The following is a 144,179-nucleotide window of genomic DNA, read 5'->3' on the forward strand; positions in this document are numbered from 1 at the left end:
CTCTATCCACTGTGCCACCTAGCTTCCCCTAATCTATGTATTTTTTTTTTAATTTTTGCAGGGCAATGAGGGTTAAGTGACTTGCCCAAGGTCACACAGCTAGTAAATGTCAAGTGTCTGAGGCTGGTTTGAACTCAAGTCCTCCTGAATGCAAGGTCAGTTCTTTAGACACTGCACCACCACCTGCCCTATCTATGTGTGTGTGTGTGTGTGGGGGGGGGCAATTGGGGATAAGTGACTTGCCCAGGGTCACACAGCTAGTAAGTGTTAAGTGTCTGAGGCCAGATTTGAACTCAGGTCCTCCTGAATCTAGGGCCGGTGCTCTTACCACTGTGCCACCTAGCTGCCCCCATCTATGTATTTTTAAAAGATATTTCATTGATGCTCTTTCCTTTCTTATGTTTTTGTTATCACTATGACCTACTCTCCCTTATAGTTTCACTCCCCTTAAAAAATAAAACCCTTTTTTAATAACAAATAAATATTATTAAGAAAAAGAAATCCACACATTGGTTGTGACTGGTATGTGTCCCATTCTGTATGTTTATTCTGCTTTTGGCAGAGAGAGAAAATATCAGATGATTTCTGGAAAATGTATGCCTCTCATCACTCATATCATGCCTCTGTGTCAGGTGGTTTATAGTGTATTCCAATGACAGAATAGCTTCTGATTTTCCTTTCAGTGATTTTCTTGCCACAATGCTTCCCCCTTTCATTCCTAGATTTCCTCGAATGAGTATACTTTCTGACTGTTCCATGCTACTCCAACCTCACCTGCTTTTAAGTAAAATATTCATATTGAGAGCCCTATTTCAGTTATGGTTTTGATCTTTTAAAATCTTCTGTGATTCTTTGTGCTACAAAATCATTGTGGCATGGCATCAGTCAACTTTTTTCCCCTCTTAAGTTCTGCAGCTCATATAACAGAGCCATATAACATTTCCCAGAAATGTTATATATTATACTTTCAAAGAGAATGGTCATTAAAAAGGAGATAGTACTTTTTTGAAAAGTTTGAAAGGTAGCAAGCACAGCATAAACACTACAAAGAGAGCTGGCCTCCAAGTCAGAATGACTTGAGTTTAAGGGCTGCCTCTGACACTCACTAATCACTTCTCATGGGCAAGTCACTTAACCTCTCAGAACTCTAGGCAACCCGTTAATACCACAAGTTTCAGAGAAAGTGCTTACTTGCATTGCCAGAAGGAATTTTCTCACCTTAGATTTCTTGTATCAATGAAATCACAGGTCCTGAGCTTTGAAGAATTTAAGGGGGAGAAAGTAGTGGGTTTTGTACCAAATAAGAAAAATATGTGTAGGCTCCTGAAGCTTATTAAAATATCTTTTAAAGAAAAATAACAAATGTAGAAAGGGAAAGTCACCCTTAGAGGATTTTTATACATTATACTTTAAAGTTCTAGTAGATATATTGTTTCTTTATTTCAATTCAATTCAACATATTTACTGAGTGTTAACTCTGTGTAAGTTACTGGAGATACAAAGAATAAACAAAAGAATACTTCAAAGAAATTAACTTTATACTGGAATGATACAGCGAGTTTAGAGGCAACAGGGAAGATCAGGAAAGAATAGCTATTAACTGTGCTAGTCTCAAAGGAAGATAAAGAAATAGATGAAGACTAAGTAAATTCCAGGCATGGGGGGCAGCTTGTCCAGTAGGTCAGTTTCCCTGAAATATAGATTTATGTGAAGATGAGTCATATGAAATAAATCTTTAAAGGTAGGTTAGGGTTAGATTGTGGAAAAGCTTAAATAGTTAGCTAGTGATTTTTTTTTTAATCCTAGAAGCAATAGAGACCAGTCCAAAAAAAAATTTTTTTTTTAAGTAGAGGAGTAATGGAGTTAGACCTATGCTTTAGGAAAATTATTTTTGCAGCTATATGAAGAATTCATTGGAGAAGATAAATAATTGAGACTAGGAGACCAATTAGGAGACCATGATGAAAATAATTGAGAGAATGAATGTCTGAACTAGGATGTTGACTGTATGAGTGGAGAGGAGATGAATGCAAAAGATGTTACAGTAGAGGGGAATAGGTCTTGGTAACTGATGGAATGGGGAAGAGGGAAAAGGAAGAGGCCCGGAAGTTTCCATATTATAAAACTGGGGTACTGGGAGAATGGTGATACCCTCATCAAAAATAGTGAAGTCTGGATAAGAGGAAACTTGGCAGGGGGAATAGGCAGTTCTATTTTGGACATGTTGAGTTTGATATGGCAAAATACATCCTGGTGGCATTCATTGTAACATACAATTAGAATTCTCAAAATAGGTAGGGTTAGACATACATTTGGAAGTCAATTGTATGGAAACAGTAAATAAGCCTGAGTATCTAGGATTGAGGAACTGCTTGGCTGAAAACACGGAGCCTAGGATATTCTCCCCTCCTTGTCCAGTACCCAGGTATGTTGTCCTGACAGTGTTCATTCAGTTTTGGTCTCTGGTGAGAGGGGGCTCCCTTTTCTCAAATTTGTTGACACATGAAGTTCCCCACCATAGGTGATTATAATTTAGATAAATAAATTATAATAAACAATATAATAGGCAGTTAGGTGGCATAGTGGATTGAGTGCTGGGCTTGAAATCAGAAAAAACCCGAGTTTTGCATTCTCAGACACTCATTGTCTAACTCTGGTTAGGTCACTTAACTTTTGTTTGCCTCAGTTTTCTCAACCATAAAATGCGGATAATAATAGCACTTACCTCCAAAGATTGTTGTGAGGATCAGATGAGATAATAATGGTAAAGTACTTAATTTAGTATCTGGTACTATATAGGAGTAGGTACTATATAATGCTATCTTTTATTATGATTATTTCCACTGCATCCCAATAAATTAGGTTATGGTTCAAAAACCTAAGGAATTCTGAAAAGGAGGGAGAAAAAAAAGTACTGAACAAACAATATGAATCAGGTCATAGAACAGGTAAGTTATTCCTACATGCAAAGGAATACTAAGTATAAAAGAATCACAGGGTACATTAACATAATGGATAGAACAGAATTCAAGTCCAATTTATAACTACAGTTACAATCTGCTCGCAGGCTAATCAGAACATAAGCCACTTTTCATAATGGCTAATTAGGCATATTATATCACACCTCAGCTGGTCACTATCCAAACAATTCCTGGTACACATTTGTTGTACATAAAATGGGCCAGATTGGGGTTAAATGTTTTGTCAGTGGCTGACTCTCCAATACAGAAGCTTCCCTTGCCAGAGAGCTCCAACCCAGTACTTTTAAACCTTTCAAACTTATTAGGTTGCCTCAGATCCTAGACACATCTCTCCTCAGGCACTCATTTGCCTGAGATAAGAAAAAATAAACACAAGAGGGTCAAAGGTAGCTGTAGGACTTAGTGCAAGCCCATGTATTTGAGTTTATGCTTGAAGTGGGGATGGACAGTGGAGGGCACAATGATATTGAGGTAGAGAAAGACTTGTTCTTTCCCAGCCCTAATTGAAGTCACATTATGCCACCTGGAGAGTTGCTGTCACATGGAGGGAGGGGATGACCAAAAGACCATTCAGGGTTTTCTGCACAATTTAAAATGCTAAATGTTTCCATCAAATGTCCACTATTTGGTCCTAGGCATTCAGGAAATGACATCTGAAAAGGAAGCCAAGCAATGAGTCACTTGGAGTTGTGGAAGTTTCCAGAGGAGCTCTGGGCACATGGTCCCTGGGATGACCTCTTCAGGTCATACAAGTTTGTTACAAATAGATGGTATCATCAAGTGAGGTAAGTATGTAGAAAGAGTAGAGAAGGCCAAGGACAGAGAACTGGGGCAAACTCATACTTGAGGGACAGGATATAAATCAACAAAATACTGGGAACAAGCAGTCAGGTAGAAGAAGCTATCCATCCAAATGGGGAAGGAGACAGTTGGCTGGGAAGAGATTATCAAAAATGACAAAGAGGTCCAGGGGCATGAAAAATTAGGAAAATTGCATTGAATTTGTCATTTTTGAGAACACTGTGAGATCAGTTTCAACAAAGTAGTCAAGTTGGAAATCATATTGCAAGGGGTTGAGAAGGTGGTACAATTATTGCTGGTTGAATCACAGCAATAAATAGCAATACATTTAGATTCCATGAATAATCAGGTTTGTCAGTGAATAAAATAAAGGAGCATGTGATGAAGAACCTGCAATAAAGGGGTTATGAAAAAATTGTACAATTAGAAATAAAAATGGTGGAAAAGTCCATATTTAAATGTAAGGGACGGATTGAAAAATAAAGACTTTCTTTTTAAAAATTAAAAAGAATAAGATGATAAGCTTATATGTGAAAATATGGAAGCAGTGAAAGTAAAATAGAAATATTCTCAATATAACAATTTATCTATATTTTATAGTCTGTTTATTAATGGACCTATTCTATGTAGCCAATATTTTTCAAAATAAGCTTTTATGGTTATCATAAAAACTTTTGGGTCTAAATATTTATTTAGTTGGTTTATTTATTGAACAGTATCATTTCCTAAAATACCTTATGACAAAATACAATGAAATCGTTGGTGTATGTAAAATATTTAGAATGGTTAGCAGTAGTAATATATAATTTATATTAATATTATTTTTAATATGAAAATATCATCAAATGGACACACATTCAACACTACCAGTCAGTAAAGGTTGGACATGTTACAAAAGTTTTATATAATAGCCTGAAAACTAAGAACCAAGGAAGGCAGAGATTTCTAAAGATGAGTCTGACAATAATTTTTTTTTAATCTGTCTTCAGTTCCATAAAGTTCACTGAGGCCTGAGATTATAATTGTTACTTTCTGTGGGAACCCAGTATCAGGGTGATTGCTTAGTAAATCTTATAATGGTAAATAGAAGTGGGGTGAAACTCAGCATTATCAGGAATATAGCCACTAAATCTCACATTGCATAAGCATTTAAAATTAATTATCATCAATAGATATCTATTTTAGAAGATTTAATGCCTGGTTAACATTCTTCTCTTTCCTCTCCAGATCAAATCTGTAGTGAACAAACTCCCAGTAAGGAAATCCTTTCTACTAGTGAAGACTGGCAACTCCTCTGCAACTTAACAGAGGGTTTTCTTGTTCACCAAGAGGTTAAGTGATTTGCCCAGTTTCATACACCACAGGTCAGAAATTAAATGTAGCAGAAAGTTGGGTAATACTATAGTGAATTCTGCCAATAGAGAGAACATCAATTTATATACTTTAGGCCACAGTTAGGTGCCTAAAAGTGATTTCATTGAGAATGTTTGCATTATTAATTTTGGTATGTCTAATTTTGTCACTAAGTTAATTGTTTAAGAAGAAAAGTAACTTGCTTACAACATTAATAATTCTATAATGCAATATTATTTTGTATTATTACTAGGAAGCATAAAAGTATCAAGGAAAAGTATTTGAAAATTCAGTAGGCAGGCACATCAGGGACCAAAACACTTCTAAAACTTTGTAGTTTATTTTGGAAGAAAAATATTTTAACCAGATGTGTGGCTAGACATTCCTCTAGGAACGATCCATAACGAACATTAGAAATGAACACTTGGACTTTGCACTTTTTTGTTCATATTCACACACTGTGCTTCAAATGTGGTGCCGGGAGCAAATTTTCTTTTTCTTTCTTTTCCCTCCCAATAGAACATAACTACTCTGCAGTTTGGAGGCTGGAACAGGACCCCAGGAATTTTGATTTGCCACTTCCGGCCCGTTCTAGCACCCTGCTGTAGGTCTTGTTCCCACCCAGGCCGAAGTTATTTATTATACTTTTGTTACTTATGTAATAGAGTCCTGTTGAATGAAACAGTATAATGGAAATGAAACTGAAACTAGCAGTTTGGCAGACAGGGTAAACTCCGGGGGCTCGTTGCTCGGCAGCGGGGCAGATCCACTCGCACTTGGGGCACGGGGAGTGCCGCTGCCAGGACTTCTTGCTTAATGAGACCAAAGAGATTTTGAAATCCGCTCCGACGCTGGGAACTGTACCGGGGGCTGGTAGAGGAGCCGAGGAAAGGGGCCAACGGACGGCAATTCAGACTCTTTTCAAGTTAGGCCGCCTCTCGGAGTAGGCTTTAGCAGGCACTTGCTTGAGCCCAGCGGGGAAGAAAGAAAATAAAACCGGCCGTTTGATGATCCGCTATAAATCACAGCTTCTCGGGGACTGGCAGCCCCTGGCCTGGCGTAGGAGGCGCATGGCCCCAGTTATGACAGAGGGAGGAAGGCAGCTCGAATGAAACTGCTGAGCTCTGAGGCTCACAATCAATGCGGGCCCTCATCCGCTCCCCTCCTCCCTCCTCAACGTAACAGCAAAAGTCTTGGCAGCTTTCACCAGCTTCTCTCTTTTCCCCCCCTCCGGGAATTAGGACCCAGAACATGAGGCGTGGGGCGTGTGTGTGGAGGGGAGGGGGGTAGGACCCCTCCCTCTCCAGCTGCGCAGAAAGTTCCATCCAGAGGTGGCGGCTAAGGGGTCCTGCTGCGCAAGCGCACTGGAGAGCCGGGCGGGGTTGTAAAGGGACCCCGTTAGCCGGCGTCTCGGCTTTTCTGAGAGGTTCCAAATGTTTCTGCTGGCAGACAGTGCGCACGTCTCCGGGAATTGGCCCCGGTCCCAACGTGTATCCGTGTGTGCCTAGAAGGTGTGTATGTGAATGTGTGTGTGCTGCTGGGACTGGAATCACAGACATACATACACATACATACACACACACCCCTCTCCTTCCCAGGCCAAGTCCATTTTAAAAGGAGCGCGGGTGAGCCGTCTCCGAACCCTCCAGACGCCACTCCGACACCCCCTCCCCAACTCGATAGCCCCTCCCGGTCGCGTACTCCAACATCTTCAATCCAGGCTCTCCTCCGCCAGTCCCGAGGAGAGCTCTAGTGCGCAGTCGTGGTAACCAAGGCGGCCGAGTCTAGTGAGGATTTAAAATCGACAGCACATGCGCAGTGCGAATTCTGTTGCCGGCGAGGACGGCCCTCCCTGCTCCCCCCTCCCCCTCCCTCTGCCCGCCCCCGGCCCCTCCTCCTTTTCCCCCCCTCCCCTCATTGGAGTCTCGGCGGCAGCCTCCTTCTCTGTCCGGATTCCTGCTCTGCGCTGCTGTCTTCTGGACTGTCTGTTCCCGAATAGCAGGGGTCGGAGAGTGACCGAGAAGCCCCGGGCTTCGGGTAGACGTAGCACGCCCGCCGCCCGGTCCCCTCCTCCGGGGCGTCCTGTGCCGGCTGCGCGGCGGCTGGGCCCGCCCCCTCGGCTACCCCCCCCTCCCCATTCCCCCTCCCGGCCCGCCCCATTACAGATGGCCGCTCCCCCCGGCCTGTGGATAACGCCGCCGCCGCCGCCGCGGCCCCCGCTCCGGGGCGTGTGACTCGGGAACCCCTGAGAGAGCGAGCGAGAGACTGAGAGAAAGGCCGGAGCCGCCCGCCAGGAACGTGCCGAGCGCCGGAGCCCGCCCGCATCCCTGGCCTCGACCCTGCCTGTCCCGGCCCCGGCCTCCCAGCCTCAGCCCAGCCCGGGCCCGACGCCTCCGCCACCGCCTGCGCTCCCTGCCCCTCCTCCCTTCCTCCCTCTCTCCCTCTCACAGTCTCCCTCCCTCCTGCCTTTGCTCCCTCTCTCCTCCCACCCCGGCGGCGGCGGCCGAGACACCGAGTGGGGAGAGCGAGCTAGCAGCCGGCCTGGAGCAGCGCCGGGGCCGGACCGCGCGACCGGCGGCGCTCAGTGTCTGTCTGTCTGTCTGTCTGTCTGTCTCTGGGGGGCGGGTTTGTGTGTGAGTGAGTGTGGGTGAGCTTGGGGTGGGGGGTGGAGGCGTTGGAGCCTGGAGGGCAGGGCTGCGGGGCTGCGCTCCGCCGCCGCCGCCCGGGAGAGCCAGGGGGCGGGGTTGCTGCTGCTGCTGCTGCTCTTGCCGGCTACCAAGCCTACTCTGTCTGGGGTGAGTGAGTGCCGGTCGGGTCTGTGAGTGAGTGTGTGTCGTGTGTGTGTGTGTGTGTGTGTGTGTGTGTGTGTGTGTGTGTGTGTGTGTGTGCGTGTGCGTGCAGGGGGTGGGGAGGGTTCGTGTGCTTGCAGTCGTCTCCGCTCGGGGAGGAGAGGCGGCCGGCGGAGAGAGGGTGAATGGATCCGCGTGTGGCCTGGATTCAGCCCGAGCAGAAAGGACCCGCTAATGCTCTCTGGATGCAGATCTGGGAGACCTCGCAGGGAGTGGGGCGGAGCAGCTCTAGCTACCCGCCGTATTTCTGCCTCAACTCCCCGGCCCTGGACACGACCGCCGCCGCTTCCTCTCCCTGCACCCCTGGCGGCGGGAGCCACAGCTGCACCCCACTTGTCAAAGCTGGCCCTGCCGCTGCTCTCCCGGCTCCGACTCCTGGCGGTGGCGGCGGCAGCGGCAGCGGCTCCCTCTCCTCCGCCTCCTCGCCTCCGCCGCCCGCGGCGCTGCCCGTGCTGCTGACCGGACTGGTCCCCGCCGCCACTGCGGCCGGGAGCGCGGACGGCGGGCGGAGGCTGCAGAAGTCTCCATCCGTGTCCTCGTCGTCTTCCATCTCTTCCAACAACGAGTCTGGCACCGAGAGCCCCGGCTTCTCCTCCTCGTCCTCGTCCTCAAGCAGCGCCTCCTCGGGGCGGACTCTGTCCGGGGGAGGCGGTGGGACCTTACCTGGCCGGGGAGGCGGCGGAGGCCCCGGCGCCTTTTTTAACTTCAATGAGAACAAACTGAACAATCTCAACAGCGTGAATGGCCATCATCACCATAACCCGCACAGTGGAGCCAACAGTAACCTTCTGGCGCCGCCACCTCCTCCGCCCCCGCCGCAGCCGCAGCAGCAGCAGCAGCAGCCGCAGCAGTCCCAGCCCCCGCCCTCGCCGTCTTCTGCCCCCGCTTCATCCAACTCCATCCAGCAGCACCAGTACCATCCGGGTCGCAGGAAACGTGAGAATAAAGCTAGCACTTATGGGATGAACTACCTGCTGTCCGGTAGCCGGGGGGCCGCGCTGAACAATAACCATCTCCCCCAGGAACAGCAGCAGAGACCCGGCACCCCCTGGAAGACCAGGACTTACAGCCCGGGCATCCAGGGGTGAGTAATGGCCTGCAGAGAGCGGACAGCGCTCGAAGGGTTAAAGTAACGGGAACCTGGGGATGCAGGGTGGGCTGTAATTGTTCTATTGCGGCCATAAATGTAGGAAATGGCGTGCTAACGTGTGTGTTGGGGGGGAGGGGGAGTGACCGGCATACCCTAACGTATAGAGAAAGGAGGGGCTTACGGGGCAGCCGTTAGTTGGTTTCTTTCTGAAGTGCAAGACTTTTATGGGGGGGTGGGGTAGAGCTACGGATGCTTGGTTATACAAAGTAGTGTGGAACAGACCATAAAAATAGCGAGAGTGCCTTAGGATTAAATCACAGCTCCTTATGGAAAACATTTATTCAAGTCTTTCTTTCCCCTGTTGCCTTGCTGAGGAAGGGCAATTGAAATGTACGGGAAAGTGATTGTTGTTAGGGTGTTTAGATAGCAAGGATATTCCCTCTTTAAAATTTCTCCACCTTATTTGGCACAAAACCTTGAAAAGAAATCTGAGTGCTAGAGATCAGGTCTAACCAGGGATTCAGCAGTAAGAGTTGGACAGACACGTGAATTGTAGGGTACCTGTCAGAAGTCACTTGTACTGAATCAGACAGTTTCTAGCAGCTGAAGACGTGGTTCCTGAATAATTTCATGAATTTAGAGGAAAATTAAATTGCCCTGGCCATTGAGGTAAGCATGTTATAATTGATAACTACTAACTTCAATATATCTTTAAAAGGAAACGTTTCTATTTTAATATAAGTGATAAACAGCTCAGATTATGAAACTAACCGATGAAGGAAAAGACTTCTGGAGTTTTACATGACTTTTCTACGGTGGTACTGTGCAAAATTTCTTTACTAATCACTTAAGAATGGTATGGAAATTTTAATTTTTCTCTACTTTTTTACACAGGGAATAAATTTAAGTACTCTAAGTAGTCTTAAAGGAAATTGGCATGATATTTTGATTGCGTAGGTTTTATTATTAAGATTGTCAAGATAACATTTTTTAAAACGGTAAATGCAAACAGTTTTAAAGACAAGAAAATTGGGTTACATATTGCATTAAATGACTAGATTTTTCTGTGATATTGCAATTGAATACCCTAATAACTAATTCAGGAGTTATATTTTTGATATTACAATTAAACTGTGGTTAAATGGTCATATATTACTTTTTTAAAAAGCTGAAACAATTGTATGTCTTTAGTTTCAGTTTTCATAGTAGTTATTCTCTTACTGGAAGCTGTGACTGAAAAGATTTATTCAGGTCACTTAAGAAGCATTGTTATGTCTGAATTTTGGTGAAAATATTGAACCCAGGAAGTTTCAAACACTGTTGTCCAATTTGCTATTATCCTAAGTAATTAATGCTTAAAAGTACTCTTCCCTTTCTGTCTCTTCCTCCATCCCTTATTTTGGTAATTGTATGATTGAGAATTAAGAAACAAAGGACAACAGTTTTCTTTTTCTAAAAAACTTAATTTGAGTACATTTCAATAAACATTTATTAATAAGTACTTTCTGTGTGTAAAACACTGCTGGCTACTGGGACACTTGTGTTATGGACAGTTAACATTTATTATTATGTTTTTCCAAGCAAACCAAGGTAATAAACCTTACTCAACATAGAAACTATAACTTAATCTTAAGCAAATACATCCATATTTTGCAGCATTGTAGAGTTATTAAGAACACCAATTATTGTTTTCCTACAAATCTGTGGGAAAAAATGATACTAAGGATTCTGTTTAAACTACGGGGTGTGTGTGTGTGTGTGTGTGTGTGTGTGTGTGTGTGTTTTAAATCAGTTTAAATGCTTCGGAATGCATGAAAGTTGATACTTGAAAGTATTGTACGATACATTATAGCCGCATGCCCATAACTTGTTTCACCTGGTTTGAATTTGAAGTCTGTCTATATATGTGGCTACTGAGAAGTCTTAGTGGGGATGATGAAGAGAGTTTTTGATTTTTTTTTTTTTAGAGCTTCCTAAGTAGATTGGATTTGGAAATTTGAATAGTATAATACTTATACATTTTGTAGAACCAGGGTGTTTAAAAGTTTAAGTATTTGAATAGAATTTGTCTGAAACAAAATGAGACATGTATGTCCTATACTGTTCAGTAACATCATATTTGCAGGTAGTTAAGTACTGTGCATCTTGGGAGGCATGTTCTAGTTTTTGAGTTGTTTATTCCCAGAATACACATTAATGCTTTGCCAAATTATTCTGCTGATTGTACCCTGCACTCTAGTTGTCCTTACTGTGTTGTTCACTTGTTTATCATTACTTACCTATCTGGCCACCAGGACATTTTTGTAGATCGCAGAACATGACTTATGGCTTAGTGGTATAAACACTGAACATCTGTTAATTCTAGTGGTACCCAAATTGCTTAGGGACTTTTATCTAAAGTGTGGCCTCCTCAAGAATTCACACTTTCCCCTATTTCCTTTGATGTCTTCTTATATTATCGTAAACTGAAGGCAAACTCACTTTTGCATTAGAGAAAAGAGAGATTGATGGCTTGTCACCTACTTCCTGAAGGGGTTGAGGCAGTGGCCCACTTCTTATGTTACTGTCATGTTACCTATACCTTTTCAAAGATGGACAAAAAACTGGAAGTAGAAAAGCAGAGTTGTGTCAGAGATTAAGGTAGAAAAGTATGGGTTAATCCTTATCCAGTTTGATATATATGGAAACTACTCCAGAAGCTTCTGCCTTGGGGGCTGAACCTGACTGTGACTTGTGTATATGCCTAATGTGATAGTTTTGCACTACAAAAGGGTCTAATCTCCTTGAGCCAGGAAAGGAACCAAACAAAAATAAGCATAGATAACACTTTGAATTTCCTATTGCCCAATTAGTCAGCTGTAGAAGACCTGTAGCTGAAATTGCTTATCTCCTTGATGGTTGCAGATTTGGTTGTGGGATTTGGGTATGGAATTGTAGCTCTAACCCTTAGGCCAGTTGGACATTTGCCGGACTTATGTAGCAACCTGTACTTTTCTGGAAAAATGTAGGGGGAGGGCCAACAGTAGCTTTCTACCTTTAGAACAAGTGGCTTGGCATTATGAGCATTTGCCCAATCTGCTTCGTGAAGTCAATTGAATCTTGATTGTGATAAGGCAAAAAAAAAAAAAAAAACTGGTCAAAGGGTAAAAGGAGGAGAGCAAATGTGAACTATCAGAAAGAGAAAGAGATAGGTGAAATGTTTGCCTGGGTTTTGCTAATCTATTTTGGTTCTATTAAACACTATTGTTCTTTCTTTACATTAAAACAAATAGTTTAAAAAGATAACTTTTGTCAATGATACCAAAAAAATCTAGTACCAGTTCTGCCTCTGAACTTCTCTGGGTTAATCCCTAGTATTACTTGGTCTTCTTTATTGGTTTTTGAAATACCTTGACTTCTTTTCTTCTCTACCTCCCTGCCACCCTAACAGTCTGAGGGTGGCTGTGTAAAATTTTGATTCATTAAGTCAGTAGAGAGGGAGAACCTAGGTATAAGGAGGTGAAGAGAGGCTAGTTACTGAACAATAACAACAAAAAAAAGCATGAATAAAGATAGGAAAGTGCTTAGGTATTTCAGAGATAGATAGGGGGCTCAATGGTCTCTTACGGTTTTATTCCATAGTGCTTAGGGATGCTTTGAAATTGAACCATTGATGACTCAGAAAAAAAAAAATACCCTTGAATACATACATGTTAAAGTCAAGCCTGCCTCTTATAGTTAGTGTATAATAACTATGCTATACCCTTGGGTCATGACCCTACTTTGCAGCTCTTGAACTTAATGAATATTATCATGTATCACATATTTAATTAGTGGTTATTGGTTGCAACAATTTTTGCATCAAGATCTTTCTTGTTGCCCCTTGAGGATACTTAATTTGGTTTGTCTTTAATCCAATTACTGGAAGAAAAAAGATAGCATTTGTCTATACACTATATAATGGAAGAAAAATCACTTGGACTTCAGAGAAGAGCAGTTTTGGATTTATTTGTAACTTATTTGTTGAATTCTTTCATCTTATTGAGGGAATTCAGAAAATCAAGGAACTTAAAAAACACTTTTACTTTACTTTTATTTATTTACTTATTTATTTTATTTATTTATTTTATTTTATTTTATTTTAATTTATTTAATTTATTTATTTTTTTGTTTTCTGTTTGTTTTTACGAGATGCTTATTTTCTTTGTATGACAGATAATACAACTACTTTGTGTTTATATTTTCTCTCTGCCTCTGAATGTTTATTGATACCTCATGGTAATTATACTTTAAAGAAGGTTTAACAGGGTACTTGAATATGTATTTTAAAAATTTAAACTTTTTTTCTATAATCAAATGTACATGCATAGGTTCTTTCTATATACATATTCTATAATCTGATTCAGTAATCAGATATATTATTTCCCAAGTGACATTTAACCTGTTAAATGGAATGAATTCTCTCAGTGGCTTTATGTTGTAGGGAAGATAATAATCATTTTGCAGATGAGGAAATTGCAATACAGAAAGGAGTAAAGTAACTTACTCATAGTCAAATTTAATAGAACCAACATTCTATTTTCCTAAATACATACAAAGAGAATTTTTTTTCCTAATGACCCACAGTACTGATATTTTAGGAGTAGCTAGGCCTCAGGAAAACCTGAGTTTAGATCCTGCCTCAGAAACTTACTGGCTGTGTGAAATGAAGTCATTTAACCCTGTTTGCCTCAGTTTCCTCATCTGTAAAATGAGTTGGAGAAGGAAATGGCAAACTGAGATCAGTTTTTTCGAAGAAAACCCCAAATTGGGGGTTTTCTGAAACACAAAAACAACAAACTGATATTTTATTTCAGGCAATTGACATTTTTGGATCAACAAAATGCCATTTATTTTATAAATACTCAACCCCTCCACCATGCCCTCATCCTCTTTTCTTTAGGTGGAGATAAACAGAGCCCAGGTGGTATAATATCTAGACTTAGAATAATGTTCTGGGTTCAAGTTCAAGCTGTGTTTAGTAGTTTTGTGTGACATCAAGCAAATCAGGATCTCTCTGAACTTTAGTTTTATTACCTGTAAAATTAAGAATCTGTACTCTTTGAGCTAAGATTTCTAACAGTCTTGTACTCTGTGATAAACCGATCCTTCTTCACCTGACCTCTTAGATGGATGTCTGCTGGTGCTACATGGTGCTACCGAGAATATGCCCATTTGCTTATATGGGCAAATGGGAGAACTTGAAGATAAGTACAATGTGGGGGAAAAAGTCCCCCCAGAACTTCAAACTTGAATATTTATATAATAAAAGGCTAACATTTCTTCATTCTTGAGGACAATTCTTGTTCATTTATTGCCCAGCAATTTTTTTCCAAGGTTTGGATTCTAACTCTTTAAATTCCTTATAATGTACAGTTTTTAAAGGCTACTACCAAAATTATACCTTTTTTTTTCTTGTGAAAATAGCACAGCTACCACCTGTGTGACCCTGGGCAAGTCACTTTACCCTAATTGCCTCCTCTCAAAACTCTCCCCCACCCCAAATAGCATGGGTAAGCTAATTTTATTCTTTGAAGTATAAAATACAGAAAGGAGGTATTCTAAATGTAAATAAACCATTTGAGTTGTAAAAAGTGTATTTAGGTATATCCTGTTGTACTGAGAGGTAATGGATCTAGTGGAAAGAAGGTTGAACTCAAAATTAGGGTGCCTTGATTTGAGTTCTGCCACAAATATGTCCATTACTAATTATATAGTCTTGGATAATTAACTTGACCTTTTAGAGCCTCAGGTTCTTCTTCTAAGATGGAGATAATAATATTTTAACTCACAGGATTGTGAAGAAAGTGTTTTGCAAACTAACTGCTAGTTAGATGTAGTGGTTGTGTTGTTGGATTGAGTCAGGAGGTACAGAAAATGGCTTCAAGACCTTCAAGTTATCCCCCCTTCTACTGTGGCTGAGTCACTTTCTGGATTTGTTACTTCATCTATAAAATGAATGGAATAAACCAGATGATTTATGAGAGAGTTGGACTACAAGGGGTTTTTAGCATTTTTTTTTAATGGAGTGTAATGGACCCCTTTAGCATTCTGGTGAAGCCTGTGGACTCCTCAGAATAATATTTTAAAGCAAATTCATAATTGAAGGAAATGCTAAGTTTTACTTAGAGGTTAGTGAACATAAAGATCTGATTTTTTTTTTACAGTCTATGCTCATGGACCCCCTGAAACCCAAGTTTATAACCCCCAGATTAAGAATCCCTAGAATAGGTAATCTCAAACCTCCTTTCCAGCTCAATTTATGATCTCATAGTCATCAGTCTCTCTCCCTTTGGTTTCTTCTCATCAGCTTTTGAATATGGTCAAATCTCCTCAATCCTAAAAATGTCTTTCCCTTATCCTCTCAGTGTTCCCCTCTCTGACTGCTGGCTTCCTGGAAAAAGTCTATATTACATTTCCATTTCCTCTCATGTCTTCTGTCCTTCAGCTTTTGCAGTCCTGTTTCTACTAGGTACTCTGCTTATTCTACTGAATCCATTCTCTTAATAACTCACTTTTCACCAAATTTATTGCCTTTTTTTCAATAGATCGAATTTTAAAGGGAATAATTGATTTCTGACAGCCCCCTTCCTAGGATACTCTTTCTTCCTAAACTACAACACTCTCCATTTCCATTTGTATCTCTTTAATAGCTTCTTCCAATTTGCTTAAGTGATTCACTTTCCTAATCTTTTAATAATGGTGTTTCCCAAGGCTGTGGCTTTGGTCCTTCTGTTTTCTCTATTCATTCCCTTGACAATTTAATTCACTACTACAGTTTTACCTATTGTGTCCCTACAGATGTCTTTCAAAACTAAATCTTCAGATGAACATTTAACCTAATTCAACAAGTTTGTGATACTCAAATAGATCTATGATCTTACAGATTTGGTAGTTTCTTCAGTGATATAGATCACAGCTGATCCATGCTAAGCTTTCCCATTAGTTTACTATAAAGTCTAGTCACTGTGTTTAAAGCTTTCCTCTAGTCCTTGTGACATCCCAAGGGTATTAACCTTCTACTTGTCATCCCTAGATGTTATCATATGACCAGCCCGTTTTTTCTTATACAGTTCCTTAATGGCATCTTTTATTCCTATATTTTCCTCAGAATTCCTCAATTTTGTTGCTGCTCACAACCATCACATTCTTATCCATTGTCTTTTGTGTGATAATAATTTGTAATTCTTTCAAGTCACATTACTATTATTAGGCTGAGCATCTGGCGATGATTTCCCCCCTATCTTGGCAGCCCATGAAGCAAAAGCACTAGAGATACAATGACAAAAATGAAACAATCCCTGACCTCAAGGAGATAACATTTAACTAGATAGAAACAAATTGTAAATACAAAATACATACATATGTATTCAAATACCAATACGAAATATATTTGAAGTAATTTTGGGTGAGGAAAGAACAGTAACAACTCAGGGATCAGAAAAGGCCTAGTGTAGGAGGTAGCATTTGATCAGAGACTTTAAGGGAGTTAGGGATTCTGAGAAACAGTAGTAAGAAGGAATAGAATTCCAGGAATGGGAGGGGGCCATGGAGACTGCAGAAGGAAGGTCACATGTGGGAAGCATCTAGGCCTGTTTTCCTGGAATGTAGACTATATGGTGATGGGGGAGGAGGGAGATGAATAATATGAAATTGCTCTGAAGAGATCCAAGGGGGCCAGTTTCAGATGCTAAGCAAATGTCTATTCTGCTAGAAGTAATAGAGAGCTAATGACCAAAACTTTTTGAGATGGTAGACTCATGTGGTCAGGATTATGCTTTACAAATATCAGTTTGGCAGCTATGTGGAGGATAGTTTGGAGAGGGAGAGATTTGTAGCAGGGAGACCAGTTAAAAGACTATTACAAAAGTCAAGATGAGAGGGCTTCAACTAGGTTGTGTGATAGAGGACAGATCAAAGAGTTGTTGAAGTGGTAGAATTGACATGATTTGATATCTGGCTGGGGGGAAGAGCAAGGTAGAGTATAGAATCAAAGACAACTTTGAGCTTGTGAACCTAGATTGTGAATCTGGTTGATTAGAAGAATAATGGAACTTTTATCTAAACTAGAGAATTAAAAAGGGAAGTTGATTCAGGGACAAAAACATATATTTTGTTTTGGATATGTTTGTGATATCCATGGTATATTCAGGTTGTGATTTCCAGCAGAAATTTGGTAAGGTGGGACTGGAATTCAGGGGAGAGATGAGGGCTTAATATGGAGCACAATGCATGCATGTCAGATTTCAGTCATTTAATAAATGCTTGTTGACTGATGGGGAGTCATCTCCATAGAGATAAATATTGAACCCAATGGGAGCTGATGAGATAAGCGTAGAGAGAATAGAAGTAGAAAATTGAAGAAAGATGAAGATGCAGCCCTTTGGTATAAGCTTATGCAGGTGATGGAATAGGTGATGAGCCAGCAGAAGAGAATGAGAGGTTAAAACACAGAAGAGCTATAGGGAAAGCGGTGTCACAAAAACCCAGGGAACTGAAAGTATTCAGGAAGAGGGAATGATCAACTCTAAGAAAGGTAAAGAAGGTTAAGAACTGAGAAAAGGACATTGGAATTAGCAAATGAGACCTTCAGTAACCTTGGTGAGAGCAGTTTCAGTTGAATAGTGTAGACACCAGATTTCAGGATAGGATGTGATCTTTTCTCCTTATATACACTTACACTTCAAATTCAGCATATTTAATACCAAGCTTGTTACCTCTGCCCCCACCTTTGCTCCTCTTTCTAACCATTTCATCAACATGACAAATTACCAAGTCTTACATGTTCAAAACCTTGGTTTTTGCCCTGACTCCTTCATCTCTCATCTATCTAGTGAGTTTCCAAGTCCTCTTAACTTTACTTTTGTACTCTTTTTGGCATCTTACCCTTCTTCAGAACCATAGTTTAGTAACTCTTATTATAAACCATTTGGATTATTATTTTATTGGTTTTCTGTTATTGCTCTCTCTACTTTTTTTCTCCCCTCTCTTATCCTTCCTTTGCCCCCTCTCCCCATCCTATCTTTTACAAGCCTGCCAGATTATTTTCATTTTTTTCAAAATCCTTTCTCCATTGCTTAAGGAATAAAGTTCAGTCTCCTTGGATTTTCAAGGTCTTCTACAGTCTTATTTCATGCTTTTTCTCTATGCTCCCATCACTATTCATAATATAATTCCTATGCCTCTTTGCCTTCATTTATACCATTTCTTATATCTGGAAAGCCTGAACCCAGCCTTCCTTTCTCCTTTACCCCATAATCCAGTTGATAGTGAGCTTTCTCACCTAAGATTTCATGTTGGACATGTACTGTATAATTTTTTGTCTTAAGATCAATAGATTTAGAACTGCAAGGGATTTGAGGAGGCTATCTATTTTAACTTTTTTACGAATGAATAAATTGAGGGCTCAGGGAGATTGTAACTTACCTAGGTAAAAAAAGGTATTAAGTAGCCAAGGTAGGATTTAAATATGGATCTTTTTGACTGCCCTTCTATCTACAGGGCAGGAGATTTGTCATTATTAAGCTTATTGCCGTGATTTGACAGGTTTTGTTTGTTGTCATATCCTTTTTGATAAATGTAAATGCCATAAGGACAGATTTGCCATCATTTTACAGGTAAGGAAACTGAAACCCTAAATAGTAAAGTATGTTGCCCAAAGTCAACTAAGGTGATGCTAACAGAGTCATCTGGACTGGAATCTAGGATTTCTAATTTCAGAATGTTAAAAAATTTTTTTTTCTAGATTGAAGCATTATTTGGGAATGGAAAAACAGGATAATATTTCTTTTCCAGGCTAGAGTGGTGAAGCTTGAGTTTTCATGCAATCCAATATTTTAGGTTTTTTAAAAAAAATCTCACTTTTAACATGTTTTTAAATTTATTTATTTTGTAATTTTGACACATGAATAGAAGATACATTGTAAAAGGAGAGTTGTACCTAATTTATTTATTTTTAATACTCTACAATGACAGGGCTTTGAATTCTCTGCATCTTTCAAGTAGGATGGCTGAAATGTATTCTAGTTATGGGATATTTTTGTAAAAGCCTGCTTTTTCCTTCACCAGAGATAGTTATAGAGATGTGTGCAGATTTTTTTCATTTCAGTTTTATATAGATGGGATGGTAGGCATCTAGCTTGGTAGTTATTGATCTCTCAGTTGCCTTTCTTTCTTTCTTTGGTAATAATTGTAAGGTTTGAGATTATTATTCTTTGCCTTTGGTATCTTCTTATTTAGTTGAGAGGAGGGGAGAATTAGTCTTTCAACATCTTTGAAATTCTTACTTCCAGCAGGTACCACCTTTATATATTCTCGTTCTATTTTACCATTTTCATGGTCATCAGTGCCATTCCTCTCTTCTTAGCAAATATGTCCTAGACAGTAATATTAGAGATCAAATATTGGAGAGTCTTTGATGGGAAAAAAGAGTTCCAAAAAAAAATCTTTGCAGATTTTTTTCTATCTTCTGTTGTATGATTCATCCTTGAATGACCTTGCACTTTCTTTAAATGGGTTTTCCTCATGCTAAGAATGTGTTCTAAATGTACATAGCTGATTCAGGAATGACTCCCTTCATCAATGACTAGCAACTTATAGCCTTTAAAAATGTAACCAGTTCAGGCAGCTAGATGGCGAAGTGGATAGAGCACTGGCCCTGGATTCAGGAGTACCTGAGTTCAAATCCGGCCTCAGACACTTAACACTTACTAGCTGTGTGACCCTGGGCAAGTCACTTAACCCCAATTGCCTTACTAAAAAAAAAAAAGTAACCAGTTTTATTTTTTATTTTAATTAATCAATCAATTAATTTTTTTGGTGAGGCAATTGGGGTTAAGTGACTTGCCCAGGGTCACAAAGCTAGTAAGTGTCAAGTGTCTGAGGCTGAATTTGAACTCAGGTCCTCCTGATTCCAGGGCCAGTGCTCTATCCACTTCGCCACCTAGCTGCCCCTAGTTTTACTTTTTATAATCAACAAACATTTATTAAGCCCATGCTATGTGTCAGGCCCCTATATGAGGCACTGTATATACAAAGACAAAAATGAAACGTTCCTTTTCCTCAAAGAATTTACTTTCTGTAGGGTAAGACAGCATGTATATACACATATATACACGTGTGTGTATATACATATATACACATATGTATATATGTGTATATATATGTGTGTGTGTATACACACATACACACACACACACACACACACACACACACACACACACACGATAATTTTTTTTTTCCTGGGGGAATCAGGAAAAGTCTCATGTAAAAAGTGGTATTTTAACTGAGCTTTGAAGGAAATTAGGCATTCTAAGAGGGGAAGGGAAGGAGGAAGAGTGCTCCAGGCACTGGGGATGACCCATGCCACAGCAAGAGTATAGGAGATAGAATGTCAAATATGAGGACTATCAAGAAAGAGTTTGGCTGGACTGAAGACTGTGTAATAGGTGCTTAATAAATAGTGTTAGTGGTTGTTAATGAATGGTGGTTGGATGAACTCACAAAATTTAATCATAATTAATCCAGGATTGAAGAGATATATATTTGTGTATAGAATAGAAGTTTTCTCCTCAGCTGCTAAGGGTGACTTGCACTTTGTTTAAAAGACATAGAGGCTTCCTTTAGTCTTCCTGTAGACTGAACCTAAAACTGACAAAAAGCCCAGTTCTGCCTATTTTAGGGAAGTCCTTTTAATTGGTTTATAAAAAATGCACATATGCCAACCTTTCCAGCACAGGCCAAAACTTCTTTCATATAGAAACTCCTAATGACTCTTATAATTAAAGTCTTTTAGACTTGGGCAATGTCAGTGGCTTGAGACTGAAACTATTCTTTGAAATTAGAAATCCCACCCCCCCTTTTTTGAGATAAACCACTGTTAAGAATTCCCTTCTCCTTAATTACTGAGAACAATCCTGCTGTACTTTCTTGTTTATATATTTGTTTCTGGCATTTGTTTATATATGTGCTTGTATTTGTCTTCTCCATTCTCCACTCAAGGAGGAATTATCATTATTGAGGGCAGGGAATAAAAGGGCAGAGAATAATTGCTTAATTTTCTATAACACCTATAAACCTGAGGGCCAGTGAAGATCAAAGAAGAAATATTTAAATTGTTAGCTTTAGAATCTTAGGATAATAGGTTTTAGAACTAGAAGAGACCTCAGAGGTCATTTAGCCTAAATGAGATAATTCGTGTAAAGTGCTTTTAAACCCTAAATCTTAGATATTATTATTATCATTATCATTATTTTGATAGATGAGGAAAGGCACTTGGGAAAGTAAAGCGATTTATGCAGTTACAGTTAGTAGCAGGGCTAGAATTCAGACTTATTTTTAACTTAGAGCTGGGTCTGTGAATCATGCAGCATATAGTAACAGCATTTGTTATCCAGCACTTTTCTAGTTAGAAAGTTCTAGAAACTTTGGAGGACTAATTGTAATCTGGGAACTAGACTAATTGACGATACTTTATTAGGAAGGAGGCATGAAAATCCAAGATTAGTTATTTTTATGACAAGAAAAAAGTCTGACTAGGAATATAAAAAGTGAGGTGACTCAGAAATACTAGGAATGATTAGGATTTATATTGTATAAGGTAGCCAAGTAGAAAGGCAATAGTAGAAATATACACCATAAATTATCCTTTAATCAGTTAACAAACTGAATAAATTCAAAAGCTGAATTGATTTTTTTTGTTTTACATATAGATTTCCATTTTTGTAGGTTCAGAGTACACTGAAAAGTATGAAGTTTTAGAACTTCACAATGATAGGAAAATGATTCAGAAGCCCAGTCAAAGCTAACTTGCCCTCATTTTGCTTCTTTTTCCCACAGTCCAACTTTACTCTCTTTCATCCTTTTGCCAGTGACCTGGACTGGGCTTTCTTAGCTGAGTGATCCAGAGGCGACTTTAGATTTGCATATCCACTGCTACCTTATTTGTCTCTCAGCTCTTTTTTTACCAGCCTGTGACATTGAGGAAGTCACTTAAATTCCTGAGCCTTAGTTTTTCTTATTTTAAAAATGGGGACAATAATGCTTATACCTCCTGCCTTAGTGTTCAAAGAATCAAACGAGAGACACACTATAAAGTATACTATGAAAGAGTTATGCGTGCAGCTATGCCCAGCATGGTTTTTTAAATTGGAAAGCAATTAAAAAAATGATCATGTCTTGTGCTCTGAATAATACTTTTACTAAACAGATTTGCAAAAACATAAATTAGGTGCTTATTGTATTCTTCATTTTACAAAAAGTTAATCTTTGAAAACTTAAATATTGAGCTCTCAGAATGCATTTAAAATTATCAAGCATATATCTATATATATAACATATCAATTGTATAAAGCTAATTATACCAATATGTTAATCTAGGTTTTTAAATAAATTTTGCAATTCTTCTTGGCATCTCTTTGCATTTGATTTCCTACTAAATTTTGATTTGGGAGAGACTTCTTACCAGGTCTCAACAGTTGTTATGTAGGAACTGCAGTAAGTACTACATCTACCAGCACAGGGTTCTAAAAGTTTCCTTTTGAGAGTTCTTTTAAGCAACAAGAAATCTTCATAGGTATATATTCCTGTGAAGTCTAAATACTTTAATGGCTACACCTTCTACTCTGTTTTTTTTTTTTCAAATTGTTTTTAATTAAGACTATATGCTAAAAGTTGTCATAGTCTGATTTACTATTTTTACTTCTTATCCACCCACTATGATCAGCTCAGTTCTATTAATTTAATAATGTGTGACATTTGGGACTATAGAACCAGAGATCACCATTCAGTATGTATATCTGTTGTATACACATATGCATATATTGAATATATACTGGCTTTGTTGGGCTGTGCTAGATGATGACAGAATACAGACTCTCACTAATGGCTAATACACAATAGTTTTGAAAAGACTGATCTAGACATCTCAAAAAAATGGAAGGTGGCAGAGTTTGTGGGGCCTAAGTCGGCCTTAGAATAGCGACTTTTTTCAGTCACTGACAGATTCATGATGTCATGAGCAACAAGTTGAACATGACTGCTACATTATTTTTCTTCCATGGTATTTTATTTTACAGCTCTGTCTTTTTCTTTAGTTCCTTCCTTGTCCTGAAACAAACTTTTCTCAAATTCCTTTATAATATAATAAAGAAGTTTATTGCGACAGGATGTCAGTGATTCTTCTCAGTGAAGCTCAGCCTTTGAACAGTTCACCTTTCTAGAATATAATGGGGACTTAAAATTAGTCTGTTGAATTACATTGTAGAATTCATGGAAGAATTCTGTAAATTATTGGGGAGGAAAGTACTTGCCTTTTGGGACTGGTGTAATGCTGGTGCAGGATTAGCCAATTCACATTAGGTTTTACTTGAGCACAGATGAGTAAAATGAGAATTCATTGTCTTTGGAGTTCAGAGTACCTTTGCCATTTATGTGAGATCTTGAACAACTTATTTAACCTTCCAAGTCCCAGTTTCCTTATATGTAAAATGAGACAGCTGAACTAGAAGGTTTCCGAGGTTCTTTCTTGCTCTTGATCTATGATTCTATATTGAATTTTAGAACTTGGTGAAAGGAGCCACTGGTCTGGTAGTTTAGACAGAGATGGAAATGTTAAGCAGTGAAGATAGCTGACTTCATGTCATGATTCTGCATCTGTATGTTGTAGAGTGACAACATAGGAATAAATGCATGGAAGGCAAGAGAGACACATTAACAAAGACTGAAAGGATCTTGGATGATGTAGGCCTGTGTACATCTCACCAATGATCCCTTTAGACTCTGAAGACCTTCGTCCTGAGGAAGCCTATACTTATCAGGAATGTTTTCTTTACATCAAGCTTAAATCTACCATTCTGTAAAGACTTCACGTTGTTTCTAGTCCTGTCTGATGGGGCTAAGCAGAACAAATCCCTTTTCCACGTGAGAATGCTCACATATTTGAAGAGTACTACTATATCACTTCTCAAGGCTATTCTTTAGGCTGAACATTCCCAATTTCAATAATCTTCCTGTGGCCCTTTCTCCAGTGCTCTCATAGAACTGGTTTCTCTTAAAGTACAATAGTATTTCATTACATTCATTTACCAGTTTGTTTAACCATTTCCCGATTGATGGACACCTATTTTGTTCCCAGTTAATGTTCCTCCCCTCCCAGCACAGAAGGTGCTGCTGTAAATTTTTTGGTATGTATAGGGCCTTTCTTTCTGACTTTGACCTTTTTGGACTTGTGCTCAGTAGTGAATTGATTGAGTTAGAAATTATGAACATTTAATAATTTTTCTTAAAACCAGGTATTTTCCCTGAGTAGTTGGACGAATTCATAGTTCCTCCAATAATGTATTAATGTGGCATCTCCCATGGTCCTTTCAGCATTAACTATTGTCACTCTTTTTTTGGGGGGGGGCAGGGCAGTGAGGGTTAAATGACTTGCTCAAGGTCACACAGCTAGTAGGTGTTAAGGGTCTGAAGCTGGATTTAAACTCAGGTCCTCCTGAATCCAGGGCTGGTGTTTTATCCACCCAGCCACCTAGGTGCCCCCTATTGTCATTCTTTATTATCTTTGTCAATTCTATTGGGGAGTGAGGTGAAATCTCAAGAGTTGTTTAATTTGCAATTCTGTTAATAGTAATTTGGTGCATTTTTTTCCACGTGGTTGTTGATATGTTTGAATTTATCTTTTGAAAACAAGTTGGTCATCTCTTTTGACCAAACTTATTTAGTGGGGAAATCTCTCTTAACCTCATACTGGGATTTATTTCCTATATATTTTAAATGTCAGCTTTTAAATTTTTGTAAGTTATTTAATGTAAAGATTTTTGCCCAATTGATAATTTCTCTTTATTCTAACTGTATTGATTTTCATAGTGTAAAAGCTTTTAAATTTGATGTAATTGAATTTATCTTTTTTGTTCACCTTTAGCATGATGTGCTCTTGATATAGCACTATTGGCTTTCAGTGATCTTTATTTCTTTTTTATTGAGTGACTATACACCATCTTAGTAATATATTTTGTCCAAAATAAACATTCTTACTGATCCATAATTTGCAGATTTTACTATCTTCTTCCCACTTTTAAAAATAGGATACTTGCCATTGTCCAGTCTTAGAGTAGTACTTTTTACATTCTGGAGGTAATTGAAAGTAGCTTAGCTAGTTCTTTTAGTACCAGAGGACATAATGCACTCATTCCTGGTGACATAATTTATATAAGGTAGTATGTTATACTGAATAAAATGTTAGACTTGAAGTCAGGAAGAAATGGGTCCAAATCCTTTCTCTGAAACTGTGTGACCATGGGCAACTAATTTAGCCTCTTGGTGGCCCTGGCAACTCTCTAAAACTGTAAGTTATTGATGAATTGTCTATATACTTCAGTGGAAGGAATTTCCATACATGGAATTCCCCACACCAATTACTTCCTAGTCTTTCTCCTATCCCAAACCCCCAACAACAAAAACTAAAACAAATAAGCAAATAGATTATTTAAAAAATTATATTACCTTTATCATGGAAGTTGAGGCTAAAATGAGAATGTATGCTTTGAAAACTTCTAAAAGTACTACATAGATGTCAGTTATTATTACCTGAATATTTTTCTCCTTTACTTTGCTTATTTCTACTAAACATTTTTATAATTCTTAGTTCAAAACTTATTTTTCTTCAGTGATAAAACAGAGGCAATATAAAAGCTGAGTAGTAGTTCAGCTTTCTCATTGTTGTCCATTTTTATTGTCTTATCCCTTCTTAAAATTGACTTTTTAGCTGTCAGAATAGCTTAAAAAACCAAGCAATTCTTTTGCTAGCTATAAGACTGTACTCTTCCTTTTTCTGTATCCTCAGTTATTTGCCTGTGCTTTCATGTTCTATACATGCCTTATAAAACACTTGAGCGCGCGCGTGCGCGCGCACGCACCCACCCACCCACCCACCCACCCACACACACACACACACACACACACATATCTTAGGAAAATGTGAGTTAGTTGAAGCACTGGTTCCCTGTGCTGCTACTACATTAGTCTCTGTAGGTAGCTCTGCCCTGTATTTCTCATTGAATTAACTTTTGTTGTTGTTGTTGTTGTTGTTGTTGTTTTTTTCAGAGCAGTGAGGGTTAAGTGACTTGCCCAGGGTCACACAGCTACTAAGTGTCAAGTGTCTACTGCCACATTTGAACTCAGGTCCTCCTGAATCCAGGGCTGGTGCTCTATCCACTGCACCACCTAGCTGCCCCTTTTTAAAACTTTTGAGTAAGAACTTCCTTATGCCTTGACTGGGGTTTAAGTTTTGGTTCTGTTCCATCAGCCTAATCACTTAACTCCTCTTTAGTTCAGTTTCTTCTTTTATGTAGTGAGGGCTTTGGACTAGGTGCTCTTCAAATTCCCTTCCTGCTTTGTAATTTTTTTATTAAATTTTTTTCAATAAAAAAAAATATATGCATATATACATAGTTGAGCAAAATCAATTCCCGCAATGGCTAGCTATGTCCAAAAAGTTATGTTCTAATCTATAACCTGAATCCATCCATCATCTTTCTTTCAGGAGGTGACTAACATTCTTCATCATTCATTGAGTTTTTAAATCTTTCAGAGTTCTTTTTTGTTTGTTTGTTTTTTTGGTGAGGCAATTGGGGTTAAGTGACTTGCCCAGGGTCACACAGCTAGTAAGTGTTAAGTGTCTGAGGCCGGATTTGAACTCAGGTACTCCTGACTCCAGGGCCGGTGCTCTATCCACTGTGCCACCTAGCTGCCCCTGTTTGTTTATTTTTATAATGCTATTGTTTTTGTTTAGGATGTTCTGGTCCTGATTGCTTCACTATGCTCAAGTTCGCTTAAGTCTCAGGTTTCTCTGAAACATTCTTTCCATAATTCTATAGCACAATAGTATTCCATTATATTCATATACCATAATTTGTTTAGTCGTTCCCCAGTTGATAGGGACCTCCTTAGTTTCTAGTTTTTTTGCCATCACAAAATGAACATCTGTAAATAAATACTTTTGTATGTAAGGGTCCTTTAAATCTAACATAGTTCTACCTTCTCTGTAAAATATAAAGCCATTGTATACCATCAATCCTTTATCTAAACATTCTGAAATGGCCTTTCTCCAGAACTAGTGCATAGGTCAAACTAGGCCTGTATTTTTCTTCTTATTATTTCTGTGATGGAATTATCACTTAAACTCCCACTTCATCATTAAGGCAGATCACATATTAACTAATTGCTTTGCTTTTGATAGAAAGTGAATTCCTATAGATAGCTAGAATTCCCCATTATTAGAATATCATGCTTCTGTGCTAGATTTGTGATCTGTTTTTCAAACTCCTCATCTAATTTTTCTTTTCCTCTCGTTGGTCTATAATATGTCCCCAAACAATATAGCTTCTCTTTCCCCTTTTATTCTTACCCAAATATTGTTCAATATATTTCCCTTCTCTTAGATTCCAGGATTTCCTGTTAGTAGGTACTTATTACATACCTACTATGTGCCAAGCATTATGCAAGGGGCTGAAGATACAAAGATAAAAGTGAAGGAATTTCCACACGAGTTCCCATACCAGCCACATTTTAGCCTTGCTCCTATCCCAAACCCCCAACAGCAAAACCCAAAACAAATAAGCAATTTTGAAAAACTTTTGTATTATCTATCTCTCTCATGAAGGTTGAAGTTAAACAAATGAGAATGTATACTTTGAAAAGTTTTAAAAGTACTACATAAATGTCAGATGTTACCTGAACATTTTCCTACTTTACTTTGGGTTTCTTTCTGCTAACCATTTTTATAATCCTTAGTTCAAAACTTATTATTATTGAGTGACAAAACAGAGACAAAATAGTCTCTGCCTACTGGGGGACTTAGATTCTTTCAGGAGCTTATGTTTTCTTCATAGAGAATTGTTTTTATTTTCTCTTAAAGAATAAGGAATATTTCCTCCCAGACCTATTTTCTAGTCACAAGATTCATCACTACCATGTCTGTGATAATCACAAGGTCAGATTTGCCTCCTTTCCTTGGGGATCTCTCATTTACCCTCTTTATTACTTGTATTTGTTTGTACAATAGACATCTAAAGCGATAGTTTTTATTGCTTTCTCTCTTCATTCATATTGTTCCCTATGAATCACTAAGTTCTCTTTTGTGTGTTATACCTGCTTCTGTAGTACCAGGCTTTTCATATTTATGTGGACAGTCTCCCTTCTTGACCCCCCACCCCCCATAGTTTGTTTATTTGTTTTTTTGTGCAGGGCAATGGGGGCTAAGTGACTTGCCCAGGGTCACACAGCTAGTTAAGTGTCAAGTGTCTGAGGCCGGATTTGAACTCAGGTACTCCTGAATCCAAGACCGGTGCTTTATCCACTACGCCACCTAGCTGCCCCGCCATTGTTTGTTTAAAGCCCTTTTGATTATATTTGTGAGCCTCCAGGAAAACATTTTTCTCATAGGCCATGTTAGACATAATTCAGACATGACCAAGGACATATCATTTTTATAGTCTTCTAGTCTCTTACCCAATCCTCTCTATTTATTCTGAACCTCTATAGTGTTGAAAAATTCACTTTAGGCCATGATATCTAAAGATCTTCAAGGATGAAGTAAGAGTGATAGGTCATAATCAGTAAGAACACTATTAGCAAGGCTGAATTTCAGAATGAACTGAAACTTTTGGGGAAAACCAAACTAAATCAAACCAAACCCAAAACATAGGACAGTAAAAAGGGCCCTTTGAGTTTGCTTGGAGAGAGGGTAAACAACAAAGGGATAAAACAACTTGGGGGCAGTGGGAGCAGATAGTATAATGGTGACTCAGTGTAGTGGGATGAAAACTGTTTTTAAAGCCTGTTTTCTTGACATTGCCACTTAACTCTATGATCATGGCTAAGTTCTTTTACCTCTCTGAGTTTCCTTATCCATAAAATGGATAATAGTATTATAGTACTTGCACTAACCATTTTATACAGTGGTAGTTAGGAAAGGAGTTTGTGAACTTTTGTAGTTCTGTATAAGTGTTAATTATTAATATTAATGACAGATGAGAGGGATGAACTACTCAACTCCTATTTTAACTTTTTTTTCTGTGAATAATGGTCTTCACAGGAAAATGGTTATTACAAATGCGAAGGAACTAATATCTCAGGAAATGTGAAATGATTGCTAGGTTCCCTTGGCATGAAAGAACTTGCAGATTTGATAATCAAATGATTGTAATCCCTGAGGAATTTCAGAAAGGATAAGCTGTGGTAGAATATTGGAAATGGGAAAATATCTTTTTTTTTTTTTAAGGGAAAAGGGCAGATTCTAGAAACCATAGCCTAGGGAGAATTTGAATAATTATTGTCAGAACTGAAGGGAAAAAAAAAGTGATAATCCCAAACTGCCTCCTACCCTCCTTGAACCCTTATCATCCAGGGGGCAGGACAAGAGAAATCCTTGGTTCTGTTTCAGTAGGGGTATTGGTCCTGAAGACCTCAAGTTAGAAATCTGAATATTGGTGTGGTTTTGTTTGTTTGTTTTTAGACCATAGAAACATTGTTATATAAAGTGTTTAGACTCTTTGGTACAGTTAGCATACTATTATACTTTGAGTTTATTAATCAAAAAAAGCTTTTGTGGGTTGACCTGAGAATTTATCAAAGTTTCTATTGGAAAATGGTTCAAAGTACCAAACACTGATTTATAAATTAACTTTCAGAATGTGGCTTGTTTATAAATTGGGTACTGCTTATTTAATTAATTTTTCTCCTCTTGCCAGCCCCTAGGTGATGGTGAAACAAGATTATACCCATATGCAGAGTAGAACTCCATAAATTTTTATAGGTGCTAGGGTGCTACTTGGTAAAACTTCTCCTGTACCTGAATAAGTTCCTTGTCTTCTACAGTTTATAGTACATGCAAATGTATAATAATTGCCTCAAAGCCTTCCTCTCTGGGTCTTAACATAGGCTGTCAATTGGACCAGCGAACATTATTAGGAACATGTATGGGATGAAATGTGCCCTATTTTGAAGCTGAAAGAGTTGATTTTTAAAGAAGGCTTGTAAAGTACAGTAAAACCTCTTGAGGGAGTGGGGAGAATTAAGACTTAGTGAAATTTTAAGTAGTATATTAATGAAGAAATCTAGTTCATTAAAAAACAAAGCAGTAACTTGAATTAAATGAATAAAGCATTTTTCACTAAAAGGTCTTAGGGATACCAAGTGGTGCAGTATATTGAATGTTGGATCCGGAGTCAGGAACACCTGAGTTTAGATGTGACCTCAGACACAGGCTGTATGATCTTGGGTAAGTCCTTTAACTTCTATCTGCCTCAGTTTTCTTATCTGTAACACAGGGATTCTAATAGCACCTTTCTAACAAGAGTTTTGAGGATAATGAGACGAGACCTAGATTTGAGTTATCACTGTGAATTTGGGCAACCCAAGTTGGCCTCTTCCTTACAGGTAAAAGGTGAGAATGAATAGATCTTCTAAGACCTTTAAACTTTTAGATGTGAACTCCTTGAGGGCAAGGGCCTTGTGGTTGTTTTTGTTGTTGTTGTTGTTTCCTGTGCTTAGCACTGTGCCTGGCATCTCAGAAGGTCCTTTTAACACATACTTGACTGAATCTGATTATAGCTCCACCATCCTTTTTTTTTTTTTTTTTTTTAAGTGAGGCAATTGGGGGTTAAGCGACTTGCCCAGGGTCACACAGCTAGTAAGTGTTAAGTGTCTGAGGCCGGATTTGAACTCAGGTACTCCTGACTCCAGGGCCAGCGCTTTAACCACTTCGCCACCTAACTGCCCCAGCTCTACCATCCTATGCCTGAACTATTAGAAATTATCTCTTATCAAGTGATACCTGTTTGGGGTAGTTAAGGTACTATTAGCTTTTGGGCAAGATCTACTCATCTTTGCTTTTTTACCAAAAATAGTCTTTTAAAAACTACTGAATAACTTCTCTTTTCTTAAAATAAGCATCACAATACTCAGTTGAAGCAAAGGTTAAAAGATTTAGTAACTTCTGGGTACAAATTACTCTCCTCAGTATTTAACTGTTAAAAACTCCACTTATCTAATTATGTACCTACTTAGAAGAAATGCATTTATTTTGCTTTCCACTACTGGCTGCCCCAGGGCCTATCTGTTTTATCCTATTCTCTGTTACAATTCTTTTGGAAGGGTGTTAATTATCTCTTTTTACTCAATGTTCATTTACATAATAGTTCTTGATTCATTTTGGCTATTCTGTCCCTAATCTGTTGTCTAGATTTCTCTTTGTCTTTTCAACGACAATTCTCCTGGGCCTTCTCTTCTATATCTATGTAGTGACTTCATCAAATAGACAGTTCTGTCTGTCTATCAGTCAATCTTCATTCATTTATCTGTTGCTTACTATGTCAGGCCCTGTGCTAAGGCATTGGGCATAACAAAAGCAAAAAAAAAAAAAGATAATCCTTTTTCTTAATAAATTTACATTCTAATAGGGGGAAAGACAACATAAAAAGGAGTAGGGAAAGTATGGTGGGGGAAAGAAATAGAGAAGTGGAGCCAGCAGATGGGTGAGAGGAAAGTGGAAAGTAAGCAGCAGAGTGGCTGGGTTTTCTCATGATATAGTATCTCCAGAGGCCCTATTCAACAATTATTGGCTAAGCCTCAGGGTGGAGTGTGGGAGATAGGGTAGGATAAGTAGCCTGGTGGGGTAATAGAGCTTCTATGTGATATTTAATTATTATTTTCATGACAGTGAATTTCAGATCTGTATATTCAACCCACATCTTTCTCCTGAGTTCTAGTCACCATTTTACAATTGTAATTCCATAGGTATTGCAAACTCATCAAGTTCAAAACAATTCATTATTTTCTCTTTTAATTTTCTCCCTAGCTTCATTCCAAACTTCCCTATTTCTGTTGAGTGTATCACTATTTCAAGGTTCTTAACCTTGCTTCAAGGTTCTTAACCTTGGAGTCATCCCCATTACCAGCTCTGTTAATTGTGCTTCCACAATATTTTCCATACTCTTACATATTCACCAACTTATTTCAGGGTTTATTACCTCTTACATGGACTATTTTAGTAGCCTTCTAATTGGATCTCTTTGCTACTAGTCTATCTCTTCCTAATCTCTAATTCATCTGCCACAATTTCTGAATTGTTATTTCTAAAGTCCAAATCTTACCATATCATGCCTCTGCCTCAAAAGCTCCAATGGCATTTTAGATCATAGGACCAAATATAAATACTTCTATTTAGAATTTAAAACTCTTCCCAATCTGGCTCCAGTTTATCTTTCTAGACTTATATTACTCCCCTTAATACACTTCCTGGTCTAGCTAGACTAACCTACTTGCTTTTCCTTATACATGAAACTTCATCTTCTGAAGTCTGAAAATATGTGCAATGTACAAAACTTATGGACCTCCCACCTCTGCCAAGGTATAGCATGGGGGCATTTTCTTGTATCTTTTCATTCAAGCCACACTTGTTTTTATAATTTTTCAACATGCACTTTTGATTTTTTAAATCATTCTTTCTATTTACATTGTTGTTATTGTGTATTTCATTTTCTTGGCTTTGATTACTTTACTCTGCATCAGTTCATATAGATCTTGCTGTGCTTCTCTGTATTTAATCACATTTGTCATTTTAAAAAGAACAGTAATATTCCATCACATTTATGTACTAGAATTTACTTAACCATTCCTCAGTAGATTGCTATATACTTTGTTTCCAATTTTTTTGCTTTCACAAAAAGTGCTCTTATAAATATTTTAGTGTACATGGGGACTGTCTTATTATCACTGACTTCCTTGGGATATAAGCTTAATAATAGAATCCCTGGGTCAAATGATATAGACATTTTAGTCACTTTGTATAATTCCAAATTGTTTACCAAAATGGTTATACTGATTAATAGCTCTACCAATAATGCACCAGTACACTTGTCTTCCCATAATCCCTTCAACTTCTGTCATCTTCTCCAGTTTGCAAAATATGAGGTGAAAATTCAGGGTTATTTTGATTTTCAATTCTTTTATTAATGATACAGAATATTCTTTCATGTGGTTGTGAATACTTTGCATTTCTTCTTTTGAGACTTATCTAATAGGGAATGACTTTTGGTTATATATACGCATGTATGTGTTTGTATATATTTATGTATGCATGCATATATATACCCATGCATGTATATATGTATTTATTTTTATGTACACACATCTTTATGTATGTGTGTATACACACAGATATTGTTTATATATCTTGAATACCAACCCCGTATCATAGAAATTTGATACAAAGATTTTTTTCCTGCCATTGCTTCCCTTATCTTGAGTTTATTAATTTTGTTTGTGCAGATTTTCAGTTTCATGTGATCAGTGAACTTATCTATTTGATCTTTTGTAAATTGCCTCTCTTGCTTGTTTGGTTAACTCCTACCCATAGTTGTGAGATGTGTATGATCCATTTTTCTTCTAATTTTTTGGTAGCATGATCTGTCTTTTTGTTTTTATTCCATTTGGTATTGAATTTTATTCTACCAAATTGATAGTCTGACAGCTCATCCAGAAAATATTCCCATGTCAAAAATGAATTGATTCCTGTCATGTCATTTTATTTTTTGTTAGGGTGTCTGTTCCTAGCCATATCTTTTTTTTTCTTTTTTTCTTTTTTTTTTTGCTTCTTTAAAAACACTATTTATAATTTATAGGTATGAGGCATCTGCCTTGTCCATGAGCCTCACCATCTACATTTATTTCCATCATTGTATTGAAGTAATTGAGTATTAAAGTATATATTGATTTAACTTGAAGGGTTTTTATCAAATTCTTCACAGAGGAGCTAGGTGGTCCAGTGGATAGAGCACCGGCCCTGGAGTCAGGAGGACCTGAGTTCAAATGCGGCCTCAGACACTTGACACTTACTAGCTGTGTGACCTTGGGCAAGTCTCTTGACCCCAATTGCCTCATCAAAACCAAAACAAAACAAAATATTCTTCACAGAATTTCTCTCCGTTTTCATACTCCTTAAAAGATGTTGATGCTTAAACTCTAATCAACTTCCTAGTGTTTTTTATAGTCATTATAATGAGCTCTTTAATGTGAGATATCCAGATATCCTATGAAATGATTCTTGTTTGCCTTTCTATGAATCATCCTTCCATTTGACTGCAATTTGCTTATAACTTCTGAATTCACTTACAACAATAGTGTTGATTGATATTTGTTGTTAGGCAAAGATCTCATTATAGATGGTTTTTAAAAAACTATGTATATTGTGATTGTTAGCACCCTCTGCCAAGTGCTCTGCTACTGCACAGGCAGAAGATAACCTCACATGACTGGATGACAATGATATTTTTCTGTTTCATGAGTTACCATTTTCAAAGACTCCATTACCAAGTAAGTATCCAACTTACTGATTATGAGCCTACTTAAAGAATTTCATTAGAGTGGTTCACTAGGTATCATATTTGATGTCTTTGAAGTTACATTTTGCTGCAACCTGGGGTCATCACTATAATATTTTGAGACAATGACACAGAACTTTTGTGAAGATACATTTAAATTAAAGTACTGAAGTAGATTCTCAAAACCAAATGTTAACTTTTATATTTTTCATTTTGAGGCTCCATTCAATTTATTGCTATTTCAGTTCACTTGGTTTTTGATGCAAACCTTCTTATTAACAGCCCAAAGCACTGTTCTACCTGAGATGTAAGGCTAAATACCATCATTTTTTTTTTTGCCCTAATGGAGATTATAATCTAGTTGAGGGGATAATGAGAGGCAATTATAATTCAAAATAGAACACAAGTAAATTAGAGCAGCAGGAATTGTTAGTGGAAAGAGCTTTAACTTCAAAGGCAGATCACCTGTATTGTAGTTATGCCTCTGTCACTACTTATGTAACCACGTTTGGGTAAGTTATTTAGCCTCTTTAAACCCAGTTTTCTTCTGTAATACTTGTACCCTAAAGAGTTCTTGGGGGAATAGTATTTATATACTGTAAAGTGCTATATTAATATGAGTTATTATTATAATAGGTACAAAGAAAGTGTTGAGAAGAAGCACTATTTCTTATTGGCATTTGGGTAAGGCTTTCAGTAGGTAGTGGGACCTGGGAGGACATTGAAGGTAGAAGGAGCTCTAGTTGGAGAGAATAGATAGCTAAAGTAGAAAACAAAGAATACTTGATTTTGTATATTTAAGCATCAACATAGGTAAAGTAAAATGTAGAAATTAAAATGGTATGTTTTAAAAGGTATAAGGAGTTTAGAAAATTTAGAAAAATAAAGATATGCAGCATAGTTTTTAGGTCCTTTTACAGATTTAAAGTTGCTTTGTTATCTTAGGAACTAATAAAAAGTGTTTATTTTATTAAGTGCCTACTATGTGCTAAGTGCTAGGGATAAAAGTGCAAAAAATGAAACAGTCCTTACTCCTACAGTCCTTCTATTCTAATAAGGAAACAATAGTAATAGCTTAAAGTTTTGCAAAATATATTAAATATATTATCTAATTTGATCATGTTACATTTATTTCATGTATCTTTTTAAAAATAAAATTCTAATATTTTATATAACTAGATAAAACCTTAAAAAAAAAGCTGAGACATCTTTATTTCACTTCCCCTTAATTTTCTTCCAGGAGATGGAAAGAAGAAATCAGAAAATATTATTTAGGACCTCCCCCCAAACACCCCCTACCTTTATGTGTCTAATGATAAATGTTAATATATTAATTGATTCACTAGCATACTGTGGCTAACTTGAAGGAAAACTCTCTAGGAATGTCAAAGAATTTACTAATTATTTACATAGGAAAAAAGCATTGTAACTAAATTAACAGTGAATCATTTATTAAGGATTTAATATGTACTGAACACTATGCCAAATGCTAGGGATAAAAGTTGTTTAAAAAAAATTCCTTGCCCTCAAAGAGCTCATATACTAATATTTGGAGATTACACATATAAGAAGATTTTCTCTGCAAGTTAGATAGAAAGGTCCAGTGGTCTTTATGATGCAGCAGCAAATTGATGGTAATCCATCTTTAATGTCATTTCTATTGATAAAACATTATCTATTTCTGATGTTAAACTGTTGGCCATATGGTGCTAAGGAATTTGATGAGAACTTTTTCTGGATGTCAGAATCCAGTGACTACTAAGGAGGAGGGGGCCGAAGCACCTATCATGCCATTTCCTAGTTCACATCTGTATAAAGAGGGATGGGTTGTAGGGGCAGGCTGATATCAAGGCTGGTGGTCCAGGTTGGAGAGCCTCTTCTTCCAGGAGCTCTTGGATTTACTTGCCCCATCAGTGGCAGTTAATATTGTTGGTGGCAGGGATGGTGGCCCCCTTCTTCACAGGGATTGCTCCCTAATATTGGCTAAGTAGACACTTGTGAGCAAGCCTTAGGATATCCCACTTTAGAGGTTTTAAAATTTCTATTTTGCCAGATCACCTTGTCGAAGTTTTGTGGCTTAACTGCATTACTTGATTCAACAATTATTTGTTAAGCTGCTGCCATATGAAAAGTGCATAGTTCTTTTTTTTTTTCAGTTTAGAATTTTCCAAAATACATGCAAAAACAAATTTTGACATCAATTTTTTAAAACTTTGTGTCCCAACTTCTCTTCCTCCCTCCCTTCCCACCCCCCACTCCCAAGAACTCAAGCAATTCAATATAAGTTATACATGAGTAGTCATGAAAAACATCCCCACATTAGCTAGGTTGTGAGAGAAAACAGTTAAAAAACAAAACTTCAGATTAAGGAATTGTCAAAGAAAAAAAAATGTGTTTCAATCTGTTTTCAGATACCATCAGTTCTTTCTCTGTAGGTGGATTGCAGTTTTCATAAGTCCTTCAGAGTTATATTGGATCACTGCCTTGCTGAAAATAACCATGTGCTTCCCAGCAGATCATCTTACACTCTTGCTGTTATTTTGTATACAGTACATTTCACTCTGCTTCAGTTCATGTAGGTCTTTCCAGGCTTTTCTGATAGCATCCTGTTCATCATAACTTTTATATAGTACCTTAAACTTGACAAAGAATTTTCTTCACAATAACCCAGCAAAGCAGGTACCATACATTTTGCCATTATAGTCAATCATCATAACTGTTTCCCTCCATCCTATTCCCTTCCCATGATATTTACTCTATTTTCTATCTTCTTTTACCCTCTTCCTCCTCAAAAGTGTTTTACTTCTGACTGTCCCCTCCCGTGCTCTGCCTTCCCTTCTTTCACCCTTCCCTCCTTATCCTCCCTCTTTCCCTCCTACTTTCCTGTAGGGTTAGATAGATTACTCCTCCCAATTGGGTGTGTATGTTATTCCCTCCTTGAGCCAACTATGATGAGATTAAGGTCTTTGAGCTAATTCTTTGTTCTAAATTTTCTTCCTCCCTCCCTCCTCAACCCTCCTTATGAAATCATATCTTCACCTTCCTTGAAAGTGTTTTGCTTTTTACTGCTCTCTCCCCCAATCTGCCCTTCCCCTCTTCTCCCCCCACCCTTATATCCCTCCCCTCCCACTTTTCCTCAGGGCAAAAATATATTACTATACCCACTTGAATATGTATGTTATTCCCTCTTTGAGCCAGTTCTGATGTTAGTAAGGTTCACTCACTCCCTCACTCCTTCCCCCTCTTCCCCTCCCCTCCATAAGCTTTTTTCTTGTTTTCTTCATGTGAACTACCTTTCCCCAGTCCACCTCTCCACTTCCCCCTCCCCCATTGCATTCCTCCTACCCCTTAACTTTATTTTAAAGATGTCATCATGGGTTAGCTAGGTGGCACCGTGGACAAAGCACCTGCCCTGGATGCAGGAGGCCCTAAGACCAAATCCGGCCCCAGACATGCATGCATGACACCCCACTCTGTTTGCCTCACAAAGAACAAGGATAAACAAAAAATAAATGCTTTACAGATATCATCCCTTCATATTCAGTTCAGACCTGTGTCCTCTGTGTATTCCTTACTGTAAAAGTTCTTATAAGTTCAAAGTATTATCTTCCCATGTAGGAATATAAACAGTTTAATCTTTTAATATCTCTCATGATTTCTTTTTCCTGTTTACCTTTTTATGCTTCTCCAGGATCTTGTATTTGAAAGTCAAATTTTCCGTTCAGTTCAGGTCTTTTCATCACAAATGCCTGAAAGTCCTCTTTTTCATCGAAGTTTCATTTTTTCCTCTGAAAGATCATACACAGTTTTGCTGGCTATGTGATTCTTGGTTGTAGTCCCAGTTCCTTTGCCCACTGGAATATTATATTCCATGCCCTCTGGTCCTGTAATGTAGATGCTGCTAGATTTTGTTTTATCCTTATTGTATTGTTTCTTTCTAGCAGCTTGCAATATTTTCTCCTTGACCTGGGAGCTGTGGAGTTTGACCATAATATTCCTGGAGGTTTTCCTTTTGGGATCTCTTTCAGGAGGTGATAGGTAGATTTTTTTAATTTCTGTTTTGCCTTCTGCTTTTAGAATATAAGGGCAATTTTCCCTTACAATCTCTTGAAAGATGCTGCCTAAACTCTTATTTTGGTCATGGTTTTCAGGTAGTCGAATGATTTTCAAATTATCTCTCCTGGATTTATTTTCCAGGTCAGCTGTTTTTCCTTTTTTTTTTGTTTTTTTGCGGGGCAGTGAGGGTTAAGTGACTTGCCCAGGGTCACACAGCTAGTATGTGTCAAGTGTCTGAGGCCAGATTTGAACTCAGGTACTCCTGAATTCAGGGCCGGTGCTTTATCCACTGTGCCACCTAGCTGCCCCAGTCAGCTGTTTTTCCAAGGAGATATTTCATATTGCCCTCTATTTTTTTATTAATTTGGATTTGCTTTACTGTGTCTTGGTTTCTCATAAAGTCACTAGCTTCCATTTGTCCAATCCTGGTTCTTAGGCAGTAATTTTCTTCAGAGAGTCTTTTTATCTCCTTTTCCATTTGGCTTTTCAAGCTGTTGACTTTTTTCTCATGATTTTCCTGCATTGCTCTCATTTCTCTTTCCATTCTTTCCTCCACCTCTATAAATCTTCCTTTTATCTCTCCTATTTTCTCTCCCAAGTCCCTTTTGAGCATTTGTATGGCCTGAGACCAGTTCATATTTTTCTTGGAAGTTTTGGATGTAGGGGCCCTGAGGTTGCTATCCTCTTCTGAGGGTGCACCTCGATCTTCCTTGTCACTAAAGAAACTTTCTATTGTTCTCAACTTTCTTTGCTTGCTCATCTTGCCATTTTTTACTTGACTTTTAACTCCCTTCTTACAGAGGGACCCTACTTCCAAGTTACACTATCCCAAGCTTCAGAAGGTCCCAGGTGTTTGGTTTGAGGGATGGCAGGATTTTCTCTTGCCTGGCCTGTTCTCTTGTCTGAAGATTAACTTCAAGCCAGCTTGCTAGTTAACCAGCCAGCAGAACTTTGTGTGCTGTGGTGGCTCTTACCTTCTATAAGCCTGAGCCCCTCCCCTACCCGTGCCTCCTGTGAAAGGTGCACAGTTAAAGGCTCAAGGAAAATATGAAGAGGAATAAATCAGTCACTGCCCTTTGGGGAGCTCAAAAGTCTGAGAGATTATAATTTATGGCTAAGGAGTTCAGGGAAGCTTAAATGGGAGGAGGTTGCATATAAGTTACATATTACAGGATAAGCAGAATTTCGGCAGGCAGAGACAGGAGTAAGATATTCTAGACAAGGGATTAGCATAAAGGTTTAGAAGTGGGAAAGTATGAGATGTGTTGGGGAATGAGAAATATAGAACAATAACATTTTGATTCTATATTACTCAGATTTAATCAACTTCTTTACTTTCTTGGAGTATAAATCCCATCTACAACTTCTGTGATATTAGTGGTCATTCAGTTTCCTTTTAAAAACATCCCATGAGGGGCGGCTAGGTAGCACAGTGGATAAAGCACTGGACCTGGATTCAGGAGTACCTGAGTTCAAATCCAGCCTCAGACACTTACTAGCTGCGTGACCCTGGGCCAGTCACTTAACCCCAATTGCCCCACAAAAAAAATTAAAAAAAAAAATAAAAAACATCCCATGAGGTGGAACCTGTCACCTACTCATGTAGCCCATTGCTGTTTTAGACAAACAAGATATTTTTCTTTAGATAAAATCTGCCTCTTTATACATTTACCATCTATTTCTGTCCTCTGAGGTCAATCAGGACAAGTCTTATAATCCCTATTCCTTAGAGCAGGTCTGAAGATATTTTCAGATTGCTATCATGTTTTTCCCTATAAGTGTCTTTTTTATGTTAAACAACTCCATATCCTTTAACCCATCTTCTCATAACATGGTTTCATGTTCACCAATCTAATCACTCTCCTGGATGTCAATTTCTATTTTAATATGCGGTTCCTAGAGCTGAAGAAAAATTATGCTCATAAGTGATCTGACACAGATGGAGCAGGACTCTTGCCTCCCATGCACTGAACATAAGATTACAGTAGCTTTTTTGGCTGCTGCACCACATTGCTGAATCATGAAGTTTATAATCCACTACAATGCCTAGGTCATTTTTGTAGTAAAATGCTTTTTATATATGTCTTCCTTATCATATAAAGAAGAGGGGAGTACAGCACCTGTAGAGGTGGTTGTCCAGTTTCATTTGCACAGGTGCTCCCCCGATGACGACTGACTGCAGGGGCAGACTGGAATCAAGGTATGTGTTCTGAAGCGGGTAGAGTAGAGTGAAGTGGACAGGGCTCTTTCATATGTGGGAAATAATGGTTATTTGAAGCAGTATTTTTGGATACCTTTGAGTAGCATGATAAAGGATTTTGGCTTGATTTACTAATGAAATGCTACTAAGTTTTAGAGTAGTAGGGAGACTTGATCTGGGAATTTGAAGATCAATTTGATAGTGGTATATACAATATATTAGTGTGGTAGTGATGGGAATCAAGAGGATTGAGGCAAAGAGACTAGGTTAATGAGGCACTGAATTAGCATAGTGGAATTGAGGGTGATTTGAAGGGATTTGGAATTGAGAGATTGAGGGTTAGAATTGAGGGTGAAGGAGAAAATGAATAGATTATAAAAACTGACAAAAAGTTATTTTGGATGAAGAAAATAGGGTTGTAAATAAGACAGCAGAGATGAAAGGGACCTTCTAGGAGGTCAAGTGAGTCAGTGTAGAGTGAGAATGCAAACACAAACATTGTATACTTTCAGAATTCAAGGACAATATTTAAACCACTTATTCCTAAGTTTTACCATGAGTATAAGGTAACAGTAGACCACACGTAGGCTTTTGTGTCCTTTGGTGTGGAATTTTTGCATGTGTTAAAACAAGCTATGATTTTTATAGCAATGGCTTTCATTTAAGTAAAATGGTTAATATTCTTGAGATTTTATGTAATGCTTTTCTCCCCCTTTATAATATTCCTGTTGTGGTATAGAAAAAACAGTAAAACTATGTGAATTCACTGTTTAATGGGAGTCTCCTGTAACACTAGATGTGTTATGAATCACCATGTGAATGTGGCTCAAACTGAAACATGTATAAACCAACAGATAACACATGTGAAGAGCAGGAAAAATACTGGTAGGTCCAAAATATAAAATTTTTTGTTCATGAGAAGACACAAAAATCTTTATGTTGTACTTCTTTGTAATATTCTCCTTTCAATTTTGATCAATATAAAAGTATGCAAGAATTTTTTTTTGTTTTTATCTGTATTAATTGTGTGGATAATACAATTTATTTATTTATTTTAAAATAATACTTTAAAGTTGAGTTCCAAATTTTATCCCTCCTTTCCTCTCTCCCCTTCCCTGCTTCCTGAGGCAGTAAGCAATCAGATATAGGTTAAACATGTGCGATTATGTAAAACAAGGATAATACAATTTAAAAAAAAATGAGATAATTACTCCTATTTTAAAAGGTGTAGCCTAATAGACTTATTGGAGCAACTTTTGCCCTCCTAATAAGTAAAGTTTCCAGATCTCATCAAGAAAACGAAAGTGTAACTAAAATAAAATAGGCTGTAATCTAATTAGTAATAACATCTTGTAAATTAAAATAGAGGGGCAATGATCTACTTAGAGTTTAGAAAAAGGAAGAGCCAGAGAATAGATTTGTTGGTTAATTCATCGCTGTCCAGTGTGGAAAATGCCTAACTAGCAGTTAGACATATTGTAACTCAGCTGTTGGGGTATATCATACTGTCATAGTTTGATGACCACTATCCTTTAAGTTCATTCCACTTTTTCTTTTCTTTGACATTATTCACTAAACTGACTTCTGATCTTAATTGATTTTCAAAATAAATTATCTCCTGAATTGAGAATGCATTCACCAGCTATTAGGAATATTTTGGTCTGCTTGATGCTTTGGTTTTGTGCATAAGGATAGGAACTGGGCTTGTGATTTCACTGTCATGGGAAACTCCTCGGTGAGGATGGTTGTTCTACTAATGCAGGTTGTTAGCTTCTCTGAAACTTAGAATGTTAGGGTTGCCTAGAGAACTGAAAGCATAAGCGACTTGCCAAGGGTTATGTGGCCCATCTGTGTCAGAGGTGGGGGTCCAAACTGAATTTTTCCTGGAGTTGAGGCCAGTTCTCTATTCACCCTGCCATGCTGCCTCTCAGTTATATGATACCACATAAATTAATAAACTGGCATTCTATTTTATTAATTTATTTTTAAAAATTTGGCCTGAATCAGTACCTAGAGCCTCATGATCTGCTTCTACTAGTTTAGTAAAATTCTTGAACATGCAGATATTTCCAGATCCTTGACCTATTTTGATTTTGACACTATCACAGCCTATTAATTAAACTGAACAAACAACTGTCTCTTTACTATGTGAGAGGTACAGGAGGACGGTAAAAGTTGTAGAAATGAAAACAATAATTAGACTTAGTTCTTTGCCATCAAGATTCTTGTAATCTGCTAGGGGAGATAATATGCATATTCCTTTATACATAAACTAATATGGTAGTGAATGTAGACTATTAAGTTGTTTAACAGCATGATAAGCCCATAAGAGATTCAAGGAGGTGGAGAGGATATCAAGCATAGCATTGTAGAGGAGGTGTTGTGTGTGTGTGTGTGTGTGTGTGTGTTTTGGGAATAGGGTTAGTTTTGCTGTCTTCTGCCTTCATGTAGGACATCCTCCTCTGCCTGTTGAAATTTTCTTCTGAGGCTCAGAACAGAGGCCACTTCATGAACGTCACCAAGAATGTCACCCAGATTCTCTTCCCCTCTTCCTTAACTGCCTCCATGTTCTTTTTTTTGTGTGTATTTTTCTAGAGCATCTTACTTAGTTTTCTACTTTAACCCATCTTTTACTTATTTATTTATTCATCCATCTGTTGATCCATCCAGTTTATTTAATTATCCATCCATCCATCCGTCCGTCCGTCCGTTCGTCTGTCTATTCATCTATTTGTTTATTTTTTTGTGTGTTTGGGAATGTTTATATTCCCTCCAGTAGACTAGATAAGCTCCCTGAGTGTAGAGACTATCAATTTTCATCTCTGTGCCTCTAACATTTAGTATTGTACCTTTCACATAATACATTTTCACTTAATACATTTCTGTGGTATTAAATTTAATTTCAGGGGCAGCTAGGTGACACAGTGGATAAAGCACCGACCCTGGATTCAAGAGGACCTGAGTTCAAATCCAGATTCAGACATATGACACTAGCTGTGTGACCATGGCCAAGTCATTTAACCCCCATTGCTGGGGGGGGGGTTCAGCTATAGGTTGTAGTATAAACAATTCTTAAAAACAGGAACAATCAAGAAGGGTTTGGGGAACAGTAAATAGTCCAGAGCTTGGCACGGTGATTGGCACATAGGTGCTTAATAAATATTTATTAACCGACTGATTTTGGCAGGATCTTTTAGTGTGCAGTGGGGAGTGAGAACACATGTTTAGTATCTACTGTTAATTAGTGCAACTAGTAATACCTTTGTCTCTTTTGCTCCCAAAGGTTCATTCCCTAACTTCTTTGACCCATTAGTCTTTGTGCAGAACAGTTTATCCCAAATCTTTTCCATGTACTGTCTGCTCCATTTGTGATGTTACTTACTATTGCATTTCAATGTAGTCTAAGGATGTTTGCTTTTTCAATTGATAGTACCTTTTCATCTTGCCATACAAGGCAACTTAAATGTCCACCAAATGATGTGGTAAAAAGAATGCTGGATTAGGAATCAGTACCTAGGTTTTAGTCCTCTGACAGTCAGTGGTGTGAACTTAGTCAAATAACTGAGCTTTTCTAAGTTTTCGTTCCTTATTGGTTAATGATAGATAATACTTGCCCCTTCCATTATATAGGGTCCCTGTGAAGGTGAAGTTTCATAATCTAAGTGAGAGTGCCTTTTAAACTCTTAAAAGCACTAAATACAAATGTGAGGCTATAACATCCTTCTTTGTTTCATGCTTTCATGGTGTTATATTGATGGAACTGAATTACATTAATGATGACATCAAGCAACTAATATATATTTTCTGTGTTTACAATATGCTTAGCACTGTATAGGCATCATGGTACATCCAGTAGTGATTAGTAGATATATCTAGTTGATGATTTAATATCATCTTATTAAAGAGTATCTTAAAGTAGAGGGAGGTAGATGGTACTTAGTAGACCTGGAGTCAGGAAGACCCAAGTTCATATCTTGTGTCAGACACTTATTACCTATGTGGCTGTTGGCAGTTCACTTAACCTATATTGGCTTCAGTTTCCTCATCTGTAAAATGGGGATAGTAATAGCACCAACCTCAAACAATTGTAAGAATAAAATGAGATATTTGTAAAGTTCTCTGAAAACCTTAAAGAACTATGTAAGTGTTAGCAATTATAGTTATTTTAAAGTATTAGAAAGTTATGTCTGATGTTTATCATTAGACTAAGTGTCATATACAAGAGTTTGATTTTCTCTATTAACCTTTAGTGTACGTAATTCCCTATCTACTAAAGTCTATAGCCAAAGAATGTGCCGGCTTATGTGACTTAAATTGTTGGGCAGTATATCTTGGTATTTTTGTATAAGATTAATGTACTTCAAAGACAATCTGATATTTCAACAATATTACAAATGTATTGGGGTCTCACTTTAACATGGAATTCAAGATCAAATGAAAATGGCCATAAAGCACTTTGTAATCCTTAAAATGATGTATAAAAGTGTTAGCTATTCTGGTGCTAGTGTATTGCTGTGCAAAAAAGAGTGCTGGACTTAGAATAAGGAAAGTTTTTTTTTTTTTTCCTGAACTTTAGAGCTTAAAAGACTGTGCTACACTTATTCATTCTCTGCTATCTGCCTTTGTGTTTGTCTTTTTCACATTTCTTTAAAAATTATTGATATATTTTGTTTTTATATTACATTCCTTCCCAGGGAGCCATTTTATTATAAAGGCAAAACACTTAGCAAAACTAGCCAACATATTGAAAAAGTCTGATATTATATGCAATGTTCCATACCCATAACTCTGAAGAACGGTGTGGGTGGGTGGAGCTGAGGAGGAGTTGCTTCTCTTCTTTGGGATGAAGCTTCATCATTATAATTTTGCAACATTCAATTTGTTATTCTGTTGTTCTTTCCATTTACATTAGTCATTAAATGGTATTGTTTTCTGTAAGAATACAGAAAATATAATGAAATAGTTTTTATTTTTATTTGGATCAAATGTATTTTTACTTGCATCAAATCATGTAAATTTTCCCATGATTTTGTGGTATCGTGGTAAAATTCTATTTTTTATTATTTATTTATTTATTTATTTGCGGGGCAATGAGGGTTAAGTGACTTGCCCAAGGTCACACAGTTGGTAAGTGTCAAGTGTCTGAGGCCATATTTGAACTCAGGTCCTCCTGAATCCAGGGCCGAGGCTTTATCTACTGTGCCACCTAGCTGCCCCATAATATTCTATTTATGTAAAAATACAGCTATAAATATTTTTCTTTATATGGAGCCTTTCTAATTATTATTGACCTCATTGGAATGTATGTATATTAATGTTTTAAAAATCTTACTTGGCCAATGAATTTCCTTTGTATCTACTTTTGTTTTCTTAGTCTAATTGACCTTTTCTCCTTCATCAGACTTTTGTGCCTTTATAATCTCTTTCTTGAAACCTGGCCTGATAAAGGAAGGAAAGGAAGGAAATAAGCATTTAAATGCCTAGCATGTGCTAGGCACTCTGCTAAACACTTTGCAAATATTGTCTCATTTTATCCTCACAACAACCCTGGGAAGTTGTTGAGGAACTATGTAGTTGAGGAAACTGAGGCAGAGGTTAAATGACTTGTCCAGGGTTACACAGCTAATAAGTATCTGAAGCTGGATTTGAACATGTCTTCTCCACTGCATCACCTGCCTCAGAAAAGATCAAGTGCATCAAGACTGTTAATTGTTCAGATTGACACTTGTATTTGGATGGACAGCCTATAAAGCTTGTCCATCAGTATCTGTATCTGGGACTAACGCTACAAATGGATAGCTAATTAGGCTTGGGGTTAAAACAGGAGGAGGATAGTGGCCTCGATTGTTTTCAGAAAACTGCTGTGTCCTTAAAAGACTCCAAGTTTCCCATCATTAATACCGCATCCTAGATGTGTTGTGTGGCAATGAGAATGCAGAATTAAAAGTGAATCTTGCATAGAGGGCAGTGGAGAGATGTATAGTGTATGTGGGTAGGCAACGGCACATATTCATCATATATTTAAGAACTTTGAAAAACAGGAGTAAAAAACATCATCAAGGAAATGTATAACGGGAAGGGATGTTGCACTGGTACTCTCAAAAAGTCAGGAGAAAGCTAGAAAGGCTTCCATTCTAGCCTCTATAGCAAATTTATGAGAGGACATGGAGGAGTCCCATGTCCCACAGGATGGGTAGGCATTGTTTGGTTGTGATCTGCCTTAATGGGGGAAATTCCCCAAGCTGGCCCAGGAGAATAGAGTCCTTTTTTGCAACAGAAATTTAAATTCAAAATGTAGGATGCTTCTGTCAGTTTTGTTTATCCTTGGGATAGTGTAGTTTTCAAGATGGGCAGTCACATCCTTCCTTAAGGGTTTGATGATCACCTCTACACTTACAATTTCCAAATCTCTACATTCATTTTTATTTTTGCCTGAATTTGGATCCCACCCCACCATCTGCTCACAGGGCATATTTACCTGGAAGACCCACTGATACCTCAGTTCAACCTATCCAGAATTGAATAAATCATCTCCTTCATCCCTGCTTTAAACCCCCAAATTTCTGTTGACATTTCTACCTTTCTTGTTCTCATGGTTTAAAAATTCAAAACCTTCTATTTCTTTCATTTATCTCTTCACCTCCATATTGTCAGTTGCTTAATTGTCTTTTTTTCTTAGTATATTTTGCATCTATTCCCTTTTCTCTATTCACTCCAACCATGTCACTTCCCTACTTGATAAACTCCAGTGTTTCCTTATTGCCTCCAAGATCAAATAAAAAAAAAATCCTCTTTTTGGTATTCAAAGCCCTTCATAATTTAGGCTCCCACCACCTACCTCTTATACTTTATGCCCTACCAGTTACTCTTGATCCAGTGACATTGGCTTCTTTGTTGCTCTGGAAACTAGACACTCCATCTCTCAGCTCCAGGCATTTTTTCTGGTTGATCCTCATGTTTGATGCTCTCCCTCATCATCCATGCCTAGTAGTTTCCTCAGCTTCCTTCCAGTCCAAACTAAAATTCCATCTTCAATAGGAAGACTTTCATAATTCCTCTTCTAGTGCATTCTCTTTGAAAATTATTTCTTATTTATATTGTGCATATGTTGTTAGTACATATTATTTGCTTGTTGTTTTTCCCCAATAAATTGTGAGCTCTTTGAGGGAAAGGATTGTTCTTTGGCTCTTCTATGCCTAGCACTTACCATAGTGCCTAGCACATAGTAGGTGCTTAATAAATGCTTACTGACAGACTACCATTCTTAACTCTAGTTCTGGCCCTCTTTATCTCTCCCTTGGGCTCATATTATCTCTTAATTGATCTCCATGGCTATTGACCCTCATCATCTGTATAAGATCTGCTTCATTCCCAAATCATAAATCTAAAAAGGTACAAACGCCTTGTTATTGTTGTTCAATCATTTTCAGTCATATCTGACTCTTCATGACCCCATTTTGAGTTTTCTTGGCAAAGATACTGAAGTAGTTTGCCATTTCCTTCTCCAGCTCATTTTACAGGTGAGGAAACTGAGGCAAAGAGGGTTAAGTGACTCACCCAGGGTGACATAGCTAGTGATTGTCTGAAGCCAGATTTGTCAGGGAGATGAGTCTTCTGACTCCAGATCTGGGACTCTATCCATGGCACCACCTAGCTGCCCCTAATTCACCTTTAGTGACTTTACATTTACCTCTAGGGCAAAGGTAAAATATAAATTTAGCCTTGCATTTAAGGCCTTCCACAGTCTGATTCAAACCTACTTTTCCACCTTTATTTCAGTTATTCCCCTTCATGTATGCTGTGTTCTGGCCCAGATGGATTATTGTAGACTTTCACATAATGCTTTTTGGTTTGACAAGTACTTAATATGTATTGTCTTACTTGAATCTCCCAACCATGCTATGATGTAGCAAGTATTACTCCCATTTTATAGAAAAGGAAATAGAGACTTGGGTTAAGAGACTTGTTATTGGTCACCCAACTCAATAGGGTCAAAGGCAATATTTGAATGACTCCCTTTCCTCTTTCTGCTGTTATACTGCTTCTTATGCTACCAGCATATACTGATAGTGTTCTTCCTACTGAGATAGTCCTAGAATTCCTTTTTTGGATTTTTCCTTAGCTTCTATTTCTCCTCCCATCATATTGGACTTGATCATTTCCATTATTATTTCCTAATAGGCTATAAGTACTTAAGGGCAAAGACTGTTTTATTTGTATTTAAAGCCCTTGCATAGTACAGACCAGTGACATTCAACTTTGTAGCTCCAAAATTCTCAAGTAGGCCTGAACCAGATTAAAATGTATTTGGGCAGGGGCAGCTAGGTGGCACAGTGGATAGAGTACTGGCCCTGGATTCAGGAGGACCTGAGTTCAAATACAGCCTTAGACAGTTGACACTTACTAGCTGTGTGACCCTGGGCAAGTCACTTAACCCCAATTGCCTCACCAAAAAAAAAAAAAAAGAAGAAGAAAAATGTAATTGGGCAGTATTTAACAAAATAAATTAAAAAACACAATAAAACATACATAAAACTAATTTGTGGTTTCCAAAGTCCGTATGGGGCTCACAGGGGTCTATTTCTATTGAGTTTGAATCTTGAGTGTAGACTCTGGAAAATGAAGGCTCTGACACATAATAGTAAATTAGGAAGAAGAAAACAATTTGGAGGCTTGATACTGATGAGCTTACATTATTGAGTTTTTTGAATGAAAGCATTTTGTGTTTGTAGATTTAGTGGATTAATTAGTTTTTAGAAAGGAAAATCAAATGTTTAAGTTGCTGTATTTCCAGTTGGAATAAAAATAAGTAATGCTAACTGTGTTGGCACAGTAACCCAAAAAGATTTTGGAGAATTTGAGTTGCTAGGCATGTTGTTTAAGTTTAAGTAACTAAAAACTACTATGTTGTGCATTTTTTGATGCTATGGTGGCTAGAGAGGATGCTAAAGGCAAATAATTATTTAGATATGTAAGTTGCCATAAGCATAATATGTTGTTCAGTCTGTCTATTAGGATGATGATTGAGGGCAGCTAGGTGGTGCAGTGGATAAAGCACCAGTCCTGGAGTCAGGAGAACCTGAGTTCAAATCCGGCCTTAGACACTTGATACTTGCTAGCTGTGTGACCCTGGGCAAGTCACTTAACCCTCATTGCCCCGCCAAAACAAAATAAACAAACCAATAAAATATGATGATTAACTTCTTTTATAAGACATACTGTTAAGGAAAATTATTTTTACAATATTCAGATTTTTTTATCCTTTTAAAACTCATCATTTATTATACCACAATAGTATTCCATCAGAATCATATACCACAACTTGTTCAGCAAAGCTACCTTTATTGCATAAAGGCATATCTGAACAAATGTGTGGTTTAGGCTGTGTTCCTAACTGTAATAATAAAGATGATCCTGAATATTTGTATAGGTCTTAAATCAATTTGCTATCTAATTTCATGTGTTTTAAAATTTTCTCATTGTCTACTGACAGTTCAACCTTTTGGTGCTGTAACAGCTCTAAGAAGCTTTGCTCATTTAAAGATGCTTAATTAACATTCATTCCAGTTTTTTCTGCTTTTATCCTTTCATTCAGAGACTTCCGCCAGTGTCCAGTGAAGGACAAGAATGTGCATACTCAGGATATGGTCTTAAGCCTCTTTTAGTATTTCAATAAGAACTGTCTTGGCATTCCTTTCTAAATGTTTGTGTTAATGACCCAATAATTTGTTTTTATGATTATATACTAAAATATTCTGACAACCAAAAATAAATTGTATATTTAGAGTAGGTAGGAAAGGTGGAGGCAGCTTTTAAATGCCTACCATGTGCGAGGCACTCTGCTAAACACTTTGCAAATATTGATTTTGAATGCTTTCTGATACAGGGAAATTTAATGATAAAAAGAAGGCATAAGAAAGTATTTTCTTTTGGTAGTTTATAGGTTTTGTTTTAACTCGAGAGAAGTGTGCAACAACATTCAGTACTGAAAAATGTTCAGTAAAAAGGTCATAAAAGAATTATTGGTGATATAATCTTACACTTGTATATTTATTTACCACTTGTTAAAAAGAAACAAAGTGTTTATTCTCTAAAAAAGTTCTTCATTGTATTTAACCTTAGTTTTGTTGCTGTTTAATGCTTTTTTCTTAATTCATATAATTATAGTATCTTTTAGTTCTTCATTCTGTATCATTTTATACATCACCCCACATTTTATTGAATTTTTTAATATTTATCTTTTTGGCACAATTATATTATATTTCATTTATGCACCATACTTTATTCACTTAATCCCTAGTTGATGGACCAATGGTTTATTTCCATCCTTTCCTAATGCAAAAAGTGGTGCTATTAAGTTTTTGGTACAAATGTATCTTTTCTTGTTGTATAGAAATTTAGTGGAATAGCAATTCCACTCAGAGGTAATGGGCATTTTTATAATTCTTCTTGAATAGTTCCAATTGCTTTCCAAATTTTTTGGTCCAGTTCACAGCAGTGAATGAATAAGCCTGTTTTCCTACTTCCAATACTAAGTTTTTCTATATCATAGAATCAGAGCTATCTGGTCCATCTTGTACCTGAAAGGAATGCTCATTACAATATCATTGACAGATGGTCATCCAACTTCTGCTTGATGACCTCCGGTGAAGAGGAACTCATTACCTCTTTAGGTATCTTATTCCACTTTTGGATAACTAATCATTAGGACATTTTTGTCTCTACAACTTATATCTGCTGCTCTTGGTTCTACCCTCTCAGTCCAAATGGGATAAATCTCTTATCTTCCCCTGCCCCAAATCTATTTTAATCTTTTTTAAAAAATATCCCTAGTTCTTTTACCAACTCTTGCTTTTGGCTTAACAAAGTCCTTTTCATATAGTGTCACACAGAACTGTGCACTATGCGCTATATACTCTATACTCCTGATAAGGTCTTACCAGAGCAGGGTACAGAGAGATAATCACATCCTTATTCTAGGAAGCTATTACTTAGCACAAGATTGCATTAAACTTTTTTGGCTATCACCATAACACTGTTCTGTTGATTCCTATTGACCTTATTGTCCTCTAAAACTCCCAAATCAAAGTGCTCTTTTAACCATGCCTCCCTCATTTTGTACCTGTGAATTTAGTTTTTTGATCCTTGGCATAAGACTTCACATTTTTATTTATTGAATTTCATCCTATTAGATTTAGCCCAATTCCCAAGCCTGTCAAGGTATTTTTGCATCATGACCATATATTAGGTATTCTTAACTCTGTATCATCTAAACATTTGATACGGATCCTAACTGTGTCTTTATCCTAGTCATTATTAAACAGCCCAGATAAAGATACAGGTCTCTGGGTACTGCACTTAGGGCCTTCCTGATGAGTTGGTTTCTAACTATAATAAGTAATCTTTGAATCCTGCCATTCAGCAATTCAGATCGGTCAAATTGTATTAGCAGCTAGCCTATATACCTCTCAACTTTTCCATAAGAATACTATGAAATTTTTATCAAACATCCTGCTGAAATATAGTTAAAATAGTTATAACATTTCCCCTGATCTACCTGTGTGAAACCTTGTTTAAAAAAGGAAATCAGTTTGTACTTTGTGAATTCATGCTGACTCTATATTACCATGTCCTTTTCAAGATTTTCACTGTCTTTTTAATATGTTCTAAAATTTTCAAGGAATTTATTGCAATTTCATTGACCTAGAGCTTATACATTCTCTAATCTTTTATTTTTTGAAAACTGAGACATTTGTTCTTCTTTAATACAGTTGCATCTCACCTTTTCTCTGTAATCCTTCATTTCTTGGTGATTATGGCTCAACAGTAGTACTTTCTTGGGTACTTGAGGATGTAGTTCACCACAGCTAGGTGACTTGAATTCATCCAGAATATGTAGGTGTTCTCTTTATATCTTTAATTATCTTGAGTATCAGTTCCCTGTTAGTCATATTTGTTTTTTCACTTTGATTAAAAGTGTCTTTTTGGCTCATAAGGTGAACTAATAAGAGAATTGAGCAGCTGTTTCCTTCTCTTTGTTATGTTTTCATCCTATTCCTTCTTTGATTCTTCTCTTTCCCCATTTTAGTTTTTAAAACCCAATTTTTTTTAAACATAAGTTAAGTTTTTTCCTTTTTTCACCGGGCTCAACTAGTTCTAGTCTTTGGCTGTCCTTTGGAATTGTAACATGCTGTTGCATTCCTCTTGTGATATCTATTCTTTGTTTACTCTTCTGTATTTTAAAATTTTTCATTAGTTTTAACTTATTTTTTATTTTTATGTTTTATAGAGGAATCTTTCCTTTTTTAATTATGAATTCAACAAAGTTTAACAAACATGACTATTTCAATATTCAAAGACCAGAAAAAGAGGCTTGTATATGCAACTCAACTTCTTTTACAATTTTGAAAGTGTATATTAAATTTAATATGATAGTTAAAACTTCCTTACTTTCCTGCATCTCCTTCTGAACTTCCGTTTACTCTTCTATTTATTTTTTGTTTCATTGTTGCACTTTTCTATTATTTTTCATCACTATCACTACTTACCAACTCCACAACTCTTCACCCCACTCTCTGCCTCCCTCCCCCCATTAAAGCCCTCCTTTGTAATAAATAAGTATAGTGAAGCAAACCAGATTTGCACATTGGCCAACATCTAAAAATGTAGGCCTCCTCTTGCACCTCAAATTAATCTTTTTTCTCACAAAAGGGAAGTATGAATAGCCATCAGTATTTGAAAATCATATTTAGTTATTGTATTGATCAGAGGAGTTCAGTTTGTCAGAGTTGTTTTCCTTTATGTTATTATAGCCATGTAAATTTTCTTCCTGATTCTGCTCACTTCACTTGTCATCAGTCCATATATATCTTTTCAGGTTTCTTTGAACTAATAACCTCCCCCTCTCCTTTTTCTTGTTACAATGCATTAGTATTTTATTACGTTCATTGACTACAATTTATTTGACCATTCCCCAGTGGATGGGCACTCATTTTGTTTCTAATACTTTGTTACAACAAAAAAGGCTAAGATATGCGTGCGTATGGATATATATATGAGTCCTTTCCTGCTGTTACTGATTTCTATGGAGTATAGGTCTAATAGCAGTATTTTAGATCGAAGGATATGCATAATTTAGTGGCTTTTTGGATTTAGTTCCAGGTTGCTTTGAAGAAGGGTTGGACTAATTCATAGTTTCAACAACAATGCATTTGTGTACCTCTTTCCACAACAATTGTCATTTTACTTTATCAATTTGATATATGTGAAGTACAACTTGAGATTTTATTTAATTTTTGTTTAGTTTTAAAAGTTATTGTTTCTTAGAGACATTGTAAATATAATTGTAGATAGTTTCCATTTCTTTTGAAAACTGCTTGTGATGTTATTTGATTATTTATTGGGGAATAGCTCTTCTATATTTATATCAATTTTTCTTGGATATCAGATCCTTATCAGAGGAATTTGCTGCAAAGATTTTCCTCAGTTAACTTGTTTCTCTTCTAATTCTAGTTACATTGATTTTATTCGTGCAAAAAATTTTCAATCTTATGTAATCAAAATTGTCCATTTAATCTTTTATGATAATCTGTTTCTTGTCAAGCAGTCTGTTATCTACAGTTGTGAAAAGGTATCTTATTCCCTTCTCTTCCAATTTGTTTACTATATAAACTTTTATATTTAGGTCATTTATGTATTTAGAGTTTATTGTAGTATTTTGTGTCAGATAATTGATCTAAATCTAATTTCTTTTAGATGGCTTTTTAATTTTCTCAGCAATTTTTGTCAAATACGAATCATTACCCTAGGAATTGGTATCCTTAGGTCTCTATTGAACTCTCTGGTACTAATATTTTTCTGATTTCTTCTGAGTCATTTTATTCTGTTTGATTGAAATTTGTTTTTTTAAACCAGTACCAAATTGTTTTCATCATTATTACTTTGTAGTATAGTTTGAGATCTTATACTACTAGACTCCCTTCTTATTAATTTTTTCATTGTTTTCCTTGAGGTTCTTTTTATTTATCCACATGAATTTTAAAAATTATCATGGCTAGTTCTGTAGAATAATCCTTTGTCATGGCACTAAATATGTAAACTAATTTAGGTAGAATTGTCATTTTAATTATATTAGCCTAATTATTAGCACTTAATGTTTCTTCAACTTTTAAAATCTTCATTTTTAACAAGATTGTTTTGTAATTGTATTTATATGATACTTGAGTGTGTGGTAGTAGGCAGACTCCCAAATATTTTATGCATTTGTAGGTTACTTAGAATGGAGCTTTTTTCTAGCTCTTTCTGCTAGGTAATATAGATAGGTTAATTTTGTGGTATTATTTTATATGCTGTCATTTTATTGATGTTGTTTCACATTTCCAGTTAATTATTGTTACATAGTATGCAATTAATTATTTGTTATGACATAATCTGCAAATATCAATGATTTTGTTTCTTCATAATTTTGTTCTTCTTTGCTCAAGTTATCCTTCAATTTCATTATCTTGCCTTATTTCAATAGCTAGTATTTTTGTAAATATATCAAAGAATAGTGGTGATGGTGGACATTCTTGCTTTACTCCTGATTTTATTGGAAAGATTCATAGCATCCCTCAATTATGAAATTAGCTCCTGGTTTTAAATAAATATTGTTTAAGGAAAGCTCAATGTCTTCCCATACTTTTTAATTAAAATACATTACTGATTTGTGGTTTTTCTAAAATCAAAAGTCTTTACTGCATATGTTTCTAAAATTGTGATTTTCTTTAATTTTAGTTTTCCTAATTTTGAACCAACCCTACCTACTTACACACACACACACACACACACACACACACACACACACACACAAAATTTTCTTTTCTCTGGTGCTTTTAAGCATAATGTAGATACCTAAATTAGTTGGTAAGTTCTCTGTGCATCTCCATTGATCTAATTATATAACTCCCTTTTCCCCTCCTCAATGGAATTGTTTCTCTTTGTGAAATTAGAATTTTACCCTTAAGAGATATCTATTTCTTTTGGGTTGACTTCTCTGTAGCTTTTTAGGCCATGGGATCAAAATCATCCTTCCGCAGAACCCTTTAAAAACTGCTCTCCTAAAATCTAGGGTGCATGTCAGATTATGCTTGGCTTTCCTGTCTTTGTCATGGGAAAACCTTCTCCAAAAGTTTCTCTTCATTTCCAACTCAGCGCCAGTTATTCCTTTTCAGTGAGAATAATTTCCAGATTAGGATTTCCCCTTGTTGGTTTCTCCATTTTTTTTTGAAGGATGTAATTTTCATTAAGGAAAGTCAAGAAACCATTAACTGTCCTGCTTTGGCAGATCCAGCAGATGTCTAGATGTTTAAAATTCTCCTCTCATTACTATATTATGCCTCTGTGCCAGCATTGTGATGTTTCCTGAATACATCTATTTTCTCATTCTGTCTACATATGATATATTCCAATAACAAAATAATTTGTTCCTCTCTCCATTGATCTTTACCCAGATGCTCTCCACCATTCACCACTCTTGTTCCTGGATGTCCTTATGTGAATTCATACTCTTAATATACAATTTTTATCTCATCCTCTCACCTTTTTTATCTCCTATTTCTTTCTTTCTTTTTTTTTTTTTTGTGGGGTCAGTGAGGGTTAAGTGACTTGCCCAGTGTCACACAGCTAGTAAGTGTTAAGTGTCTGATGTCACATTTGAACTCAGGTCCTCCTGAATCCAGGGCTAGTGCTTTATCCACTGCACCACCTAGCTGCCCCCCTCCTATTTCTTTTGAACAAAGTATGCCCATTCAAAGAGATGCAGTGTGGTATAGAGGGGATGGATAGTGAGTCAGCGTTAAGAGTCCAGAAAGACCTTAGTTCAAATTCTACCCCTGACATATAATTGCTATGCAATTTAATCTCTCAGTTATCCAGGAATTTCTCCAAGCATGTAAATTACAGAGCAAGTGCTATTCTTTCAGACCTTTCTAGAAGGAGTTTTCTTTTTTTGTTTGTTTGTTTGTTTGTTTTTGGTTTTTTGGGTTTTTTTGCAGTACAGTGAGGGTTAAGTGACTTGCCCAGGGTCACACAGCTAGTAAGTGTCAAGTGTCTGAGGCTAGATTTGAATTCAGGTCCTCCTGAATCCAGGGCTGGTGCTTTATCCACTGCTGCCACCTAGCTGCCCCCTAGAAGGAGTTTTCTTACTGGGAATTCTCTTTACCAATGAAATCATGGTTCGGGGTTGTTGTTTTTTAAATCCCATCCACATCTGTATTCTGGTCATGGGTTTCATGCCCAGAAAGTCCTTGTCCTTGTGATATTCTATTAAATCATTTCTCCCCCCCCCCCCAGTTACAAGCTGGTTTGACTAGGAAGATGATCATGCTGTCTGCTGAAATAGAAAAATAAGGGGGATAAATAGCTTTTAAGGAAAAGATAGTTTGGTTTTGGATGTGTTGAGCATAATGTTCTGGTGGTACATACAATTAGTGGTTTCAAGCTGGCATTTCTCAAGTGTCTCTGAATTATTGTTATGGTACACTAATATTACATCTCATTAATGTACTAAAATTTGTTTAGTCATTTCCCTGATGGGCATCTACTTTGTTTTTGTTTTTGACTACTGTGAAAAGTGCTGATATAAATATTTTGGTAAATATTGGACCTTTTATATATTTGAAATCCTTAACTTCTTTGGGGTATGAGGGTAAAGGTAATATGCCTAACAGGAAGATTTCTTTGTTAATTAAAGTAGATGGATATTTTAGTAAAATTTCCTTAGCAAAATTTCAAATAACTTTCCAGAATATTGTACCAATCACAGCTTCATTAACAGGTACATTAGTTTGCCTGTCTTTCCACAACCCTCTGGATTTTGTTAGTATCATATGGAAATATGCTGTTGATTTTTGTGGATTTATTTTGTATCCTGTTACTTTTACTGAAACTATTTATCTCCATTGTATTCTTTGATTCCCTGGGGTTATCTTAAATAAACCATCATATTATGATTAAATGGTAGTTTTGTCTCTCCTTTGCCTGTGTTTATACTTTTAATTTCTTCCTCTTGTTTGTACTGATAACATTTCTTAAAACTGTCAAATAATAGGAAACAGAGGCATGCTTGCTTTATAAAAAAAACAAAACAAAACACATAAGATTTAAGGTGTTCTGCTTTAAATAATTATTCTAATAGTGAACCATGCTTGAGTCTTATGAATATCCAACTTGATCACAATGAATTCATTTTGGATGTAGTAATTTTTTGATAGAATTTTTTAAAAATAATATTCATTAGTTATAATGGCTTATAATTTAGTGTTTTGTCTCTTCTTCTAAGGTTTAGACATTAAAACTATATTTGTCATATAAGACATTTGGTAATTATTTCTCTTAATTTGCTAATGTTTTTTCTCTTAATTTTTGAAAAGTTTGCATGGCATAATTATTTAATTATTTTATAGAATTTTATAGAATTCGCTAGTAAATCTATTTGTACTACAGATTCCCCTCTGTATTCCCCTCCCCCACAGTAGTTCCTAGTTCAATTTCATTTTTTGAAATTGGACTAAGATCTCTATTTCAAATTCTATTAATTTGTGGTTTTTATGTCATAGATAATCCTCCATTTCTTTCAAATTCTCTATCTGTCACATACTTGTATATATATATATGTATGTATTTATAATTTATATCCTCTGTTGTGATTTTGTTGTTTTTAAAAATCCAGTAATTTAATTTTCTTCCTTCAGCTTTTTAAGAGGTTAGCTAGATAGAGGTTTATCAATTCTTTTAGTCTTTTCAAAGAGCCAGCTTTTGGTTTTGTGTTTTAGTGACATACTTTTAAAATTTTCCATTTTATGTATTTCTCCCCTCATTTTAAAAAATTTTGGGCTACTTGTTCATTTTCTTATTTTTAAAAGTTCATATTCAGGTCAATAATCCTCTTTATTTCTCTTTCCTTCTAGTCTGTTTTTAATTTTTTAATTTAATTTTTGATTTATTTCTAAAGGCTACATTCATATTTTCTGTTCTCTCTCTGTCCTTCGTGTGGTTAAAGTTTCTGAAGTACCAGCTTTGAGCTCCCTGTTATCTCTGATCTGTACATTATTACCTTAGTAGACCTTACTTTATTCTCATTTTTTTTCTTTTGCTGTGCCCCACTTTTAGAAATAAGGAAAATAATGTTAGATGGCAGCCATACCACAGAGTCATTCTGTGTCCCATATCATAAAGCCTGGTCCCATTTCTTGGCCTCATCATGATTAGCCTCTATCTCTAAGGATCTAAATCATCTCATCTCTGACTCTGTGTTTCACCACCCTTCCTACTGTCTTTTGGAACTAACACATATACCTCCTCCGTGTTCTGATCTCCTATCATAGCTACATACCTTTTACCCCATGAGAATACTGTTCAGCAGGAGATACTCACTCTTCTCCTCCTCCTCCACTTCTCCAGCCTGTTAATCTTTTCTTTTACCACCTTTTGCCAAGAGTCCATAGGAATTATCATCTCTTTACTTGTTATCCATGCATTTAGTTTATCTCTTACTCCTTCTTTTCCCACTAAATGCATCTTCTCACTGCACTATTCTCTCCTCCAAAGACATTAATTTATAGCTTTAAGGGGTCAGAATACCAATCCTAAGGGTTTTCCTCTCCCAGATTGATGTTATTTTTTTGACTAGGTAAAGAGGCCATTTTTTTGGTCTCATCTCTTCTCTAGCTTTAATCACCGAATGAGCATTGCCTCAGACAGACTGAGACTTGGGAAAGACCTTAGTTTAAGAAGGCCAAGGTATCCAACTGCATCTGGGGCCATTTTCAGTCATCCTCATTTATATCTTGTCACTGATTCTGTAGGAGTGAAGATGGTGACTTTACACAGCCCTACCTCACTTAAATCCAATTCAGTTGCAAGTCAAGATATCACCTTCCTGATGTTATTGGACCCTTTTGAGAAGGAAGAACAAACAACAACAACCCCAACGCTGGCACATAAGTGCAATTCCTTAATGTTAGCCTCTTCTGTTTCTCATTACACCTTTAGCGTCTTTGCTCTTTTTTATCCTTTGAAGGTCCTCTTTAATTCTTTATTTTACATACATCATTTCTTTCTATCTATCTATCTATCTATCTATCTATCTATCTATCTATCTATCTATCTATCTATCTATCTATCTATTTATTTTTTGGTGAGGCAATTGGGGTTAAGTGACTTGCCCAGGGTCACGCAACTAGTTAAGTGTTGTGTCTGAGGCCGGATTTGAACTCAGGTACTCCTGAACCCAAGGCCGGTGCTCTATCCACTGCACCACCTAGCTGCCCCCCATCATTTTTTAATAAAACAAAACCTATAACCTATAACTGAGACAATTTGGAAGTTCTAGACTTCTGTTTCTTTAATTATGCTATTAATCTTTTAAAATTCATACTATTGGGGCATCTAGGTGGTTCAGTGGATAAAGTACCAGCTCTGGATTCAGGAGGACCTGAGTTCAAATCTGGTCTCAGACACTGGACACTTACTAGCTGTGTGACCTTGGGCAAGTCACTTAACCCTAATTGCCCACCAAAAACAAACAAACAAACAAACAAAAAAACCCAAACCAAAAACCAAACAAAATTTATACCATCAGAGATTTAGGATCTTTAATCACTGTACATATCTTTGATGCCAGTCACTTTATATAGAATTCATGCCTTCTTTTACTGTGGAAGCCTTTTGCAGGTCTTCCACCATATTTTCTTCCACTTCAGTATTTTTATGTTCAAGTTTCTCTGTTTCTCTTTCTATCTCTCATAGTTTCTATTACCTTGGAAAGATTCTTGATCAAAAATTCGATTTCTCTTACTTGGCCATTTAGGTTTTGATGTAAATTTATTTATTTTTTAAAAAAGAGTTTTACTTCTCAAGTCATTCTGGAATTTTTTACTGCTTTTCCATGATACCCAGGAAGTCCTGTTGAGTGTCTTTTATCAGACAATATTGGTTCATTTTCCTTTTTATTAAAATTGTTTAAAGTATTTTCATTTCTCAAGGTTCTATTCATTCTTCCTTCTGTTTTTAGGTCTTCTCTGGTTCACCTGCATATGAGCTAGGATTTTATTCAGGCTTTCTCTTTTGATATTATAGTATTTCAACAGTTTTCTTATATTTTCTGTCACTCCTTTGCCAGTTCCCTTTTCACAGATGGACTGACTCCTTAAGGCTGATTTGCTAGGCAGCTTCACCCTCTTCTCATTAGGGAGGCAAGAGTCCTAGTTCCAACTTGGTTTCTAGTCCCATTACCCTGCTTCTTTTCTCTATCCTTTGGCTGTAAGTTCTACACACCCATGTTTCCAGGCCAGCCTTGGTTTCTCAATTCATTCTGTCCTCCCCCTCAACTCCTTTTGTTTCTCGTGACTGAGAAGAATCAATGCCTGCTGCTTTTTGTGGGTTGTGTGTCTAGGAGAACAGGCAAGGCCATTAACTACCATGGATGGCAGTGTAGAAGGTGTTCCCATAGTTGTCCCCTGATTGGCAAGCTTGGGAGCTTGATAGTGTGCTCATTGAGGCAGGCATTTAATAGTTGGTTGAGGTTAGTAATGCTGAGTGAGAGTTCTTAAGTATTAAAATTTCCTGGAGTTAACTCATAAGATTTTTGTCTTATCTTTTGGATTTAGCTGTAATTTCTTTATACCTAGCACATAATTCCTTTCCTTTGAGGTTTTGGCGTTGAAGAGGTTTATGAAAAGTAACTTCTGCCATTTTGCCTGTAACATCTCACATGATGACATTTTGAAAGAGACTTCATATAGATGTAAAGTTCAAGTTATCTGTACTTTAACTTTGGCTAAGAAAAAATCTAGAAAGATTCCTTACCCATAATCTCTTCTCTCTCCCTGCCCCAAACCTCTCCCTAAAAAACAAAGCTCAAGAAAGGTTGAAAGCTAGAAAGAAGCATTAATAGTCAAGGGAACAAAAAGATCTTTAAAAAAATTGCTTGTTTAGACATGTGAAATGTTGCAAATGATTGTGAAAAACAAATAGACATATGGTCAGGAAGTATTTGTCAAATTACTCAAGTTTAAAAAGGCAGTAATTAAAAATGTAATATAATTTTTGCTTCTGAAGCTAGCAGAATATTGGCTTCTTCAAACTTATATTTTTACTATCTTGAAAACAAAGTAGCAAGTTTCAGAAATTTTCAGGTTTGGGGTTAGTGGATTTAATAGAACTCTTACACCAGTTTGTACTTAGTTATAGCACATTTGGCTGCATTTGTCATGTGTTCCATTTCCTTCATTCCTAGTTTTTGGCTTTTAAATTTAAAAATTAAAACACTGTTACTGTACTACTACATTTAGTTCCTGGTGTTGACTTCAGTGAGCTGTCCACTAAATCAGTGCTTTTTCTCATTTTCTCAAAATTTCTGAAAACTCATAAAATCAACTGTATGTAGTACAGTAATAATATTTTTTTGAAAAGTTCTTTAGGTTACCTCTATAGACGTGTTGATTTTTGAGTTCAATTCTTAGAAGTCTTTTGACTTTAGGCTCTCCTCTTGAACTTAGAAGGTCAGTGAAATGAGAATTTCTGGAATGTTTTAGCTGGTGTGGATTAACTGAAGTTATAATAATAACAATTGATACCTTGAATTATATATAATGTTTTAAACTTATTTTCATAGCCCTTACTGACTTTCATTCATTGCACTAAGTAAATGTTTACTGAATGACACCATGCAGAAAATTATTTTTATTCTTATACCACCCCTTATTCCCTTTTTACCAGTGGGGAAATATGTCTTAACACATCTCAGGGTTCAGGTGTAGCAGGATATAGAAGGAAGGTCTTGAGTCCTATCCCTGTGTTATTTCCTCCTAACTGTTCTTTTATATGGTCATAATCAGTAATAAATGTAATAAAGATAAGTGAAAAAATGGAGGATATTTAATTTTGTTTAAGAACTGCTTTGTGGGAATATCTTGCTCTGAAGGAGATCACAGGTTTCTATGATTTATTACTTGAAGCCAAGAGAATAAGCTAAACTTGCCTTATACTTCTAGATTAACTAACTCTGTTCTTTTAGGTAGTGTTTACATTTGAATGATGCTTATTACCATCTAATAAAAATTTTATGCAGTTTAATTGCATTACAAAATGCTACAATCATTTTCATTCCATAAATCATGAACAAATAACATTGGCTCTTATTACTCAAGCAGTTTTGGCTTCTGGTGACCTTAAAGATGGACTGCTAAAATACTGTAACCCACACTCAATATGGGTTCCTGCCCATCTTCCTAAAGTATTTTTTTTTTAAAGAACCAGACAGAAAACATTCATTTAATGGATAGCTTGTTGACATTAGCACCAGAGTCTGTATGTAGTACACTAACATTAAAGTGATATTATTTTGCTTTTCTTTTTTATTTTACAGAATACTTTAAATCAGAGAATATTGTTGGTTTGTTAGTTATTTAGTAGCAATGGAATCTTTATATTTACCAAATATTGGCTTTTCAATATAAGCACGTGAATTTATATATTAAAAGTTCTGTAGTACTAGTTTTACTCTTTTCTGCCTCCTTGTTAACTTCTGTATTAAAATGACAAACTCATGTCAATCAAGCTAGTTTCTTGGCATCTGTGGTGCTAAATTGACATCAGTACTTCTTTCCTATAAAGGCCAATGGTGAGATCTATCAGTTGCCAACATAAATTTTTGACTGGAAAGATAAATGGCTGGAGGCAGGGAGGGGAGGCAGGTGGAGGTAGGGAAACCTTTTGGAAGATCTCTATTTTAGACATGCTATTCAGGATTTGATTTAGAAAAATAAAAATAAGATAATACCTTTTTAAATTATTTCTTGCTGTTGCTCTCCAATGTTCTCTTTTAGAGAAAATACCTTTAGATGTTTAGTGAATTAAGTTAAGCAATACTAATTCTAAATGACTTCAAGTTGTTTGGCTGTAGTAGAATTCTGTGATTACCTACAATATTGCATATTGTATATTGTATATATTTCTTTTTCTCTCCTATATATCCTTCCCCCACCCCTGTATTTCCCTTTCCCTCTACCCCACTTTTCTTACTTCCCCTGTTTATACCTTCAGAACCAAATTGTTATGTGTGACTTGTTTTGTTTAGCCCAGTTATTATTACAGATGTATGGTTTATACATTTAAGTATAAAATAACCAATAAGATTTTAAAATTATTCCTATGATTTATTTATATAGCTTTAATAATATTGTTTATAAGTCTGTATTGTTAAGTGATCTTGGGAAGCTCATTTATACTCATAGTAAAGATTTTTTCCTTCTCCCTTTTCTTTCCTTTTAGGCTTCATGAAGAAATAATTGACTTTTATAATTTCATGTCCCCTTGTCCCGAAGAAGCAGCTATGCGAAGAGAAGTAGTTAAAAGAATAGAAACTGTCATAAAAGATCTTTGGCCCACGGCTGATGTAAGTGCGTATTTTCACACTTCTGGACAATTACATAGTTAAGTTTAAAAATATAATTGCCATAAAGAATCAGACCCATTTTCTAGTCAGAGTGCCAGTAACAGACATTTAATGGAAAGGTATGATTTTTTTTTTCTTCTTCCTTAAAAGTTAAGAATTTCCCAAACATTCTAATTTCCTTTAACTTGCATGCCATCTAAGAAGCAGCACAGTGCACATTAGCAATAGAATTATAGAGTTTAAGCCTGGACTCTTCTATTAACTATTTAACCTTAAACAAACCACCTCATTTTTTGACCTTTACATTATTTATTTATTTAATTTAATTTAATTTAATTTTTGTTTTTTTTTGGGGGGGGGGCAGTGAGGGTTAAGTGACTTGCCCAGGGCCATGTAGCTAGTAAGTGTCAAGTGTCTGAGGTCAGATTTGAACTTGGGTCCTCCTGAATCCAAGGCCGGTACTTTATTCACTACGCCACCTAGCAGCCCCCCCCTTATATTTTTTAAAGATGAACTATTATTTGCACATTTTGAAAAGCTTTATTTACTAAACTATCCTGACCTACTTCTCTCTTACATGCCCAACACTGTGCTAGGCACTGTAAGAGATAAAAGATAAATAAGGCATGGTTTCTGTTCTAAAGGACTCTGTAAATTTAGCATTTTTGCTATAAAACTAATTTTTATTTGCCTTAAATATGTCAGTCTTTAGATAGTACTCTTTGTACATCTTTGTCCAGATCATTTATGAAGATAGGAGTAGTTCTGGTAAAGGCAGTGTGTCATAGTGGATAGAGTCCTGGGATGGGATCAGAAAATTAGTTCTGATCCTACTTCTGACACTTCTCTTTGTGACCATGGGCAAATCATTTAACTTCCCTTTGTCTCAGCCCCTTTCTTGTAACTTAGTACTAAGCCACTGAAGGAGGTTTCGGGTGGATGGAGTCCCACTTTTTAAGTACCTTGTGCTCGGTGAAATCAAAGATTCTTTGTGTATAAGACTGTATTCTGCATTCCTCTCCCAGATACCTCTATCTTTCTCTTTTCCATTCTTTTCTTGTTTAACCTTAATAAAAACAATCTTCTCAGTGCCATGGTAATGAAATAAAAAAAAAAAACAACATGCTTCACTACTGCTTTTTAATTCTTTCATTTTTGATAGTGTCTTAGTCACATTGCCATACCTGTCATTTAAAACCTTTTTTCTCCTCTCCTACATCACCCTATCTCAGACTTTCTCAACAGAGACCCATGACTCCTACTTTAAAGAAAGTTGAGGCCATCTGTTGTATACACCCTCTTCTCTATTCTGTACTCATAGTCCCCATTCTTTCTTATGCCATAGTCTCTTCCTTTGCTCCCTGTCTCTGACAAAGAAGTTGCTTTCCTTGCTATGGCCCACAATCTGCTTGTGCTATTGATACCTTCTCTTTAGTTAACCTCTCTCTCCTGTTCAAATTCTTTACCACTTCTCTCCCTACAAACATTCTGGAGTCTCCCTCATCCTAAAAAATTGAAACAAAACTTCACTGGAATATGCCATTTCTTCATCCTTTTTTTCTTCGATCTTTTTTGTTATTCATAGCCAAAGTCCTGTAGAAAAAAGACATCCACAGTCATTACTTCAACTTCTTCAACTCCTACTCACTTTTTGACTCCTCAAAATCTGGCTTCTGTCACTATCTTGTCTCTTCTTTCATAGGTTAATAGTCTCTTAATTACATCATTCTCCTTGACCTTTCAATAGCTTTCATCACAACTCTACACAACTCACCCTCCCCTTAGGACACTTCTTTGGCTTCCATCACACTGTTGTCTCCTAGTTTTCCTTCTTCCTATTTGACTGTGTAGCTTTTTACACTGCTTTGTTGGCTCACCAAGTATTTCTTTACCTTCTCCTTTTCTCCTCTTCCCAGACTCTATCTTGGGCCCTTTCCCCGGCTCTATCTTGGGCCCTTTCCCCCTTTCTCTTAATTCTTCTTTTTCTTTTGTGATTAGTTCTAATGGGTTTAATTGTTATTTTGTTGCATGTGACTCCTAAATTAATACCTGGCTCTAATTTTCTCCTTGAACTCAAGGCTTCTCTCACCCACTAGCTGTCTCCTGCTACTTGTTTTTGCCTGGATGTCTTGTGGGCCTTTCAGACTCAATATGTCTAAAGCAGTTATTGATAAGTCTCTTCACTAAGCCTATTCCACTTCCAGATTTCATTATTTCTCTTGAAGGCACCACTATCGTTGCAGTCACCTGGGTGACTGAGTCATCCTCATCCAGCCCATTTCTAAGTTTTGCTCCATTCATAGTTCCCACCACCTTGGTGTTCAGACCCTTCTCACTTCCTTCCTTCAGGCTTCTGTAGTAGCTTTCTGATTGGCTTTCTTGCCTTCAGTCATTTCCTTCCCATATCCACCACCCACAGTGCTGCCAAAATAATAGTCCTGTTGTACAGCTTTGCCATGTCACTCCTCTGACCACAAATCTGCAGTGACTCCTTTATTGCCTACACATCTAGCCCAGCATTTAAAGCTCTTGCTTTTCTGGCCCTAGGCTGATTGTGTTCAAACTTAACTTCACTGCTTTTTACACAGTGCTGTCAAACTGACCTGTTTACTTTTTCCCAAACTTGACCATTTCCTGCCCTCAATGCCTCTTTGGATTCTTAACTCTTTCAAGGGCCAGTTCATCTACTTTTTCTGATGCTCCTAGTTGGTGATGCTCTCTTCTTCAAATTATCTTGTGTTTAATTATCTGTTTACATAGTATATCTTGCAAACTTCTTCAGGTCATGGACTGGTGGCTTTTTCCTGTTGTGGTTGTGGTGTTAAAAGAAGAATTCCTCAAACATTCTAATTTTCTTTAACTCTCATGCCATCTGAAAAGCAGCACAGTGGGAATAGAATTATAGAAGGAAGAACCTGAGTTTAAGTCTGGACTCGTCTATTAACTGTTTAACCTTGGACATATCTCTTCTTCTTTTTTTTTTTTTTTTTTTTTTTGTGAGGCATTTGGGGTTAAGTGACTTGCCCAGGGTCACACAGCTGGTGAGTGTTAAGTGTCTGAGGTCGGATTTGAACTCAGGTACTCCTGAATCCAGGGCTGGTGCTCTATCCACTGTGCCATCTAGCTGCCCCTCTCTTCATTTTTTGACCTTTACATTTTATAAAGATATCCCTAATACCTTGCACAGTACCTTGAACATAATAGGCATTTAAATGTTTATTAAAAGAAATTGGAGTATAGCTATTCAGAAAATCTGTCAGTTTTATAAACTGTTATCCAAATGTAAGGCTTTTACTTTAAAGAATTTTTAATAGGTTAATCAAGCATGAATTCCTCCTAGTAAGTTTTTTACTTGAGCATTCAGTTATAGATTCTTCCACCTTACTCATTATGAAAATGAGATTTCATCATTTCTCAGCATCTATTTTAGAGCATTCTTGCATTTTAGAATTATTGGCCATTTGCCAGTTGTTCACCAGAGTAGCTGTTTGTAATGCTAGGTTACATATTTTGTTCTAGTTATCCATTTTCACAACTGAGTTCCTTCAAAACTTTTGTCTCAGTGTCATCCCATCAAAGTGACTTTTCTACCTCTAGACAAAGTCTGGAACATCCTGTACGTTTATCATTGGTTGCTATCTCTGCCTTAGCCATATGAAGGGGCAATTTGAGAATGAGAAGTTTCTTTAATGAAAAGAGAGAGAATTAGTTTAGGGTATATTTTGATTTCTTGGGGTAATTTTTTGAACTTTACTCACTGGTCAAATTACATATCTTGCTGCCTTTCTCCCTTTGATACATAAAAGAGACCTTTATTATCAATGGATGCTTTCCTTCGGCTTCCAATAAGGTGTTTAAAAAAAGATTCCTAGGTGGCGCAGTGTATATAGAGCACCGACCCTGGATTCAGGAGGACCTGAGTTCAAATCCGGCCTCAGACACAACACTTACTAGCTGTGTGACCCTAGAGGAGTCACTTAACCCCAATTGCCTCACCGGGGGAAAAAAAAAAGAAAAAAAAAAAGGGATTTCTTTGAGTCATTTACTTAACAGTTTCTGTCCCTCTCTCCACCCCAATCACCTAAGCTAATGCCTCACAATTTCCTTTTTAAAAAATTGAATGACGGGGCAGCTAGGTGGCACAGTGGATAGAGCACCAGCCCTGGAGTCAGGAGTACCTGAGTTTAAATCCGGCCTCAGATGCTTGACACTTACTAGCTGTGTGACCCTAGGCAAGTCACTTAACCCCAATTGCCTCACAAAAAACCCAAAAACCAAAACCAAAAAATTGAATGATAAATTTCATTGGTTTTCCATCAGAAAATTTAGTGCCGAAATGTATAGTAAAGATTTTTGTCCTTCCACCTAGCCCCTGCTTTTCCAGTTTCAATAAATCTTTTAAAAAAATAAGAAAGCTTCCAATGTCAGTTACTACCAAAACCTTTTCAGTTTAGTGAATTTGTAATGATTTTGATTTAGTAGTAAGAAAATGATTTCTTCTTTTAATGGTGAATTTTCATCAGTAGATAAATTTATTTTGCAATTCCATGAAATTATTGAAATTACAGTGTTCTTTACCTTAGGATAAAATGAGAAAAACCACATGTATATACAATTATATAAATACATCAGTCATTTTTATTTAGACTTTATTGGCCTAGGCAGTATCTTGGCATATAATCAACCTGTTATTCTTATTACTTAAGGCTCTTAAACATTGAGATTGTCTAGTTATAGTGCTTTAATGTATGACTCATTTTATGGATAATTTGTTGTGGCAGTCTAAAAATAAACTGATTTTTAAAGCTCACTTATAGCATTGCATAATAGGACTTTAACAAAACTTTGGTTAGTCTATGCATATTCTTGTTATTTTATCATCCATACCTTTTTGTTGTTTCTAATCCAATTTTTAGGGTATCTTAGAATATGAGAATTAAAAGGGACTTCAGTGGCCATCTTTCTACTTTAATTTCTACCTAAAAGGAATCCTCACTATAAAATGCCTTACCAGAGGTTATCTAGATTCTGCATGAAGACTTCCAAGTGGGCAAAAAGCTATCACTTTTTAAGGCAGACATTTTCACTTTTGGACAGCTCTCATTGCTAGGAACTTTTTCCTTAATATCAAGCCTTAATCAAACTTTTGGCAATTTCTATTCATTTTACTTACCCTCTGGCACCCACCAGTAAAAATAACACCATCTCTACTTGACAGCACTTCAAACCCCTCTTCTTCCCATCTCTTTTTTGCTTCTTGCCAAATATCCTCAGCTGCTTTTATCCACTCCTCATATGACATTAATTCCAGGCCCTTCATAATGATTGTTTCCCTCACCTGGAATCTCTCCAGTTTATTAATGTACTTCTTAAAATGAAGTGACCAGAACTCAACACAGTACTCCAGATAAAGTCTGACTAGGACTTTATTTTGGAGGAACTCTTACCTCCTTTTTTTTTTTTTTTTGTTAACACAGCCAAAGATGGCATTTTTTGTTAGTTTGTTTTTCATTTTTTCTTTAATAGTATTTTATTTTTTTCAATTATATGTAAAGATAATTTTTAACATTCATTTTCTAGAAGTTTGAGTTTCAAATTTTCTTCCTCCCTTCGATTTAGGTTATATATGTGTAATCATGTAAAGCTTATGTCCATATTAGTCGTATTGTGAAAGAAGAAACAGTTTGCAAAAAAAAAAAATTACAGTCACAGTTTGTTCAGCCATTTCCCAAATGATGGACATCCCCTCAGTTTCCAATTCTTTGCCACCAGAAAAGAGCTATTCTAAATATATTTATATCTATGGGTTCTTTTCATAGCATTTTTTGACAGCCATGTTATACTGCTGAGTAATATTGAATTTGTCATCCACTAAAACCTCCAGATCTTTGTCATAAAAGTGTTCCTCCTTCAATCTTGTACTTATGAAGTTAACTTTTTGTTAGTGTAAGATTTATATTTATTCTTTCTTTCTTTCTTTTTTTTGGGTGGGGCAGTGAAGGTTAAGTGACTTGCCCAGGGTCACACAGCTAGTAAGTGTCAAGTGTCTGAGGCTGGATTTGAACTCAGGTCCTCCTGAATCCTGGACTGGTGCTTTTTCCACTGTGGCACCTAGCTGCCCCCTACATTTATTCTTGTTAAATTTCAGCTTAGTAGATTCAGCCCAGTGCTCTGTTCTGCTAATATGTTTTTGGGATCCTGACTCATTCAGTGTATTAGCTGTCCTTCCCATTTTAATGTCATCTGCAACTTTGATAAGTCTTCCATTCATATCTGCATCCAACTTATAGATAAAAGTGATAAAAAGCACAGAGCCAAACACACATTCTGGGGTATTTACACTGCAGAACTCCAGAACACTGCTGACTGAACCATTAACAACTACTTTTTGAGGCTGACCATCCAACCAGTTCTGCATCCATCTAGGTGCATTTGGTTCTCCACATTTTTCCATCTTTTCCACCTGGATAATTTGAGATACTTTGTCAAAAGCTTTGCTAAAGTATGTGTATACACACACACACACACACACACACACACACACACACACACATATATGTATGTATGTATAGATAGATACACACAATATCTATGGAATCCTCATCATTTTAGTATTTCATTAAAAAAAAGGAAATGATGTTAATATTGTATAACCTATTTTTAATGAAGCCATGCTGGCTCTTTCAAGTTACTTTTTCCTTTTCAAGATATTTACCAACCCTCTCTTTAATGATTCATTCTAGGATTTTCCTGGGAATCAAAGTGAAGTTCACTGGCCTGTAGTTTGCAGATATCCTTGTGGGGGGGGGGGAGGGGATAAGGGAGTGGGGAAATCAAAAGATTTGTCCTTCTCTGGCCTTCTGGTACTTTCCCCCTTTTCCACAATTTTTCAAATATTATAAATGTTGACTCAGCAATCACTTTTGTGTAAATATCATATACCAGTGTTTTACTATTAAAATTCTTGTTTGGCTTTGTATCTAATAATAAGTATTTCTCTTTATGTTAAGCTTGTTAATTAGTCAGAACTTCGATAATGAGTTGCTTGAAATGTTTTAGTAAAGAATATCTTTGCCTTTCAGGTTCAGATATTTGGCAGCTTTAGTACAGGGCTTTATCTTCCAACTAGGTAAGTGAGTTCTAAGCTAAACTTTCACTTGTTTAGTTTCTTAATTTCCATTAAATATTGTGTGTTTATGTGCATTAAAGATTTAAAGTGGTATTTACCTTTTTAAAGTTTCAAAATTATGCATTACATGATTATAGCCAAATCAGGATTGGTAAAGAATCTAGGGGGAAATGGTGGTAAGAAATGAAATATCATGGATTTTCAGGTTTTGATTATAATTTTATGTTCATAGTTCGCAGTTTTAGTCTTGTTTTTATTTAAGGTCCCAAGTTCCTTATTTTAAAATGAGAGGATAGACTACTTGGCATCTAAGCCATCTAACTCTACAATTCAATGATCCTAAACATGAGTTTTTATAATTCTCTATTTTCCCCACTATAGGCCTTTTTACCTATAATTGTGGGTAAGATTTGGCATAATTAAATAATAAATTTCATTTAAATTTGATTCTTAAGAGCTAATGTCTCTTCTTCTGGCCTATAACTACTCTGCAGATTGAGGGAAAGACAGTCTTTGAAATTTATGAGGATTCTAGAAAACCCAGGGACATCCCAAATTACGTTAACACAAGGTGAATTTGACTTGGAAAAATAACCATAATCAGTAAAGAGCACAGAAGTATGAATCAGGAGACAAGGATTCTGTTTTTAAATTATACCTGTAGGATTTTTAGGAAAGTACTTGTCTTCTCTATTCTATGTCATTTTTTAAATGGGAAATAAACTGCCTTTTACCAGTGGTGCCAATTAATAGAATTATTTTATGTTCCTAAAGACAGAGTGAATGATTTATTCATATATTTATTGCATGCATTATTGATATATATATATTTATATATACTCTTATCTTTTGTTTAGTGACATAGACTTAGTAGTTTTTGGAAAATGGGAACGTCCTCCTTTACAGCTGTTGGAACAAGCACTACGGAAACACAATGTGGCTGAGCCATGTTCCATTAAAGTACTTGACAAAGCTACAGTAAGTATTTTTTAAAAGTAATGAAGCAGGTGGGTTTAAAGAACTAAAAAAATTATTTGCACAAGCAGCCGTTTAGGTCTAGTAGATTATGATGACATAACATGTTTAATTTTTCAACATTTAGATATTGTATGTGTTAAAATTTGGGTGTATATAATGTCAGTCTTTTTGTAATGTATTCTGTATTCATGATCACCAGCTGTATATAAACTTAATGGAATTCTTAATTACAAGTAGAACAAGAGCTAGTAAACAATCAATGTTTTCTTGGCAGAATACCATAATTTTACTTAAACTTAATTTGTTCCTTATGAAGGAAGAGAAATGCTTCAAGTTAGAAATCTTGTTATCATTTAGAGACCTTGCAAATGGGAATCTAGGGGCATTTTTCGTTGTACTCTGATATGTTAGTAAGCTCCAAAACAGTGGTATTAGTATAAGCTCTCAGATAGGGGAATTGCAAAGGAACTTTTGTTAAATATTTGTTCATTTTTCATACTGAATAAAATTTCATTCTTATGTTTCACTATTTGTAGTATTTAGAGGGGTAAAAACATTTTATGTCTTTATATTGATGAGAGATGAAATTGCTGGTAATATAGAAGGTTAAATTTGTTGGGATTATTAAAGCTGAATTAAAGTGTTTGGAAATCCTAAAAAAAGAGGTTTTAATTTAAGTACACAATTTAGACTAGTAATAGACAAAATAAATTTATATCACTGTCAAATTTCTTGTGTACTTTTACCCTCTCTGCTCCAAGGTACCTAGTGCTCCCAAACTCTTCATTCTGTAAAGACAAGAATAAATGAGATCTCAGTCATCTACATTTACTGATGGAGTTGTACTTTCTTTTTTTTGTGGGGCAATGGGGGTTAAGTGACTTGCCTAGGATCACACAGCTAGTAAGTGTCAAGTGTCTAAGGCCGGATTTGAACTCAGTTTCTCCTGATTCCAGGGCCGTTGCTTTATCCACTGCGCCACCTAGCTGCCCCTGAGTTGTACTTTCATGTGAAAGCATTTTGGTGTAGTCATGCATGGTACTGTTTCAGCTCTGTCACTAATTATGAGGCAGCTAGAATGAAAACACTGAATAGAAAGCTGGATTTGGAATCAAGAAGACCTAAGTTCAGTTTCAGCCTCAGATCCTTACTAGTTAGGTGTCCCTGGGCAAGTCACTTAACCTCTCTCTACCTTAGTTTTCTCATCTGCAAAATAGTGACAAGAAAAGGACCTACCTCCTGGATTTGTTATGTGAGGATCAAATGAGATAAGAACTATAAAGTGCTTAGCACAAATCCTGGCACTTAGTAAGTGCTATGTAAATATGTAAATATTAGTTATTTTTATAATTATTACAATGATGATGATAATGCTAAACTGTGTGACCTTGAGCACATTCCTTTATCTTTGGGGGGCTCAGTTTTCTCATTGGTAAAAATTAGATGTGTTTTTAAGATCCCTTTCAGCTTTAGAACTTAATTTTTTAATAATAATAAACATTTTTATTTAAAGTTTTGAGTTGCAAATTCTATCCCTCTGTCTTTCCCTCCCCTGACCCCTCCCTGAGGCAGTAAGCAATGGGATATAGGTTATACATGTGAAATTCTATAAAACATTAGCATAGTAGTCATTTGGTTGTATAAGAAAACTTGAATCAAAGAAAAAATAGCTTTAGAACTTTAAATTAACGTATTACCTCACTGTAATGTTGTTACTAATATGTACTATATGCAAAGTACTATGTGTTTATAGTTTTTCTGAAAGGCAATATTAGTTTTCTTTACATTTTTTACATTTCTAGTAATACAATTTAAAATTCCCAGATGATGTAGGTTTGTAGTATCCTCATTAATGGAGGCATTATTGCTAAGTCTCTTCTGTCCAGCTGTGTTTGTAATTTTTATTTCCTAAAATATATAGAAACTAGCAATTTTGAAAAATCTCATTACTACAAGTATTACATAGTGAGTCAGTAATTCCTTAAAAATTTTTTTTTCAGGTACCAATAATAAAACTCACTGACCAGGAGACAGAAGTGAAAGTTGACATCAGTTTTAATATGGAAACTGGTGTGAAGGCAGCTCGATTGATCAAGGATTATATGAAGGTATGTTTATTATATTAAAGTCGAATCTCAAATTTTAAAAATGTAAGGATTTTTTTTTTTTGGTGGGGCAATGAGGGTTAAGTGACTTGCCCAGGGTCACACAGCTAGGAAGTATCAAGTGTTTGAGGTCAGATTTGAACTCAGGTCCTCCTGAATCCAGGGCCTGTGCTCTATCCACTGTGCCACCTAGCTGCCTCCCCCCAAAATGTAAGGAATGTTAAAGGTTATTTTAGTTCTTTGATTTTAAACTCTAAAATTATAAGAAACAGTGCTAAATTTGGGATATATTTGGAAAATGACTTAGCAGTTTTATTTTTAATGCATTATATTTGCCCTGGTTTGTGCTACAAAGTTATAAAGGAGAATCCTTTTCTAAGTAACTATAAGATTTGCTTTTCCACTCAAACATGAATATTTTTGCCACTCTTTATACTACAAAGTTTTAGCTGAGAGAGTCCCATTCAAAGTAACCATTTGGCTGATCTGCTTCTACATCGTGAACTATCTTGTTTTATCTCTAAATTTGAAACAAAGTAGAATTTTGTTATGACAAAAGTTGTTAAAATTTTCTTTCCAGTATTTATTTGCAGAAATAACATAGAAGATTAGCTATATTTACAAGTTTAATTCAGATTTTTAATGAAATTTTAGTAAATTATAAATTAGTTGTGTTTAAAACTCAGAAATAGAATATTGTCTAATATTCAGTTATAACTGTGTTACTACAACTTAAAAAATTCAAGGAAAAGTATATCCTTTGGATTGCCCTTCATTTTGATTAAAATGAGCTTAACATTTTGTTTGAACATTTGATTGAAACATTTTAAAAATGATAGCTTTTTCTCACTATAGGTTTTAAAAATCCTTTCTTATTGCAATACCAAAAGTAGGTGACTTGTAGAAAGGTATAAACCTTCCTTAATGCGATTCATCTTTAATGTTAAGCAGAAATATATATATATAACCTTCAACTTTATTCTTCAGAGACTATGATGTTTTGTTACTTTCAGTCATCTAGTATCTTTAGAAGAATATTGATATTTTAAAAGTGTACCTTTGTTTCAAGTTGATGATTAGAGTCATTAAATTTCCCAGAGGCAATCCAGTCTACTCTTCTCTTACTAATTTTTTTTTTGGGGGGGGGGGCAATGGGGATTAAGTGACTTGCTCAGGGTCACACAGCTAGTAAGTGTCAAGTGTCTGAGGCTGGATTTGAACTCAGGTCCTCCTGAATCCAGGGTCGATGCTTTATCCACTGTGCCACCTAGCTGCCCCTTCTTATTTAATTCTGAATCCAGCTCATTGTCACTTTGCAGTGTCTGTCCAAAATATTTTACTGTTGGACCAACTCTATCCAACTACATTGTTAAAATTCTAGATAATAGGCATGCTTTATCCATTTTCTTTCTCCTATTTGGATAGTTAGGCTGAACTCTGATTATAGCTCTCATTTAGGATGCTCTGAATTTTCCTAAGGGAAAATACTCCATCACTCTTGTTATTTTATCTCCCGTACCTAGTGCATAGTAGATGCTTAATAAACCCATAATTGATTTTGTAGTTATTGATATTTCTTCATATATCTGTTTTGGAGTTCCTAATAAATTCCAAGATTTTTCCCCCCAAGGCCTTATAATATCTTGAAAATTGAGCCCTTATACCTTCAGTATTGAACCTCTTCCAACTGTCTATGGTGTGTTCCAGCTGTTTTTCCCATTTTTAATTACTTTAGAGACATTTTTTATGCCCCCTTAGGGACTGTTCTATTATAGTCCAAGCATAATGCCTCTATTATTATTATTGAGGACAATAGTTTGCTATATAAATCTTTATAGATCTTTTCTATTTTTTTGTTTGATTTTACTTCTAATTTCATTGTTACCTATGCTTGGTATGGAACGGCTTAGTTGGATTCTCTTCTAAGACTTTGTAAATTTGTTTTTTCCTCTACTACTGTTTTAAAAATTGTTGAACTTATAAATAAAAAAGCACATTTCATATAAACAGCAGAACATAAAAGATTATATATGAGACTATGAGTCTCCAGTTCATACTGCTTATTTTTTTTTGTTAAAAAAGTATATAACAGGGGCAGCTAGGTGGTGCAGTGGATAAAGCACCGGCCCTGGATTCAAGAGGACCTGAGTTCAAATCTGACCTCAGACACTTGACACGTACTAGCTGTGTAACCCTGGGCAAGTCACTTAACCCCAATTGCCTCACACACAAAAAAAGTATATAACAAATTATACACATTATGTTTAAAGTTGTCCTACTTGTCTGTATTTCTTTCTGTTCTTTTCTATGCATTTAAACAAAAAAATATTTCAGTGACTAGCTCTCTTTTTTGGTATCGGGGTTGCTAACCTGCCCTCTCTAGTCAGCACTTCTCCAACACTCCAATTTAAAAAGTGAAAGGGGGTGGGGAAAGACCTTTGTAACAAATATGGGTAATTAAGTAAAAAGAATCCACACAGTGGCGATATCTAATAGTGTATGTTTCTTCCTGGACCCTGTTTGCACTTTGATCCCATCACCTCTCTTTTATTAGATGGCTAATACGTTTCATCATATGTTCTTTGGAGATATGATTGTGTCATCCCATCGATTAGAGTTTCTTGAGTTCAATGTTGTCCTTGTGTAAACCATTCTTTTGTTTCTGAATATGTTTCTCTATATCAATTCATAGTACAAATGATTCCCTGCAAATTTTCTTCATTTCCAATGGCACAATAATATATAACATTCTTATGTCACAGTATGTTCAACCATTCTCTAATGGATGGGCATCCCTTGGCATTCCTTTCAGAATCTAATTCTTTGCTTTACTTTTTCTTTTACTTCTCTACATCAAGAAGTTTGATTTGCCTGCAGCTGTTTCTTCCCCAGTGTTCTCCTTTTCCTTAACTCTGCACCCCTCTTTCCTGATTGTTTCTCTGTTGAATTTGATGTATTTCTGCACCAGATTGTTTGAATTAGCCCTCTGTTATCTATTTCATTTAAAAGTAAGGTCATTTGATGCCCATTCCCCATACTCCTTCCATGCTTGCATACTTTTCTTCTCACACATCTCAAATGAGGAAAAGAACAAGTTCTAATGCTTTTTATACTAATGTATTTCTATACTCACACTTATTTTCAGTACTCAGAAAGGGATTAATCTGGACCCAGGACTTGCATTTTTCTGATTTAAGTCCCTAAATTCTCTTTGAAGGCGTTAAGGTTCTGAAGAGACACTTGTTTCATCTCCTTCTGTCATAATTGTTAGTATTACATTATCAAAAAGCCTATTCTATTTACTCAAATAAATTTATCTTTCTCAGTTTCTCTTAATTTTTGTATTGGCATTTAAAAGTTCCATCTTAGCTCCGGTCTTCTCTTCAGAAATGCATGAAAATCTTCAATTCCATTAAAGGTGTATTTTTTCCCCTTTTAGTAAGATGATACTTATCTTTGCAGGATGTTATTTTTGGTTGCTAACATATGTCTTTTACTTTTGAAATATTGCTTTCTAAGATCTCCTTTCATTCATTCATTTATTTATTTATTGAGGCAATTGGGGTTAAGTGACTTGCCCAGGGTCACACAGCTAATAAGTGTTAAGTGTCTGAGGCTGGATTTGAACTCAGGTACTCCTGACTCCAGGGCCGGTGCTCTATCCACTGTGCCACCTAGCTGCCCTTCCTTTCATTTGTAATAGGAGATTCCAGGTCTTTTTGGGATCCTAGTTCTCATCTTTGGTACTTGAATTATTTCTTCCTGGATGATCACGATATCTTTTCTTTGATGTGGGAGCTCTGGAATTTGACTGACATTCCTAGGACTTTTCCTTTTGGAGTTCTTTCAGAAAATGATAGGATTCTATCTTTGCTTTCTTGTAATAAATCTGGTTAGTTCTCATTTATAACTTCTTGAAATATATATATATATATATATGTATATATATGTGTATATATATATATAAATATGTATGTATGTATATATATATATATTTAAAATCCTGGTTTTCAGGCAGTTTGATGATTTTAAAATTTTCTTTCCTTGACCCGTTTTCTAGGTTAGTTATTTTTAGTAGCGTATCAGTTTTTCTTCTCTTTTTTTTCAATCATTATTTTCCTTTTAAAAATATTCCTTGATATCCCATAGAGTTATTAATTTGTGGCTGGTCTATTCTAGTTTTCAGGGAGTCCATTACTGGGTAAGATTTACCACTTTTTGTCCTAAACTATTTATTCTCCTAACAATTCTTTACTCAAAAGCTTTTTAAAAAATTCTCTTAATTGTTTAAGACATTAAAAAAATTAGGTATTCATATAGTCCTCATGGAAAATTATTTTTTCCATTGAGTGTTTGCTTGCCATTGTTATAGAATTACTCTCTTCTTTTGGTAGATCTCTAAATTAGCAATACTTTTTGGTTTTGATCAGTGTCTTCTTTGACTTATTAATCTCTTTGGATTTAATTCCTGAATTTGGGCTTTATATTAGGAACAGCTTCTACACTTGCTATACTTTTGGGTGGTGTGGTTGACCTTTTTTGCTTAGCACTTAGCACAGTGCTGAGTAGATAGTAGTCACTTAATAAATGTATATTGAATTGAATAGCTCTGTTATTATTTGTGATAAATATTTGCAAAAAGATCACTGTAAAAGCACCTGAAGCTTTTGTATCAACTCCTTTTTCAGAGGATGAGGATAAAGAGAAAATCTACCAATAGCTCAATAAAACCTTCCACATTAAATAAACACATACTTTAATAATTGGGAACTAATATATTAAGTTGAGATTAGGGGAAAACAGAAAAGTTTGTTGGAAAACTTGAGTCAGAATAAGAAACAAGAGGTAAAATACTTGCATTCTATATAGAAACTTCACTACTATATATCATGAATATTTTCTATGAGAAAAGGGTTGGAACTGGATATGGAAAACACCTAGTATCACAGAACATGAAATTAGTCACATTTTAGCAGACAAGAATACTATGTGGGACTCATTCCCTTAGCTGCTGTTGTATAGTCATATAACAAATTTGATAGAGCAGACTTTAAAATCAATACCAAATTAGAATATTGAATAAAAATGAGAAGATATAGTGCTTAGCTTGGTCTGGTTGAAGCTTCTTTATTTAAACAAACTGTTCGTCCTCTAAAATTAGTAATGTATAAGAAAAGAGATGTCCCAGGCTATCATCACTTCCTATGGAAGTTTAATCACTGTAAATCAGTCATTATACTGAAAGAACCTAGAAAGTGTTTCATCTAGCAACCCTTACTTTTCTTGCCAAGTGGAGAGAGAGGGCAACCAAAATAAGCACTGGTTTATAAATGAATATAATTTTTATAGAACCCCAGTTCTACCTGTCAGTAGCTAGACATCCTCTTGTTGGGAATATTTGGGAGTAATTACTCCTTTGAGTATAGATTGAACTCAATCACTATGCCCTTTTTCAGCTCTAAAGTTTTCTGAATATTTTAATCTTTTATATTTTAGCAACTATCCTTTAATTTGTTTTGTGACTTTGGATTTTTATTAATGAAATTTTTCTAAAGTTTACAAAGTGCCTAAACTCATGAGAATTTTAGTTGGTCTATGAAATTTGCAATCTTTCCTTTCTGGCCATTTGTCTGTTCTTTTCTTTTTTCTCCCAGCTTGTCCATATAGCCCCATTTATTGTCATCAAACATTTATTGAGTATTTAAATTGAATTGGACCCTCCTTGATACCATATTAAATTTAGAACTAAAAAGCATCTTTTTTCTTTCTCAGTCCTCTTACTCTCCCCAATCTGGATATTCTCCCAGGTTCTACCCAGGAAACTTTTCCCTCCACATTCTCTCACTTAATGTCCTCCTCAGCCCTCAGGAGCTTGATTATTATCTCTGTGTAGATGAATACCAGCTCTATATGTCCAATTCTAGTCTCTCTCCTGATCTACAGTCCTAAATCACTAATTACCAACTAGACATCTCTTCCCAGATTCAGGTATCTCAAATTGAATACGTCCATAATAGAAATCATTATATTTCCTACCTCACTTTTCCCCTCCCCATAACTCTCTCCCCTAAACACTCTTTTCATCTGAACTTTATTTTTCCATTGATATCATGACATCCCTCTAGTCAGTCAGGTTCATAACCTTAGCATCTCCAACTGCTAACTCCTTTCTTCCATCATATTCATTTAGTTCCCAGGTTTTATTGATTCTACCTCTCCAATATTTTTTGCTTCTACCCCTTTCTTTCCATTCAAATAGTAACCACCATAGATCAGGCCCTTCTTACCTCTTGGCTGGACTATTGTAATAGCCTTCTGATTAATTTTCCTGGCTCCAGTTTCAATTCCCCACCTCCTTTCGCTTTAATCTATCTTCCACAAAACAGCAAAAGTGATGTTCTTAAGCCACATTTAACCATATCCTTAACCCTGATCAGTAAACATCATTATATCTAGGATCAGATGCAAGCTTTTCTATTTGTCCTTTAAAACCCTTCACAGCCCAATTTCAACCAACATTTCCTACTTTATTATATATTACACTACCCTTTATTATACATACACCATCCTTTACATACTCTATGATCTATCCAAAGGCACCATGTTGCAGATACTCCCATCTCTCATTTCTGTGCTTTTGCATAGGCCATTTTTAGTATCTAGAATATGTTCCCTTCTTAATTTCTTCCTTCATGTCTAATAGTTACCAGTTGGATGTTGTAAACAATTCTCATATCTTGGCTCTATTGTTAGTGACAATTTGTCACTTGATTCTGAGATCAATCAGAGGATTAGAAAAGCTACTTCAAACATGGCTAAGCTTGCCAAGCGTGTCTGGGCAAACAGTAAATTGACAAGACGAACCAAATTTGCCATCTATAGAGCATGCGTCCTGAGTACCTTACTGTATGGCAGTGAAACATGGACTACGTATACTAGACAAGAGAAGAAGCTTAACAGCTTCCACATGCGCTGCCTTCGGCACATCCTTGGCATATCTTGGTCAGATAGGATCACCAACACAGAAGTGCTCCAACATGCGCAACTTCCGAGCATCTACACGCTACTGAAACAAAGATGGCTGCGCCGGCTCAGTCATGTGCACCGCATGCAAAATGGGCGCATTCCTAAAGACCTACTCTATGGCGAGTTAGCCTCAGGCCAAAGACCTGCTGGATGCCCCCAGCTTCGCTACAGAGATGTGTTAAGGGCTAAAATTCTAGCTAGTCTGTCTAAAATATCTTATGAGTGGTCGCCAATAAATTATAAGCTTTAGCAAGAGTTAGACTTTTAAGCATTTATTAAGGAGAATAAGAATTTGGTAAAGAGAGAGAGAAAGGCCTAGATCCCTATCTATTAAAGGGAGAGCACATTTCTAGTTCCCTTCTCCACCAGAGTCCAGAGGAAAGAGCGCGAGACAGAGCGCTAGTCCCTTCCTTCTTCCTCTCACTAGCCAACGTCACTTCCTGATGCCAAAGAAAAGACTCCTGGTCTTGCCCTCAAAGACCTTCGCTTCATGGGCAGAACTCTTCTACAGTAAGTTTCTAGCAGGTGGCGTCATTCCAATCGTTACAGTTGTATGCAAGCGAGAATTGAAGGCTCTGGGAATAGACACTGGGAGCTGGGAGGAGATGGCCAAGGACTGTGCCCAATGGAGTTCAGTACTCAGGAGCAGCTTGCGCACAGCTGAGATGGGCCTTCAAGCTCTGGAGGAAGAAAAACAAATGAGACGCAGGAATTGACGGGCAACAGAGAGCGCCGTTTTCCGATGTCCTTGTTGTGGCAGGACCTGCAGCTCCCTTATCGGACTGCACAGCCACACTGTGACCTGTGGCTCTTCAAGGTGCTGATCCATGGTCATCCACAACTGGTGGAAGCCTACTATGTCTAATCTATGACATGAGGCCTTTTCTGATCCTCTCTCCAGGGACTAATATTAATCTTCCTCCCCACCCCACATCCCCAGTTACCTTGTATTTATTTTGGATATATGTATATATTTACTTATTTGTGTGTCTCCCCTATAGAATTAAACCCCTTGAGGTCAGGAATGATTTCATTTTTATCATCATATTCCCAACTCACTGCACTGTGCTTGGTACATAGTAAAAACTTAATACATGCTTGTTGATTGCTTAATAGAATTTTAGATATTCATAGACAACAGGATGCTCTAGCATTATGGGTGAAACTGGAATATAGGAAGACCACCAGTGAGGGGTCTATTAATTAGGCCGGAAAATAGGAAATACCTCATTGGAAGAGGTGTTATAAAGATAATGGTTCTGAACCATGTAAGAAGCTGGAATATTATACACTAAGCACCACAGTCACAAGGCCTTGACTGAGGTTCATCTATTTCTTTTTCTTTTCTTTTTTCTTTTTTTTTTTTTTTTGGTGAGGCAATTGGGGTTAAGTGACTTGCCCAGGGTCACACAGCTAGTAAGTGTTAAGTGTCTGAGACCGGATTTGAACTCCTCCTGAATCCAGGGCTGGTGCTCTATCCATTGTTCATCTATTTCTAACAAAGCATCTTATACATTTCCTAACACAGCAAGATCTAATTCCCTGGATGTGAGCAACCAAAGGCCAGTAGGTAGGAGTAGTTGATCTATATTGCTGATGTGATAAGTTAGCTAACTTGGCTTGACTAGAGTTTGACAGACCAATAAATCTTAAAATAAATATATGAGGACACAAAACACTTCCAGATATTTATTTTTACACATTTACAACTTTAAATAATTATTGGCCAATTTTTGTCTCACATTATCATTTCTCTTTCTGTTATTGCCCCCCACTTACCTTATATGCTCCCCTTCTCTCTCTTCCATTCTCATTCTTCCCCTCTTTTACCTCTTCTCTCTTTGCCTTTCTCTTTCTTCCCCTTTGCTGTTTCCCCAAGTCTCTTCTGGTTCTCTTTTTGTTTCTTGCTGTCTCTGTCTATCTGTCTCTCTTTAGCAATACTGTAATCTCTAGTGCATCAATTTTAGATATAAAGCACTTTCATTGGGTGCTTTTTATCTTTAAAATAGAAAGTACTTTGTTCTCACCACAGCAGACAAAGATTAAAAGATAGAAACAGTAAGGACAGTTGTTGAAGTTAAGATATAAGGAATCAATATTTATTCCTTTCTCTTAAACCTCCCCTCTTTTATTTATTAAATTTCTATCAAGTACTTTTACCCTCAAATGATGTCATGGTACTACACAATCTAATTAACTATATTGTAGTTTACATTACATTGTATGAATCTGCGTGCAAATTTTCTCCTTCTACTAGATTATAAGCTCCTTGCAAGTAGGATCTGTGTTTTTAAAAATAGATCTGCCTCTCCCAACTCCTAACACTGTGCATTGCATACAGGAACACAATAAGCAAGTGAAGGTGTCATACTATTGGAAGAAAATGTGGTTCTTGCCTTTATAATTTAGAATCTGTGCTCAGGTGGCATATACATATCTAAATCAAGAGCAAATTATATGGTTTCTTTGAGCCTGAATAATTTTTTTTTCATCTGGGTCAAACATACTTAAGTCCTAAATCTGAAACTTAATGGAAGTATTAAACATATTGACCACCTTTCAATCAGTTGCACGTCACTAAATTCATTCTGGTAGCCTCTCTTTGATTACCTTTACCCTGATTCCTTAAGGACCCCCTTAGTCACATAAATACTGAGCTCTTTGTAAAAGAAATACCTTAGGAGAAGCCATTATTTTTATTTAGAGCTTTTGTGTTCTAAGGTGTATTTTTTCAGGAACAGCAAGAATTGTTGAAGAGGAGGGGAAAATGTTAGACTTGGTTATCATTAATATTACCATTAGTTTTTTAACTTGGAGTGAGTTTTTGTTTCTTAGTGAACAGGGTTAACAATCTAAATTAAGAAAGGCTAACTATGGTAATGGTGGGCAAGGCTCATGTGATTGTGTAATTTTTCTTCTCATTGTATAGTGAAAATGTTGGGATAAAAAAATAGTAAATAAATTGTCAAGAAAATTCAGGTTACAGGCTCCTGCTTTTGTTTAACAAATATAAGTGTAGTGAAAAGAATATTGAATTTGGAGTTAAGATTTACCTGGTTTATATCCGTCTTATGAAATTTCTCAGCTTTGTCACCATGGGGAAGTGATTGAGCCCTAATTTCTTAATTTGCATAATAGGGAGAAAGCCTGTAGTACTTACCTCCTGGGCTGGGGTGGTGGTGGTAGAGAGATCTGAATAAAAGAAGGTTCTTAGTATAACTTGAAGTACATTAATTTAGAACTGAACTGACTGGAACCAAAGAGCTTAACACAAATTTGGAAGTCTTTTAAAGTTAGAAATTCTAATCAGGGTTTGCATATTTAAGATTAGAGTTAGAGTAAGCTATTGGGAAAATAATTAAGGCAAACAGATTGGGTATTATTTAACAGAACTACCAGGTTTCATATTTAAATTGAGTGTTTTGTTTTAAGATTCTACTACCCTCTCCTGCCTTTATTGTTTCTTGATTTCTCATAAAGTCATTAGCTTCCATTTGCTCAGTCCTAATTTTTAAGGAGCTTTTGTAACTCCTTTTCTGTTTGACCAATTTATAGCTTTTCAAGGCATTCTTTTCCTCATTGACTTTTTGTACCTCTTTTACTATTTGGCCTAGTCTGTTTTTTAAAGTGTTTTTTTCAGTATATTTTCGTGTTTCCTTTACCAAGCTGTTGACTTAAAAAATTTTTTTGTTGTTGTTGACTTTTTTCCCACAATTTTCTTGTATCACTCTCATTTTTCTTTCTATTTTTTCCTCTACATCCCTTACTTTATTTTCAAAGTCCTTTTTGAGCACTTCTATGGCCTGAGACCAATTCATATTTTTCTTGGAAACTTTGGATATAAGAACTTTGACTTTGTTATCTTCTTCAGAGGGTGTATTTTGATCTTCCTTGTCACCATAGAAACTTTCTAGGGTCAGCATTTTTTTCTGTTTGCTTATTTTCCCAGCCCTATTTCTTGACTTTTAACTCTTTGTTAAAGTAGAGCACTGCTGGGGCAGCTAGGGGGCGCAGTGGATAAAGCACCAGCCCTGGATTCAGGAGGACCTGAGTTCAAATCTAGCCTCAGACACTTGACACATACTAGCTGTATGACACTGGGCAAATCACTTAACCCTCATTGCCTCTCCCCCCCCCCCCCAAATAAATAAATAAAAGATAAAGTGGGGCACTGCTCCCAGGGTAAAGGGTGCACAGTCCCAAGCTTCAGAGAGTTTTTATGCAGCTGTTTTCAGAGATACTTCTAGGAATTTGTAAGTTTTTAGTTCTTCCAAGGATGTACGATTTAAGGAGAGATATGTTTACTACTCTCCTGGCCTGTGCTTTGGTCTGCAAGTAACCACAGGCCTGCTTTTCTGCCCTGGAACTATGAACAGAGTCTTACTGCACTGTAACTGCAAGTTCTTGTGTGCTTGTGCTTCTCCCCTACCTGGGACTGCTACCCAAGACTGTGACCTGGATCCAAGTATGGTCAAAACAACAGAGTCCTGCCTCAGTGCTAGCAAAGAGATCCCTTATGGCCAATTGTTTGCCTCCTCCCTTATTGTCTGTGATCTGAGTTCCAGAATCAGTTGCTGCTGTTGCTGCTGATTGATAGGCTCCAGTGGCTTGCTCCTGGTTGACTTGGACTGGGATTGGGGCTTGGTCTGTGCTGGCATCGTCTGTGCCTGCTATGCTCCACTCTCATCCCAGTATAACAGACCTTTCCTGCTGACCTTCCAAGTTGTTTTTGTGTGTGTATGTGTGTGTATGTGTGCGTTTTTAATTTTATGTTTTTTTGGTGGGGCAATGAGGTTTAAGTGACTTGCCCAGGGTCACACAGCTAGTGTCAAGTGTCTGAGGCCAGATTTGAACTGAAATAAATCACTAATATGTAGCATATTGAAGTAGTAGAAGTTTAGCTTGGGAAAGAATGGAAACAGTTATTGACCTCCTTGGAGTACATTTAGATAGCCATTTACCTCTGATCACAGAGAAGGGCACACCTTACTATTCAGATTGGCTGTGGCAGCACATCTGAATTGTATGAGCTATCTTGGAAGGCGTGAATAAATGAATGATGAATCTGCAAAACAAGTCAAATTCAGTTAAACAATTATTTATTATACACTATGTGTAGGGCAGTGTGCTAGGTGGTGGGGGATAACAAAAAACCAAAATGGTCCCTGCCTTCAAGGAGCTTATATTTTCCTGGGGTCTTACATGTATATAGAGAGAATTAATGAAAACAAATTTTAAGAGATAGAGCATAGTCACAGTCAGGGAGATAAGAAAAAGTCTAATATAAAAGATGGCATCTAAACCTCAGTTATGCTTTGGCAGAAGCTATGGATTATAGGAAGTAAAAGTAATAAAACATTCCAGACACGAGGGGACTGCCTGAGAAAAGGCATGGAGATGGAAGATGGAATGTTGTATGCAGGGGTAGACCAGAAGTAACAACTAGAAAGTACTTGTATCACAATGACCAAACTAAAAACTAACCTTTTACTTAGTTAGATGGCACACAAAAATAAAGATGTTTACAGAGAATGAAAATGTCCAGATCATCCATTTAACTGGTTTAGATCCCGCTTTATAACTTATGATCCCAAATTAACCTTAGATAATACAACCATGGCCTACTCTGAGCAAGATATCCAAAGATAGGGAGCTCTCGAGCATTTGCTCCCAAAGAGGTGAAATCAGTTGAGAAAGAATTTTTTATATGTAATAAAACATATGAATAAAACATTTTGATATCAGCTTTTGTTTTGCTTGGCTAGGCATGTTTATTACAATGGCTTCTGTTTTCATCTTTTTTTAAATAAATAATCTCATTGGGGTTAGTGGGAGGGGAGATGGGAAGGGATAGGGATTCCCATTTTTTAAAATAAGAACAAAAGGAAGCCCAGAAGGAATCACTGAGAAACTGAATAGCTTTGAAAGTGTCATGTTGAGGGGGCAGCTAGGTGGCACATTGAATAAAGTACTGGCCTTGGATTCAGGAGGACTTGAGTTCAAATCCTGTGTCAGACACTTGACACTAGCTGTGTGACCCTGGGCAAGTCACTTAACCTTCATTGCCCTGCGGAATTAAAAAAAAAAAAGTGACATGTTAAGCTTATAAGGACTATAGTTAAAAGTAAAAGCAACCTTTGCCTAATAGAGATTCACAGTTTGATGTATAAACTCCTACTGTTTATGATAGAAATGGAAATGCTTATTTTGATGTTAGGCATTAAAGTTTAGCAGTGTTTGTTTTTAATAGAGACATGTATGTGTGTATGTATTTAAAATATATACAACACAAAAATGCAGGAAAAGACATAAAATTTGTTTCAACCTTTTAGTATATGTTTATTTAAAAAAACAAATGATATAAGTTCACAGTTTCTCAATCTTTTTTCAATTTTGTTTTTATTTTGAAATGTTTGTATTTGATTAATTTTATAATAAAATTAATAAAAAGATGAATTAGAAGCAATATAGACAGTTTTATGCCATAAAGTATTTTATTTGAGATACTGAAGTTCAACCTTTTATTGAATTGTAACTTTTTATGAGTTTGGGGAGAAAGCGTATTGGCTGGATTGAGAAAATCCTTAAATCTCTAGTATACTTCTTTAAACAGAGTATATTTAGGAGCTTGGTAGGGGTAGGTGTCACTTGAGGAAGAGAGGTGAACTTATTTTTTTCAAAGGATGTCTTTTTATTAAAAGCTTTTTAAAGGCACCTTCCTTGCCTCATTCTCCTCTTGTATCAAAACAAAAACAAGAACAAACAGAAAGTGAAAAACTTTCAACTTGACTACCCAGGTGGTAAAAGGCAACTTTCAGCTTTCTAGATACCTAGGACAGCTCCTAAAGCCTTTATTTAATCCACTAGGAGATTGTAATCCTCTCCTTTATCTCCCCTTTAAGGTATTGTAGAAGTTGTCTAAAAATGTATTAACTATAGTGTATCTATTTTCTTTTATTTACAGAAATACTCATTGCTGCCTTACTTGATTTTAGTATTAAAACAGTTCCTCTTGCAGAGGGACCTGAATGAAGTTTTTACAGGTGGAATTAGCTCTTATAGCCTAATTTTAATGGCCATTAGCTTTCTACAGGTAAGTAATTTCTCCCTGATCAATTTTTAAAGATGAACTAATATATGTTTTATATTCTAGTTATCCTTCATTTTGTTATGTAAGGAGATAAAATGTTTCTGTTCTTTTTTCTTCAGTATCTTCTTCTTATATTTTGGAACATATGGCTCGTATATAAGGTGACTTTGTGTAAATCTGAAACTTTGTGTATATAAATTTAAGTTTTGGCTCATACTGAGTAATGTCACATTCTGTTTCTACTGGAAGCACCTGGTGGAACTTTCCTTAGCCTGGTGCCTAAAGTGACTGGGGAGATTCTCCTCACTGCAGTTCCTGGCCCACCCCCATTCACTTGCAGCTTTAGTTAGGTGGAGCTAGGTGGTATATATAGGGTATAAACTGCCTCCAAAGGGGGAAACGAGGTTTCCCCTCTTTCTCATAATAAGAGGGATTTTGCTATGCCAGGCATTCTAAATCTTTTTTCCTAAATAGTCTTCTACTGTTGGATTCAATAAGTATTTTTCATCTTTTATGCTATGTGCTGGGGCTATTTTTTTTTTAAGTGAGGCAATTGGGGTTAAGTGACTTGCCCAGGGTCACACAGCTAGTAAGTGTTAAGTGTCTGAGGCCGGATTTGAACTCTGGTACTCCTGACTCCAGGGCCAGTGCTCTATCCACTGCGCCATCTAGCTGCCCCATGCTGGGGCTATTTATAAAGACAACAGCAAAACAGTTCCTTCCATCAAAGTGCTTATATTCTACTACTGTTGATTTTTAAAATCTTCACTTAAGATAGTATATGGTTATATTTAGTAGGTTAATTAAAATATGATATAGCCATATAGTTTATAATCTCATCTTACAAATGAGGCAACTCTGAGGTTCAGGGAGGTTGGACCCCTTGCCCAAGGTCACAGGAGAGGATGGATTTGAATCAGGTCCCCTACTCCAGATATCTGCTCCTTAGAGTTAAGTACAATCTTAGTTTTTATAAGGGACATGAGGAAAATTCACTGTTACTAAACCTGTGTCTTTTAGTACTGTGATAATGTGGTAGACAGTCCTTAGTATATGTACCTACTACATGCCAAGCGCTGTTCTGTTCTGAGAGCTCAGAATACAAAGAAGGTTTTCTTATCTGCCAATTGAGAGCATATGGAGTCTCTTAAAATATCCTTAATTACATGTATATGTATGTGGATACACACACACACACACACACACATATATGCATTCAACTATAATAAAACTGCTACTATTTAATATTGTGACCTAGACAATGCTTTACAGACGTTTTATAATCTTGTGAGTAATATTACTTAAAATTAGAAGGAATCTTGAAGTTCATCTGATCTAACCCTCTTATTTTACAGATGGGAAAACTGATGATCTCAGAGAATGAATGGATATCTAATTTTTTTCCTCCTTTGAAACCATAGTAAATTAAATCTTTAGCTTCTTTGGGTCATATTAAAATGATCCTCTTTAGTTAGTATTTCTCTTATGTTCACTCTGGTAGACAACATTTTCACTCTTGATGGCTTTAACAGCACAAGGTGATATATTTGACTCCCAAATATGGTTTTCCAGTCATAACTTCTGTCCTGCTTTCCAGTTCCATATTTACAGCTGCCTAAAGGGTACCTCCCTTTGGACATTTCTGTTGTCACCTTGAACTCATTCAGATGAGCCTGGCATGATGAATAAAATATCATATAGTATCAGAAGACCTGGGTTCAAATTTCAGCTCTGCTACTTACTGTTATGATGTTAAATTCTGTTTTCCTCTCTGGACCTCAATATTCTTATACAATGAGGGGGTTATACTAGATGATCGCTTCATATCCTCTTTAGCTCTAAATTATATTATTCTATATTCAAAACTAAATCTTTTCCTGTTTCTACTTATAAACTCTTGTGTGATAACTGTTTTTTAATTTCCCAAGATAGAAAACTGACTCATATTTGAATCTACTGTCTATCCCCTATGTCTAGGCTATCACCTTATAATTTTCTTTTGAATTGTTACTCATCTTTTTTGACAGTAACCTTCATCATTTCACACCTAGATTGACACAACAGCTTTGTAGATGGTTAACAATTTTTCTATCCAATTTGATCGTAAAATCAGGAGATGAAAATCTTATTTTGCATTTTATTATATTACCTAGTCAAAGATAGTGGTTCACATTTGTCTTTGGCAGAGGTTGCTCTAGAACTGTTTTACCTTTTCCTACACCAAATATTTGTAAACAGTATAGTATGGAGTATTAATTTCTACTTGAAATTATTTCTAAAATTTTATTTTGTGAACTACACAGTTCTGATTAGTTTTCCTGGATTCTTGATCTTAGGCTATTTAGGTAGCCTAATTACTTAAAAAAGGATGGGGGCTCTTTAGGATTTGGTAAAGCTGATTTACATTATTGTTGTGGTCTACATACTAGGCTATAGGATAGAGATTTATCATCTTCATATTCAGAGAATCTATTGAAATGCCCAATTAGAAAGCAATTAATACATGATTATTTAATTGAATATTGTTGCTTTAGGTAGGGATCTAGTTTTTAAATGTGATAGGTATTGGTATCTCTTATTACTGTGCTGGATACAGTATAAGAAGGAGATATTAAGCTTTTTTACAAAGTTTTTCAGGAAAAGCAGCTCTCAGAACCCCTCTCCTCCTTCTTCCCCATCCCTTCTTGGTTGCTAATTGTTTAGGTTTAGTGTAACCTGAAATTTTCTCTTTACAGCAAAATGTAAGGTGGCTAAGTATGGTGACCTGAATCACATACTAGTTTCTTTAAATAATGGAAATATGCTTATTAATTATTACACATTAGGTCTGTTGATTTCTGTTTTATGTAAAATGTGAACTATTCATTCTGGTGCTGCCCCCTTTTGGCTTTCCTTCAGAATAGTCAAGCACATTAGACTTGGAGTGTCTGCAATCCAATATCCATGATCAGAAATTTAGAGCTGGAAGGGTCCTTGGTGGTCATCTAGTCCAAGAGACTCATTTAGTAGATGAGGAAACTGAGGCCCAGAAAGGTTAAATGTCTTGCCCAATATAACACATGTAGTAAGTAGTAGATTTTAACCAAGGTCCAAGCCAATACTGTGCATAACTTTGAGTTATCATATAAAGCACAAATAGATGACCAGTTTTGAAATAATTGAAATATGCCATAAACTATATTTTATATAATAATTCTGCTAAATATAATCTTTGATTCAGAAAGCAGTTCAAATTCTTTCAGGATCATAAGATCATAATAAGCACCAGTTAGTGATTATGAGAGAAGTACTGGCCACTAGGAGATTTGTGTCTCTTAGGATGCCTAGACAACAAAGAGTTGATGGTACATGACATACTTAGAAGATTCACTCAGATCTGTGCCAAGAGGAAATGTGTTTCTTTTGCAGTTGCATCCCAGAATTGATGCCAGAAGAGCTGATGAAAACCTTGGAATGCTTCTAGTAGAATTTTTTGAACTGTATGGAAGAAATTTTAATTACTTGAAGACTGGTATTAGAATAAAAAATGGAGGTGCCTATATCGCCAAAGAAGAAATCATGAAAGCCATGACCAATGGATATAGACCGTCCATGTTGTGCATTGAAGATCCTCTACTGCCTGGTAAGATTAAATGAAAATCACTAAATGTTCTCATTTTTACCAAGTTTCTATGAAAAGGAACAGTATTCTTCCATTTTAAAATATATGCATTATATTATTTGATTATGAAGTACCACAGATATGAAGGTTATGAAGATTTCTGGTTGTTAAAGTTTTCCAATTAATGGTAATCTTAACTAGGAAAATATAAACCATATCTCTTATTTTCCCTTTCCTCCTCTGCCTTCCCCTTTCCTCTGAGTTGTGTAAATTACATATTAGTTGTGGCAAACTATTATTTTTGTAAAATAAAATGATTTTATATTAGTTAAGTGACCAATTTAAATCAAATCTTCCCTGGTTTATAGGATCAAAGCTTAGACCTAAGTGCCTAAGACCTAAGAAGGTGCTAAGTTCCGTCAGGTTTATGTCTTGCAGTGTGTAATTAGTTTTAAGTTTAGGTTCTAGTTCTTAGGTACATTAAAAAATCTTAGATATCATAGTATGACAGTTTTGTCTTAATGGTCAAGCACAAAATATTTGATTAGGAGATGCCAGTTTTTTGCTTGGCTTTGTTTTTCTTGTAAATATCTAAAAACTTTATGACCAACTGTCAATGACTCATTTTCAAGGTAGGAGAAAAGGAATCATAAAACATAATCTAAAAATCATTTATATTTTAACTTAGATACAATTAGAGATAAACACATTCAATTATATAACCATTCAGGCATCTCTTTCCTCACTCATGTCCTATTGCATGTCTTATGCCCTGCTGTTGGGGACCAAGATTTGGCTGGAAAATGAAGGCCCAGGTAATTGCTTTGGGTAGTTGTTAACTGATTAAAGCAAATGCTTTGTGTAAAAGTAAATACAAAAAAAAAATCATCTTGACTCTTTAAATGCTTTCCAGATTTTTATAACTATCATCTTCTTATAGGAAATGATGTTGGCAGAAGTTCATATGGTGCCATGCAAGTGAAACAAGTTTTTGACTATGCCTACATTGTTCTTAGTCATGCGGTGTCACCACTAGCAAGATCATACCCAAACAGAGATTCGGAGAGGTAATACAGGTCACTTATGTTTTTGGAATTTTGTGGAATTTTATATTGTTACCTACTCTGATGGACTTGCTATATTCCTTATTAACATTTGGAAAGCACTAGCAAAAGCAGGATTTCTCTGACTACAAATTATTTCCTGGATGTTAAATCAAATTTTATTGGAAAATGATTATAAGGAGTAACCCTTCAAAAAGATGTATTCTGTGTAATGATCCAGAAGATGCAAAATATAAATTGTGGATGTTAGCAGAAATAGCATTTATTTTAGGGTCTTTTTTTTTACCTCGAGTGAGCCTGCTTTTCCCTTTTCAGATCTTAATCCAAACCTGAACAGTTTCTAGCTAATTATTTCTTAGATTTTGTTATCTCTACAGGAAGTCTTCAGTTTACCAAAATTCAACCTTTGTAGCAACTGAACATGTGAAGGGGGGAGGTTCCCAGAGTAACTAGTGTCCTTCTCATGTCTCTTGTGAGTCATCTTCTTTCTTGTTCCTCAGTTTAAAAGACACGAGAAGTAATTGACTCAGAGCGATGGCTCTCAAAATTTTTGGTTTCAGGACCCTTTTAAAAATTGAGGACCTCAAAGAGCTTTTCCTTATGTGAGTTATATCTGTTGATATTTACTATAATAGAAACTAAAACATCTTAGTATTATTATGAAATTAGTTTTGACCTTGAGGACCCCATGAAAGGGTCTCAGGGACCCTCAGGGGTACCTTGACCACTCTGAGAACTTCTGTCTTAGAGATTTGTCTTAGTGAAGTATAGAGAATTAGCAACATGCTATTTCCTGAGGAATCTACACCTTACCCATCATGCTTCCCCTCTTCACCAAAGGAGCTTCTTCCCCTCAGGCCATTTAAGAGGAAGAAAAGGAGAGGAGAATGAGATCATGCTGGAATCAAGAATGTATTTTGCCATAAAATGTATTATTAATATATTTGAAGTCGTAATTAGCATTTTAGGTTACAGTTTGTGTTAAATCAGTCTTTGTGGGCTGGCCTTATAACCTAACTAGTATTTGTATTTCTATGATGCTATTCCAAACAACCAACTTTATTAATACAATTTTATAACACAACCCATTCATGTGTGGAACATTCTATGTGGACTCATATCTCATGTTGTACTTCACACAATCTGTTCTGCTTAATATGTAAAGTGGTTTTGGATAGCAGTCACTCATAATTTTATCTGTTGACAGTGATTCTCCTACCAAGGTTATTAGAAAAAGATAGGCAAAATTCTGGCACTTAAAATGTTTATTGAATATATAGCATCTGACAGTGTATGGAACCCTCTGTCAAGAGAAATAGTTTTATACGCAAGAAGTTTGAATTTTGATGTGCATAGCATTAATGTACACATTAAATATATTTAGATTTTTGGGGTGCTACACTATTTAAGATTTTGAGTTAACTAAAGAATTTTTTTTTGCAGGGGAAATTAAGAGCAGCTAGCTCTAGGCCTGAAGAGGAGAGGGCTAGTACGCAGATAAGGATCTTGTTGAGCACAACTTCCATAACATGATCTCTTAAGAGGACTTAAGGTTATAGCAGCATCCATTATCTGAAATGTAAACAGGATTTTTACTTAATAACAGAAATCAAGGAAATTTTATAAAATGTTAGCTTCTTTGCAATTGCTTTTGACTTAGCAAGCTGTCATGTTGACAAATATTATTTAGATTAGCTGGTTAGTGGGAAGGATAAGGTAATTTCCAGAAATTTTTACAGTAATCTTCAAACTTTTTTTTTAAAGTACACTAGGTAGAATCATCAAAGTAACACAGGAAGTGATTGACTATAGAGGATGGATCAAAGAAAAATGGGGAAACAAAATTAATCTATCACCTGATCTTGGTAAGAAAGATAGTTATGTTCACGATGACTTTTAAATTTTTACAAGATAACTAACATTTTCTCAGTTGTATTTAACAACAAAATCCTTAATAAAAATTATTCAACATAGACTATTTAGGGGACCCTTTTTTTTCTTTTTTTTTTTTTCCTTAACAGATAATAGAATAAAGATAAAAGAGCAGATAACTCCATGTAATGGGGATCAGCCTCAAAGCAGAGACACAGAATCACCCTTTAGCCAGCGTTTGACTTTACCTTTGTCTAGCACCCAACCTCTTTCCTCTGGTTCATCTGCTTCTTCTGTATCTTCACTTTCTGGAAGTGATATTGTAAGTATGGATTATTTTGTGGTTTGTGGTCATTGTAAAGCACCTGTTAATAGTGTTATAATACCTTCTTCTAAAGATACTTCTTTAACACACTGCAACAGTGTAATTGGTGGTAAATGTTAAAGTTTCCCTTAAAGTTAGTATTTTTATATAAGAATTTCAAAATGCTATAGAAATTTTATCATTAAAATTTGTCATTATGTCTTAAACCTGATTCATTGCTACATATAGCCCTTTATGTATCCGTGTACTTACTATGTGGGAGATATGATCCTCATGGTTAATAGCATATACACTATTTTTAAAAGATAATCCAAAAAATGAATTTCTTAAATATTGAATTCAAAGATATTTTTGCAGTAGGAAAAGAGCTATCAAAGACTTGCATGATCTGATTGGTTATTTGTTTCTTCTGCAATATTTTTTATTCTAATTGAATTTAAGTTTTGAAATTGTTTCATAGAAAGTACAGATAGCTTTGTGACTTGCATTTCAAACTGACAAAAATATCAGTCTCATTAGCTTTCATTAGCATAAGACCTAGTGATTTTGTTTGTCATTAGCTTATTAAGCTAATATTCCTTTTATGAAGCTGCTTTTCCTTTCTAATTTTTCTCTACAAAAAAGGATTCTGATACACCACCTTGCACAACTCCTAATGTTTACCAATTTAGTCTGCAAGCACCATCTCAGCTTATGGCCAGTTTACCTACAGCATTGCCAATGCCAAGTGGTAAACCTCAGTCAGCTCCTACTAGAACGTTAATAATGACAACCAATAACCAGGTACAATTATTTTTATATTTCTTTAAAATGTTCATTTCTCATGTCCTGAATACAGGATTACATTTGGTTGGAGGTGCTTCATTGGCAGAAATGGTTCCCCAAAACAGTGGGAATTTTTGTTTGATTGGTTAGTTTTTTTGTTTTTTAACTGTGATGTTGGATGAGGATTACAATGCTGTCTAAAAGTAGGGAAATCAAAAGGGTACTGGGGATAGGGAGAAGAAGTTGTTTAGGACACAATATAAACACCACCTCATCAGGTACACTTATGAATATGAAAGTTGATCCGAGAATTTCAAGGTAGCCTTGGGAAGAAAAGGGATAGTTTTTAAAGTGACCTTTGTGGTATGCCTATACACATTCTCATACCTACACATACCCTCTGTCACCTGTGTAGTAATAAACACATATTACCTTCACCTAAGAACATTTTCTCCCTATCTCCCCATTCATGCCTTCAAGCAAATCCCTCTACAAGAATCCATGATCTTATTCCATTCTGTCTTCCTCAGCACATCTCTTCCCCTGTAATCTCCACTCTCTTTCTAATATTTGATTTTTTTATATCTATCGGCTCCTTTTATGATACCTATAAATACACCCATGTCCTCCCATCTTTAAAATACTCTCACTTGGTCCTACCATACTCTCATATACTTGACTAAATTCTTTGAGAAGGCCATCTGCAATTGGTACCTCATTTCCTTTCCTCTCACTTGATTCTAAACTCTCTGTAATCTGGTTTTCAAACTCCTCATTCAACTGAAGCTAGTCTCAAAGTTACCAATGATCTCTCTCTCTTTTTTTTAGTGGGGGGAGGGGAAGAGGCAGTCAGGGTTAAGTGACTTGCCCAGGGTCACACACCTAGTAAGTGTCTGAGGCTGTATTTGAACTCCGGTCTTCCTGACTCTAGGGCCAGTACTCCATCCACTGTGGCACCTAGCTGCCCATTAATGATTTCTTAACTACTAAATATAATGGCCTTTTCTTAGTCTTCAAATATCTTGACTTTTGTTGAAGCCTTGAACGCTCTTGATCACCCTCATCTCCTGAATGCTTTCACCTCTCTAGGTTTTTAAGACACTGCTTTAACTCTAACCTTTTTTGCATACTTTCTCTTCTCTAGGTTTTTGTGACACTGCTCTTTACTTATTCTCTTCCTATCTGCCTAACCACTGTTTCTCAGTCTCATTTTTTGGTTCTTCATTAAAATCATGCCCACTAACTATAGGTGCCCTCCAAGGCCTTTTCTCTTTCTTTTTACTTTATGGTCTTGTCAGTTCCCACAGGTTCAATTTTCATCTCTTGAGCTCCAGTTTTGTGTCAACAACTGCATCTTGACATCTCAAACTGAATGTCCTGTATGTATCTTAAACTTAACCTGTCTGAAACAGGACTCATGATCTTTCCCCACAAACCCTTCCCTCTTCGGAACTTCCCCATAATTGACAATGACAGCCTCTTAGTCACCAGAGCTCTTATAACTGTGGTATTGTCCTTGACTCTCTTCTCACACACTCCACATATCCACTTCTCACTTCACATTGTCTTATGTAATCCTCTTTTCTCGTCTCACACAACTACCACCATGGTAGAGGTCTTTGTTATCTCACGTCTGGATTATTGCCATAGCCTCTGGTTCATTTCCCTCCTTCTGGTGTCTTCCCACACCAATCTCCATCCTCCATTCAGCTATCAAAGTTATTATCTTAAAGTTCAGGTCTAATCATGTCACCCCACCTACACCCCCAATTCAATAAATTTGAGTGGCTCTTTATAACCTCGAGAATCAAATGTAAAATTCTGTTTGGCATTTAAAATGATTTACAACCTTGCTCCTTCCTACCCTTTACTCTCTTCCACTTGCCTTTTTGCTGTTTCTTGCACACAATACTCCAGCTCCCAAGTCTGTGCCTTTTTAATGACTGTCACTCTTGCCTGGAATGCTGTTTCCCCACCTCTGCCTGTTGACATCTCTGGTTTCCTAAAAGAGTCGGTTCATATATTACTTTCTTCAGGAAGCCTTTGCACTCTGAGATTATCTTCTGTATGCTCTGTGTATATCTTGTATGTACATAGTTGTTTGCATATTCTCTCCCCCATTAGAATATGAACTCTTTGAGGGCCGGGCCTTTATTTTTGCTGTTATTTATATTTCCTATGCTTAGCACAGTTCGTGGCACATAATAAGTCCTCCTTAAATGTTTGCTAACTAGATTCTTTCTCTTCTCTTCTTAATTCCATTCTTAGGTGTGTTCCATTTCTCTTTCTCCCCATCCCCATCCCCATCCATCACATGCAGTACATAAATACAAAAATATAAATCAACAAACATGCACATAGGTACATAACAGCTAACTTTTTTTAAGTCCAAAGAATATGCAACTAGCTTGGAGTGGTAATTTGTGATTTATTAAGGGGGTGTAGGGGAGAGGTGAATAATCCTCATCTACCAGTTACTAATTTAATTATTGTGTACTGAAATCACAGAAGTAGTCCACCTATCTTCCTTTCATTAAATGGTTTAATTTCAGTAAGTTATGTATTGAGATTAGAAATTGACACTTTTCACCTTTCAGAAATATTAAACATTTTAATACATACACCATCTGCTTTTGACTGATTGATAGAATGCCCTGGAAACAAATCCTGCCTCTGATGTTTATTATCATATGACTTTGGGCAAGTCACCTAACCTTGCTGGACCTGATAGTTTCCTCATCTGTAAAATTAAGGGGTTGGATTAAATGACTCCTGAAGTTCTTTCCAGCTCTTTGGCTCTGTCATCTTTCTTTAGTATTCTCTTCATCTCCTATGTGGTGAAGTTGTTTTATAAGTAGAATTGTCTTATGATGAGATCCCTTTGATAGTTTAGCAGACCCCTTTAGTGTGTGTGTGGGGGGGTCCATGTTACATCTACCTTAAATTCCACTTAGTGAGCAGTGTTTTAGTGAATATAGTCCTTTGCAATCTATCTTTAAAATTTTCAGTTTAAAGCCCTTTTTAAAACTTAAAACTATACTTTCTTCCATTTCATTTATTGTGAATTATTCTTAGGACTTAACTGGTATATAGGGCTTATTCTACTTCAGGTAATTGGGGAAAGGATTTTTCTCCCGTTTTGAGATATGATTAGTAGTCCAAAGGAAAGATTTCAAAATACTTTAATTTTGTATCTGTTTCCCAATTGTGCTTCAGGAGAATATACATATGGGGGAAAGTATTCCCTAAGTAGGCAAGCTAAAAGAATTTCAAAAATTTTGTAGTGATTTTAGCATAAAATAGGTTAGCTGCCTCCCAATGCTTTTTGAATATCATTTATTCCATTGTGGGGAAATATGGAAATATTTAGTTCTATGTTTTACATGATGAATATTTGTTATTAAAAAAAAGAAAATGTTGATGTGGGAGATGTAGAAAATTTTTTAGTATTTTCAGACAATTGCATTTTATTATTTGAAGTTTAATATTTGAATGCTAATGAGGAACTAAGTTAAAATATTTCCCTGGCTGAAAGTTTTCTTTTTCCTAAATTTTTCTAAAACACTCTCTGGCTTCTTTGCTCCACCACATATTAACTTATATTTATTTGTATGCATTTCATATTTCCTTTTAGGAGATTGTAAACTCCTTGAGGATAAAGACTGTCATTTCTTCTTTTTCTGTTCTTTGTGCCAGGTGCTTAGGCAATTATTGTTTCAATGAAATTAAACTGATTTGGGTATTACATTATAATCTGGGTTATGACCATTAGTGAAAATCTCCTTAAGAAATAAAGAACACTTGAAAAGCCCACTTTTCCAAGCCTCAGTTGGTGTAGTAGAAAGAGTGTTCCTTTTGAAGGCCTAGAACCAGGTCTACCACTTTTTACCTACGTGACCTTAAACATATAGTTTCTCTGTTTCTCAGTTTTCTTATCTGAAAATTTAAGGGGCTGGAGTAGATAACTACCACATTCCCTTCCAGCTACAAATCTGTGATCTCATGATGCTGTTTTTCTGTGGGAGAAATTATTTTTAAATTTTATTTTCTCTTCATATATAGAGGCAACTCCCTGTAAGCACAGGCAGTGCACAAAGTGTATCAGGTGATGAAGTAACTTCTCTAATAGAATCATAGAGTGCTGGAGGTAGACAGGATCTCAGATCTTATGTCTGACTCCCCTGTTCTATTGATAAAAAAAAAAAACTGAGGCTGAGAGATGACAGGATGTGCCCAGGGGCACACAGGGAGTGGCACAAGCAGATGTGTTCACTGGGACTCTGCCCATCATTTCCCTTCAGCCCTGGCCAAGATGAAGCAGTTCCTTAGTCCTTTAATGAGATTTTGGCATAAAGCTTTCAGGTTGGGGGTTTAGGATTTAAACATATCTCAGAGTTATCAAGGGTCTTCATCAATTACACTAGGAACTTTTATCTCTCCTTTCCCTGCCAAAAAAAGTCTGTCTTTTTTTTTTTTTTACATCAGTCACTTATCAGTATTACCCTATAACACACATTCTAACCTTCCCTTGTCGATAAGAAAAATACAGTTGACAAAGTAACCATGTGTGGTATTGCACATAACATTTAATATGCAGAGTTTCCTACCTCTGTGCTAAGAGGAGGAATGTATATTTATTTTTTGTTCTCCCAAATCCAACATCATTCAATTACTCATCTTCCTTTTAGTATTTTTTAGTTGTTGTAGTCATTGTATATATTGGTTTTGGTTCTGCTTTCTTCCTTCTTTATCACTTTACATATAATCCCATATTTCTCTCAATTCTTCATTTTTATTTTTCAGACACTTATTATGTATTTTATATTATGCTATATTCTGATATTCAATATTATTTTCATATGTCACAATTTGTTCAGCCATTTTCCAGTTGATAGGTACCCACTTTGTTTCTTTTCTTTTCTTTTTTTGCTGCCAGAGTACTGCTATTCATATTTTGGTATGTATGGGACTTTCTGTCATTGACCTTGTGGTCAGGAGCAACTCACAACTCCACGAAGGCACATCCCAATTAATAAACATATACTAGGAAGAGTGTACATGTGGAGGGATCTTTGCTTTGCTGCTTCTTCTTAGATCAGTGCTGCTTCAGTTTTGTATAGTCATCCAATCACACTGGCATTCAAGGGCCTAATTAAGAGTTTGTTTTTACTCTTTATTTGGAAATTAAACTTGTATTGATCTCAAGATACAACTGTGAAAATGTTCAAAGTTTGAGGAAGAGTTATTGAGTGAGACTCCACAGCAGAAAATAGTAAAACAAATAAGCTTAATATGTTGACATGTGGAAAATAGTAAGTCAGAAAGTATCATTTCTTTGTGAGTAACCATAATCCACAACCCCTATTAGTCAGATCAACTTTTGGAGTCATTGATCATGATAAGGAACACATTCTTACTTAATGACCCTGCATCCTTGAAATAGGAAATTTATCTTTAAAAGGAAAAGATAATATTAGTATAGGCCACTTTAGACTAGTGGTGTCAGAATCAAAAAGTTGATCCATGTAAAAGGAATCCCTGCAGGCTGCATATTGACTTAGAAAACCACAAATTCACATGATATATCTTATATTTTTATTTATTTGGTTAGACATTTCCCAATTACATTTTTCTGGCTGCTTGAGGCCTACCCGAAGCTGACCCTCAAGTTCATTCAACAGTTATGCTTCAGACCATTCTCTTAAAACTGAATATTAATAGTAGCATTCTAACATGAAATAGAGTGCTTCTTAATTTTGAACCATTAAATTTGTTCAAAATTGTTTTATTTTATGAATTTGTCCTCTATGTTGCACTTTAATAATAACAATAATTTTAGGGTTTACAAGTACTTTGTATGCTACGTATTCTTATAACACAGTGTTGCTTTAGGATTGGATTTTGATACAGCGCTTTGAGACAGGTGCTTTCATTATCCCCATTTTACAGATGAGGAAACTGATAGGATCAGTGAGTTGCTATGGGGCACACTGCTAGTAAGCCTAAAGGGGAATTTCAACTCATGTCTTCCCTGCTACTTTTGCTTATACAATGAATCTAATTCTAAATAAAATCTATTGCTTTAGGTTTTTAATAAATAAAACTATTATCATGTACTTTTGTTCAAAAGCCATCTGTAAAAATTTCATTGATTAGGATTAAAGAATTGTATTTAAACTATTCTGTTATTCATTGAATGTTTATTACTATTTCTTTTTCATAGACCAGGTTTACTATACCTCCACCTACATTAGGCGTGCCCCCACTTCCTTGCAGACAAGTTGGTATTGAAGGGACACCATCTTTGAAAACTGTTCATCACATGTCCTCTCCTGCTGTCCCTTCTACATCTCCCAACCCACTCTCAAGCCCCCATTTGTATCATAAGGTATGCTTCAAAGTCATATTAATATGCTATTTGAATTCAGAGTTTTAACCATCCTAATACATTAAATGTAAAAAACCAAATGGTTGAAAATACTCTGTATACTTCTTGCTAGATATTTCATTTAAGATATCTTTGTGACAGTGCTACAATTTTAATACAAACCCACAATTTTCTAAACATTGCTTAATGATAACATTAGTACCTTTTAAGCAAAATCTATTCCTGACAACTAGGGCACTAAACTTGAAAGTATATTGATTGCCCCAATTCACATGTTTCTTGTATCTTTAATGGTCTCAGTTTTTATGTTCTTATACCTATTAGCAAACACAATTTCAAATTAGTAAGTTATTTACTTTGTTCTCTATTAAATTGCTGTTAAAAACTTGATGTCATGATAAATGCTTTTTCATTTGTTAAAGATATAGATAAAATAAATATATTAATTTTAATTAAATAAAAACTACTACTTAGAGAATAGAAGGTCTGGTAGTCTTAGCCACTGCTTAATACTCTACTTAGCTTTGCTTTCATTAAATCAAAGCTTTCTAGTTTTTGTAATACCCTAAAGATTTCTTGTTTATCAACTTGCAGCTCCCCTAAATATGTATAGTTTAAAGTAGTACCAACTGTCATAAAGAAAAGAGATAAGTTAATTATAGACTGTATATGTGTATATATTATATATGTGTGCACACATATGCCTATACATACATGTATACACATACACACATATATATATATATGTATATTTACACACATATATGCTGAATTTGGTTTCTCAAATATTGATGGTGATGAGACAGTTTGCCAAGTGGGCCCTGACAGTAAATGTCTCCATACCAAAGAATTTTTTTTACATTAATTATATAGGGACTTTATAGTCTAGAACTGAAATATTATGGGATGTGTTTATTAGTGACAGAAATTAATTCCTCCTTTTGCTTATTCTTCCCTCATTTTTTATCTAGCTTTTTTATTCTTGGAATCTAATCTCAGTGATGGGGCAGAAATGGTAGCACTTTTTGGCTAAACTATTAGTTCCTTTCTTTAATCCTCTAAGAATCAGAGTATTTCTTCCTGAATGAAATGATATAATAATAACAATAACAATGATAATAATAATAATACTTAAACTTCAACAACAAGAATAATAAGCACTAATATATAGGAGGCATTGCTAACATAAAATTGGGAATATCCCAGATGAAATGCAGAACTTGGAAGAATAAAAAATAGTCTTCCAAATATGCTAAATGATTGAGATTTTTACTTCCTTTTCTTATTTTCTGCTCTGCCCCACAACTTGTTACTCATTCTGTCATGGAAGCCTTCCAGCTCTTTACTTGAGTTTACTCTTGATTTGCATTTAACCTGTTTCTGAAGAAGTTTCTTTTGTGATACTGAATATCTATAGAGTGAATTTTTAAAATTTTTCAAGTTTTTTAATTTAGTTCTAAGTGCAGGGTTTGACAGACTGATATAAACCCAAGCATAAATCATTGTCTTACTGTTAGGTCTCTCCATAAGTAAATGATGGATCTCTTTAATCTATGGATAGTAGGATTAATAGATTGATGTCTTTGAACTTAAAGAAATTAGGTGGGTGCTTAATATTTACATAATACTTAAAGTGTTCCTCAATTTTAGAATCCATTATGCTACATTTGCCAGTTCTCATTTTTCTAAATAACACATAACTATTTATTCTGTAGTTGAGACAACTTTTGACCTTGTGAATATGCTTGTAGTTGCTATCTTGGGCTACCTACATGATTGAGAATTTTTTGTTTGTTTGTTTGTTTTTTTAGCAGCACAATGGCATGAAATTTTCCATGAAAGGAACTCATAATCATAACCAAGGCAATGGTTACAATCCTGTTGGCAGCAGTGGCATGCGGCAGCCTGTGGGCAACAGAGGACACCATCAATATAACCGTACTGGCTGGAGAAGGAAAAAACACACACACACAAGAGACAGTTTGCCTATCAGTCTCAGCAGATAATGGCTCATGTCAGAATTATCTACCCCAATTTTACAAACCGAAGCTGAGTGACATTGGACACTAAACTGGGGAACTGAGACCAGCATTCAGCACATCAGCATATGGGTATTGTGAAATATCTGCAGCTGATTATTTTGCATGTTTCTTTGTGTGGTGGCTAAGTCCATCTTAAAGAAAAAGTAGTTGTGCTCATCTGTGAAGCCTTATTAAATGTGGAAGTTGTTTTCTGCCTTCCCAGGATTATTCATTCAGTGCCGAAGCAGCTCTTCATAAAGAACTGCAAGGACATTAAATGCTTTGGCATTTTTGCAGTAGCTGCATTTGTTCCTTAGCAGTTTTGGGTTTCTTATTTTTATTTCTGTCAAAGAAGCAGAGGAGAGGTAAACCCCTGATGTTTTTCCCCGAGAAGACACAGTTGGGAGTTTGTAAAAGTTTTATTGCCCTCATGTTTTCTTTCAAATTTCAGAACTTTTTTGCTGTGTAAATACTGAAAACTTATTATTTGTGCAATAACTCAGATTTTTTAATTTAATTTCATATGTTCACATAAGTTATATTTAAGGGAGGAGGGAATTTTTTTTTTAAAAATCTTATATCCTTTCCCAAGTTGCATTTTCTAAGTTGGGTTTCACACTTGAGGGGTTTTTGTTTTTGTTTTGTTTTTAGGCTTTTTTTGTTTTGTTTTGTTTTTTCCTTTGGTAAAATGTGAGGCCTCTTACAGTTTTATGAAGGAATTAAGCTACAAACCATTTTGATCCTGCCTCATTAGCTCATTAGTCTGGCCTCTGTCAGTTGTCTTGCCCTGACCCGTGAGTTTTAATTGTTTTTTTTTTTCCTTTTTAACTAGATAACAAATCCAGCAATTAAAGTGCCAGAAGTATAACTTTCTAAGGGTGAGAAAAGGGTTGTCACAATATAAAATCCAAAAAAAATATTTAAAAAAATTTGTGAATTTTGAAATGCTCCAGTCAGTTTTAGTAATGAAACAGAACCTGTAATGACTTGGGGGAGTCTGCTGAACATCATAGCTGGAAAAGGTTTGCCCAGTTTTAGGAATGTGGAGAAAGGAATTATGTTGATTCCATTATGGAATCTGTATAGCAGTATGTATTAGTTCTGTTAAGAGCAAATATATGAAAAGTACTTCATCTGTGTAGTGCACTCTCGGAAGTATCTTTTAATGTATCGCAAGAGAGCACAGCCAGGGTTGCACATGTCTGAGAGACTGGCACTTAATTTACAGATACATACAGGTATACTATGCAAGTGTATTCTGCCATGACAACCACTGTCTTTGTTACCTTTTTTTGAACAAGAATATGTACATCCTGCCTAACCCTGAGTTTTAGAAGCACCACAGTTGTCCTGGGAGTTGGTTGCATCTCATATGCCTCTGACTTCCCGTTTTTAAAATGAAGGGTTTTAGTAGCCCTGCTAAACACTACAGGTGGGTTGTTTTTTGAAGTCCACTAGTGGAGAATGTTGAGAGGAAAGCTTATTACCATGACATCTAAATGATGTAGAGAAGTGGGAAGTTTTAGAATTGATATCTGAATGTTAAAATAGGCATCTAGCATGATAAAGCTTTAAAATGTCTGTGGTATGCCTTTTGAAGCAGGACTAGCCCACATTGTCATTGGAATCTATAAACTGCAACTGCAGATTTTTTAGAAGAAGGGCATTCCAGAATAGAGTAGCACATTTTTCTGCAGTTCTTGATGATTGAAACTTATCAAAATATTTAAAAATATTTAAATTGTGAACCTATTCATAAACAGATATTTATAAAGACTGATACATAGGCCTATACTACTAATCTTTACACATTAGCAATATTGAGTATAAACCTACATTAAGGAAACCACTACACAGACTTTAGTTGGTATCTTATGTAGTGTGCATTTTAAAGCTAGATTCATAGAACACAGGTATCATGTTCCATTTCAGTCATGGTGAACCAAATGAATTGGCCTGGCTACCACTGTGGTTATGTGCTACAGGTTTAAAAAAAGATATCATGTTTAGATTTTTTTTTTTGTGTGGACAACAATGTGGAAGCTAAAATTGACATATTTTTATGTAAAGTTTTTCTATTCTTTGATTTTTAATAAACTTTGGAAACCACTTTTGTCTTGTCTTTGTGGATATATATCTTTCTTTGTTAAATTGCATGTTTTTATCGTTTGGACCACTTAAATGGGATTTTAAAGAAAACATAACTTTTAATATATTCCTTTCTCTGTGTTCTCGCAGATCACTTACTTTCTCACAGGTTAATAATTATTCTCATTCCAAGTATTTAATTTTAGTAGGATTTTAGTCAATTTTTCCAGACCTCAGCTCTTGATGAGTTGGAACATTTTTATTGGTATAGTGAAGCTTTGCATTTCAGATTTCAAATCAAGAATCATCTTTAAGCTCAAAACACTTTCAAATTGCTTGATGAGTTTTCATTTTAAAATCTAGTTATGTTCTTGATAGGAATATTGTCTTAAAATATTCCACACGTTGTAATTCAAAGAACAGTATACATTTAGATAAAACAATGATCACTGAAGTCTTACTCTTTTGGCTCTTCATGGCATAGAGGGGATCCTATGTTCATTCTGGAAGGCTATGCAAGTGGAAGACAAGCTCCTTAAGTTCCTACTTATTATGTAGAAAGACTTCAAGTGCAGACCTAATAACAGACTTATGTATCTGTCACCTGGATCTAGTAAAATTCAGAGAATATTCGTGACCAGAAAGTTGGCCACCAGATGGTTTTTCTTTGGTAGAGGGGAAGGCAGGGGGAGGGAGAGGATGAGAAAAAGAATATGCCAATGTGGATAAATCATAGATCTTCCCAAATATGCAAGTAAGGATGAAATTTAAAATACAAACTTTTAAAGGTAAGTTTTAGACAACACATTTCTTCAAACAGGAAAACTTGACAAAATAACATTAAATTTAGCTTCTCTTTAGAGATGAGTTTTGTTCCCTCTGTTCCTTCCTCATTCTGTTCGTTTGTTCATTCGTTCCTTCCCTCCTTCCCTCCTTCCTTCCTCTCTCCCTCCTTCCCTTCCTTCCCCTGTTCTTCTCCTTGCCTCTGTGCTTTTCTTCTGTCTCTCCATCTATCTCTCTCTGTCCCTTTACATGAACATCCTGATATGAAGAAAGAATAACTACTTGTTCTAGATCAGGACTTCTTAAACTTTCCACTTGCAACCCCTTTTCACCCGAGAAATTTGTATGTGATCCCGTGTATATAGGTATATAAAATAGGCATACATAACCTTTTATTGTTGCCAAAAACTTTTGTGATCCTCACATTCAGTTATGTGACCCCATATGGGGTCACAACTCAGTTTAGGATCATTCTGGCAAAATCCAGAATAAAATTTTTACTGGCATTATTGCTTGTCTTTCTAAGCTATCTATGTGAACTTGTTCATTGACAAGAGCAGGAATTGTATAAATTAACAATATTAAATTATCACTAAAAACAACCATTTCTACCTCATTCTCATGTGCCCTCTTCCCCCTTTTCCCTCTGGAATAGGTAGGTTGGGGAAGAGAAGTATCTAATTATCTTTTTTAACTTAACAAAAACCAGCAATTTGGGAATGAGAAAAGTATAGCTAATGCTGCAACTCAGAATTTGTTTATTCCAGGATTTTCTGGAACTTGAAGTTATGAAAACTACAGCTTATAACTAGAAACTTTCCCAAAAGGATTCATATTTCCTCAGAGGAAAAAATAATTTCTGTTTTGCTTAAAATGGATCAAGTTTTCAAAGAAACATTGAACAATGCCTTATCACAGCTGTTTTTAAATAAATGTATTAACTTAAGTCTTGGGTCTCTAAACAAAACATTTACCCAAGTTCATAGTATTTAAGGTCTCAAAGGGACTTTTGAGGTAATCTCTCCTTCTCTCTCTCTCTCTCTCTCTCTCTCTCTCTCTCTCTCTCATATATATATATATATATATATATATATATATCTCAATACAAGGTCTGCAGAGGTAGAGGTTGTGATTTACTTAGGTCAGTCATTCATTAGTTAACAAATATTTATTATGTGTTTGTTACGTGTCAAGCACTGTGCTACTCACTGGGGATACAAAGAAAGGAACAAAACTTGCTCTCCAAGAACATATTAGGAATATATAAGATATATACAGAGTAAAGAAAGTCTGGAAGGGGAAAAAGGCATTAGCAGCTGGGGAGACTGGGAAAAGCCTCCTATAATAGAAGGTGAGTTTTGAGCTGAAGTAAATATGTGAAACTTAGAGACAAAAGGTATGGGGGCTGAGTATCTAGGCCTGCGGACGACCAGGGTAAAGGTGCAGAGATAGCATATTGTATAGCTGCTGGTAGGCCAGTGTAACTTAAACATGGCATGCAAAAAGGCTTTTTACATGTAAGAAGGTTGGAAAGGTAGGAAGGAGCTATATTATATTAGCTATAAGTGTCAGAGTTCTTTCTGTTTCATTGTGTAGGTAATAGACACTGGAGCTTCATGAGGGGATCGGGGTGTAACATGATCAGACCTATGCTTTAAAATATCACCTTGGCAGCTAAGTAAGTGGAGAGAAGAGATGAGGTGACCAGTTAAAAGACCATTGCAATAGTTCAAGTGAGAGGTGATGAGGGCTTGAACTAGGATTGTAGTTGTGAGTTGAGTGAAGGGGATAGAGTTTAAGCTACAATAAGGCTTTTGGTACACCTTGTGTAATAGATGTAAAGGTTGGCAATGGATTTGGATATGTGGTGTATATGTGAGTAAGGAGGACCCCAAAGTTGTGAACTGAGGTGAATGGGAGGATGACGGTGCCTAATAAGTTCTGAATAAAGGAGGGTTTATGAGGAAGTACTGTCTTAGGTGAATTGTTTGAGATGCCTACAGGTTATTCAGTTCAAGATGTCTAAGAGACAGGAAATTTTTTATTATAGCTCAGCAAAGAGCCTAGGGATGTCTGTCTATATCTATTCATGCATCTGTCCATCTGTCCATCCCTCCATCTGTCTGTCATCTTGTCTATCTTATCTGTCTACCTGTCATCTATCCATCCAGTTGATGAAATAACCAAGTGGATAGTATGGAACAGAAAGTAAGTAGCAAATTCAGGACATAAATCCAAGCCAATGATCTTTACATTACCTCAATAGCTTTTGTTAGTAGCACAATACTGATGAAAGTTTTAATGGGACATTGATACTATGTAACCATACTGTCTTTGGCACCATAGACGTCTTACTTTTTTGTAAAGTTTTAGGTGTGTTTTCAGACAACTTAGGTTTAAGGTTAGCAATAGCTCCCAAAGTAAATTGTAGATGTAGCTATTTGAAGAGATGTCTGGGTTTCAGTTATAGAGGTGAGAACATTGGGTCCTGGAAGCTCTCGATTTTAGTCCAACTTCTACCACTTTCTACCACTCACTGTGTTAGTCATAGAATCTGGGTGAGTAATTTAAACTCTAGAATGCAGCTTGATTATTTGTAAAATGAGAATGGACTAGGTAATTACAACATCCCTTCTGTTCTAATACATATTGTTTAAGCCCTATTTCAAACTTTCTCTTAGAGAATATATTTTTGTAAATTAGCTCAGGTCCTCAATTTAGTTGGGCTCCTAACAAAAGATATCTGGATCCAGGTAAGTTATATATATATATTAAGTAAACCACAAAATACATTTATTAATGTTGCATTGAATGAAGGGGAAATTAGTTTGAGATGCATTTAATCAATTTATATCAAAGAAAAAGTTAAAAGATCCTACTACGTCAGTGGTTAAAGCTACATCAGAGGCATGTAAGTATAGTGTTTAAATCCTTGCCTGTGCCTTTTTGGAAGATCAAGTGGCAGAAAAATTAGAAGCAAAGCCAAGAATTCATCATTAACTACAAATATGTACAATGTTTGGAAGAGTCCAGGGAGATTTCTTATTATCATCATAATTTATTTTACTTCTTCAAGGTCACTTAAACATATCCTGTTATCTCTTGGCAGCTTCAGCTGGGATGTGTAATTCACTTAAAGTGTTTTGTTATAGGCTATATTTAGACCTACTGTAAGGTGGAGAGTTGAAGGACCTCATATCATATAATTAGGCTTTTTGTTATTTGTTTTTAGTCATGTCTGACTCTTGGTGACCTCATTTAGTGTTTGCTTGGTAAAGATAGTAGATTGGTTTGCCATTTCCTCTCCAGCTCATTTTAAAGATAGGAAACTGAGGCAAACAGGGTTAAGTGACTTCTTTGGAATCAAACAGCTAGTAAGTATCTGAGGCTAGATTTGAACTCATGAAGATGAGTCTTTCTGACTCCAGGCCTGGCAATCTATCCTTTGTTCCACCTAGCTACCTAATAATTAGGCTAGATTAGTAAATGTTATAGGTTAATGTATGAGAGAGTTGAAGGGAGTATAAATAAGGGCTGAATTTTCCGTAATTAATGAAGTCATATTTCTTGGTACATGCCATTGCTGTGTGTTCTACAAATGATTTTTTTTGTTTGTTTTTTACAGGTTGCATAGTTATGGATACTCATGAAGGAAAAACATGGTAAAACAAAACAAAAAAAGACAGCCTTAGATGAAAGGATAAATTATATAATTTACATTAGGTAACAGCTTCAGTGAGAATTTTATGCTAAGATATATGGATGGAGAAGGAAGGAAAGACCCTGCAACCACTCCAAGAAAATTTCAAGGAGGATATTGAATTTCAACACTCCTTGTAGGTGGTATTGGTAAAGCTAAAAGTAAAAAGGGAGTTCTAGCTATAACAAGTAATATCAAAGAGATATAAGCTTAAGTGGGAGAACTGAGCCAAGGGCCCAGGTGGTTTAGCAGAGAAAACAGATGAAATGGTAGGACAGAAACTGTACAATGAAGGGGATGAAACAAAGCCATATGAAAGTTTAAGCAGAAAAGTCACATTAGCATAATAGTGGTAGGAAGAGTTAAAGGGTTGATTGGAAATAAGTTGTGGTAGCCAGGAAATGAAAGAAGAGGTTAGGATAATCTAGTCAGGAAATACTTTCCCTAGGAATTTGATATGGAGCTGGAATGGAAATGGTGTTGGTTGGTCAGTCATTTCATTTGTACCCTACTCTTCATCACCCCATTTGGGGTTTTCTCAACAAAGATACTGGAGTAGTTTGCCATTTCTTTCTCCAGTTCATTTTAAAGATAAAGAAACGGAGGCAAACAGGGCTAAATGACTTGCTCAAGTGACACAGCTAGTGTCAGAAGCTGATTTGAACTCAGGTCTTCCTGACTTTAGGCTCAGTGCTCTATCCACTGCTCTACCAACCTGACATGGAAAAGTGGTATTTAACTTACAATTATGAAGTGGAAAAACTTATCAGTGGAACTTATATATGAGCTATTAAAAAAAAGCATCACAGGTTAGCCTTGTTTAAAGAGCTAGTAATAGAACAGCTGACAATTTGGATGCAGGAAAATTTAAGGAAGACAATTCTGTCAAATAGCTCAAATATACATGTAAAATTTTCCTTTTAGAACTTTTATTCACTCCCCTTGACTTCCTTCCACCCTTGCCTTTGTTTTCTTCCTATGATTTCCGTTTTATGTTTTAAAATTCCATACTATATGTCTCTTTCAAGTATTCTTAAGAATGGTAAATTACCACATCCATCTGTAGACCATCTTTCTCAGATGCCTCAATTTCTAAGCATGACTAGTTCTTAAGGAGGAATTTGCCTTGGTTTACTCAGGATGGCAAAGAAGGGCATACATTGATTTCTTTGGTTTGTATATTACCTTCAACCACCCACTCTGTGGGTGCTATTTATTATTATAAAGAACTAAGAAAGAGGAAAATATACATTCAGTAAAACTAACCAAGTTGTTGAAAACAAATCTGACCTCATATATCGAGTTTTACACCCATAGTCCCTTACCTCTACAAATAAGCTGGGCTGGGCAGTCTTCTCATATCTTTTCTTTGGGTCCAATCTTGCTCATCACAACCTCACAGCATTTAGTTTCAATAAATTTGTTGTTCTTTCTATTGTTCAGTCATTAATATTATTTTGTATATATAGTTTACTGTACTTTGCATTTGCTCTCATAAGACTTCTGTGTTAATCATATTTTCAATTTCATTACATTCACATACTACAGCTTGTTGAACCCCACCTCCCTCAATCAACAGGCATCAGATGACGTGAATTGCTTCAAATATGTATCAAAATAAGTTGGGGGAAAATCGATTCATTTCCAATAACCTAGTAGTCTATCAAAATTTAAAAAGTAACATCAGGGTTAAATTTTGTTGTTGTTGTTATTGTTGTTGTTATTGTTTCTCTATGTATAGAATTATACCTGGACTATTTTGTGTTAAAGACAATTTAATAAAAATTTGTTAAACACCTGCCATGTGCAGAGAGGTATACTAAGTGCTAAGTAATATTGAGGTTAGAAAAAATAGTCCTCCTTAAGGAGACAGTGTAGAGGAAGAAGCCATGGCACTCAGAGTTGGCACTGTACAAAGTTGGAAAGAGGACAAGATGTCAGAGTCGCCTGCAGAGGCTGGTGTACCACATGGTGGTTGAGTGCCTCTGAAGGCAAGGGAAGAGAAAGTGGCAATCAATATCAAATGCTTCAAAGAAGCCAAGAAGAAGGAAGATTGAAAAAAGGACAACTGGATTTGATGAGCAAGAGATCACTGGTGACCTTTGAGAGAGGAGTAGCTACACAACTAAATGGTACAGTGGATAAAGCACCAGCCCTGGATTCAGGAAGAGTTGAAATTCAGCCTCAAACACTTGACCCTTACTAGCTGTGTGACCCTGGGCAAGTCACTTAACCCTCATTGCCCTGCAAAAAAGAAAAGAAAAGAAAAAAAAAAAAGATGAGGGTAAAAGCCAATTTGCAAAGGATTGTGGAGTGAGTAGTGAGTGAGAATTGAATATATCAGGTACAGACAAGCTTTTCAGTATGTCAATGAAGAGAAGAGTAGGAGATCACACATAGGAATAGAGAATAAATTTAAGATTTCATCAGTATCATAGACATCCTCTACCAATGCAGGTCAGCACCATTTCTGCAACCTATTGTCTTAGAGAATTTTGAGAGCTCTGAGAAGTAAAGTGAGTTAAGTGACCCAGGATCATAAAGCCAGTAAATATCAGAGGTGAGACTTGAACTTGGGTCTTCTTGACTTTTTGGCTTCTACAGTCAAATAGGGGATAGGACATATTATATAACTACAATGTAAAATAAAACATGATGTATACAAGGAAAACACTAAGAAACATTGGAGTTTTCTGAATATTCAAATCCAAGGACTGAAACCAAACCAAAACAAAAAAACCTCAAGAAAAAGGTGTTTGAATTAGGCCTTTCGGTATGGGTAGGATTTCAATAAGTTGGGGGTACTGGGTGAATGTGAAGAGTATTCTCAAAATAGGAAATGCTGTGAACAACACAGAGGGCATATATACAGAGGCTATTAAGTAGTCATTCACTCTTGTTGGAGCATAGAATATATGAAAGTGAGTGGTATAAGATGAGGCTGGAAAGGTGGCATGGCAGTAATTGTGAAGAACCTTAAATGTTGGACTGAAGAGTTTAGATTGCATGCTACAGATAACAGGGAGCTATTTAAAAAACCTTTGTCTACAAGTGGTATGGTTAGATGAGTACACGAAGATGAATCTGTCATCATTGTGAAGAATAGATTATGGATAATAATGGAGCTAAGGAAACTAGTTAGAAGGGCATCACAATAGTAAGATGAGAGAACTAGACTTGGAAGAGCACAGAATCTAAAGAGTTAAAAGAGCTATCAGAGGGGCAGCTAGGTGGCACAGTGGATAGAGCACTGGCCCTGGATTCAGGAGGACCTGAGTTCAAATCCAGTCTCAGACACTTGACACTTATTCTCTATGACCCTGGGCATATCACTTAACCCCAATTGCCCCACAAAAAAAAAGAGCTATCAGAAGTCATCTAGTCCAACCTATATTTGGCCAAGAAACTCCCCCCTAGCTCTTCCCTCTAGCATAATGATAGCTTGCATTTATTTTTATAGTGCTTTAAGGTTTACAAAGTGCCTTATAATATTCATGACTGATCCTCACAACAGCCTTGTGAGATAGGTGCTACTATTAGCCTTCTTTAGAGATGATTAAAAAAAAAAGTCCTGAGAAGTTTAAGCATTTGCCCTGGTCACACAGGTAGTGTCTGAAGCAAGATTAGAAGCCAGGTTTTCCTTACCCTAAGACCAGCACTCTGTAAGCTCTACCATGCTGCCCTACTTTTCCTTAAGACCTTCTGGGAGAGAGAACCCATTACTTTCATGGCACTTACCTACTTTTGGTTAGCTTTAAATGTTAATCAGCCTGTGAAAATTTAGTAGGGCATTACTATGTGGCCTGTATTAAGCACTAGGGACAAAAAATAAGGCAAAAAACCCAAACCAGCCCTGGCTCTCAAGGAGCTTATGGAATGTGAGCAGAGTTTTCCTCCAGAAAGCCTGATGCTGTTTTTCTGCCATTTCTCCTTATTACTTCTAGCTTTGTTCTCTGTAGAGATGGAAAACTTGTCCAATTCCTTGTTCACATAGTAATGCTTCAAATTCTTAAAAGACAGCAATTATGTTCCCACCGTCCTTTCTTCTTGGGGCTAAACATCCTTTGATCAATTATAGGACAGGACTGTCATGTTCTCTACCATCCTGATGGCCCTCCTTTTGATGCTTTCCAGCTTTATGTCAATGCCCTTGCTGTATTCTGGAGCCCAGAAATGAGCACTGCTCCTGATATAGCCTAACTGATTAGCATTCATTTTGAGGAGAGCCATATGATACTGCTACTTACTGTAAAGATTGGAATGACGCCACCTGCTGGAGACTTACTGTAGAAAAGCTCCGCCATGAGGAGAAGGCCTCTGAGGGCAAGCCATGTGGTCAAGGTCCTTAGCGTCAGGAAGTGACGTTTACTCATGGGTACTGTCTATCAAGGCTACTAGCCAATCAACTCGAGGAGCCTCCCATTTCTGGGAGGAGGACACGTAGTAGGAAATGGATGCTGGCAGAGGGGTTCTCTCTCTTTTGGTTCCTGACCTCGCCATGGTGGGTTGTATGATAGGGTCTCTTAGAAATAGTTAGATTTTTACCTTTCTCTCTGATCCTAATGCTCTATAATAAATATTTAAACATTTAAATACTCTTGCTAAAGTTTATAATTTATTTGTGACCACTCATTAGATTTTAGATAGTATAGCTAGAATTTTAGCCCTTACATTACACCTTACTTTCAGTTCACTGAAAACCCCAGATTTTTTTTCAAACAACCTACTATCTAGTCACTCAATTTCAGTATTGGTTTGAAATTTACTTTTTGAATCCAAGTGTAAGTTTTCATATTTATTCCTATTAAATTTTATTTTATTTTATTAAGCCTACTGTTCCATCCTTTTGAGGCATATTTTTCTTTTTGATTTGTTATTCAGTATGTTAGGCATGCACCTTAACTTTGTGGCACCTGCAAATTTGACTTTGTATAAATAATTGATTTTTTTTAAAAGTGCTAAATGGCACAGGACCAAGGACAAATTTCTCTCCTCATAGAAACCTTAAACAAAGTTGACAGCAAATCATTAATTATAAAATTAAGTATCTTTTAGTCTGACCATTCAACCACTTCAGAAGCTATCCACTTATAATTTTATGTGACCTACATCTTCAATCTTGTTCACAAAAATAGTATAGACATTTTGTTGAGATTGAGAAAAATTCTACTTATGATATTTTCCCCCGATCTACCCGTCTAATAATACTATCAAAAAGGAAAGTGAGTTTAGTGTGGCAAACTTGTTTTGATGAAACTGTGCAAGCTCTTTGTAATCTCTTTTAACTATATATTCCAGATGTTTGCAAGGAATTGGAGTTTACAAGAAGAGACTCACAAGCATGAAGTGAGTTGCCTAATCGTTGCACAGATGGTAAGTATTAGAGCTGGAATCTGAACTTAAGCTTTCCTCACCTGAATTCTAGCTCTTTGTGCCATATTTTGTGCCTTTGAATCTAGACATCTGAGGCAAGGGTTTTGGGTTTTTTTTCTAGTTCTCTTCTTGAATTGTGTTTCCTGTGAGTTTCTCCACTATTTGTCCTAACATTGTCGGTATTCTCTGTGATATTTAACTTAGTTGATATTCATAGGCAGTTTCCTCCCTTCCCCTTTCTTTTCAGTTTGAAACCCCTTTGATTAGATTTATAAGACTCCAGGAAAATATACCTTTATAAAATATAAATTTACTCACTTTGCTAGTACATTCCATCCTTGATATTATTATTCTTGTATTTTAAGCCCTGGACTATAAATCTAGAACTCATTCTCCTATGCCAGATTTGTAATCAAATTTGCCTTTCTCTCCTGAAACCCTTGCCTTCTTTCTTAGTCAACAATGATAGAAACACACTTGAGTCCCTGAGGTCCCCAGTTTCATGACTAAGATATCATAATTTTAGTAATACTTTCGAAATTCCTTCTGATCATACCATTTATGCATATGTGAATTACCAGAAAGCAAATAGTAACCCTCATGTTGGATAAGCCTTGGGTGGTTCTATATCCCTTCATGAACATATGCCCTGGGATGAAAGCAAATGTCTCTGTTATTTTGAAGTAGACATAGTTTTTCTTCTTCCTCTGACCTTCACTGGGGGTGATTGCTCACCTTTTGGGTTCTTTTGGTAAAGGTCCAAAACTCAGATTTTCCTTTTAACAAAAACCTTTTCTTGACACATCCTATAATTTTTCTTATCAGATTGCCAGAAAAAACAGGCCCTACACTAGTGCAGAAACTTTATAGAGTAAGGCCATGTGGACTGAAACCAAGGGAAGAAAATATAAGTGGTGGGGGCAGCTAGGTGGCGCAGTGGATAGAGCACTATCCCTGGAGTCAGGAGTACCTGAGTTCAAATCTGGCCTCAGACACTTAACACTTACTTGCTGTGTGATCCTGGGCAAGTCACTTAACCCCAATTGCCTCACTAAAAAAACAAAAACAAAAACAAAAAATAAAAAACAAAAAAAGAAAATATAAGTGGTTTCATTGTCATATGAAATATGTTCTAAGATAGTATATTAACATTTTGAAGCAGGTCATTGAGGAATTTGAAGTCTTACCATCTCCCTTCAGTTTGCAACTAGCAATAGACAATGCAGCCAGTTTCTTGTTTTTGTTTACTATGCCATTACAATAATTTTTGATGGCATATTAATGCTTTAAAGAAAGATTTTTATTTTGTGAATCCCTTTTGGAAACAACAAGGGCCCTCGACATTTTGGAAGTGGTAGGGTTTTTTTTGCCCCTAAACAGAATTTTGACTGGAAAGGAAAGCCTCATACTCTTTGCATATGTGGAACTCCTTATTGCTTGATAATACATATAGTTTTGCTGATTGAATGAAAAAGGAAGCTCCTTCTGTGTCATTGTCACTCATTGCTTTTTACTGTAACATGACACTGGTAACAAAACTCTTCCAACAAACCTAAAAGAAGTCATATCAAAAGCGATGAAAGTTATCAAGTTAAGAAAGCAAATCTCTCAATCATTACATTTAAAAGATGATTTTTTCAATAATGACAGCAGACTAGAAAGTGCTGCTTAACCATACAGAAGTATACTGGTTTTCAAGATAAGCCCTTTTTAAAGTAATAAATATTTTTATTTTTTGAGTTCCAAATTTTATCCCTTCTTCCCTTGTTCCCCTCTCTGCTCCCTGAGGAGTTAAGCAGTCAGATATAGGTTATACATGTGCAATTACCATATTAGTCATTTTGTATAAGAAAACTCAAATAAACGAAAACAAATGAAAGAAACAAGTGAAAAATAGCATGCTTCAGCCTGTGTTCAATCAGTATCAATTCTTTCTTTGGAGGTGGATAGTATGCTTCATCCTTCGTCCTTTGGGATTGTCTTAGATCATTTTATTGCTGAGAATAGTTAAGTCATTCCCAGTTCTTCATTGAACAATATTGCTGTCATTATGCACAACATTATTCTGGTTCTGCTAATTTCACTATACATCAGTTCTTATAATTCTTTGCAGACCTTTCTGAAATCATCCTGCTTGTCATTTCTTATAGGACAATAATATTCCATAGGAATCCTATACCAAAGCTTGTTTAGTCATTCCCCCATTGATGGACATTCCTTTGATTTCCAATTCTTAACCACCACAAAAAGAGCCGCTATAAAAGTTTTTGTACAAATAGGTCTTTTCCTCTTTTTTGGGGATGTCTTTTTGATATAAACCTAGCAATGGTATTGCTAGATCAAAGGGTATGTACAGTTTGATAGCCCTTTGGGCATAGTTCCAAATTGTTCTCCAAAATGGTTGGATCCATTTACTACTCCACCAACAGTGGATTAGTGTGCCAGTTTTCCCACACACGATAACAAGTCTTAAAGCACTTGTTTGAAATAAGTTCAGAAGTTTCACTTTTTTTTGAAAAAAAAAAATCCAGTGTTGGAACACTTGGAAAGGAGGGATTTTTATCCACTTGTTGGTTTATGTAGCTGTTTTTTTTAAACCATATGAATCAGATAAATCAATTAAAAATCCTGAAGTCATCATTATGTATGCTTCTGAAAAATTATAAATTTTCTTGGCTAAGCTGCCAATATGAAATAGTAGAGGCTGATATCTATAAAAATCTTTTAAATTCTGGCAGAAGTGCTTTACCAATATGGAATTGAGATAAAAAGATTGTTAATTTTCTGCAAAGAGATGACTTGCAAATACCTGGAAACACTTAAAACACTTTCAAAAGTTATTTCTAACTTCATAGCATTAAAGCTGAATGCATAATCCCTTTCTTTTTGATATAAATTGTATTAAAGGTGTTGATGAACTCAAAAAGGCTTGGAGAATTCAGGTTTTCCTTGAGGATACCCCTATCTTCACTTTGTAAAGAGAATTATAAAACTTAAATCCAAATTTGTAGCAACATTTCTTTGTTAATTGAGATTTTCAACACATCATTCTCAAAACAAAAAGTTGAAATCAATTAGATGTCCAACATGACATGCATGTTACCTTGTCAAAGACTATCCCATAGTTTAATGTTCTTATTGATGTGAAGGGGAAAATAGCTTTCGTGATGTATCTTTCTTTAAAAAAAAATTAAATTGAACGCCTATATTGTAAATATATTTCCTTGTTATTTAATGCATTAGTAAAGAAGCATATATTACTATATCACTCTTTTTTAAATAAACATTTTTATTTACAGTTTTGAATTCCTAATTCTATCTTTCCCTTCCAATCCTCCCCCCACTCCCTGAGGTGGTAAGCAATCATATATAGGTTATACATGTATCACTTATTAAAAAAATTTTTTTTGTAGCTTTTAATATAATCAGTTTCCCTTGTTGTCTCCTGTATTTTATGCATTTAAAAATATTATTCTGAGAAGTCTACCACATTTACTAAAGAGGTCCATGACACATAGAAGATTAAGACATTTGAAAGGGAAAGAAAAAATGTAAAAGCATATTAGATGATTTCTCCCCTGACTTGACCATGGGATACTGCACCAAGCAGTCTTTGTCAGACCAGTCAGAGAAAACAAGATTGGTTGCTCTTTATTCTTTCCTAGAGCACATGGACATGGTCACAGCACAATGATACTGCATTGACTCTTAAGCCATTAATTTTCACATCCTATTTCATTTCACTATTATATGAAGACTTTTTGACCTACATCAGTGGAGAAATTATCTTTACCTTTAAGATTAGAAATGAAGTGATTTCTTATTTCTCCAACTTGGTCACTGATAGAAGAGCTATGAAACAATGAAATGTCCACCAGGCCTTCTGAGGTGGGGAGGAGAAGGAATAGCAAATTTTGAGAACTAGAAAAACCCAAACATGTACAGGGAAACCAAATTTTATTAGTCATTACACTTCAAAGTTGGAAATCTCAACCCAGTTTACCTTTATTTTGTGAGTTTACAGTAAAATCCCATTATTTTGGCTCCTCCTATAGAAGCTTTGATGAGTTGGCTGTACATGTATTTGATGGACATTTGCTTTTGTACCACCTTTCAAAGTATAATGTCTAACTTATTTAGTGAGAACAAGCTATTCAGGAATTTTGGAAGAACTTGCTTACATGTAAGAAAACTGATATGCTCTAGTTGAAGATCATTCCTAATTAAGATGTTACCTTAGATAACCTTTGGTTTGCCTACTTCAAGTAACTGTATGGAACTGGCAAATCAATATTTTTGGCATTTTATTCATTCAGACAGGCCCTTCCCCAGTTAGCCAGGATTTATTTAGTTTCTTTCTGAATTCTTATAATGCCTTCAATTTCCCATCATATGTACCATATCTTTTCCCCCAGCTTTGATTGATACCAATATTTTCTGAAAGTAATTTATTATATTCTTTTTTAAATATAATTTTATTTTCCAAAATATATGTAAAAACAAATTTTAACATCAATTTTTAAAAACTTTGTGTTCCAACTTCTCTTCCTCCCTCCATTTCCATTCCCACCCCCACCCCCACCCACAAGAACTCAAGCAATTCAAAATAAGTTATACATGAGTTGTCATGGAAAAATTCCCACATTAGCTAGTTGTGAGAGAAAATAGTCAAAAACCCCCCAAAACTTCAGATTAAGGAATTGTCAATTGCTTGATCTCATAGGGAAGGTTGAGGAGGGAGGGAGGAAGAAAAATTTAGAACACAGAATTAGCTCAGGGACCTTGATCTTCTCGGAGTGGGCTCATGGAGGGAATAGCATTCATACCCAATTGGGAGGAGTAATCTATTTAACCCTGCAGGAGAGTAGGAGGGGAGGAGGATAAGGAAGGAAGGAAGGAAGGAAGGGTGAAAAAAGGGAGTGCAGAGTGGGGGTGAGGATAGTCAGAAGTATTATATTCTTTTGTAGATTTACAGCTCAAGAACCTGCTTTACCCACAAAGTCTCTAACTTAGTCTTTCCTATTTTAAGCTTCCTTTTTCAGAAATAGTACAATAAAAGTGGTTAGAAAATTGTAACTATAAGGAAAAATGAAAAGAAAATAATTTTACCTAGAATATAGTAAGAAGTGGATAAGTTACCTAATAATGCTTTTTATCTTGATTATAGCAGCTTAAAGGTCTCTACTTCTATTATTCTTTACGATGGGAATAAATTACCTTAAATTACAATGTCAGTACTTGAATGGATACAAGATCATGTAGGTGCCAAATGCTACCCTTACATTACTTCTCAGAGAGAACTCCTACAATCTGGATAGCAAAAAGGGTTGCAAAGTGGGGAGGTGGGGAAGGGAAAGGATTAAGCATTTATATTGCTCCTTCTATATGCAAGCACTGTGGCAAGCACTTTCATACATATTACCTCAATTGATACTCACAAGAACCCTCAGAAGTAGTTGCTATTATGATCTCCATTTTGCAGTTGAGAAAGTGAGGCAAAGAGAATCCAAGTGGCTTGCCCAGGGTCACATAGCTACTAAGTATCTAAGGCTGAAAATGAACTCAGATGTTCCTGACTCCAAGTTTCTGTGCTATTCCAATATATTACCAGCGGCTTCTAGAAGAGGTAGGAAGAGTTTTTAAATGGCTGGAATCTACTTGAGACTCTCTCACAGATGACAGATGCAGAACAGTTCTCTTTACCCTGGGACCTTGGCAGTGTCACTTGGAACTTGGGAATGGCCAATCAAAGATTGTTCAGACACCTAGTTCATCTTGTGAGAAAAGCCTTCAATAAATAGATAAAACTCCTTTAATAGCTCTCAGCAGTTGAGTGCTTACAAGGAATAAACAGACATGACAGAGAAGCAGTTGGTCATGAGACTTAACAATAAAAACTTAAGTTCTTACTTTTAGCAAATATGGAGGTCAAGAGGAATTTCCCAGTGACCCATGAGAGCGTTCTGTCAGAATCAATTAACAACTGTGTGTATAGGTGTAGAGAAAATGGAAACAAACATTTCCAGGAAAGAATGGAACAAGTATTTCAAAGTAACAACTACAATAAATTGCCATTGAAGAGGCAAAAAAGGAATCCATACTTTGGCTAGTGGATTCATTGACTCATAGGATAATACAATTAGAGCTAGAAGGGATCATAGACCCAGAGTTAGAAAGGACCTCAAAGGCTATCTAATTCAACCTCCTCAATTCCCATATGAGGAAACTGAGACCCATGGACATGTAAGTCAGTCAAAGTCACACAGACAGAGAGTGGGATTTGAACACAGGTCCTCCGACTCCAAATCCAGTTCTCCTTCCCCTGCTCCACTAAGTTGTAAGGTGGAAGCATGTGATTTAGAGAAGAAAGGCAAGAACAACCACTGTTGTGGTTACTTACGATATAATGTAATACAGTAGAATACTTACAGTAGAATGTTAACTCCTTGAAAACAAGGACCTTTTCTTTGTATCCCCAGGGCTTAACAATGCCCTGGACATAGCAATAACTTTAAAAATGTTGAATTTGATTAAATTGAATACTTGGTCCTAAATAATAGGTATGCATTTTTTCCAGAGGAAGTTGACTAGGTTAGCGAAAAGACTAGACACCATGCCATAGAAGGATCAGCTGATTGGCAATGGTTAATCTGGAGAAGTATAGACTTTGAACATTTGAAGGGCTGTCAGAGTAAAAAAGAGTTTATTCTCATTTTGTTTTCCCTGTCTGCTCTTTTCCATGTCTTTAAATAAAACCTTCATTGAAGAACTGAAATACCCTTGATAAGGTCTGATGAAGGCAGAAGAGAATCGGACAATTACCACCTTATTTCTGGAAGCTGCCTCTCAATGTAGCCCAAGATTTCATTACCTTTTTTGGCAACCACATCATGATTTGTGACTCATTCAACTAGTTCTAAATTCACCTATTTGTCCTATCTTTTATCCATCTCTCTACATCTTGCATACAAGGACAGCATGACACACTGTCCACAATTTGCTGACATCTATGTGCAGCACTCCCTTGGGAATGCTCTGCAGTGGAAGGCTCTTCCATCAAGCATTGTCAAGGAGATGCTACATATGCTATGTGTCTCTAATACGCCTCTGACCTTACATTCTAGGGAGCTGTTGGAAAAAAGAAAATGTAGTTAATGTGGCATGATCTGCACTTGATGAAGCCATGCTATTATTTATTGCTGCTTCCATTTCTATATACCAAGAACAATGAAGAATTTTTCCGGGAGCTGAAGTCAAGGTTACTGGTCTATGATTTGAAGGACTTTTATTTGAAAGAGGAATTACATTTGTTTTGTTTGACCCTAGGTGTAGGGAAAATGAGCCTTGATTTGAGATTGCAGATACAGGCTTGATGTAAGGAAAAAAACGTTCCTAACAATTAGAGCTAACCAAAAGAGGAATGGACTGCCATAACAGATAGTGATTTTCCTATCATTTAAGATGTTTAAGTAGAGGATGGATGATCACTTGTCAGGGACATTGCAGATGGTATTTCTAGAGTTCAGGTACCAATTGGGCTACATGTTATCTAAGGAGAGACCTTTTCAAATTTGAAAATCTTACTCTGTAAATTGGTTGTGAACTTGCTTTGGGTTTATTCAATTTTTGTGTTGCTTAACATTATTAACCTTCTAATTGTCTCTTTTCCTCTGCTTTTGTTTCTTTTTTGCCACAGTTTGTCACCAGCTGTAATATTAGTTTGAAAACTATAAAAATCTGTTTCCCTTACATTTATTCTCTTTAAAATTTCATAACATATACCAGTAGGTGGCAGTAGAGAATTACACAGGTCTAAAGAGGAAGCACATTTCTAAGAATTATAAGAGAAAATTGACTTTTTTTCCTGCAAAAAATATCGTTTCATTCAGTTACGCTTGAAAACTTAATAATTAAACAAAGCACATAATATAAGTAAGAACACATTTTAGAACTGAAAAGTAAAGTTGATCTGGTAACTTTCTATCTTCTCTTTAGATTTGTTCTTTTAATTTGTTCAACATCCAAATTCTCTTCATAGCTTTAGGGGAAAAAAGTTCCTTTTGTCTCAATTTTATTTTTAAAACTACAGTGGTTTCTCTAAGAGTCATACAATCTTGGAGGTGGAAAAGATAATTTTGTTCCATTATAATCTATTAGATCATGAGCTAATTGGGTACAAGGACTATGACTTCTATTTTTTAATCTTTCTGTCCTCAGGGCTTAACATAGTGCCATGCCTATATCAGATGCTCAATAAATGTTTGTTCATTAAATTCCCTTATTTTCTGATTTCTTTAAATATGATATTTATGCTTTATTTGTCATAGTTTTTTTAGGTTGTCTAATGATCCTTAAATTTTCTCTCTTTAATGTGTTTTATAGGTCAGTTGTTTCTTCTATTTTTTCCAGGTTTTTTTTTTTTACTTTCTTTAATATTTCTTGTTGACTCATGGAGTCATTAACTTCTATTGTAATTTTCAAGGAGTCTGTTGCTCAGGTAAAGAGTTGTACCTTTTGGGTTAATCTGTTAATTCTTTTTCCATATCTTTCCTTGATAGTTCCCATTTCTTTTCCAGCTCTTTCCTTGAGTGTTTTCATTTTACTTATGAAATGATTTTCAATTCTTTAAAAGTTTTGCTTCATTTCTTCTAAGAATTCTAGTAGAATTTATGCCAAACTGTGTTTTACTTTGAGCATTTGCTTGAAGATATTTTAAAGTCATTCACTCTCTTATTCTGAGTTTGTGTCTTGGTCATTTCTATCACAATTCATATGGTAATAACACCTTGTGTTGGGATTCTTCATTCGTTTACTAATTTTTCTAGTCTTACTTCCATGTACACCATTCTCTGCATGCTTCTGGAGGAAATTTCTGGATGTGTTTGGTTTTCTCTTGCATCTTGTTGGTGCTACTTTTCCTGGGTATGTAGTGCCATGTTCTTCAAGGATCTCAGAGGTAGTTCAGGTTAAAGGATCTATAAGCTTTCAGTGTGTCCAAATGATCTGATCCAAAACAGTCAGAATCTATCTTGTTCTGACTTTGCAAATTCTTTCTTTCTTTCTTTCTTTCTTTCTTTCTTTCTTTCTTTCTTTCTTTCTTTCTTTCTTTCTTTCTTTCTTTCTTTCTTTCTTTCTTTCTTTCTTTCTTTCTTTCTTTCTTTCTTTCTTTCTTTCTTTCTTTCTTTCTGCCTTCCTGCCTTCCTTCCCTCCCTCCTTCCTGCCTTCTTTCCCTCCCTCCTTCCTGCCTTCTTTCCCTCCTTCCTTTTTTTGCAGGTTAAGTGATTTGAGGGTTAAGTGATTTGCCGGAGTCACACAGCTACTAAATGTCAAGTGCTGAGGTCAGATTTGAACTCAGGTCCTCCTGAATCCAGGGCCAGTGCTTTATCCATTGTGCCACCAAGCTGCCCTGACTACTTAGCTGCAAATTCTTGACCTGGGTTCAAGTCTGAGCAACACAATGGTAGGCTTGTTCCATATGGAGTTCTAGTAGACTGCTGCTGGGCTCAACTACCATTAACTAGTGGGATGACTCTGTAGGTTAAGTGTGAAGAACTCTTGGCTCCCCTTTGGTCTGAGTTCCTTTCCATGGTTATTCTATTACATGTTTCAGATATAGGTTGAGGTTAGGTCTGAGAACCCACTGTACTCTTGGGGTCAGAGTCACACAGCTACTGCTCACTTAAATTCCCATTCCTTGCTCAGTACACAGCTTTAAGCCCACAACTGCCCCTAGCCCTGGTTCACCATCTTCTAGGTTCAGGTCCCTTTCTCAATCTAAATTGCATCTGTAACTCAGTTGGCATTTATATTGTTCCTACACAGCTTCAAGTCCTGCCATGGTAGGTCTAGGATGTTTCACTGCCCTATGACACAGCCCCAGTTGTTTAGTGCTAGAAACCTAGTACCTTCCTGGCTAGGTCCAGTTTCCAGTGTTCACAGGAAGCTCTGTCTTTTCTTCTCAAGCCTACATGGTCTGGGGGGAAAATGACTTTTTTTTCTTTGATTTCCCAGTTTCTCAATAAGGAGTTGATCTGATATATGTTCTTGATTGGATTAACTACTCTGTTCATATCACTTCATTCATGTCCTCTGCTCAAAATCTTGAGTAGCTATTGCTCCTGAATTATTGTCTTCCAAATAAAGTTTAAATTCCTTTGCATGGCTTTCTATATTCTAATATCACCCTCTCTAGCCTTTATATTATTCCTTTCTATTATTCTATATTCTAGAAAAACTGGATTGTTGACTATTCTCAAAACATGTGATATGTTTTTCACAGTCTTCAAAGAATCTAAATTGTGAGTAACTCAAAGGCCAATGGAGAAATGTATGGTAGATACCAAAAGGCTACAGAATATAAGTTGTGTACAATAAGTGGCATAAAAAATATCTTCCAGGAAATATTTCATTGGAAAAGGAACTGACAAGTAGTAAGACCAAATGATAAAATGTAGACATGTTTTCTACAATGGAATCTGCACAATGTTTAAAACCTAAAGGAAGACATGCAGAATTTTTGGTAGATCCTCCAAGGAGAATTTATGGAAGAAAAGGAACAAGAACCACAGTAATTGTTAATCATTAGTCACACTTTCTCACCAATAATCCAATGTCCATGAGGAAGATTAGATACAAACTTAGAGAAACCCAGTATGGAGATTCATGAGGGGAAAACTCATATTCCCAGAGAAGTTCATAATCCTAGACTGCAAACTTTGATTCTTTAGTCCCTTAAATAACAATCTGAACCACACAGAGACACTTCTCTGCTAGCTGCTTCTTGTCTGGTCCTTATTCTCCTGCTGGGCAGAACTGCTTCTCTTCTTGAATTGATGAAGCAATAAATTATTTTTTTTTCTCACAGACTCCCTTAACAGGACACTGAGGGGGAAAAAAGTGTTACACTCTGTTAGTGACAAGAAGTTCCTTAAGCCAAAAAACTGTCAGTCCTCAGACCTGCAATAGTATTCTTTGTCCAATCAGCTCCAAGCCTCCTCTTATACCAAAGCAACAGCTTACAACAAAGAAGATGCAAAACCTGGTTTTGCCTCTGAAACCAGAGAAATCAAAAGAAACATATGCATCTTTCCTGAGGGTGTAGATGACACTAGAACAATAACCATCTTAGCTCTTCACAGCAGCAGGAGTTAGTTTTCTTTCAGTGACCTTTCAGCAGCTGCTCCAGCATTTCTCCAGCCAGTCTGCTCAACTCTGCCTCTCTTTAAATTAGAAGGTTCCCAGATAAGTAGTGGAAGCAGCTGTCAGAGCTTAGAAGGCTTCTATGTGTTCTGTCCCTGGTGGTGACTGGCTGCTGCTGCTCCTCATCTCCTCCCTTCCTCCTCCTCCTCTTCCTTTCCACATCCTCATCCTCTTCCTTTGCCCCTCCTCCTCCTCTTTCTTCCCCCCCTCCTCTTCCTCTTCCTCCCCACCCCCCAAACTGGTTTTCTCCTCATTAGGCAACCTAAACAGTTTTCATAGGAAAGGGGTTGTATCTGATATTTGTGTTTCCCACAACATCTAGAACATCATTTTACACTTGATAGAAGTTCAGTAAATATTTCTGGAGTTACACTTGCTTTTGTGAGTTTAACCTTTCCATTCCCCCAATTTTCTCCAATATCTTCCCCTCCAATCAGAAACAAATATATAACAAAACTTCAGTATTTCAAGGGTTTACAAAAAGTGCTTTATTAGCTGGCGGGGGGGGGGGGGCTATGAATAACAGTATAAAAGTTTAGTCTCAAAGGTAATTTTTTGAATTTCAAATTTGAAACTCAAAAGTTGTTAAGGACTTTGCAATAAAAGAATCAGACATTTTATCTGTAGGATCATTAATTTTATTGGTTCATAGTGGGGAGTACTTTTAACAAAAAGAGACTTGTGAAAACATTGAGGGGTCTGGAGGAGGAGATAGTGATTCATATTTCTATAATGCTTTAAGATTTACAAAGTTTCCTAAATGTTTTTAAGTTCTGTGTTTAAACCCATCTGTCCATTGACTATTCATAGATAAAAGACTGTGTAGGCAAATTACCTTACAGTTTGCGATTTTGTTGCTCTGGATCTATGGGGTGACTCCTTCGCCTGTATCCGGGCCAAACTTGCAGTTGCTTTGGCTCCTTTTGTATTATCTGACCCACTGTGCAGCTCATCAGAGGAGACACTTCCCTGGCTGTTGATGCTCATTTATGAAATGCTCTACATTTGCAGGCAGCATGCAGACTGAGAACTTAAATTTTCAAGCACCAAGCACATTATTTCTAGACTCTGGCTGAAATATTTTCTGTTGCTAAGCAGGCTTGCCAGAGAGAGAGGGCACTCTTGTATCAGGCTTTGCTTTTATTCCAGTGCAGCAAAAACAAACACTCCCTTTACTTTCCCTCTCTCCTCAGTTGCTGGGGGAAGGCCCTACATGCTGCTTTTGTGAAGGAGTGATTTCTTTTCAAGTCAGAGGGTGGCTCTCTAAGTTAAGGTTATGAATTAAGCTAATTCTAGGAGAGAAACATTGTGCCCAGTTTTAAAAATAGAATGTAAAAAAGGATAGCAATGATAATCCATAACAATCTTGAACCTCCACCCACCTCCACCCTTTTTCTATTGAAACAGTGTCTGGGAAATCTCTCCAGTCAGAATCAGGGCACTTTTAATGAAACCTTGTTATTCCCCACCCCCGGGTGGATTTGGCTTGTTTCTTCCAGCAAGCAGCTCCCCCCAAAGAAGGTAATTCAGCTCTGATGTGCTGTTTTCTCTAGTGTTTTAATGCCCTGTCAAGATTGATTTTTGCCATGGTGTTAGTGATCATGACAGGGAAAACTGTCGATTCCTGTAACGTTGGAAAATGTTTGTGTGTATGGTTTGGCTCTGATAGGGTTGGTCAGTGGCAGTGAAAAATACCTAAACCTGGAGTTCTCCATAACATGGAAATAGGACCCTTAATAATTAGCTCTTTCAGATCTTCTTACCTTCTTGGTGAAGACTTAGAGGGTTTTTTTTTTTTGGTAGCTCCAGATAAACATGCTTATTATTGACCTTCAGATGAAGATGAGGAAAGTGGAAAAGGACAAGGACAAGATGAGTGATGATGAGCATAGCTCCATTGGAGTCAGCTAGGAGTGATGTGATTGAATTTATTATTCTTTACACTTTAGTGTTAGTGATTTCTTCAGGGCTGAATACAGGAATTTTGGAGCACTAGAAATGGTTCACAATTTCTTCTAGAATCTTCCCTCTCTCTCCCCCTCTTTCATATAAACCCTGGGGATTCTTATCCCAACTCCTCCCCCCTCAGAATGATAATACTAGCTAAATCACATCTCCCTTCAGGGTTCTATGAGGTACCATTGGGAAGATGGTAGTGGATCTTTCTCTAATTCATTCACCTTCAGCATCTTTTTTGGTCAGCCAATATACTTTTTTAGTGCCTATTACATGTGTTAAGGGCTAAAATTCTAGCTAAACTGTCTAAACTATTTAATGAGTGGTCGCCAATAAATTATAAGCTTTAGCAAGAGTTAGGCTTTTAAGCATTTATTAAGGAGAATAAGAATTTGGTAAAGAAAAAGAAAGGCCTAGATTCCTATCTATTAAAGGGAGAGCACATTTCTAGCTCCGCTCTCCGCCAGAGTCCAAAAGGAAGAGCCCTCCGTCTCCTCCTTCCTCCTCCCACTAGTCCGCGTCACTTCCTGATACCAAAGACTCCTGGTCTTGCCCTCAAAGACCTTCGCTTCATGGGCAGAACTCTTCTACAGTTAGTATCCAGCAGGTGGCGTTATTCCAATCGTTACACATGCTAGGCACTGTGGTAATTGCTGAGGATGCAAACAAACAAAAAAAAGGTAAAAGACAGTCCCCACTTTGGAAGAGTTTACAATCTAAGGGGGGGAACAACATTCAAACTACTATATACAAGCAAGCTATCTACAGGATAAATTGGAAATAGTCAAGAGAGGAAAAGCCTTAAAATTAAATTGGGTTGGGAAAGGCTTCCTGTAGAAGATGAGATTTTAGCTAAGACTTGAAGGAAGCTAGGAGGCAGAGGTGAGGAAGGAGAGGACACCAGGCAAAAGGGACAGCCAGAGAAAATGCCTGGAGGTGAGCGATGCAATGTCATGTTCATGGAACAGCATTGGAGTTCAGTGTCACTGGATGCAGAATATGGAGGGATAGGAGGTAGAAAATGTAAGAAGACTGGAAAGATGAGGAGGGTCCAGGTTATTAGGACTTTGAATGCCAAATAGACATTTTTATACTTGATCCTGAAGGTGATGGGGAACCCCTGGAATTTTTTTGTTTGTTTTTCATCTTTTGTTCCCAAAAAGGACCAGTGACATCACAAGGGTAATGTCTTGACTTGCTTGTGAATGGGATTTAAGGGAGGCAGAACTTTGAAAAGTCATCAGCCTTACTCTCTCCTCCCATGAATGTAAATAGCAATTGTTTTCTGTTTTCTGTTTTGGCCAGAAACTTTGAGCATCTTCCCCTTTCAGACTAGCATTTATAGTGAGGCCTGCCTGAACTCCTAGCCTTGATATCTTGATTATTCAAGAACAATATGTACCACACAAAGCCACTTCTCTGTTAGCTTGCATCCCTTCTAGTTTTCACTGTTGTCCTGATGGGCAAAACAGCTTCTCTTTTGATCTTGAGCTGATGAAACAGTAAGTTCTTTTTACTTATAGCTAACTTTAACAAGGCATTGAGAAGAGGTGTTACACACTCCATCAGTGACAAGTTTTCATGAAAACTACCAAGTTCCTTAAATCTCACGGCTTAGTGGAGGATGGACTTGTGGTAGAGAAACAAACCAGAATGCTATTTCAGTAGTCTAGAGGTGGGGTAATAAGAGCCACTAGGTTAGTGGCAACGTCAGAGAAGAAAAAGGAGCATTTGTGAGAGATGATACCATGTGTTCTCTACAATATCAATAACTAGTGATTAGGGTCCCATTATTATTTAATCAAGTTACATTTGTTAACTTTTTTTTTTTGTAGGGCAACGAGGGTTAAGTGACTTGGCCAGGGTCACACAGCTAGTAAGTGTTAAGTGTCTGAGGCTGGATTTGTACTCAGGTACTCCTGAATCTAGGGCTGGTGCTTTATCCACTGTGCCACCTAGCTGTCCCTATCTATTAACTTTTATATGAGATGTTTACTAAGAAAGCAGTAACAAAAATACAAACATTTCCCAATAGCATCCAGGGGCAGAATCTCCTTTATCCCTTTTTAATTTTTTAAAAATTTTCATTCATTTTAATCTTAAATACAAAACAAAAATAGAAAAAAATTCCATGTACACATCAGAACATAACAGGGAGAAGTAAATATAAAACAATAAATTTCCATTTAACTAAAACCTATGTTATAAATCCTATATATTGTTTTCAAAGAAACCTAGATTTTCTGTGCTTCCAAGTTTTCCTTTGCTCTCTGCTGTACTTTTTATTTTATGTTTTCTTCTCCCCTCCTCTAGAGAAGGCTACAATTAAGCTCAAATATTTATATATATACATATATATAAACACACATATACATACAAACATACATACATACATACACACAAATAAGACCATACTATGCATATTTCTATTTGTCAGTTCTTTCTCTGGAGTTTGATAGCATCTTCCTTTTTAGGTCCAAGTCTTTCCATGTTTTTCCAGATCAACCAACTCTTCTTTATATCACATCAGTATTCTATCACAATCATATCCCATCTGAGAGATTATGAAGTTTTTCCCCAATTTTCTGCTTTCCTTCTAATCTTGACTATATTGGATTTATATAAGAAAATTTAATTTAAAAAAATCAAAATGATCCATTTTACACTTCAACAATGCCCTCACTTTATAATAGACTTTAAGGTATAGTATTGCTGAATTTCCTTCCTCTACATTTTATTCCCTTAATTTCTTTGAAATTCTTGAACTTTTGTTCTTCTAAATGAATTATATTATTTTTTCTAACTCAGTATTTTTTTTTTTAGTAATTTAATTGGGATGGCATTGAATAAATAGATTAGTTAGGTAAATTTGTCATTTTTATTATGTTGGATTTACCTACCCATGAACATGACTTTATTTGTATAAATAATTTTTTATTTTGTTTTGTTTATGTTCATGTAGTTCACATGTCTGTTTTGACAGGGAGGCTATTAGATATTTCGTACTTTCTAGTTATTTTAACTGGTCTAAAACAATATTGAATAATAGTGATACACACTGTAGTTTCCCTATTTTCTCTTTTAATTAAATCTATTTTAGCTTTAACTTTGTCTGAGATCATGATTTCTTTTTTACATAATAAATTCTACTCCAGTTCTTTATTTTCTCTCTGTGTGTATCTCTCATTTTTATTCTGTTTCCTGAAAGTAACATATTGTTGAATTCAGATTTTTGATCCATTCTATTATCCCTTTTCCCTTTTATCAGTAAATACATTCCATTTACATTCTAAAGTTATAATTACTTCTTATGTATCCCTCTCCATCCTATTTTTCCTCACTATCCTTGCTCTATTTACTCTATCCCTCCTTAGTTATCTAATTTACTTCTACCTGCTACCCTGTCTTCCTATTCCTTAATCTATCCATCCCAATTAGAGTGCCTCCCTTATCCTCTCCCCCACCCTTCACCTTAATCTATTTTTCTAAAAGGTTCTCCTTATCCCCTACTCCTCCTAATTTATAATCTACACACCCTTTTAAAAGTCACTTCCTCACCCTCTTATTTCTCTCAAAATTTATAAGATTTTAAAATCCTTCTAAATGTATATGTTGTTCCCCTTTTTTAACTCATTTCCAATGAGAGTAAAGTTCCAGGACTACTACCCCCCATTTGCTTCTTCTGTATCAATTCTTCCTTTCATGCCTCATTTGTATGAGATAATTACTTCTTTTTATCTATCCCTATAGAGTTTTTTTTAGAATCATTCCATCATACATAGCTCAGCCCAAGCCTTTCTTTCCAACTACCCAAATAATGATGATAGTAATAAGGGTACTGATAACATTTCCATATATAAAAAGTAAAGTGTTTGACCTTATTGAGTCTTTAATATTTACCTTGTGTTTCTCCTCGATCTTATATGTTGAATTTTCCATCAAGTTCTGCTCTTTTTGTCACACTGAATCTCCTTTAAACCACTAGGGAAAGTGGGCTCAAATTTAAAGCAGTTTCTAATAAAATATTCTTCTTCCTCTCATTCATTTTTCTGAATGAATACAGGTAATGGGCAGAATTGCTCCCTTGTGGCTGTCTTTAGCCAATCCACTATAGAATATCTAGATTAGGTATGGCTGCCCACAAATTATAGCTCCTGAAACCTGGGTGCTCCTCTCACCCTTCAAAGCCCACAAGGTCATAGTCATCTCTAATATTTCCTTATCTAAAAACAAGGAAGAACAAATGCAAAGAGGTAAAGAATGGAGGGTCATATTTATAGGGCATGCGTTGGCCTCAGGACCTCTCTAATCAGAAACTTAGGGCATGTCTGCTTCAAACCATCCAGGAGGTAAAGAAGGCTTGAATTATACTTTTGGGGGCATTTTGTCTCAGTTCAGTTCAATCCAGGTCTTCTTGAATCTCTAAATCCAACACATTAGTCAGTATACCAGGTAGCCTCTGTTACGAGGACAGAGCTTTGGAAACCATAGAACACATAAAAAATGTAAGTTATTTTTACTTCCTTCAGATCCCTTCGTATTTTTATGTCTTCTCCTATAGATGTTTGCTTACAGATGTTTCCTTTGGTAAACTTACCATAGAGATGTAGTGCCTTGCAAAGAGTATGTCTGCAAATTGATTGGTTACCTGTGAAAGGTCCATGACTGAGATTTTGAATGGACCTGAAGAGTTGTAGATATGGAACTGATTTGCAGTTGTTTCAAATATCAAACTAAGTATAAAATACTTATGCTGCAAGATACTTTGGCAGACCACATTTAAAGTCCAAATATTCTGAAGCAATTTTATAGGGATCTTTGGATGGTTTAAGATTCAGATAGGAGATAGGGATTGGACCTGTGAATTCATCTTTATAGGGAACTTCCAAATAAAGTAACATCATCATTGCAGGTCAGCATTATCACTGTAACTTGTGGTCTTAGAGAATTTCCTGGAGCGCTAAAGAGTTAAGTGACTTCATCAGGATCACACAGCCAATATGGGGTATAGGAAGGGACTTGAACTCAGATCATCCTGGCTCCAAGGCCAACTCTCTGTATATTATACTATATTATCTTTTTAAATTTAAGATAATACATCTTCTTGGAGTAAAAGACAAGTTTTTTTAAGATATGGAAACTATTTCATTTCACTGGGGCATCCATGTGATAGCTTAAGTAATGGCTGACAGGCTAAAATGAAGAAATCTCATTTTATCTGTCATTGGTAGACCACCATCTGGGTAACCCTCAGGGAAATTATATGATGGGAGAAAGAGCACTAGTTAAGAACAATAAAGAGACTCAGGGGAAGCTAGGTGGCACAGTGGACAAAGCATCGGTCCTGGATTCAGGAGGACCTAAGTTCAAATCCAGCCTCAGACACTTGACACTTACTAGCTGTGTGACCCTGAGCAAATCACTTAACCCCCGTTGCCCAAAACAAAAAGAAAGAAAGAAAGAAAAAGAATAAAGAGACTCAGGGTAGGGCCAAGATAGTGGATTAGGGACAGCCACCTACCTGAACTCTTCTAATATTCCCTTCCAAACAATTTAAAAATAACATCTCAAATAAAGTTTTGGAGCAGCAGAGCTAATGCAAAGTTGAGGTGAGACATTTTTCCAACCCAAGAAAAATTAAAAGATCAGGAGAATTTTATGACACCATGGTGGAAGTCTGTCCAGAATCCACAACATTGGATGAAGCAGCAGCAGCAGCTTTAGAAACTCTCAGATCAGAGATGGTAAGGGGGTAGGATTTCAGAAAGAGATTACAAAAGACCATTTGCTGGCACTGGGTAGAGTAGGCTCTGATTTGCAACTCTATTGCCCATATGTAGTTCTGGGTTGCAGTTCCAGGGAAGAGAGGAACACTGGTAGTCAGTCACCAGGGACCAGGGACCCTGCTTACAGTTCTAAGGCAAAGAGGAGTACTAGTAAATGCAAGGGACCAGGAACCCTTCCTGGGTAAAGACCAGAACACAGACCAGAAAGTAGTGAGCATACCTTTTCCAGGATAACAGCTCCTTGGAAACACCAAAAACATTCAAAACAGTAGCATGAAGTCTGAAGCTTGGGACATTGACTCCTCAACCTCGGATGAGCAGAACCCAACTTTAACGTAAAGTTTAAAGTCAAGAAATAGGTTGGAAAAATGAGCAAACAACAACAACAACAAATTAATTTATCCATAAAAAGCTGCTACTGTGGCAGGAAAGACATAAACTCAGAAGAAATAACAATGTGAAACAGCTACATAAAAAGCCTCAAAGAAAAATGCTAATTAGACTCAAAATCAAGAAGAATTCCTGGGAGAGAGAAAGAGATAAGATTGATAGAGGAAAAATTGGGAAAAGAAATTACAGTGATGCAAGAAAATTATGAAAAGAGAACTAACAACTTGGCAAAAGAGACACAAAAAATACTGATGAAAATAATACCTTAAAAAGCATAATAGGCCAAATGGAAAGAGAGGTACGAGATCTCACCAAAGAAAATAAATTCTTAAACATTAGAACTGAGCAAATGGAAGCTGACTCCATAAAACAACAAGAAACAATAAAACAAAGTAAAAAATGAGAGAAAATACGGGAAACTGTGAAATATCTCATAAAAACAACAAACCTGGAAAATAAATGGAGGAGAGATAATTTAAGAAGTATTGGACTATCTGAAAGACATGATCAAAGAAAGGATCTAGATGTCATATTTCAAGAAATTATCAAGGAAATGGATATTTAATAAAATATAGGACTTTTAAGTATTCCTGATGAAAAGATTAGAGCTGAATAGAAAAACTGACATTCAAACACAAAGCTCAAGAGAAGCATACAAAGGTAAACATGAAAGGGACTCAAAGTTAATCTGTTTACATTCCTATATGGGAAGATGATACTTATAACTACTAAGAACTTTAGCATTATTTTGGCAGTTTAAAAGGAGTTTACACAGACAAATGGTATGGGTGTGAAATAATTATGTTGGAATGATCTCTGGAAAAAAAATTGAAGGGGTGAGAAAGAGGGAATGCATTGGAAGAAGGGGAAGGGAAAGGTGGGGAAACTTTTCTCACATAAAAAATGTATGCAAAGAATAGCTTTTACAATGGAGAAGGAAATTATTTGTGGCTAGGTTATGCTTTCTAAGATTATTGATACTTATAAATTAATGGCTATTGCAACAGTTTTGGCAGTAAGCATTTATTATTAATTAATATCACATATTAGAAAATTATTGACTGTGTGCCTCCCTGACTTCCCCACTAGCAACAGGTTTACAGGCCTAAATAATTACATACCCAACTTTCTGAGCCAAGAGGGTGAGCAGTGAGGGAGAGAGGAGAGGAGTGTGTCTGGGAGGGGTTTTATTCCCCTTAGATAGAGGCGGGTCACCATACGCTGATCTAAGCTAATTGGTTATAGCATCATTTAACTCCATTGATTGACATGAATTGAGGGGTGGTATTAGGTCAAATTCCAAAGTTTAGGTGCTTCTTCCCCTAGCTAAACAAAAGAATCAATATGCATTCCTTTTGTTCACCTGAGGGGTCATCCCAGGCCAGTTTCTGGAGAGAGGGGGAAGAGAGCAGCTAAAACTGATGTCTGGTTTTCTATTAGAAATCCATTATTAATAATTATTTTATCACAGGATATAAACAGGCAGTTTTCAGAAGAAGAAATCAAAGCTATCTATAGTCATCAAAAATGCTATAAATCACTATTGATTTCATTATTGTTGTTGTTTAGTCATTTCAGTGGTGTCCAATTGTTCTTGATCCCATTTGGGGTTTTCTTGGCAAAGATACTGGAGTGGTTTGCCATTTCATTCTCTAGCTCATTTTATAAATGAAGAAGCTAAGTCAAACAGGGTTAAATGATTTGCCCAGGGTCAACACAGATACCTGAGGTAAAATTTAAACTTAAGAAGACATCTTCCTGACTCTTGTCTTGGCACTCTATCTACTGTGCAACCTACGTGACCCCATGGTGATTAGGGAAATGCAAACCGAAATAACTCTGAGGTTCCACCTCTCATCTCATGTCTTTCCTGCATCACCCTCATTTCTCTTTCCTTTTTTTACTCTACCTCTCTAACTTTATCTTCAAAGTCCTTTTTGAGCACCTCTATGGCCTGAGACCAATTCATATTTTTCTTGGAAGCTTTAGATATAGGGGCCCTGATGTTGACATCTTCCTCTGAGGGTGCACCTCTGTCTTCCTTGTTACTGAAGAAACTTTCTATGGTCCTCACCTTTCTCTGTTGGCTCATCTTGCCTTTCTTTTACCTGACTTTTAGCTCCTTAAAGTGGGGCACTGTTTCCAGGCTGCAGTATCCCAAGATTAAGAAGTCCCAGGTGGTATGATTTAAGGAGGATCAGGTTCTTCACTGCCCCTGGTCTGTAGATGACCCCAGACCAACTTGTTAATCAACCAGCTTTGTGTGTTGTGGTTGTTAGCTCCATCGAGCCTGTGCCCCTCCCCCACCTGGGCCACTGCTACTAATGCCTACCTCCTGGTTCTCAGCAGGGGTGAAAAACCCAAATTCTGCCTCAGCAGCAGCATAGACCCCTGTGGTCTCCCCCCTGCCCAGGGCTCAGCCCTCTCACCAGACTTTGAGCTTAGTTCCAGACAACACTGACACTTCAGCTGATTCAGAGGCTATGGGGGTCTCCTTCTCTGTTGAAGCCTTCCTGGGACTGGATCTGTGTCAGGGTGACTGTGGGGTTGGGCTCCACTCCTGTATCAGCACAGCAGCTCCCTCCTTCTGACCTTCCAAGCTGTTCTTGGTTAGAAGATTATTTCAGCACATTCTTCTGTGAGTTTTGCTGCTCTGGGCATTTTCCTGTGGTGTTATTTGAATGTTCTTTGGAGTGATCATGTCATGAGTTCGAGAGCTCACTGCCTTTTCTCCACCATCTTGGCTCTTCCCCAGAAGTCTCCCACCTCTCACCTCAATCAGAAAGGACAAATGCTGGAGAAGACAAGGGAGTAGTAGGTACACTAATGAACTCCTGGTAGAGTAGTGAACAGGATCAGCCATTCTGGAGAATAATTTGGAACTATGCCCAAAGGACTATAAAACTGTGCATACTTTTGGTTCTAGCAATAGGGCTATTAGGTCTGTACCCCAAAGAAATTAAAGGAAAAGGAAAAGGACCTACATGTACAAAAATATTTATAGCAGCTCCTTTTGTGGTGGCAAAAATGGAAATTGAAGATATACTCAGAAATTGGGGAATGGCTAAACAAGTTGTGGCATATGAATATGATGGAGTACTATTGTGTTGTAAGAAATGATGAGGTTGTAGTTTCAGAAAAGCAACAACACACACCATACATGATTAGAACTATATGAACTGATGAAAAGTAAAGCCAAGTTTGGCTACTCTGATCAATACAATGATCCAAGCCAATTCCAAAAGACTCATGATGAAAATATACTACCCACCTCCAGAGAGAGAACTGATGAACTCTGAGTAAAAAAATGAATATAGTTTTCTTACTTACTTTATTTTTCTTGCTTTTAAAAAATATTCCATGTATTTTATTGCTTGCCTTTTCAGTAAGGGGGGAGGAGGGAGAGAATTTGGGACTCAAAATTTAAAATGAAAAGAATGTTAAGATAAAAAATAAAATTTAAAAAAGTTTTAAAAAGAATGTTTGGCAATGTGGGGCAGTGAGGGGGACAAGACTAAGGAAATGTAGTTTCTAGTCTAACCTCTACCATTATTTAGCTCAGTGAACTTTATTTCCTTCCTTCAATTCAATTCAATTCAATGCACATTCATTGAATGTATGCTATATGAAAGAGACTAAACAAGGTACTAGGTAAGACATAAAGAAAATGAAGACATGGTCTTTGGTGTTAATGTCCTCCATACCCTGTTAGAATGAAAGATTGGCTTAACCAATGTTCAGTTGCACAATGTCTCCTCTGACCCTGGCCATCACAGCCTTTTAGCATCAATAAGTTCTGTCCTGGCACAGGTCAGAAATATATATAGAAACTCAAAGATGCAAAAATGAAAACTTTATTGACATCATTCATAAAGGGAGGCTAAGTTGGAGAGCACACTTCCAAATTTGTATCTTTTTGGATGTGGAGAAGTGTCATGATGAGAGTTGAAGTTCTGTTTAGAATAAAACTTTTAGATATGGAGATATGCACTAAGATGTAGAAATGGGGAGTGCTCATGCGTGAGAAGGTGAAGAGGCTCGGTAAACAAGTTTAAATTGTTATCTTGCTGGACAACATGGGTAGTTTGTTTTGTTCACCATTCTCCATTTCATTTTTACATCTTAACAGGGGGGGAGAGAGAGAGGGGGGGGGGAGAGAGAGAGAGAGACAGAGAGAGAGAGAGAGAGAGAGACAGAGACAGAGACAGAGACAGAGACAGAGACAGAGACAGGCAGGGGTGGGCGGTAGAGAGTGAGCATGAGCCAGAGCCCTAATTGCTGGGTCTGTGTGTCTCAGCTATACCTTCAATCTCTTCTCTTCACCTGGCTTCCCCTTACGTGTTTTCACAACCAAACTCTCTGTAACCCACAAAAATTATGACTAGTCTCCCAAGAATACCCAGAAACCTTCCCTTTTTCTTTACTTTCCCAAGTATCCATGATATAGGTCTGAGCATAAGGGCCAAGGCCATTTTGTGGCTTATAAGGAATTGCTTTACATAGCTATGGAACAGTGAGAGCCTTCCCAGGCAACTTTTTTATGCACAGAACACATCACCTGAACCTTATTTTGCTGCGCTTTTCTTACTATATCTATGAGTATACCCTTTATGAAGTCTATCCTTCCTTCCTCTCCTAGAAAAGAAAGATAACTCTGCTTCTTTGTGTGCCTTTGGGGTGGGGTGTGAGCAGGAGCTCCTTGAGAGAGAAACTATTTCATTTCTGTCAGTGTTTTGCACATAGTAGACATTTTAAAATTGCTTAAGTAATTTGATTAGCTAATATTTGCCTAGGATGTATCTCCTTGCTTGACACCACTCCTAAAGGATCTTACAGTTAAGAAAGCAACACATACAGTTGTATTACCAAATGGAATCTGGTAAATGTATAAGAGAATTTTAACAAAGTGTTATCAGATTTCAGAAGAGGGAGAGATCACATCTGAAGAGGACGATTAGCAAAATAGATATGGAGGAGACAGCCCATCAATTGGGGAATAGCTGAACAAGCTGCGGTATATGATTGTGATGAAACACTACTATGCTATACGAAATTAGGAGTTCAATGACTTTAGAAAAAACATGGAAAGACTTACATGAACGAATGAAGGGCAAAATGAGCAGAACCAAGAGAACATATACAATAATAGCAATATCATTTTAAGAACGACTTTGGGGGCAGCTAGGTGGTGCAGTGGATAGAGAGCACCAGCCCTGGAATCAGGAGGACCTGAGTTCAAATCCAGCCTCAGACACTTAACACTTATTAGCTGTGTGACCCTGGGCAAGTCACTTAACCCCAATTACCTCACCAAAACAACAACAACAAAAAGAATGACTTTGAACAAATAAGTTATTTTGTCTATTATAAGTACCCAAATTAACTATAAAGAACATATGAAGAAAGACCCTATCTGCATCCAGAGAAAGAACTGATTAATAGAAGTATGTATGGAATAATTGTGTGTGTGTATGTATACAAAATTATTCTAAACATACTTATATATACACATACACACAGATAGATAGATAGATATCTACCTGTTGGTGTCTAATTGTAGCCATCTCTAGGATGGGGGGGAGAAAGAAAAGGGAAAAATCAAATTACACAATAATTATGTTGTATATTTGATAGCAAGTTGTGCACAGTAGATTTACAGTTTCATGCAAAATCATCTTTTTTATAGTACTATGTTATGGAAATGCTTGTTTTGTTCCATGAATTAAAAAAACAAAACAAAAAAGCAAAATAGCTGTGGAAGATATGGCATTGGGCCTAGTTCTTGAAGATTTGGTAGGTTTCCACAGGTGAAAGTCAGGGATGGAGTAGGGTGGAGGATATACTAGATGGAAAGAATGGCATAAGTGGCCATAGAAAGGGAAGAAAGCAAGGGATATGTTAAGGAAATGGTGATTCTTCTTTGTTTGGATTGTAAAGCACATGAAGGGAAGTAATGAAAAAAAGTTAGAAATGAAGTTGGAAGTGGCTTGGGGAGAACTTTGAATTCCAGCCTCAGGAGTTTGTACTTTATTTAGTAAACCACAGGCATCCATTGAACTGTTTTGAGCAAAGAAAAGATGCATTCAAAGCTGTGTTTTAGGAGAATTAATCTGTTGGTGTAGTGTAGGATTAACTGGAGAGACTGGCTAGGAGGCTATTACATTGGTCTAGGTGAAGCATAATGAGGGACTGAAACAGAATGATAGGAACAGAGAAGAGAGGAATAGATGGGAATTGTATTTCAGAAGTACTACTAATAGGAATTAGTAACTGATTGAATGTGAAAGGTGAGAGAGAGATGAATGAAAGATGACTGAGCTTTTTAACATTGTTGTCTACAAAGATAATGCTGCTAATTTAGCAGAAATAGGAAAGACTAGATGGTTGAAAAATTCTGTTTTGTTATCAACTTGGATAAATGAGGTTTCTTTGCAAAGAGAGACAGAGACAGAGACACAGAGAGAAATAGATCAGGTAACCTTGAAGGTCTCTTCTGGATTTTTGTATTTATTTTTAGGACCATACTAAAATACATTTAGTGTTCGACATATAGAAACTTGTGTTCTTGGTGAAAAAACATTTCCAATTTAAGTAATTTACAAAATAGTCTTTCCTGTTTCTCTCTGCCTCTCCTTCCAGTTAGACACATACAATCCTTCTGCTTGTTATTTCAAACCCAGCATGAGGCTATCAGCAGGCCTGGGTTTGCCTGAGGCTGCCTTTGCCTTTCATAGGTCAAGGACAATTTGAAATACATTGTACCCTTGGGACTCCCTCCCTCGCTTTCTCCATTCTCCTTTCCCACCAATCTTTCAAATTATAATAGTGCTGGTGTCTCCAGAGGGAAGGCAAGCCCTATACTTCACAACTGGTTCAGTTCTTCTTATTTTTATCCTATGTACACTACAATTTTAGTGGGGACCCACGTCCTTTTTCTTTTTTGAAATGCCATTAAGAAAGAAAACTATTTCTTATACCTTTACAGATAAGGTAATACATGTAGTCCATTGGTAATTTTATGATTTTTGAAAGCCATGTTTATTTTTTAAAATATTGAAATCCTTGTCTTAGGGTCATACTTATTACACATTTGACCTTTGGAATCAAAATCAGCTGAGATGATTCTAAGAGCCAATAAAAGTTCTAACATTGTTTCCCTCTCCCATACAACATAAATGCATGTATATTTATATGTATGGATGTGTCTATACACACATACACCCCCCACATATTTTGATATAGCAATTACACATAAAAAACAAACAACCTTAGGTTATAATTATCTATTATTTTCAAACTCCAAATTTGTTCTGTATAAAAAATACCAACATAATTTAATTTATAGAGTAAAGCACTTTTGTCAACTACTGATGTTTTCTCTACCATCATGTTCATTTCACTAAACTATTTCATAGAACTAAATCTAACAAGATTTGCTCAAAATATATTAGACCAGGGGGCAGATAGATGGTGAAGTGGATAGAGCACTGGCCCTGGATTCAGGAGGACCTGAGTTCAAATCCTGCCTTAGACACATGACACTTACTAGCTGTGTGACCCTGGGCAAGTCACTTAACCTTAATTGCCCTGCAAAAACCCCAACCCCAACCAAACCAAAACAAAAAAGATGTTAGACCACATTTTCTCATGCCAGATAGAGATATTGTAGCCAAAGAGAGAATAAAAATCCTGGCATTCTGACAGATTCAAGCCCCAGTTATAGATTCTTGTCTATTACTGATGGAATTGAGTAAAACCAAAAAACTGTTATTCCAATGACTAGGTCTTATGAATAGCAGAGTTTCTGGAAATGGTGGGGCTATCTGAAGGAATGTATTGATCAGGATCTTCCATTCTGGTTCAAATCAACCCAGTTTTCATAAGTATAATACTGGAACATGTTCCAATGCTATCATTCCTATTATTTACCACTTATAACTTGAAAAGAGCAGCATAACTAACTAGAGCCACAAAAGAAAACTGTGTGTGTGTGTGTGTGTGTGTGTGTGTGTGTGTGTGTGTTTTGCTTCAGCAGCCTGATCCAACCAACCTTTGAGGATGAATTCAAGGCTCACTTTTGGGAAATGAATTTAGGTCTTTTTGGGTACCATTTACTACAGAGAGATTTGGTAAGTGGCTTGCAGGTTTGATCTTTGGGAGGCCAAAACACTTGTGTTTGGTCAACTCTCTCTCTTTTTTTTTTTTTTTTAGTGAGGCAATGGGGGTTAAGTGACTTGCCCAGGGTCACACAGCTAGCAAGTGTTAAGTGTCTGCGGCCGGATTTGAACTCAGGTACTCCTGAATCCAGGGCTGGTGCTTTACCACTGTGCCATCTAGTTGCCCCAGTCAACTCTCTTTAAAGCTAGTTAAAATTAC

At 36.4% G+C, this 144,179-nt stretch overlaps 1 protein-coding gene across 2 annotated transcripts; it reads left to right on the forward strand.

Moving 5' to 3' along the window:
- The first annotated feature begins 7,302 nt into the window (after nt 1-7,302).
- On the forward strand, nt 7,303-106,637 carry TENT4A (terminal nucleotidyltransferase 4A). Of its 2 annotated transcripts, XM_043976017.1 has the most exons (14): nt 7,303-9,068; nt 64,041-64,164; nt 71,247-71,293; nt 72,151-72,271; nt 74,272-74,379; nt 88,367-88,495; nt 91,901-92,114; nt 93,034-93,160; nt 94,922-95,022; nt 95,179-95,351; nt 95,979-96,137; nt 101,056-101,076; nt 102,343-102,507; nt 104,319-106,637. In XM_043976017.1, the coding sequence occupies exons 1-14, from the start codon at nt 8,110-8,112 to the stop codon at nt 104,511-104,513; spliced, it is 2,643 nt and encodes an 880-aa protein (XP_043831952.1). In that variant the 5' UTR covers nt 7,303-8,109; the 3' UTR covers nt 104,514-106,637. The 2 variants fall into 2 exon arrangements, with proteins under 2 accessions (XP_043831952.1, XP_043831953.1); XM_043976018.1 differs by lacking the exon at nt 101,056-101,076.
- Nucleotides 106,638-144,179: the final 37,542 nt, after the last annotated feature.

Source organism: Dromiciops gliroides, chromosome 1 (assembly GCF_019393635.1).
Source record: "Dromiciops gliroides isolate mDroGli1 chromosome 1, mDroGli1.pri, whole genome shotgun sequence".
NCBI lineage: Eukaryota > Metazoa > Chordata > Mammalia > Microbiotheria > Microbiotheriidae > Dromiciops > Dromiciops gliroides.

What these genes read in the sequence shown, in the direction of transcription:
- TENT4A (XM_043976017.1), top strand. Translation starts at nt 8,110, where the DNA reads ATGGATCCGCGTGTGGCCTGGATTCAGCCCGAGCAGAAAGGACCCGCT. An exon ending in AAGTACTTGACAAAGCTACA is followed by an intron (nt 72,272 to 74,271) that starts GTAAGTATTTTT and finishes TTTTTTTTTCAG; the next exon opens with GTACCAATAATAAAACTCAC. An exon ending in CCAAACAGAGATTCGGAGAG is followed by an intron (nt 93,161 to 94,921) that starts GTAATACAGGTC and finishes TTTTTTTTAAAG; the next exon opens with TACACTAGGTAGAATCATCA.